Source organism: Melitaea cinxia, chromosome 4 (assembly GCF_905220565.1).
Source record: "Melitaea cinxia chromosome 4, ilMelCinx1.1, whole genome shotgun sequence".
NCBI classification, from domain to species: Eukaryota; Metazoa; Arthropoda; class Insecta; order Lepidoptera; family Nymphalidae; genus Melitaea; species Melitaea cinxia.
This window is the reverse complement of record NC_059397.1, coordinates 8138988-8283166: the sequence shown is the minus strand read 5'-3', so window position 1 is coordinate 8283166 and position 144179 is coordinate 8138988. Positions and strand designations below refer to the sequence as shown.

At 34.3% G+C, this 144179-nt stretch overlaps 6 protein-coding genes and 2 long non-coding RNA genes across 8 annotated transcripts; 5 read left to right on the top strand and 3 right to left on the bottom strand.

Moving 5' to 3' along the window:
- The first annotated feature begins 30438 nt into the window (after nt 1-30438).
- LOC123670305 (gamma-tubulin complex component 2-like) lies at nt 30439-40130 on the top strand. Its single transcript, XM_045603811.1, has 12 exons — nt 30439-30452; nt 30968-31019; nt 31089-31275; nt 32209-32504; nt 33537-33665; nt 34199-34372; nt 36597-36774; nt 37013-37301; nt 38075-38190; nt 38298-38469; nt 39175-39343; nt 39471-40130. The coding sequence occupies exons 1-12, from the start codon at nt 30439-30441 to the stop codon at nt 40128-40130; spliced, it is 2436 nt and encodes an 811-aa protein (XP_045459767.1).
- A 3071-nt stretch (nt 40131-43201) lies between these two features.
- Nucleotides 43202-49514, top strand: LOC123670112. Its single transcript, XR_006745872.1, has 3 exons — nt 43202-43267; nt 48195-48199; nt 49503-49514. It is a non-coding gene; the product is annotated as an uncharacterized LOC123670112 (long non-coding RNA).
- LOC123670108 (transient receptor potential cation channel protein painless) lies at nt 43783-55746 on the bottom strand. The gene is made up of 2 exons (XM_045603617.1): nt 55714-55746; nt 43783-46743 (listed from the first exon to the last, which is right to left on the bottom strand). Exon 2 carries the CDS (start codon nt 46721-46723, stop codon nt 43865-43867), a length of 2859 nt encoding a protein of 952 aa, XP_045459573.1. The 5' UTR covers nt 46724-46743; nt 55714-55746; the 3' UTR covers nt 43783-43864.
- Nucleotides 55747-57620: 1874 nt separating this feature from the next.
- On the top strand, nt 57621-67087 carry LOC123670110. Its single transcript, XR_006745871.1, has 2 exons — nt 57621-58009; nt 66855-67087. It is a non-coding gene; the product is annotated as an uncharacterized LOC123670110 (long non-coding RNA).
- On the bottom strand, nt 64915-83049 carry LOC123670109 (dynamin-1-like protein). Its single transcript, XM_045603618.1, has 17 exons — nt 83007-83049; nt 82793-82951; nt 82013-82157; nt 80381-80589; nt 79964-80174; nt 79303-79412; nt 78189-78326; nt 77357-77597; nt 76239-76384; nt 74982-75125; nt 71953-72135; nt 70551-70625; nt 70154-70222; nt 69029-69152; nt 68105-68194; nt 66849-67060; nt 64915-66167 (listed from the first exon to the last, which is right to left on the bottom strand). The coding sequence occupies exons 2-17, from the start codon at nt 82892-82894 to the stop codon at nt 66111-66113; spliced, it is 2256 nt and encodes a 751-aa protein (XP_045459574.1). The 5' UTR covers nt 82895-82951; nt 83007-83049; the 3' UTR covers nt 64915-66110.
- Nucleotides 83050-84869: 1820 nt separating this feature from the next.
- Nucleotides 84870-89762, top strand: LOC123653345 (TIP41-like protein). Its single transcript, XM_045589361.1, has 6 exons — nt 84870-85080; nt 85161-85315; nt 86572-86751; nt 87500-87713; nt 88593-88751; nt 89589-89762. The coding sequence occupies exons 1-6, from the start codon at nt 85069-85071 to the stop codon at nt 89688-89690; spliced, it is 822 nt and encodes a 273-aa protein (XP_045445317.1). The 5' UTR covers nt 84870-85068; the 3' UTR covers nt 89691-89762.
- A 9740-nt stretch (nt 89763-99502) lies between these two features.
- LOC123670304 lies at nt 99503-102724 on the top strand. Its single transcript, XM_045603810.1, has 9 exons — nt 99503-99678; nt 100132-100265; nt 100342-100596; nt 100676-100838; nt 100927-101090; nt 101224-101401; nt 101486-101794; nt 101999-102168; nt 102471-102724. Exons 1-9 carry the CDS (start codon nt 99503-99505, stop codon nt 102722-102724), a joined length of 1803 nt encoding a protein of 600 aa, XP_045459766.1.
- Nucleotides 102725-106200: 3476 nt separating this feature from the next.
- Nucleotides 106201-126420, bottom strand: LOC123670106 (circadian clock-controlled protein daywake-like). Its single transcript, XM_045603615.1, has 5 exons — nt 126273-126420; nt 109016-109244; nt 108297-108433; nt 106644-106793; nt 106201-106417 (listed from the first exon to the last, which is right to left on the bottom strand). The coding sequence occupies exons 1-5, from the start codon at nt 126343-126345 to the stop codon at nt 106251-106253; spliced, it is 756 nt and encodes a 251-aa protein (XP_045459571.1). The 5' UTR covers nt 126346-126420; the 3' UTR covers nt 106201-106250.
- Between the last annotated feature and the right edge of the window lie 17759 nt (nt 126421-144179).

Sequence of the window (144179 nt, the reverse complement as noted above, 5' to 3'; positions counted from 1 at the left end):
ATTTGGCACTTGCAAACTACATGGCCATATTCACAAATAAATAGGTCGTATTTCATGCAAAGAACAAACACTTTGAAGCAGTACAAAGACGAATAATACGACTCGGAATGTAAAAAAAACTTTAAAATGGCTCTCCTGTAAAATTACAAAAAGTGGAGTTGAGCCCTTGTTCCACCGAAGGTGCGATATATCTATACTATCACATTTATTGTTTATATTACATACATTACAATTTGATCTACGCACTATTTATACTTACAATATTATGATAACTTCACACCACTACATTTTCCAACATTTCGAGCACATTCTCAATGATGGCGCCATCTCTATGGTGAATGGCCATCTTGAGACTATGCTCAAGGATTTTCTTGTCCATCGTCTCCACTGCCCTCGCCATAAAGCGACCAATTGCGTCGTCACGGTCGTCGGTGTGATAGACACAGGTGTTGGTGTGTCTATTCACCGCGACTACAGCGTGCAAAACGCTGTCGTAGATCTTGAGCCTCCTTGTATTTGTCTGGAGGACGATGACGTCTTCACAGGTCTGGCCCTGCGCCTCATGGATGGTTAAGACGCGCGATCCCGCACCGGACCCGTATCCCTGGTCAGTCAACAATCTCTTCTCCTCTTGCGTAAAGACCAGGTACAAGGTCCAAAGATCCAAATTATATTTGGGCTCACTAGAGATTATAGCAAATATTCAGCGATTATTTTAAAAATCTATACTTTTTCACATCCCTAGTACGCAAGCTTGCGCCGCTTCTAGTAGAATGGCGTCCCAGGCCATGGCCATTTTGGCCCTAGGGTAAATACGCCCATGACCTGATAGAGCCCTCAACTCTTTATGCCTACTAAAACTGCGTCGAGAAATTACATATGTCGTATACAAATGAAAATAACATAAATATTTTTCAATGTAGTACAAGTAGGTATCTCTTGACAATCGTATATATGAATCCATTTCAGTAAAAGTATAATTTACCTTTTACTACTTACATATGTATCCTATTAAACTGGTATCAGGTGCAAGATAACCTTTCCTAAGAGGACCAGTCAATGCAGGTAATGAACCTACATACAAAGAATATGATTAGGATTCCAAAATTAGCAATACAAAAAGTAGGTATCAATATAAAATTAATATTTATAGTTTTCTCTACAGTTTTCTTTGTCCTTAAATCAGTGTTTATCGAAGAAAGAGTCAGGAACCGCGCTCCATTGGCCGCAGTTACGCTGTCCTTTCTACAGACCAGGGACCATATGACGGTTGTGAGCTAAATTATGAATACTTACGTTTATAGCACAGAGTAGTTTGTAGTTATTTTACTTTATTTATAGTATAACAGTCTATTTTACTATATAAATATTTACTAAAAACCTTTCCATTTATTCAGATTATATTTTACGACATACTTTTATTTGTAGATAATTCATCAATGGAATTAATTAACGAGTAAGAGATCTTGAAGGAGAAGAAAATAATTGTAATATTTAATTATATATATATAATTTAAGAGAGAGATCCTGCAGAAGAAAATAGGATAATAAATGAAGGTTCATAAATGCATCCTGAATACTTTTTCGTAATATCTATCTCCTATTATAATATTAATGGAGTTTTGTTTCTGTAAGTGATGCAATATCAAATCAAAGGTTTATAAAGATTGAAAATTTACACCATAATAAATACTTAAATTTTTTAAAGACTGAAAGTGTGTTATATCGGTGGATAGAATTTTTCAATTTTATGTATGTATAATTTTAATTTTAAGTAGGTATCTATTGTTTTTTTTTCTTTAAGCGCTCTCTATCACAAACTACTTACTAAATATGTTTCACCATTTCTGAACTGTTGTTATTTTTTTGTAAAATTATATATCACAAAATTTGTATAGGTACCTATATATTTTCGAGTAGTGTCAATTTTCAAAATTATACGTTATACATTATCGATTATTATTTATTTCTAAAATAGAACAGTTCAAACCAGCTTTAATTATTTGGGTTGCTTAATGTACTAAATGTCTAGGACAATAGTAGATTAATCATCATCATCATCTATACATAATTATGATAGAAATGTAACGGATCGCTGTCGGTCTGAATACTATTTGGACCTTTATCAACCCAAACAGCATTTAAAACAATGATTGTTACAATTTTTGTCTGTTTGTCTGTGCGCAAGTGCACGCTAATCTCAAAAACAGCTCATCCGACTTACATGAGGTTTTTACTAATATATTGTGGTAAGCTTCACTTAACATTTCGTGTTTTTTTCATGTCAATCGGTTCATAAATAAAAAAAAGTTATGCACATTTAAATAATCACGTTGAACATGTAAATACCCAAAACGCGGACGAAGTCGCAGGCACAGCTAGTATATAGTACTATATTTATATGACGATGCGTTGACGTAACGATCACAGCACTGGTTTGTGGCTGTTATGCTGGCGGTTGCGGGTTCGATCCCCGCACATGACAAACATTTGTATTGGCCATAAAGATGTTTGTCGTGGTCTGGGTGTTTGTGCGGTTCCTGTGGGTCTCTCCACCGTACCTCATTGAGCACGTTAAGCCGAAGGTTGAGTGCGTAGCATTCTATTAGGCATTACTTGATACGGGCACTTTACTTTTACTATCGTCAGCATGCTTTAAAACACATTCTGCCTATCGCAGTTCACTGGCGGACATAAGCCTCCCCAAGTTCGCGCCAGACATCCCGGTTTTCCGCAATCCTCATCCAGCCTTCACCGGCAATCTTAAATAGATCGTCATTCCAGCGGGCCGGACTGTCGATATAATTATATGTCTGCCTAAATACATATATGCTTACGTATTACGTGACTTGATTTTTAACGAAATAAAATACGTATTTCAAAATACTTATAAAAGTGATTTCCGCACAGCTCAAGATTACCGTGGCGCTGAGGTAATTAATCATCAACCTTGACAATCTCTTATCGCTCAGGAAAATACTCAGGAAATTACTCAATAACTATAGGTACGTGTAAGAAATTTTGTAGGTACAACAATTGACTGTAGATTTAACATTTCTTTTGGTCTTTTTTTCAAGTTCTACAGTATTAAAGTAAAAAAGGTTGTTACCAAATGATTCAGGTATAAACATAGCCGCTTGTCAACAAAGATTTTTTTAAGAATACAGTTTGATATTAATGACGTAAGTATAAAACTTATAAGAATGCATTATCTTTAACGGCCATTCTCCGATTAGCAAATTTTTCGTGTCCGGGCTTGTTTAAACCGTAATATCATCCTATTCAATCATGCACTTTTTTATATATTAAAGATAGCATCCGTACCTAGCTGTAAAAAAAATATTGGCTTCTGTTTTAAGTAATTAAGACTAAATTAATTTAACTTATGTTCAAAAAACCTCTGTTCTCTAATTACCGTGGCGTGTCCGCACACCAACTTAATCTTAAAACTTGCTTGTAATTTTTACAGCGTATAGATTTACTTTGATCCATTAAACGTTTTAAACGACATTAAGCAGCGTCTATCGCATAACAAAATATCAACTCAATAGAACCAGTCTACAAATAATTATTATGAAGTAATCGTATGTCCAATGGAAACTTCTAATTACCGTAACATCTGCTGTTCTCGAGTGCACATCCCTAAATAAAAGTATTTGGCACATCACTACCGTACGCATCGCGTCTCCTCAGTATGTACCGAGGTCCATCAGCAGTTGTATGACTCTCATGTTAGTGTACCGCCAATGAAGCACGTAAGTATATAATTACCGTAGCCTTGGTTAAAAACTTTTCTAATTACCGTTGTTCTTATTTTAATACTAGATTTTTAAGATAGACCCAAGTTGATCATGTAAATGAAGACAGTACTTTGGCCTCCGTACGTTATAATAGGCTAGAATTTGTATACTGTGTCGGTTTTAAACATTTTTATGAAAATTTATCGTTTTCTAATTACCGTATACTAATTACCATATGTTTATAATTACCGTTGTATGAAAAAGTAATACTTGTTTACCGCGGTTTTCGTAGATTATTATTATTATTGTCCGTAAATATGTCTATATTATATGCTGACCATTCATCAAATTATTTAATTTATAAGATAAACCTAAAAAGACCAAAGAGGAAGTTAAAGAAAATAGAAAACGAATTAAAAATGCCCCTTTTTGTATTAGCAATCAAAAAAAATAAAGGAGAAAGAAGGGTACAATAAAAAAAAATACTGCCTATCTGCGAAATGTCACCAAAAGCCGGAAGAAAACTCAAAAAAGAAGTAGAGAAAATTTCAGAGCTTACTATAAAAGACAAAAGGAAAAGGGAAAATTGAAAACAATCGAGGAAGAAGTGACCTTAGATATAGAGGTGATTGATAACAATATAACAGATCCTCTTGAAACTTTGTCACACCACATCTCAATGATTTATCATACTCGCTGCACTAAAAATTACACTAAAAGAGTACAAAATTGTCCCGAAAATCCCAAATCAAAAAAAGAAGATAATCAGCAAGACCAAATTTTTCTGCAGTCGACTTCTTTTGAAAAAGAATTAGTTCCCTTGAAAAAGACACCAAATTTTAAACCTTCTTTAACCACATCAACGCCGCGTCCATCTAGTGCTCTGTCATCATCTTCTACTGAAAGTATGCTATTTTATTATTAATCAATAATGAGCATTTGACCGAAAATAAAGATACAAGTGTGAATATTACGGAACGAGCGTCTTCCTTGTGTTCAACACCAACTTCACCAACTTCACCATCTTCAAAGATAACTGTCGAGAAACCGATACGTAAAAAAATCTCACTCTTATTGTTATTTAGAAGGCATGTATAGAAAACACATAAAGAAATGTCATATTTGAGACCAAACAGTAGAGCTAAGAAGAGCAAAAGAAAAGTACAGGAAGCAAGCATTAAGACTGAAATATAAAACACGCCACATCCAAAACCAAAACAAAGTCATGATAAAGAAATAGAACCAAAGTATTTACATAGTAATAATATAGGGACTACTGTAGAGAAAACCAAACAAGACGTCCAAATTTTTGTTGAGCAAGATGAGATCAGTCGCATTTGTCCTGGCAAGAGAGAATATATTTCAAGAAAAACGTGGCGTGAACTCATGTGTCTTGTCTTGTCTTGCCCATAGTCACCACGCTGGGCAGGCGGGTTGGAGACCGCAGGGCTGGCTTTGTTGCACCTAAGACGCTGCTGCCCGTCTTCGGCCTGTATATTTTAAAACCAGTAGTTGGATGATTATCCCACCATCGGTCGGCACTTTCAAGTTCCAGGGTGGTAGTGGAACTGTGTAATCCCTTAGTCGCCTCTTACGATACTCACGGGAAGAGAGGGAGTGGCTATATTCTTACTGCCGTAACCACACAGCATATTCTAATATTATTTCTAATTACCGTTACATTAAATATAAAAATTTTCTAATTACCATACCCATAAATTTTTTAAGTCTCATTATCTAGAAAACCACAATTAACTGTTACATGCCAAAATAATTATTGAATTCGTATTTTTGATTTGTTTCATATTTTAATGTGTTTAAGTCAAATCAGTGAAAAATAAAAAACGTCACGGTAATTAGGCAAAGAACGCCGAATTGGAGAATGACCGTTAAGCTAATGTTGTGTGTGGTAAATTCCATAAAAATTTTCCGCAATAGTTAAATTTATTACTTATATTTATTATCTGCGAGACGGTAATCACAATCGTTAGCTGTAGGAGGCAAAGGAAGTGAGCGGACGAGGCCTTGACATTTCCCGCCACGCAACGTAGACATAACTGATACGAGGAAGTGGGAGGCAGCTCCTTCTCAAACTCGCCTTCCACCCTTTGTTACTAAAAGCAAAGTTGCATTCGCCCTTCTTCGCTTTATATTAAACAAATGAAATTTAATAAATGTAAAAATTATAAATTAACAAATGAAATATAACAAAAAAAGTAAAATGTATATCAGATTTAAAATTGTTAGTACATACTATAAAATCCTCTAAAATTATCATATGCCTATGTCACGAGAATCCTTGGCTTCCTTTTTTTAGTTAAAAAGCTTCTAACTCGCCTAAAAACGCTAGCTACATTTTTCTCAATTAGCTGTTCGATATGAAAAAATAAGGCTCATGTCAGCTTTCATAGTATTGTAAATTCAACATTATTTTATTTGGCATTCTAGGTATAGAAAGGAATTTCGTGTGTGTGCAAACGATTAAATAAAACGAACTAGCCAATTTTTTTGTAAATTTTTTGCTAATTACTCCTTTTAACGTAGAAAATAACCGCACTTGACCTTATATTCGTGACCTTATTGTTTTTTTTGGTTTTTTTTGTAATCGCAGGGGAACCCATTTACGGGTGATATCCAGGATGTCCGGGTAGACATTCTTAGACCGTATGTCGGCTTCAGCACTTGGGGGTGCAATACCGACCAAAATCCCTGCTGGAGCCTTCGGCCGCTTTAATTGGAGGGTCCCGGATCTGCAGGCAACAGGATCCCTCCAGCGACAGGCTGGCCTCGGCGAAAAAACCAGACTTCTCCTCCGTGGGGACTGTCCGACTCACCTCTGAACAATCCCGACGACGCCGTGTCTAGCAGGACCGGGTTCCTATCCCGGCCCGAAACGGTTACAGGAGCGTTACTGGAACCGATTAAATAAAACGAATTAGCCAATTGTTTTGTAAATCTTTTGCTAATTACTCCTTTTAACGTAGAAAATAACCGCACTTGACCTTATTTTCGTGACCTTATCAGTTTTTTTATTATGTTAAGTTATATATTAATAAGCAACTTTTTAATATGTAGTTTGCTTTTTTACCTTAATAAAAATGTTATACTTAAACTGTTTAGTTTTATTCAATAGAAATGCCATGTGGGGTAATTTCATATGTCCAATAACGTCTCAATAACAAAATAAAAAGTCAAAACGGCATATGAACAGATGAGTGCATTAATGCATACAATATGCCCGCAGACCGCAGCTATTTAAATCAGAGCGGATATAAGTGATGAAGAGACGACAAAACCTCTTTGCAGACCTTTATTACTTGGCTCAGCCGTACAAAACCGGTATTATACCTAATAAAATTCCGACAAAGATCCGGCTTCCTAATATTTAAGTTATTTTAATTTAGGAACACAATCTTAGCCTTCAAACTTAAGTTGTAAAAAAATACAGTTGTAAAAATACACCGTTTTACAAATATTCTGATAGACTATTTCAATATTTATTGTAAAAAGTGTAAAGATTGTGTTAAAAATAGGAATAGTTACATACATTTGTACTCGTAACACCATCTAGCGTCGAATAGGGTACTATTACTTTAGTTTTTTACGTGTAGGTGTCTCTTCTTTAACTTATTGCTCTTTTAAATTATTACATATTATTACATATTATTATTATATTATAAACTTACAATCATCAAACGTCATGCAAAAGAACTTATAGGAAAAACTTAAAGTTTAATGCAAAACGAACCGTGCATATCTTATTATACAAAATTTTCGTGTCACTATGTCAGTTTAGTGACTTGCCCGTTGGCGCAGTTTGTAGTGACCCTGCTTTCTGTTCCAGGGGTTGTGGGTTTGATTCCCACCCCGAGTCTGGGTGTATTGTATATATTTATGTATTTATATATGTATTAATTATAAGTATATTTATCGAAAAAAATATACATGTAGCTATACCAGTCGGCTGTTACCAAGTTTACACAAGCATTAAGTTGCTTAGTTTGGGAACAGACGACCGTGTATTGTGTAGATATTTATTATTATTATTATTCGTTAACATACTCCTTCGAAACGGCTGAACCGATTTTTATGAAATTTTGCCTGCATATCGGGTAGGTCTGAGAATCGGCCAACATCATTCAATTCATTCATTTCATCATTCAAATTCAAACCCCTAACTTATAAGGAGGGGGATTAAGGTGGCTAATAACATATACGGCAAAACAACGTTTGCGGGGTTAGCTAGTAATTAATGAATATAACATGTACGTAACGTGACGTACGTTAGTTATAAGTAACACAAAGATAAATGTGAACATTAAAAAAAAACACTGTTGTATATTTTATTGCTTATCGCATTGTATTCTGAATTATTTAGTTATTCTACAGACACTCAAATATAAAAGCATTGCGTTTTCGTTAAGATTGTAATAATTTTTGATATTGATGAAAAGTTAAACGTGTTATGGGTTTTCCTTGAAATTATGTGACCGGAAGCAATTATGATGGCATTCCAAGTATTAATTCCCATAAACTGATTTTCTCATACTGCATACGTGACAACTCGTGTAACGTCACCGTATACCTACTTAAGTAGGTAATAAATTAACTTTGGTACTCGACTGCTTTGACCGCCAAATACAATCATTTGTATTCCATGTACATTGATGCGCAACAAGTCCGCATTGTGAGTTGCTACTTACATTTACTTTTGTCTTTTAATTTTTTTATTTTTGTATAAATATATTTCGAGACATATCGGTGAGTACATGAGGTTATTATTGTATTAAAAACATACTTCCGCGTCTTGTTATACGTGTAATTGCCATTATCACAATTACTGCAGGCTTTAAGTAAATTTTTCACAACTTTCAATAAGTTCAGCTATTTAAGGACTGCTCAGTTATACTTACGTTTAATTAGGACAAAGGTTTCTGGACTTTTACGATCTATTGTTTTAAAATTAGAATATTATTACACTTAGAAAATAAATAAGTGTAATGTAATGCATATTTTTATTTATCATCATAGAACGCTCAAACAATGAGTTAATTTAAATATAACATTAGATTCGTAGCCACAATATACAAGGATTTAAAATTAATAGGTAATCCGCATAAAAAGGTCAGTCAACTCATGCTAGTTCTTCTGTTTTCTTTGACAAAAAAATTCTTAGCACGTCGTAACATTGATAACTAACAGCTCCATTATGTATGTTAAAAGTACAATTGTATTTGAAAAATAAAATTATCGACTCTTTTTTTAAAGTGAGTGTTCCGTACTATTAATTAAATTAAAATGTTTATTTGATAAAAACTCCTTTATATTCCCTTACTTAGACAAAAAAATAAATAAAAAAAAATTGGAACATTGTAACTTAAATAAAATAATCTATATATTAATACGTAAAGCAAAAATTTTGTACCTACCCCTTTTTACGAAAATTGCGCGGACGGAAGAGTATGAAATTTCGTGCACTTATAGTTTATATAGAGGGAATGCAGAATGTTAATATATTTTTTAAATCGTGCATAAAAATATACTAAAACAATCAATAAATAAAAAACATTACACACTCTACCATGTATTTGACACAGACACACGCATATTATACTCTTTTGTTGATTGTCAGTCTGGTCAAATTGAAAATTTAATAATTGTGTTTGCAGGCAAACGAAGAAAAACCGACTTCTATTATATCGACAAGTAATACAACGTAGGTAGACGAAAAAATAGTCAAGTAAATACGCATTATCAAAGATTACTCCAAAAGTTGTAATCAGATCTCGATGAAATTTAAATGTGACCACATGATAAACATCGGCTTTCGATTAAATTAAAAATCATCGAAAAAAATTAATTTATATTTGCGTTAGTTATTTCATATAACATAAAGATATAGAGGTATACAATTATTACTAAACAACAGATTCGAGTTCATGATTAGATGTGAAGGACTGCCATTCAAGGAAATGTGCACATCTGGGGAAAATTTTAAGCTCCTAAATTATTTGTTAATTTGCATTGAAACAACGCGATTACTTTTTTCATAAAAATAGGAGGCTTTTTCTCAGCAGTGCCTTACAGCTTACCTTTTCTCTGCGTGTTTTATTTTATCTAAAGATTATTTGGAGAAGATTGATAAGTAGCAATAAGACCATATTTGTACCTACTTTAACTACCTGAATGTTTAAATAACTGTTTGATGTAAGTAAACTATAAAGATTATTTTATTTTTCAATTTTTACAGGCCGTTATTATAAGGTACAAATATATAAAAATAGTTCTTACCTATATCCTAAGCTGTAGCAACGATGACAATTTGCATTCCGTTGACAAACAAGGATCTAAACGCAATAGATTGTACCGCGTGGGTCGTCCTCCACATCGTTATTATTCACATTTGGCACATTGTGCGATGTCATTGCCCCTAAACCGTAGGGCTCACGTAATAGGTGGGAAAACCCGGGTTAGAATATAACCCTATTTCCGCGTAAACCTAGATGCTATCACCAGCTATAACATTAAATGCCAAATCGAAACAGAAAAATACAATTTGAATCAAAGATTTTCTGTGCTATTACTCGTGAACAAATTATTTAATTTTAAACGAATACAAATAACGTTGATTATCATTAAAAAAAAAAAAAAAAACTTTTCTTGTGTTTCTCTCTCCTAAAATTTAAACAATAATTAAGTATTTTTGTAAATATTAACTTAATTTCGATTCCCGCTCGTGATAGATATTTGTATAAATATTTCTTTCCGGTTTGGATGTCTGTCCGCTCTCTCCTTGTTGGTCTCAACACCGTGCCTCGGAGAACACCTAAGTCCGTCGGTCCCGGTTATTATCATATTTATGATACCTGATAGCGATCGATACTCATAGTAGGGAACGTATCGGCCAACCCGCGTTGGTGCAGCGTGGTGGATTAAGCTTCAATCCTTCTCCTGAACAGAGAAAGAGGCCTGGCAGTGAGATGTTACAGGCTGAATGTTTATTTGCTTATTGTTAAATTATAGTCGAAGGATGTGGTAAGTATGAAAAAGGAGGAGGTTCTCAATTCGACTGTATTTTTTTTAAATGTATTTTACATCAGAACTTTTGACCGGGTGGACCGATTTCGACAATTTTTTTTAATCGAAAGGTGGTGTGTGTCAATTGGTCCCATTTAAATTTATTTGAGATCTAACAACTACGTTTCGAGTTGTTTCGACCTACGTTGTATTATACCACATAACTTTCTACTGGATGTACCGATTTTGATAATTCTTATTTTTGTTGGAAAGGGGATATCCCTAGTTTGGTACCATAATAAGGAAACCAGGATTTGATGATAGGATCCTAGAGAAATCGAGGAAAGCTCTCGAAAATCCGCATAACTTTTTACTGGGTGTACCGATTTTGATAATTTTTAATTTAATCAAAATCTGATGTTTATCATGTGGTCACATTTAAATTTTATCGAGATCTGATAACTACTTTTTGAGTAATCTTTGATTATGCGTAGTTACTTGACTATTTTTTCGTCGATCTGCGTTGCATTACTTGTCGATGTAATTGAAGTCGTTTTTTGTTCGTTTGCCTGCAAACACAATTATTTATTATAAACAGCTTGTTTACACAGAAGCGAATATAGCGCTCTATCCTAATCATCCTAACCTAGAAAACTTATCTTGAGTTAAGACGAAGGTTCATATCATTCTTAAACCCTGCCTCATCTAGAAGTTAATACAGAGCCCTGGTTTCATTGGTTAAAGGGAATGGTTATGTACTCTCAGAATTATGTAAAAAATTATAATTATGTTTTGTGATTAGTCACAGAAATATAATACATAACAATAAAAATTATCCAAACATTAAGTCGATCACTTTCCTGCTTGATTCACTTATCTACAAGGAAGCAATGTCGACGTCAACGAAGTCACGAGATTTATTATTCATATTCAAACATTAGGTTGAAGAAATGGACGAAATGTTTTTTAATTTTTAATCGATTTTGTGTTTTTTTTTCTTGTGTTTTAAAATTAATTAAAAAGGGATTTAAATAAAAGATAAGTGATACTTCTTCACAAACAACTTCTTCTGTAGAGCTACATCATTCAGGAAATGTCGGCATTTAATCCGGAATTAATAAGCTGTAAATAAAAATGAAATAAAACGACACGATACATTATTTTTTATTAAAATTGGATTCCATAGTATTATTTTTGTTTATTTTTTTTTATTTAATCTTAATTTAATAAAGAATTTAAATATAATGTCACAAAAGAAGAGGAAGAAATATCAATCCAACTCGTTTTCCTTTGGATTTTGCTATTTGACTCTTTTCAATATTTGCATGGATTTTCTCTGCCACTTTTCTAGTCCATCGTCTATGTATAAAAACATTAAAAAAGTACGAAAAGGTCAAAAATTTATCGTAAAATAAGTATTTGAATATATATATAAAAAAAAAAACAACAAATGCGGAAAATACGTAACTACGCACCTACGATAGTTAAAACATCTTGTCGTGTGATAACGAGACTGATTACGGAAGGAAGAGATCGAAACTTGTTATCATTTTATTATAAATGATGTTAAACAAAAATAAGACACCCAAAATGTAAATTATATACATTTGTTGCGATTATATTATACATATAAGATAAATCAATCAGTATATTCGCTCAACGCATGCTTACGAGCAATACAAAACTACTAAATGTAGTTTTCTGTAATGATATATCACTGATTCCGGCGAGTGGATCTTTGACCTATTCTAAGATAGTAGTAATTGGCGTGGTCATACGGATTTTCCGGGGTTATTCCCGTTTATGCCCGATAACAGCTGGCAACGTCAAGTCAAATTATACAATTAAATAACTGACGGAAGCGTGCTTTAGACTAACTATAATTAATTTGTTGTTGTGAGCATATAAGGTATATGTGGGTTTGTATCTTTGTTATTTTTTTAACCGACTTCCAAAAAAGGAAGAGGTTCTCAATTCGACTGTATTTTTTTTTTCTTTTTATGTATGTTACATCAGAACTTTTGACCGGGTAGACCGATTTCGACAAATTTTGTTTTAATCGAAAGGTGGTGTGTGCCAATTGGTCCTATTTAAATTTATTTGAGATCTAACAACTACTTTTCGAGTTATATCCAATAATGCGTTTTTACTTGACGCTTTTTTCGTCGACCTACGTTGTATAATACCGCATAACTTTCTACTGGATGTACCGATTTTGATAATTCTTTTTTTGTTGGAAAGGGGATATCCCTAGTTTGGTACTGTGATAAGGATAAAAATCTGATGATGGGATCCCAGAGAGATCGAGGGAAACTCTCGAAAATCCGCAATAACTTTTTACTGGGTGTACCAATTTTGATAATTTTTAATTTAATCGAAAACTGATGTTTATAATATGGTCACATATACATTTTATCGAGATCTGATAACTACTTTTTGAGTAATCTTTGATAACGCGTAGTTGCTTGACTATTTTTTCGTCGATCTGCGTTGTATTACTTGTCGATGTAATTGAAGTCGGTTTTTTTTTCGTTTGCGAGCAAACACAATTATTATTTTAACCAAATCCAGGTAAGGGCTAGCACTTTCATGGATTCTGCATATTTGAAATTTAACGCACATGTGGAAGTCATCCACACTTCTGGAAAAAAAGTTACATCAATTGATTTGTACTTATTAATCATTGCCGATATAATAACAGAATCATTGAAGCAGGGTCAAGTAGCATAAATCTTGCTCTAAATATCGAGCAGTTCTACTGGGGAAGTACCTCAACCTTACATAAGATCGCAGCAAAATAATAATGCTCTTAACTTGCAATATTTCTAAAATGCAGGCGTTCATAGGCTACGGTATCTGCTTACCATCAGGCGAAAAAACTCATTCAATTGTCTCATCATCATCATCATCATCATCATCATCATCATCATCTTCATCACTTGAGCCTGTCGCAGTCCACTGCTGGACATAGGCCTCCACAAGTTCGTTCTTATGTTGCCCATAGTCACCACGCTGGGCAGGCGGGGTGGTGAGCTACAAACTTGAAATTTGGCAAGTAAGTTTCTAATAGGGCGTAGATATTTGCTAAGAACTGATTTCTCGAAACTCGACCCCTGAGGGGATAAAACGGGGGTTGAAAGTTTATATGAAAGTCCCATGTTTTTGAAGTGAGAGACCTGAAATTAAAAATGTATGCTTTATAAATGGTGAGAAGGTGTCTAAATAATGTATCTTTAGAAATCAACTCACTTTTGGGGTTAAAACGGGGGATAATAGGTTGACTCACTCATCGTGAAATCTCCGAACTATAACAACTACAAACTTGAAGTTTGGCAGGTAGGTTCCTTATAGGGCGTAGACATTCGCTAAGAACGGATTTTACGAAACTCGACCCCTAAGGGGATAAAACGGGTTATGGAAGTTTGTATGAAAGTCCTATTTTTTGAAGTAAGAGACTTGGAATTTACAATGTATGCTCTGTAGATGGTGAGGAGGTGTCCAAATAATGCATCGTAATCTATGTATATTAAAGAGAAAGGTCACTGACTCACTCATCACGAGAACTCAAAAACCGCTGGATGGTCCATCCATCCAGGATGGACAAAGATGAAATTTGGCAAGGAGGTAGACTATAGTTAGTAGACGTCCACTAAGAACGGATTTTGCGATATTCCACCGCTAAGGGGGTTTAATTAGGGTTGATAGTTTGTATGAAACATATACAGCAGCTATAAGTTCGCCTGATAGGTTATTTATATTGCAGCATGAAAATAAAACTAAAAATGTGGTGTATAGAGAGGTTTTATAAAAATAACTATTAAATTAAACTAAATTGTACCTTTCAAAAAGTTACTCAGTGTGATAAGCATTTCAAGTGACTAAAATAAAAAAATAAATTGCGTTAAACATCTTAATAGTAACGCATATCTTCATAACCAAGCGGACGTAGTCGCGGGCAACAGTTAGTGTATTATAAAACAAACTCCCTAAAAGTGTCTGTGATCGATTCCCTCAAAATCTACTGAACGGATTTTTATGCGGTTTCACCAATGGAGAGAGGGCTTCAAGGGATTCAAGGGAAAGGTTTACGGATCGGCTAAGCCGATTTTGATGAGAGTTTCACTGGAAGTTTGCCGAAAAAACTTTGTGACACACTGATTTCAACGCGGGCGAAGCCGCGGGCACAGCTAGTAAATACATAATTAAACAATACTTATTTAAGCGGAAAGCTATATTTGCATAATTATGGTAACGAATAAATATCTTTTATTTATGTTTGACTTTAAACATTATTAAAATAATTTTTACAGTTTATTATTGTTTTTGAGAAACTAGTAACAAAGAGTAAGGATTATATTCCATTATACTCAACCAAATTAAATCTATATATATATTAATACGTGAAGCAAAAACTTTGTAGCCCTTTTTACGAAAATTGCGCCGACGGAGGAGTATGAAATTTCGTACACTTATAGTTTATATAGAGAAGGAGTGCAGAATGATAATATTTTTTTTTATTATGGATTAAAATATTTTAAATCAATAAAAAAAATATTACACACACTACCTTGTATATTATACTCTTTTGTTGATCGGCAAAGTAGTCAAATTTAAATAATTGTGTTTGCTGGCAAACGAAAAAAAAACCGACTTCAATTACATCGACAAGTAATACAACGTAGGTAGACGAAAAAATAGTAAAGTAAATACGCATTATCAAAGATTACTTCAAAAGTTGTAATCAGATCTCGATTAAATTTAAACGTGACCACATGATAAACATCGGCTTTCGATTAGATTAAAAATCATCAAAATTGGCACACCCAGTAAAAAGTAATGCGGATTTTCGAGAGTTTCCCTCGATTTCTCGGGGATCCCATCATCAGATCCTGGTTTTCTTATCATGGTACCAAACTAGGGATATCTCCTTTCCAACAAAAAAGAATTATCAAAATCGTTTCATAGACGACTGAGTTATCCCCGAACATACATAAAAATATATATATACATACATAAAACGTACATAAAAAATATATAGGTATATACGGTCGAATGAGTAACCTCCTCCTTTTTTTAAGTCGGTTAAAAAAGGTTCTTTATTTTCATTATTTTTTGGTTTTCTTTAATTTAAATTTCTAATTAGGGTCGAATTTCGGCCTGTGAGCGACCACTAGTAATAATAATTATTAATTAGACGTAAAAGGAAATTTCTTAAAAGACCTAACATAAAATAAAATTGATTATAAACGATTATATGTAGGTATACCTAAATATTTCTATGATGACAAAGTTATGATTACCAATTTTCTAAAAGTTATCTTGTGGAGAACTAAGTATAGAATGGGACATAAATGTAAATTATTCGTATATTCTATTTTCAGACAATAAAGATATGTGGTGATATGACAATAATAATTGTAAACAGGTTCTTGAAAGGTGTTACTGTCAATAGTTTAGCCATTCACGCTAGTTGGGCGACTGCGACCTTACTAGAATATAAAGACAAGCTGACACCGACTCCTGGGTCCTTATGCGAGTCAACACTCGCGGTCACCGACTCTAAGCCCTCCCCCCGCTACCACGTGCTCCGCCATACCGATCACAGCATAATATGTACCGCGAAAATAACCATTTCCACGAAGGCGCCGGAAATCGTAGCGCCCATGGAAATACTATTAAACTACTCTTCGACTTTTTTCAATTAATTAAGTCTGGACGAATAAAGTTCAATGTTATGAATAATTGAAAAGCCTTTGTTCTCGAGAAATAGTCGTTTTAGGATTTGACTGTTAAGTGTTTTTATAAAGAAAATTGTTTGTTCTTTAGATTATTTTCATTCAAAGACACTTGCCGTATTCGTTCAGTCTGTGTTTTAAATGTGAATCTGACTTCCAACATTTATTTATGTTTCATTCCATAATCAATTTGTTTGTTAATTGATTTAAAGACTTTTCGAAGTCCATTAAAATTCAATGAAAAATAAGGTCAAATGCTCGAATCACGAAAGCGTAGAGCGCTTCCATGTCTTCCTGAATCAGAGTAGGTAAGGGAACTTAGAATTGTCGCTAGCTTATCTTCATCCGTATTGAGTAACTGAAGGAGGCGTAAGCAACACTTGATGTAACCACAAGTGCCGCAACCTTTCCGCTTGACGCAATCCCCAGTTGGCCCTAAAGACGTCGTATTAAATAGTGTCAGTCGTACCGACGCGGAAATAATTAGACTATTGCGTCATCGCTCAGAACAAGTTTCATAAAGCTCCATTGAGTTTTTAATTGTAATATTATTTAAAAATTTCACATCAAATTTATTATAACTTAAGTATCAGCGTTTAGGTTCAAGTGAGGATCCTAGGACATAACATTTTTATGTAAGTGGTCATGTCGTTCACGAAATAAAAGGGGCGCTCATTCGCGTACATAACAAACAACTACCTATAAACATATAAAACACTTAAAATGCAAATAACACACCGTTGCCCTTTACGATTCTTATAACACAGCATTGGTCATTATTTAAAAACAGAACACACCCGTTGACATAATCGCGCTTCCATATTGGGCAAAAATACATTGTTTAGTGTATGTTCCCAAACAATAGAGTTAACAGTAAGACTGTTTCTTATTCCGCTCGGATACGGACACAGAGGGACCGGTTGAAGTCTGTAAATTCCGTACATTGTAATTCAGATTGGATGTCGAAACGCACGAGTCGGCATGCGGCTATGCGGATGCCTCGGTCGGGACTAAGGGTTTAACGCACTTTGAAGTATCATTAAACTTTCCGTAAAACCTTCACAAAATGATAGTGTTTTTAATGTCGCGAGAGATAATTAAAAATAATAATGTACAACTTGTAGCGTTCTAGGAAGCCGTATCGTTAGCTTCTTCCGCATCTCCGTCCACTCTGTTAATCAGTAAATGTCTCGCGGCCAATAAAAGTGCGGCATTTATAGACCTGCCATATAACTCACATAAATCTCGAGCCAAAGAATAGTCTGATCCCGTGAACCGAACTAAACATCACAGAAACTGATTTCAAAGCCACGTCGTTTTTCATTAGGTCTTTAAAGTCAGGTGTTTATAGATGTTTGTCATTTTTAAATTCGTTCGGTGGTTTAAATAATGTTTATTTATAACTATATTAATTTCTTAACTGAATTATTTATGTAAGGAAGGATAATAATTATAAAAATGCAAAATATAATGTTATCTTCTCTTATATATAAAATTCTCGTGTCACAATGTTAGTTACCATACTTCTCCGAAACGGCTGGACCGACTTTTATGAAATTTTGGGTGCATATCGGGTAGGTCTGAGAATAGGCCAACGTCTATTTTTCATACCTACTCCTAAGTTATAAGGGGGTTAATAATATATATGGCAACGTATGCGGGGTCAGCTAGTTTACTTTAAAACTTTAAATATATATATTTTTACCATACAAATATGCTATGAATTAAATATATTTTCCTCTTACAATTTGACCAGATGTCTCTTTCAGTTTTACACATAGATAGCTTTTTTTTCGGTGTTTTATAGTTAAATTTATGGTAAACTTTACTCGTAAAAGTTATCATATATATCAAGCTTTCTCGTAAATGGATAATAGAACAAAAAAATTAAGCCTTTTGCATTTTTGTATCTATAGATTTTTTTAATTTGAAAGCTCTACTAAATCTAGTCATATCACGATGATTGTTACTCGCCAGAGATTTTCACAAATCGTAAGTATTGTTAAGGATTTCTATGAGTCCTTTTTTATTTTTTAAATAGTTGTGTTTGTTCGCAAACTAAAAAAAAAACCAACATCAATTACATCGACAAGTAATACAACGCAAGTACACGAAAATACATTCAAGCAAATACGCGTTATCAAAAATTACTCAAAAAGTAGTCATCAGATTTCGATCTTTTAATTGGACTACAAGGCAAGCATCATCTTTCGATTAAAATAAGAATCATAAAAATCGATACACCCTGCAGTAAAAAGTTAGACGAAAAAATAATTATGTAAATAGGCATTGTTAGATATAAATCGATAACAACTTGTCAGATCGCAATAAATTTAAATGAGACCAAATGACATGCACCACCTTTATTTTAGAAAAAAAAAAATCATCGAAGTCGGTCCATCCAGTCAAAAGTTTTGATGTAACATACATAAAAAAATACAATTGAATTTAGAACCGTTTCCTTATTTCAGAAGTCTGTCTATTAAATAGACAAAATTTTGTTGTTAAACAAAGACTATATTTACTTGATAATAGAATCATTTATAGTTTGTTTTACAGTAGCGTTACAACGATATAAATAAAGACTCAACTTGAAAAAGAAAAAAAGATGTGTAATTGGAACCTCTAAAATAATAAAAACTGAGTGTGCACTTTTTACACCTAGTATTGTTAAAAACACATTCAGCTTTACAACTTCTCATATTGTTTGTCAACATATCAAATTAAAACGTACATACAAAACATTGTACAATGAATCGGCAATTTTGCACAAGTGCCATTTCTGTAGCTTTCGTATCAGACAATCAAAACAGAACCTTTTCGTTCGTTCCTAACGTCTGTCGATTTTAACAAAGCTCTTAACAAAGAGCCGCCGTGTTGCCGCCAAAGACATAACAAACGGAACGTCGATTGTTATGAGTTGACACAACATTTATTGAAAGAAACCGCCTTTTATTCTATTTCCTTACAACATTTGAATGTACATTTTGATTACTTTTGTTATTCAATAATAATCCCTAGACTCTTTAATGCAACCTATAAAAAACAATCTATGGTATCTTATAACACAGATTTGAAATATTTACTTTTTACAACATGAAGTTGTTTTTCGAGGGTACTTCGAATCGCCTCACGATAGTTATGTTTGGTAGCAAACGAAGAAAACCGACTTCAATTACATCGACAAGTAAAACCACTTATAGATACCTACACACAAAAAAAAAAATAGTCAAGTAAATGCGCGTTATCAAAGATTACTCATAAAGCTGTTATGAGACCTTAAGAGGCTCCCACTTCTCAATGACCTTGAGCATTTAGACTTTGCCACACCCCACCCACCCGCACTTCACCTGATCAGTATTACGTAAAGGTTATTAAACTCGGCCATCTACCGGCTCTAGCTTGTACTACTTAGGACATGCGATTGATCCGTTTCCTAGACCAAGAGCTTGCGTACAAGTTGTGATCATCCATAATTATTATTCAATTTTCTTCTTGTCGTGTCGATCATTTAGGCTATAAAATTATATTAATTACTAGTTGTTACTTGTTGTTCAGTTCGCTGTTATAAAATAAATAAATTTCTAAAATAAAAGTAGCCTAAGTTACTACTTACTATATCAGCTATCTGCCAGTGAAAGTTCCGTCAGAATCGGTCTAGCCGTTTCAGAGATTAGGTGGAACAAACAGACATACAGACAGACAAAAATTGTCAAAATGCTATTTTTGTGTATGTATCGTGTATACATCTATATGAATTTAGTAAAAAGCGGTTATTTTAATATTAAAAGCAGCCGCTCCAATTTTATTTGTATAGATATACTAAATTTATATTTTATTCTATTATCGGCTCGGTGAAGATCGACTTTAGGTTCGGATCTTAGACCACAAGCTAAGCAGCTTTACATTTACACAGCTCAAAATTAATAATTTAAATTATTTTTTTATTTGAAGTAAATACAATTGCAAAATTCAACAGTAAGTCTGTCTACCTGTTACATTTTGATGCCTATCTTGGATTAAAAAAAGTAAATAGATTTGCGCGTAAGCAAGAGCAGCGTGCGATGACGAGCGACACAAGTTCCCCGTACAAAGGCCTCTGGCCGTCTGCCGCGGGCCGCCTGTCGCCCGGCAAATAACCAAAAATTATATTTTTACGATTTTCTAATAAAATACTGCACTTAATAAAAAACCCTTCTGTAGAAATATAAAGTACAGGATTCTTAATTAATAAAAAAAATATTCACTATTGTAAGTAGTAAAATTAGAAAGCCTATACGATTTTTGTACGCGAAAGGAGGTCCAGGTAAACAATTATTTCTCTTTATTCAGAGAATTTTATACAATTATCTTACAGTCACATTAATAAACTGAATCCGAGTTACAACATATCGCACCTTTAATAAAACAAAGATGTAACTCAAAATTTGAGGATTTGGAGATTTTACAAGAAAACCCGTCTTCGTCGCGTAAAGAATAGGTAGACTTCGACTCCGGCGTTTTAACTATAAGATACAGAGAGATACGCGACTGTTGCTCTCTTTTCTATGAACTGGAACTGACAAGTCAGTTCTTATAAAGTGGCGTGATTCAGAGATGCACCGGCAGTGATCGGAGATTAAAGTGCTGCCGTTTTGAGTAATATCAAATAATTCGATATTAGATTAAAAGGGATTTAAAATAAAAAGATGATTTTTGTTATACTTCATTCTCTCAGAAAACACATTTGATAATGATGTGTAACATTTGGATTTACTTCGGTTTTGTTTTAAAAACTGACAAATTTTACAAAGTTAACGCCTAACACTTCAGTTTTATATTGAAATATATGCCTTAGTTGTTGGAGTAATTGGTTAAGTATCACTTTATTGTAATAAATAAGGCTATTTATAAAAGTCACTTTTGTTTACTTCTTTTTATTATTTAGAATGACGAAAGATAAGTAAAAACTTTCAACATTAATTCCCTTTTCGTGTAAAAGTTAAGAATAACTTGTAACTGTTGTGCTTATTTGTATAGGTTTTGAAAACGGAGTCGTCTTAGAGCTCACAATTTTTGTTAAGTTTCAGCGTATCGAGCGTAAAAGTTATAAGATAAACATAATAGTGTATCATTACAACCTATACAGTCCACTGCTGGACATAGGCCTCCATAAGCTTTCGCCAAAAATAGCGTGAACTTATGTGTTTTGCCCATAGTCACCACGCTGGGCAGGCGGGTTGGTGACCGCAGGGCTGGCTTTGTCGCTCCGAAGACGCTGCTGCCCGTCTTCGGCCTGTGTATTTCAAAGCCAGCAGTTGGATGGTTATCCCGCCACTGGTCGGCTTTTTAAGTAATATAATAATAGTGTAATAAGTTATAATTTTTTTTCATCTGATTACTGTAATAAATGTGAAAGTTTATGAGGATGACGTATGGATGGATGATTGTTACTCTTTTATGGCAATACGACTGAATAGATCATTGTCATTCAACAATGCTGCTATTTTGACATTAAATAATTATGATTATTATTCATCCTTAAAATATACTACAGTGTTATCAATTATTGTTATATTAGACTAAAGAAGTTATGCAGGTTGAAGAGGAAAATCAACAAAATACATATATCTCCAGAGGCCAAAAATGTAACTGCAGAGCTGACAAAAATGATGACACCGACTCAATATTTTACTGTCACTTATGAGTTGACGAGAAAAATGCCACCTAAATAATACTAGCCATTTACAGTCCTCTGGTTCGTCTTCAAGATCATCTTAATCTAGTTCCGATTCATCTAGCTCATCATCGTCAAGCTCTTCTAGCTCATCTTCATCCAGTTTTTCAAGCTCCAATAGTTCAATGCCTACCCAAAACCCTGCGCCACAAAACTTTACAACGGATTGTGAAGAAAAGACGTCTTACACCAATTAACCACAAAATACTGAGCAAAATATGAGCAAATTCAGCTGAGAGAGCGACGAAATTACAATAGTGTGGCCAGTTACAATATTTCTCCAGTATAATACACAGATCTAAGTGACGTCGACCTGAGTGACGACGATGCACTGTAGATTTTAATACGTTGTTTAATAAGCCTGTCAACAGAAGAAATTTTATGTTTGAAAATCAAAGTTCTTCTGACTCTGACTGCAATAATAAACCAAATATTTGTCAGTCAGTTCAGCCTATTGCAATGCACTGCTGGACATAGGCCTCCCCAAGTTCGCGCTAGACATCCCGGTTTTCCGCAATCCTCATCCAGCTTACACTGGCAATCTTAGGTAGATCGTCGGTCCAACGGGCCAGAGGACGTCACACACTGTGTTTGCCAAGACGCGATCTCTTCTCCAGGATGCGTCTGCTCCAACAGCCACCGGTCCTGCGCCACAGATGACCAGCCCACTGCCACTTCAACTTGCTAATTCTGTGGGCTATATCGGTTACTTTCGTTCTCTCGCGGTAGTCTCGTTTCTAATCCTATCTTTGAGGGAAACCCCAAGCATGGCCAGTTCCATTGCACGTTGAGGGACTTTATATTTGTGGACCAGTCCCTTCGTCAGTGTCCATGTCTCGGCTCGGTAATGTTAACACAGGCAGGACGTATTGCTCGAAGATTTTTGTCTTCAAGCATTTTTTTTTTTTTTTTTTTTTTTATGTCATTAGGTCGGCAAACAAGCGTACGGCTCACCTGATGGTAAGCGATTACCGTAGCTTATAGACGCCTGCAACACCAGAAGCATCGCAAGCGCGTTGCCGACCCAATCCCCAATCCCCCCAGGAGCTCTGGTCACCTTACTCACCAACAGGAACACAATACTGCTTGAAAACAGTATTATTTTGCTGTGATCTTCTGTAAGGTCGAGGTACTACCCCAGTCGGGCTGCTCCATATTTTGAGCAGGAAATTCCTGCTGTGCCCTACCTCAGTTAAAATTGCGGAATCTTCGAAGTGAAGACTCGACGAAGCCTGCCAAATGCCGCCCAGCCCCACCGAATTCTCCTATCGGCCTCCTTCTCAAAGTTGTTGCGGCCTAGTTGGATAGTATGGCCTAAGTAAATATAATCCTGAACAACTTAGAGAAGGGTACCATCGACCGATACCTGTCTCGGTATGACTTGGTTGTTAGACATAACTTTCGTTTTGTCCAAGTTCATACAGAGAACGACACGTCGGGAGGACTCGTTTAGACCGGCTAGCATTTGGCCTAACTCATCTAACGTGTCCGCAAAGATGACGATATCGTCGGCGAAATGAAAGTGAGATGTATTCACCGTTGACATTGATGCCTTGTTCAAGGTCTTAAAGATATCCTCCAGCGCAGTGGTAAACAGTTTCGGTGATATTACATCTTGCTGTCTTACCCCACCCCGCAGGGAAATAGGTCTTGTTCTCTGGTTCTGGACATGAACGGTCATCGTCATTGCGTCGTACATACATCTCAGTACTACGATATATCGCCAGTCGATATGACATCTCTGCAGAGAGTCCAGGACAGCCCAGGTCTCGACACAGTTGAAGGCTTTCTCGCAGTCCACAAATTCCATACACAGCGGCTGATTATATGTCTCTGTCTTTTGAATAATCTGTCGAACAGTATGGATGTGGTCTACGGTGTTGTAGTCATTTCGAAACCCAACCTGCTCTGGTGGTTGGAATTCGTCGAGTCTTATGGCGAGACGATTCAAATGTGCAGAAAATATTGATTCCGACGGTATTTAACTTAGGGTTTCACCAACCAAAAAAAGGTCAGTGTGATATACGTGTATCATATGATAATTCAAACAATGAGCAAAAACAAGATGATAGACAATATAAGAAAGAAGAGACTGCTGATTTTTATACTATTTACTAGCTGACCCCGCAAACGTTGTTTTGCCATATATGATAACTTAGGGGTATGAAAAATAGATGTTGTTCGATTCTCAGACCTACCCGATATGCACACAAAATTTCGTGTGAATCGGTCTAGCCGTTTCGGAGGAGTTTAACTACAAACACCGCGACACGAGAATTTTTATATATTAGATTATTTGTGGTTAGTAATTATTTGTGATTTTAGGAGATATTTACTAGAGACTCATCATCATCATTACAGCCTATACAGTCCACTGCTGGACATAGGCCTCCACAAGTTTACGCCAAAAATAGCGTGAACTCATGTGTTTTGCCCATAGTCACCACGCTGGGCAGGCGGGTTGGTGACCGCAGTACTGGCTTTGTCGCACCGAAGACGCTGCTGCCCATCTTCGGCCTGTGTATTTCAAAGCCAGCAGTTGGGTGGTTATCCCGCCACCGGTCGGCTTTTTAAGTTCCAAGGTGGTAGTGGAACTGTGTTATCCCTTAGTCGCCTCTTACGACACCCACGGGAAGAGAGGGGGTGGCTATATTCTTTGGTACCGTAGCCACACAGTACCCGTAGCCACACAGTACTAGAGACTAATTGTACCTAATTCTTATAATAGTGTATAGTTTTTGTTTTGTTTAAAAAACAATATTTGTAGCCATAAAGAGATATATAAATATCGGATGATTAATAAAAATTTGTTTAATTTAAAAAAAAGGTGATAAATTTCAGTTTTCGTTTTATAAAAAAATGATGCATTAGTACATACAACGTCATAATTACAATTAAATAATCATAAAACGAAACATTGTGATTTATTTTTAAAACTTTTTGTTATGTTTTAATACTAAAGAGATTTTTTTTGAAATACTACCTAAAATATTGAGTAATTTTTGGCATAAAGAGATTTAAGTCGGAACTTTTTTTTCATCTCCATTTTACAGCTATTATAGATTTTAACACAGTTGTTTTTCTATTATTCTATTAATCTCTGTACTTTAAACTACTGATATCAATAATAAAAGTCATTAAAAGCATTACAAATAATTGGTAATTTTTAATCAAACACAATGCGGAAAAAGTGCTAAACTTCAAACGCCAATTCCCACAAATTGCGATTTTTGAGTTACATCTTTGTTTTATTAAGGGTGCGATATATTTATTTGATATTTTTAACGTAACTTTAACGTATACTTTATAGCACATGAAAACGGCCGAATTTGTCTGGGATCCCCTTAATTAAATTTAAATGGGACCACAAAGAAAGCATCAGCTTTCGATTAAAAAAAGAATCATCGAAAACGGTCCACCCAGTAAAGCATTCTGAGGTAACATACATAAAAACAGTCGAATTGAGAACCTTCTCCTTTTTGGAAGTCCGTTAAAAAACTTGGTGATTTTGGGCTTCACCTATAATGGTCGGCAGATAATACAGAAGACTGAAAAGTATAATCAGCAACTGTATATGACATTTTTGTAGATTATTAAGAGAAAGCTTTTGACTTTATCGATTGCTGGACTTTCCTTCGTTCTTTGCGGCGATATCATCGATACATCGACTGACTGATCAGTATAACGCGGTGACAATGACGACGGGAACACTGACGAAAAGACTGGCCCACAAGTTTAAAGTCGCTCAACGTGCAATGGAACGGACTATGCTTGGGGTTTCGCTCAAAGATAGGATTAGAATGAGAGATTAAATGTAATATTAATGTCTTAAAATTACTTTATACGTAAAACAAAAATTAGTTGAGTAAATATGTAACTATCGCATAAAAAAATAAATATAAAGTTGAATTTAAATTAAGAAAAAATTAATTTTAAACCAACCGAAGGAGACATGTCAGCCATATTAATGAGAATTATTAATTAATGAATACTTTTTTTTATGATTAAGTTGATAATTTAGGATTAATCTATACAGATAAATAAAGTTAAGAGTGTCTGTTTGTAATATTAAAATAACCGCTTTTTACTAAATGCATGTGAATGTATATACGGTGCCTACATATACCAAAATAACATTTTTTACAATTTTTGTGTCTGTTCTGGCTGATTTCTGAAACGGCTGGACCAATTTTAACGGGACTTTCACTGCCAGAAAGCGGATGTAATAAGGAGTAACTTAGACTATTTTTATTTCAGAAATTTATTTATTTTATAACTCTGCGAGCTGAACAATAACTTTTTTGTTCACTTCCATGCGGACGAAGTCGCGGGCACAGCTCTCATAACAACACACTAGAAGTCTAGAAAAGGTATACTTATATCTATCTGCAGAGCTGGGCATTAACTCGTTAATCCGTTAACAGTTAATTAACGAAGTTAACACTTCGAGTAACGGATTAACTTTTAAGCTAACTTATAAAATGGTTAACGGACCCGTTAACAGTTAACCCAATGGCCCAATGGAAGTACGCACCGCGCGCGGCGGGAAAAACAGGTTTCGACAAGTTTGGTCGAGCCGCCGGCACTTGCAGCGCGGAGCGCGTGCCGCGGTGTGAGTGAAACAAATATAGCTTAGGTGTGGCGCGTGCGAGCGGGAAAACTGCACTGTATGAAATTCACTTCACATTGTTTTTGTTTTGGTTTCATTACTTATTATCGGCGGTTACGGTCAAGAGCTAACGAGTCTTTGTTTTGTTTTCTTGTCTTTTCCTGCTAAATTGCGTATTTATATGAGCAGTGCAGTTGGTGTGGTGTAAGTTTATAAATAAAGTGTATGATCATTAAAAAAATATCATGGATTCAGATTCCAGTGAGACTGAAGAAAATCCATGACCACATTTGAGTGAGTATGTTGATTTTGTATCCAAATCGGGACAACAAATATTCTTTGTGTGTAAAAGATGCTTGCCTAAAGAAACAAAAATAAAAGTTCATGCATCGAGCCTCAACAATTTAAAACAACACATGAGGAGAGTTCACGAGTCCCAATACATACGGTTTGAAGAGATTATCAGGGCGGGATCTAATCGGGGCAAGCCTAAGAGGAAAATCGTTGAAGCTGAAAATAAAAATGACGATGATAGCGCTGCAAGTACCAGTAATCCAGGTAAAAAAATACGTCAGATTTCTAACATGATTCCGTTACATGTTGTCGAAAGCGAAACATTTGATATGTTGATAAAAACATTAAACCCCAGCAAAAAACAATGGCAAGAAGAACTTTGGGCAGACGTATTGCTGACGAACACGCTCAATTGAAGCAGCACCTGATTAAGTAAGTAATTAAAATACGTAAGTATTCTGTTTGTCCATACTTATTTTTATTTGGTTGGTTTATTCATCTACAGTTTCTAAACTATATTATAAAGAGGCTCTTTATAACTACACTGTACAGGGTGTAACAGAAAGGGTATATACATCCGCAAGGGGGTTAATGTACCCGATGAACTGAGTAAATAGAGCCATAAAAAATTCAGAAATCCACAAAAAAACTTATCATTACAAACTTAACTTTGCTGTTGAATTCTAGTATTTACTATAGTATAGCGAGTTTTGGAGCGCAAACAGTCTTTGGATTACCAACAAACTTATTTGCGATTGAATTGTAGTCATCGTAAACAAGTCAACCGCAAAATTAAGTTTGTAATGATAAGTTTTTTTGTCAATTTTCGAATTCATTTTTATTTATATAGATAAGATGACGTTAATTTAAAATACCTATACTATGTATAAAAAACTTAAACAAAAACAACCTACTAATCCTTCTATTATATTATAATTATAACTAATGAATGACGGAATTCATCAAATAAAATTAATAACTTATTCTTTTTCACAGGTTATGGCACCTGTCGCTATTGCCCTGGATCGAATCCAAGGAGAAGCCCAAGTCTATCTCGGGTCGCTACTGGCGACAATAGCAGCAACAATTCTTAAATTAAAACACATCAAGACCAAGGGGCTTATACACTGCACAGCCTTAGCCAATGCCTTAATCAATGGCATTTAAAAAAGGTTTGGCCCACTGCTCAATGACGAGCATTGCCAACTTGCTGCTGGGTTTCACCCAAAGTTTAGATTAATTTGGCTTGAAACTTACAACAGCGGTAGGGTGAATGCCGTAAAAAATCCATGGAAAATAAAGTAGAAGAGGCTTTACGACAAGAAGTGCAGGTAATTTTTTTTTCTGAATTAATCTGCTAAGAAACTGCTCTGTAGGGCGGAATTTTGTATTGAATAATTGTTTATTTTTCTGAATAATTTTTAGGAAAACTCCAAGGACAGTGTTAGTGGCGGAGGAAGTAATGGAGGGAGTAGTGATAACGAGGAAGACTTTTTTAAGTCGGTAACTACCCAGTGCAAGGAAAGGCCAACGAGGCAGAACTCTTTGAAGACAAAAGCTCAAAGCATAGTCAAAATGTGGCTAGATACACCATCCAAGGACTCACTTGACGACGCTGCATTCTTTGGAGACCAGATTTTGATTAATCTTTTTATCAAATATAACACGGCAACACCTTCAAGCGCAGCCGTTGAACGTCTTTTTTCAACGGGAAAAGATATTTTAGCACCGAAAAGAGCATCTCTTTCTGATGAAAATTTTAATATGTTGATGTTCATGAAAGGGAACATGCACATAGTGCCGGACAGCTAAATTTAGTTGAAAAAAGACGTTCAACTGCAAATACAGAATGCAAATTTAGTTAAATCAATCAATTGATTTAATTAAATTTGCATTCTGTATTTTATTGTTTTATAAAAATAATTAATAAATAAAAAATAAAATAAAGTTTATTTCTTTAACTAGAGCTTACAATAACATTTTACATACTAGAGAGAACTTCCATTAAGCAAATTAAAAAATTTGCTTTTATACTTCATTCTTTATCGGTATTAAATAATCAGCAATTAATATAATGCTTATTTAGTCATATGTTAACGATTAACGATTAACTTTAACTTGCGTTAAATCTTCTAAAATGTAGCGTTTTAACGTTTAACGAAACTAATTTTTGTATTAGCGGAATAGCGATTAACGAAGCTAACCATTTGATTAACGGTGCCCAGCTCTGTCTATCTGTAATATAAGTATAATAAAAATTAAGCGTTGAATTTCCTTACCAGTCTCTAATAACAATATAAGCATTATTCTAAAATTGCTTAAATATTTTCATTCTATCTTTCTAACGATACGCTATATTTTGTGTTTTCTTTTTGATTAAATTCAAACCCAACGACATCTTATTGAAACTAATGAAATACAATAACAGTAGTTTACCGCCATCTATTGCTATTCACGTGAAGTACAATAAGATTGAAGTGTTATCAATTTTTATAATTACTCCAACATAAATATGGTTTATCTTCAATAAAAAAATTTATCACGTTTCTGTTACGCTTTATACTATTGTTATAAAAGTTAATTAAAAAAATGTTTATTTCTTCTTTAATATTGCGTCTAACGAAGTACATAACTACATACTTTGAAATTTTGTTGTGATAACTGTCACTACTGGGATTCTGAATTTTGTCATATAAAGCTGCTGTCAAACAAAATATAAATGAAGTTCATAGATTTTAGTACATATTGAGTTTTGATAATAAATGTTTCAAAATTGTATAATACCAAAAGATAAAATGCAAAGCACCATAAAAGAGCTTCTTGATTCTTTAGGGTATTTAACATTAAACAGTTCAGACATTGATACTTGAAAATAATTACATCAGTTTAATACGCTCAATTACTTCAATTCCAGATGCAATTTAGAAGCAGATACGGTATTAGACTACATTCAAAATGATCCCAATTATGGGAACAGCAACCTTTCCTTGAAACAAGTAAATGAATATGCACAACGATTGGCGCTTAAAGCATGTAACGCAAAAGTGTTTTTAAAAAAATATGAAGAATTAAAAAATCGCAAGTAAGTTTGTCAGTAAAATTATAAATAAAAATGTGCTAAGTGAAGTAATGTCCTTTAAATACCTCTTACATTATGTAATAAAAAATTAACAAAAGAATTTATATATTTTTTCAGCACTGATAACTTGCCAGATCTTATATTACTATTTTATAAATTGGTATGTGATGAAAAAAAGTCTCGAATATCAAAACCAAAAGTAGCTCCTAAACCTATATTAGGTGACAATAAACATCAGATCACTAAAGATGACCTACCACAGGTAAGAATAAAAAAATCACTAAAAAATTGGTCTAATTGAACTTGTATAGTTGAGAGCATTTCATTTCTGTAATTTCTGGGGATGTTGAGACAATAAGTAGCTTATGTGTTATTCTAGATCTACAGCTATGTCATCATTACAGCCTATACAGTCCACTGCTGGACATAGGCCTCCACAAGTTTACGCCAAAAATAACGTGAACTCATGTGTTTTGCCCATAGTCACCACGCTGGGCAGGCGGGTTGGTGACCGCAGTACTGGCTTTGTCGCACCGAAGACGCTGCTGCCCGTCTTCGGCCTGTGTATTTCAAAGCCAGCAGTTGGATGGTTATCCCGCCATCGGTCGGCTTCTTAAGTTCCAAGGTGGTTGTGGAACCTTGTTATCCCTTAGTCGCCTCTTACGACACCCACGGGAAGAGAGGGGGTGGCTAAATTCTTTAGTGCCGTAGCCACGCAGCACAGCTATGTAAGTACCAAGTTTTATCAAAATTACTTCAAGAGTATTTCCATAAAAGAGTAAAACACATCCATCCATCCTCACAAACTTTTGCATTTATAATATTCAGGGTTAGTTGCATGTATATAACATTAATCTAGAATAATTTTTTTTTTTAATAATTATAATATTCATTACAGATAAAAGATAAGTTATTAAAAGCTGTTGATGAAAGTAAAAAACTGGTCATGAAGTCGTTTGAAGAGAAGGAATCTAAACTGCGTCCTAACTGGTACAATAGCCTGGATTTGCCTAATTGGCAGAAGGATCATCCGGCTATGTCTTGGGATTTTCCTAAAGATCCACTGCCTATTATTTTATCTCTATGTAAGTACATATAATTATCAAAATAATCTAAATATTGTTAAAAAAATAAAATATTTACACTTTCAAGTTTTGTATCTTTATTGCACTTTCGTATTGCTAGACAGAACGTGAGTCTCAACCTTATGGAAGATCATACTGCTTTCAATCAGTCTTCTTTTCCTGTGGTTAGTAAGGTGGCCAGAGCTCCTGGGAAGGGTCTGGAGTAGAGTGGGCAATGCGCTTGCAATGCTTTGGTGTTGTAGGCACCTATAAGCTACGGTATTCGCTCACCATCAGATGAGCTGTAGGCTAGTTTGCTGACCTATTTGAATAAAAGAACTGTGTGTCTGCAACTTGCAGACACCAGCAGTGAAACGTTTGTGAACTAAAAGTCGTAGGAAGGTAGGTTGTTGCGATTTGTTCGACAATGATCATATTGACGTTGGTCTTGTGAAAAAGTTTATAAGCGTCATGCAAAATGCGTCGCTTATGTATTTTGAGCAGTAATATATTCTATCTCATTCTCCTCTATACGTTTATGAGTTTGTTTCTTAGTTGTGACGCATTTTTCGTTTATTTGAGTGTTAAATCACAACTATTCTAAAGAATTTTCACTTCAAAAAAAGCTTCGTATTTGCTTTCTTGAGTATTGTATCCTGATAGGTTGATCAAAATTCTGGTAATTATTTTGCTCCTGTGACTTGTGATTTTCATAAGCTTATATGTATCCCTTAAACTTGTTGTATGTAACATTCAATTTAACATAAACAAAATAAATTAAAACTGTATGTTTTTTTGGTGACCTACTTGTTTAATAAAACTTTTTATGTATCTTTAAAGAAATAAACTAGCTAACATCTAATAAACTAATTTTTTACATATTATTTGTCTTGATTGTTGTGTAAAAGTTTGTTGCCTGTAGCACTTGTATGTTATGCTGTTTATTATTTGTAGCTGGTATTCCTGTCTCATCCCAAGAGAATATAATCATAGATGAGTTATTATACCTTTTTTCTGGAATCTCCGGTAACTACATTGTTCACCAACCAGTGAAAGATACTTATGATCCTCGAACTTTTATAATTTCTGATGACTTGGATGATGCTCTCAAACAAATTGTACAACAGATGTTACCGTTAGCATCAAACTATTCCATTGTAAGGAGATTTATAGAACACTGTAATATGTGGTCTGGACAAGTTCTGCATGCACTGGTTGCTGCTATTGAAATTTTATTAAAGGATTACTATGTAAGTAGATTTTTTTAATTTAGATTTCATAATATACAATCTATATGATAAACAAACTACATTGGTAAAAATGGTTCTGTTAACTACTTACGGCGGTTTTCAAAAATGTATCTATCTCTAGTTTTGCTTACTAGGGATAGATTTTTGACGCAATTTGTATGATACTTATGTTAAAATAGTAACAAAACTAAGCAACAATGATGTCATTTTTTTATGTAAGTATAAAAAGTCTTTTAATTAACACTCGGGGGTATGTGAAAAATCTTTTTTTTACTGTTAAAAACAATTTTTATTGGTTCACCTTTTAAAACATTAATAATATAAAATATTCTTAATATATTTAATATATTATGTAAATTTTAGTTAATTTATCAACTGTTGAAAAGCACAGCTAAGTTTGTTTTTAGTTTATTACCTAATACATCCTACGTTAGTACCTATTTGCTGTGTGATTATGACAGTAAAGAATATAGCCACCTCTCTTCCCGTGGGTGTCGAGGTGACTTAGGGATAACACAGTTCCACTGCCATAACCACCGAACTGCTGGCTTTGAAATACACAGTCACCAACCTGCCTGCCCAGCGTGGTGACTATGGGAAACATACATAATAATAATAATACTAAATGTTCACACCGTTTTTCGGTCGAACTTCTGGAGGTTGCTGCGATAGGCTGAAGTGATGAATATAAAATTAAACAAATAATTAATTTTAAAATTATTATTAAAAAATATCATATTACGAACAAATTTAATAAAGTAGGCTACTTTGGATCATCAAATAGATTGAGAAAGAATGTAAAAAAATAGACTGTAGTTTGTGTAAATAAATAATAAATAAAGCCTTTATTGACTGACCATTTTTTTTTTGGCTTAATTATTAAAATAATGAAATAAAATATTATGTAAAGACAATTATAAACAGTGCTACAAAATTACAGATAGACTATATTAATAAGACGATTATATTAATTTAACTAAAATTATAAATAAATCTTAATCTTCTTTTACACAGTTTGTTTTTTTTTTCCAGACAATGATAGCCCAACTCGAGACTGAGCACATGTCAACAAATTTAACATTACAAAAACTCTGGTATTTTGTATTGCCGACTATGCACACTATGCAAATTTTAGCTGCTATTGTGACTAGCATTGGAAAGGTAAGAAAGTACAGTTAAAATATAGTAAAACATATCTGTTACTGTAACTATTAACATGCTATATAATTGTACTATACATTGCTACTAATTTATATTCAAAGCTTTCATAAACTGAATGTAGGCGTGTGTTTCGTGAATGTTGTTGTATAAGAGTTACTGATTACAGCTCTTTACTTTGAAAATACGTATATTGATTCATCGCTGTCTTTTAGCTTAACCATGCCTTCCGCCCAGTTATAATCTTAGTAAATTAGAATGGCGTATACAAATTGACTAGTTAGAAGTAAAATCTTTAGGCTAGGTCATGCTAATTTACTAACTATAAACTGGCTGATCACTGCAACTGAGAGAGAATATTCGTCAAGGAGCTAGGTTAAGCTGAGTGTGATGAGTAACTATTTTCTGCAATGATGAGTCACTATTTTCTGCAAATAGACTATAGTTATCATTTCACATACATTAGTAAAATTGCATAAAGACTTTTAGATAGTGTTAATAATAGCTTAGTTTTTGTACATAGAAAGACATTTCAGAGTGAACTAAGAGGTGGGGCGGTGTTAACGGTACTTCATGAGAAAACAAACACTTTAATGGGCGATGCACGGGCGCAGGAAATATCTCTATTCCTTACTGAGCGGTCTTGTCGGCCGTATCTTTGCATTTTAGATCAATGGATACATAAAGGAACTATTGTTGATCCTTTCCAGGTAACCAAGATATTTGTTTTTCTTTTTTTTTAATAATAAACTAGCTGCTGCCCGCGACGTCGTCGTGTGTGAACGCTATACAGCACCAAAAATACCTACGATTATACCTTTTAAAATAACATTAATTTACCCGTTTCTTCTTTACATTTCATATCTACAGAAAAATCTCATAGATGGCGCTGCTTTTAAATTATCTTGTCTACTTATATTCATTTAATTGTTTATCGGCTTAGTTACTTATATTGCGTGATTTTTATAGTGTCAAGCTAGCTTATATAGCATGGTTATTAACATAATAACAACAACATTCAAATATGCGTCGTTAGATTACACGTTGTTACAGAATGCGTTGAGGAAATAAAGGTTCACTGCTCGTTCGCGGTAGGTGATAGCATGATAATATGTAGCTTACATGTTGACCCGACTTCTTAATAATATTCGTGCCAAATTTGAAGTAAATCCATGCGGTACTTTTTGAGTTTATCCCGGACATACATACAGACAAACAGACAAAAATTCTAAAAACTATATTTTTGGCTTCGGTATCGATTGTAGATCACACCATTATTATAGTATTCTTTTAAAAAAATATTCAATGTACAGTTTTGACTTTCCTACCATTTTATTATAACACGTGGTTCAATAAGTCCCGAGACTAAGTACTAAAAAAAGGTCTTTTTTATAAAATTAATTTTTATTCATCAACATAGTCTCCTCCAAGAGCGATACAGTCCCTCCAACGCTTTTCTAACTTTTCTATCCCATGTGTGTAGAACGATTTGTCTTTGGCTTCAAAATAAGCCTCCGTTGCTGCGATAACTTCACTATTTGAGTCTTTCTTACCCTGAAGCATTTTTTTGAGGTCTGCAAACAGCCAGTAATCGCTGGGGGCCAAGTCTGGCGAATAAGGGGGATGAGGAAGCAATTCGAAGCCCAATTCGTTAATTTTGGCCATCGTTCTCACGGACTTGTGACAAGGCGCGTTGTCCTGGTGAAACACCACTTTCTTTTTGTTCATGTGAGGCCGTTTATCCGTAATTTCGTACTTCAATCGCTCCAATAAGCACATGTAATAGTCACTATTTATATTTTGCCCCTTTTCAAGGTAGTCGATGAAAAGTATTCCATGCGCATTCCAAAATATAGACGCCATAACCTTACCGGCCGATTTCTGAGTCTTTGGACGCTTCGGGCGGCTTTCACCAGCCGCTCTCCACTCCACTGCCTGCCGATTGGATTCCGGAGTGAAATAGTATATCCAGGTTTCATCCATTGTTACATACCGACGCAAAAAATCCTTTTTATTATGATTCATCAGCGCCAAACATCGCTCTGAATCATTGATACGTTGTTCCTTTTGATTAGTTGTAAGCAAACGCGGCACCCACTTAGAAAAAAGCTTTTTCATGGCCAAATTTTTATGTAAAATAGTGAAAACACTACCAGCTGAAATCTTCACTATCTCGGCTATCTCTCGCACTTTTACCTTCCGATCTTCCAATACGATTTTGAGGACTTGGTTAATATTTTGTTGAGTCACTGCTTCATTTGGACGACCTGAGCGTTCCCCATCATTGGTGTCCATGCGACCGCGTTTGAAGTCGGCATACCACCGACAAATGGTTGCTTTAGAGGGAGCTGATCCTGCATAACATTTTATAAGCCATTGCTGTGCTTCAACGGTATTTTTTCCCATTAAAAAACAATGTTTTATCAACACGCGAAACTCGTTTTTTTTCCATTGTGTTGAAATTACAACCGTAGCGTCACTTAAATGTTTCAAAATCAATAATTTTTTTTGTTCCATTTTTAAAAATTTGACACATATTCTTGTATTGATAGCCAGTACTTTTTAAAAATCAAAAGAGTTTTTAATATATGCGCCATTTCCAGGTTAGTCTCGGGACTTATTGAACGATCTAGTATGTATAGATAAATAAATAAATAAATATACTATAACATTCACACACAGTCGTCTTTTCCTAAGATATAATGCTTGTGTTATAACAGCCGGCTGATATAGCAAAATTTTTTTTTTAATAAATATTAATAGAAATAATACACCCAGACTCAGGCGGGAATCGAACCCACAACCGGCGGAGCAGAAAGTACGAACTGCGCCAACGGCTTATTATATATTACGGTTATGTTCATCAAGAATTATAGTAAAAAGTTGTAGTTGTCTTATTTTTGTTTAAATATAAATTTACTTCTTGTTTCCCAGGAATTCATGATAGAGGATAACGAATTAATAAATAAGGAAGAGTTGCCAGTGGATTATTCTGCCGACTACTGGGAGAAACGATATAGTGTGCAAAGAGACAGAGTGCCAAAATTCCTAGACAAGTTTACTGATATAATTCTTCGAACTGGGAAATATTTGAATGTTATTAGTCAATGTGGTATGGTTTAAAAAAATATTAGTAATTAGTACTTTCGACATTTATGATTTTTTTTTAATTTTTATACCAGCTAACTTCAGCAGTTGCAGAATTTAAGGAACCTGTCCAACACGGATTATAACTTTAAAAATAGTCCGTCTGTTAATGTATTTTTTACCTTACCAATTTGCCACATCACAAGAAATACAGTAGTTAGTAAAAGTGTAACAAATTTTAATTAAAAAATTATTGATTTCAGGTAAAGCAATAACAAAATCAAATACTGAAGAAATAAAATATTCGTTAAGAGAACAAAATTATGGTGCTATAATTCAAAAAGCATATGCCTTTGCCAGCAAGTCATTGTTAGAATTATTATTAAAAGAGTATGATCTGATGGGTAGACTGAAGTCTGTAAAGAATTATTTCTTGATGAGTCAAGGAGACTTTATTGTACAATTTATGGATGCCACTGAACAAGAGCTGTCAAAGAAAATTGATGATATAATACCGTCAAAGTTGGAATCTCTATTAGGATTATGTTTAAGGTACTCCATTATATTCATTTAAAAATTTTTGGATATAAGGATTATCATAATATAAAAATGTAAAATACGTGACTAATGTAGTTAGGGTATTTTGGATTTGTACTGTATGTTATGTATACCATACTGTCTTAAAAGCTTTCCAATTAATGCACTGTACGTTTTTGTAAATTAGAATGGGTATAAGTAGAATATCATTAAAATATGGATATGATCATTGTGGACTTTTCTATAGTCTTATAAAAGTGAAATTTCCGCTACCCATTTCTTCTATTATATCCTAGGGATTAGGCAGTGTTTTCGTTAAGAACTGCTAAGCTGTTTGACCTATTCCGACATTTTCAACAATTTTTACGTAATATATAATTAAATTATATGACTGTCAATTGTTAATATGTACGATTTTATTTTTGTGTTGCCCACACATTAGGAATTCTAAACATTTTTGAATATCATGTCAAAAATTGACCGCTCCGCTCGCGGTCAATTTTTGATATGATATTCAAAAATGTCAATTGTTACTTCTTCTATCCTTTGAATTACAGTAGGATGTTATAGAGCCTGAAATTCCCATCTATTCTTATATTTTTTTTCATTCTTAAGAGTCTCTTCAACATACAAAGAGTTTTTAAAGTGAATCTGATAGATCCTTAAATTTACATGTTCTAACAAATTAACAAACTTCAGATTCAACAATATGATAATATGGTACATGGTACTGCTAGAGATTGAGAGCCATTGGTTATCTATACTTATTTGAACTTTTTTTGTTTCAGGCTATCAGCAGCAAGTCATGATCCCTACAATGAAGATATGAGGGTTGAATTGCTTCCTTATGACCTACAATTCCAAATGTTTAAGATATTGTCAATTGAAACTGAGGAGGAAAAAGGTTACTTGAATAAAATGACTATTTTTTATGCAGTTCAAGAATAAGTGGTTTATCATTTTGGTTTTACTTGGAAAATAGTTATAATTTTATAATCCTTATTGTTTTAGAATACAAACAAAATAAAGATTGCCCACCGTTGACTGGGATTGAAACATTTTCATTTGGCATGGAAGTTAAATGGCCAGTATCGTTAATATTGAATCATAAAGCTATTGCTTGCTATCAGATGATTTTCAGACACCTCTTCTACTGTAAACATGTGGAAAGATTACTTTGTAGGTGAGTTGATCCCTCATAATTATACTGTGTATGAACTTGATTAACAATACAGACCATATACTGATATAGACCATTAACAGGTGGATTTTTATCTTTAGGGGTTAAATGCTAACACTTCAGCCTGTAATATCTCACTGCTGGGAATAGGCCATATAGACCATTAACAGGGTGATTTTTATCCTTAGGGGTTAAATGCTAAAGCTTCAGTCTGTAATATCTCACTGCTGGAAATAGGCCTCTTTACTCATGTAGGAAAAGGATTAGAACTTAATACACCACCCTGGTCCAATGCCGGTTGGCGGATATAGTCCCTACTATGAGAAACGATCGTTATCAGGTGTATACGATAACAACCGGAACCGACAGCTTAATGTGCTCTCCGCGGCTTGGTGGGGAGACCCACAAGGACTGCACAAACACCCAGACCACGGCAAACATGGAACAAACTGTATGGCCAATACAAATGTTTGTCATGTGTGGGGATTGAACCTGCAGCGTAACAGCCACAAACCAATACTGCGACCATTGCGCTTAAATGTCTTTCTTTAGGGATTAATGTCAATAAATTAGGGACTGCATGGGACGTTCCAATTTTTTGAACTCATTTTTTGTTATTTGTATTTTTAATCAAGATTTATAATAAGTAAGAAATCCAGTGTATGTTTGTCCAAGAATAGTTCACGCTATGTAACATTCTGGGCGCAGGGTGTGGCTGTACAACAAGGTGGTGAAACGATTCTCGGAGGCGCGGCTGTACGCGGACGCGTTCGCGCTGCGCCAGCGTATGCTGAGCTGCGTGCAGCACCTGCAGTACTACATGTGCGTCGAGGTCATCGAGCCGTCCTGGTGCCAGCTCATACAGAGCCTCGACAAGGTCAGTGCGCCCTTTAGGATCCGTTCAGCTGCGTGCTGCACCTGCAGTACTACATGTGCGTCGAGGTCATCGAGCCGTCCTGGTGCCAGCTCATACAGAGCCTCGACAAGGTCAGTGCGCCCTTTAGGATCCGTTCAGCTGCGTGCTGCACCTGCAGTACTACATGTGCGTCGAGGTCATCGAGCCGTCCTGGTGCCAGCTCATACAGAGCCTCGACAAGGTCAGTGCGCCCTTCGGGATCCGTTCAGCTGCGTGCAGCACCTGCAGTACTACATGTGCGTCGAGGTCATCGAGCCGTCCTGGTGCCAGCTCATACAGAGCCTCGACAAGGTCAGTGCGCCCTTTAGGATCCGTTCAGCTGCGTGTTGCACCTGCAGTACTACATGTGCGTCGAGGTCATCGAGCCGTCCTGGTGCCAGCTCATACAGAGCCTCGACAAGGTCAGTGCGCCCTTCGGGATCCGTTCAGCTGCGTGCAGCACCTGCAGTACTACATGTGCGTCGAGGTCATCGAGCCGTCCTGGTGCCAGCTCATACAGAGCCTCGACAAGGTCAGTGCGCCCTTCGGGATCCGTTCAGCTGCGTGCAGCACCTTCAGTACTACATGTGCGTCGAGGTCATCGAGCCGTCCTGGTGCCAGCTCATACAGAGCCTCGACAAGGTCAGTGCGCCCTTCGGGATCTGTTCAGCTGCGTGCAGCACCTGCAGTACTACATGTGCGTCGAGGTCATCGAGCCGTCCTGGTGCCAGCTCATACAGAGCCTCGACAAGGTCAGTGCGCCCTTTAGGATCCGTTCAGCTGCGTGCTGCACCTGCAGTACTACATGTGCGTCGAGGTCATCGAGCCGTCCTGGTGCCAGCTCATACAGAGCCTCGACAAGGTCAGTGCGCCCTTTAGGATCCGTTCAGCTGCGTGCTGCACCTGCAGTGCTACATGTACGCCGAGGTCATCGAGCCGTCCATGTGCCAGCTCATACATAGTCTTGACAAGGTCAGTGCGCATTTCATGCTGACTGCTTTTATGTTTCGTACTAGTTATCGTAAACTATAAATTCTTACTAACGTTCGGTTACATTAATTTAAAGAAACATTACATTCATAACATTGTTTCAAGTCTTTTTTACGCCATATCAAGATTAATAGTAAGAGTAATAAATATAAATAAACAATAAGTGAGATCTATCTTACAGACATTCATCTCATTTTTAACCGACTTCCAAAAAGGAGGAGGTTCTCAATTCGACTGTATTTATTATTATTTTTTTTTATGTATGTTACATCAGAACTTTTGACCGTGTGGACCGATTTCGACAAATTTTTTTTTGATGGAAAGGTCCCTTTTAAATTTATTTGAGATCTAACAACTATGTTTCGAGTTATATCTAATAATGCGTTTTTACTTGACAATTTTTTCGTCGACCTACGTTGCATTATACCGCATAACTTTTTACTGGGTATACCGATTTTGATGACTTTTAATTCAATCGAAAGCTGATATTTATCATGTGGTTACATTTAAAATTCATCGAGATCTGTTTACCTACGTTCGTCGACCTACGTTGTATTATACCGCGTAACTTTCTACTGGATGTACCGATTTTGATAATTCTTTTTTTGTTGGAAAGTAGATATCCCTAGTTTAGTACCATGATAAGGAAACCAGGATCTGATGATGGGATCCCAGAGAAATCGAGGGAAACTCTTGAAAATCCGCAATAACTTTTAACCGGGTGTACCGATTTTAATAATTTTTAATTTAATCGAAAGCTGATGTTTATCATGTGGTCACATATCAATTTTATTGAGATCTGATAACTACTTTTTGAGTAATCTTTCATACCGCGTAGTTACTTGACTATGTTTTCGTCGATCTACGTTTATTACTCGTCGATGTAATTGAAGTCGGTTTTTTTTAGTTTGCGAGCAAACACAATTATGTGTTGGTAGATTGTTATTATAATAATTTTAGTACCTGGGTGACCGAACTTAGCTCGGTATTTTTAGTAAATCATGTGTATTGGAAATCATATTTAAATACGAATTACATATTGATAAAATATGAATAATATTTTTCGATTTTACCGATATAATAATAAAAAATAGGAACTGGCTATTTAAATAAAAAAAGTGCAATTAGAAAAAAAAAAGAAAAAATAATAATCTATGGAATATAAGGATTTGAACCATGTTCTTTTCGGTCGATCCTGATCGAATCCCCTACTAAATACTAAATTTCGTGAAAATCGTTGGAGCCGTTTCCGAGATTCAGATAGAAGAATTGCTCGCCTAATAGTATTAGATAAGATTACAGATTACAAATTATAACTAATTATAACTAATCTTTTCAATACAAATTAAACATATCACACACAGTACATAAAACATAAAATAATCAATTAAAATCGCGTTTGCTTGTCTGTGTTGGTATAGTTTTAGTATGTAGCTCTTTAAATAAAAAAATAAAAAAGCACTAGTTCCATATATTTATATTTATTTTTTTGTATTTAATGATTTCTTTAATAAATAAATCTTCATATATATGTCTTGTAATACATAATTTGTATAAATTGTTTAATAAGATATAGTAAGGATTTTATAAAATAAATCATTTCTGAAATTTTATTCTTGATAAGACAGAAAACTACTTACTTGCAACTGTCATAGCTTGCCCATTCTTACATTCCCCCTTCTCATTAAAATATGCCCGTATAATATAATATAATATATATTTTTTATATCACTAGTTCGGCAAACAAGCGTACGGCTCACCTAATGGTATGAGATTACCGTAGCTTATAGACGCCTGCAACACCAGAAGCATCGCAAGCGCGTTGCCGACCCAATCCCCAATCCCCCAGGAGCTCTGTAGGCTTACTCTTGACTTTAATCCCAATCTCACAAAAACACGAATTCAATACAGTTCCAGTTCCAATCTGTAATATTTTGGTACTCTTGACTAAATCGAGCTTTCAATTGAATTGAAATTGAAATCGAATTGACGATCGGTTTCTGGTGCAGCCATTATAATAAAAAATAATAAGAAAATAAAATTTAATTAATGAAATTTTATGTTTTTTAAATTATAATGTGTCTCCAATAATTAATTATTATCTTTTATATTGTAATTCCTTAAATTAAACCTAAAACTGATTTTTTTAAGCATAAAAGCGGAAGATATATTATACATTCTGCGTAATGTGTGTTGTTGTTAAAAAGAAGCTCATGGCTGACGCAATTTTGAGACTTCTAAATTTCAAATTATCTCAATTACGTATTTTCTTAATTTATATTTATAATTAACTTATCTTCTTTCTTTATTTACTTCTGTAATAATTTCTGCAATTTTACCAGTGTTAAGCTTAAATTAGTGAATACAAAAGTTTATTAATATAGTTAAAACAAAAGATATTAGAGACTTAAATACTGTGATTTTTATTTAAATATTAGAAAAATAAATAATGTGATTTATATTTAAATATTAGAGATATAAATACTGTGATTTATATTTAAAAATTGCTACCTTAGGTTAAAAGAGGATAAAAGGCTAATTATTACGTAATTAGTTTTATTTTAATAAATACTGTGATTGTGATATTGTTGATAATATAAATAAGCGCCAGTCGCGCCATTATCATAATAAAAAACACTTTAAGATACACAATCGAACACTAAAAAGTTAACTTTATTGAAACGAGTAAATTCGATCCCAAACACGATTTCCAAGTCGATAGTCAACGTCAAAATATTGTCAAGAGTGCAAAAAATGTATATGATCGAGAAATCCCAATTTCTATTAGTTACATAAAATTTCACTGTAATTGAGTCAAATCGTGCGCTAGTGTAGTGTTCAAGAGTACTGATTGACAAGTTCTCGATCCCAATCCTAAATTTCAAATAGGATCGAGTTTCAAGAGTAAGCCTGCTGGTCACCTTACTCACCACAGGAACACAATACTGCTTGAGAGCAGTATTATTTAGCTGTGATCTTTCTGTAAGGTCGAGGTCCCCAGTCGGGCTGCTCCATATTTTAGGCAGGAAATTCCTGCTATGCCCTACCTCAGGTGAATATTATAAAGAGCTAACAAATACAATTAACATTATTTTAACGTATTGTTAGTTTTTATCAAGACCCTTCGTATAAACATTAATTAATAATCTTAGTTTAAAATCTAATGTTAGTTACTAGTTTTTTATAAAGCTACGTAATCATTAGTAAACTTCAAACTCGTGTCGATGGCGCAGGTGGAATAAAAACTTATATGAGTTTATGCGACACGTTTTGTGATTTGAAAGATATCTAATGTTTTATAAAGTATTTTAATAGTTAAAATAAAATTCTACGTAAATTATTTTAGATGTATATTTTATAAGTATTACAAAATTTTATAAGATTAATAAATATTTTAACCTATAAACATTTAAAATTGAAACAGATATACATTTTGTTTAAATAAAAATGAAAATTAAAAAGTTAAAGTAAAATTAATGGAATATAAGAAGTAACATAATACGAATATATACTTCATTCTAATTTCTGAAGTACTTTTTTTAATGTATTTTCAAGACTCGTAATTTTCGCTTCATATTTAGAAAGTTTATTTTTAATTTCGTCGAATTCCGATATATAGTTTTTCTTATTTATAACAATCTTAGCATTTTTGACAATTTTTCTGTCCAACCGGTAAGCTTGACACCGTTCGAAACAACATTTGCCGCTTTCGATGTCTTCATAATCATCTCCAAACTTGCCAATGGACTCCGGGTGAGGAATTTCTATTCTATTATCTTGATTGGGTTTTACAATGATTCGATATTTTGGCAAAAAGAAAGGAAATAAGCTAATCTTCCTTGCGAACGGCTTTATGCAAAGCATTTGTGGCTTAATTAAGTTTAAATCTTGTATATATCGTGGTAACCATGACCACCATTTCAGTGGTTTTGTATACATTTTACCGATAAGTACACTTTCGAAATAAGATATTAGTTTGATTCGAGAAATATGTCCGACTAATTCGGCATCTGCCCTTATCTCCTGAGTGTCGCTTACCGCCAAGCCATTTAGTAAATTAAATAGTACAATAGGTACCATAAAAACAAATACAATAAAAATGATGTGACTCGTAACTGGGAATGTACTAAATTTAATGGATCCAGCGTCAAATTCACCCGTCAACATGACTATCGTTTTAAATAAAGATCGTCCTGGATCCTCAAAAAAGTCCTCTTCTTCTTCTTCTTCCTGACCAGTTTTGTTAGGATTTGGTGGTATCTGATCGTCATTTACTTCTTCTTTTCTGAACAATGTGTAGAAAGTCAGAGCGAAAGCAATAATTAAAATGCAATACCATAGTAAAAATTTGAAGAAATTCCATGAAACCGTCCGTAACATTTCTATATATGTAGATAAAGTGGGAAATTGGCCAATAAGTAAAACAAGCTCGGCTGATGATAATAGAATAGCAACTGCAGACAACTGTTGTTTTGTGGGTTCTTGTGTTGAATCATAACAAACAATCCAACCTGTTACGAAAATTAAAGCGATCTCCATCCAATTTTCAATACTCTGTAAATACCTCGTTGGTGAAACCAAGAATTGAAATAATTCTCTTATAATTAATAGAATTAAACCAATAATAGCTCCGACATGTGTCACAACGTTTAACGCTTCAATAGAGTTAGCTTGTTGTTTTTCAACTCCATATCCCAATATAATATATAAAACTAAACATAACCATAAGAGGGAATAAAATGTTATGTTTGCGTAGAAAAGACTACTTATTCGTTGCCATTTTAAATAAAGAAAACTAGTAATTACTGGATGTTTAAGAAGAGGACGTAGCTCCTCATTTCTAGTCATGTACAATAGTGCTTCTGTTTCTGGAGCTAGTATAGCGTCATATTCTTTAGGATTGCTATTGTTATTGTTTGAGTTATCCATTAGAGGTACCTTACATAATTCGTTTTCTAAAGAATTATTGGGATATACGAGGAAACTATATTTTATGTGGATCTCGTAATCGTCGTCGCTGGGTCGTTCGCTATTCGTCGTAATACATTCATCTAAGTATGTCTCAAGAGTTTTAACATTTATATCTGCTAAAGGTGGCTCATTGAACTTGTTATGTAAGCCGACACAGGCCCCCTTTCTAAGTAATTCCAACACAGTATCGCTGTCCCCATTTCTAGCAGCATAATGTAATGCCGTATTATCTTTTATATCTTGGTGATTTATGTTTATATTCATTTTAGGGTGGGTTAATAATAAATCTAAACAACCTTTAAAATCTACTTTTGGACTGTTAACAGCAGATCGCATGCCTTTTACTGTTATTTGAATAAGAGACTCGGTGTTAACACAGTCGAATAAAGTAGATTCATTGTCGATAAACATTTTAAGTATTTTGTAATACCCATTGTGACATGCCAAAGCTATTGGACGATTACTATTGGCAGAGCATGTGGCATTGGGATCTGCTCCAGAATTAAGCAATACTAACACGACTTTTTCAAAGCCTTTATCGACTGCTATTTGCAGCATTGTATTTGAACCATTGTTAGCAGCTAGCATGGGTCGATGTTCATTTCTTTTAACAAGTTTCGTAAAGTCTCGAATGAAGTTATCCTCTTCGTGTCTGCTTAGATAAGAAAATAATTTATCTTCATCAATTATATCTTCACTCTCTGACATTGAATCGAATTTAGCAAGTAGGTGAGGAAAAGCTTCTTGCAAATAATATCTAGCCGATCTACCTCTAATGTCTTTATAAGAATCCAAATCAATTGGATCTTTAGAATAATCTAAAATGTATGTGACGATTCTTTCAAGGCCTTGTTTTGCAGCTGAATATACAGGTGTAATACCTCTTAAATCAGGGGCATTAGCGTTACAGCCAGCTTTAAGAAGCCTTTCTACTATGTCTTCAAAAAGATCTAATTCACGTTCACGCTCTTCATCTATATCTTGTATTTTCTTGATCGCCATAAGCAATGCAGTGTTTCCCTTACATTTTAAGTTTACATCTATTCTGTCGTCTTCTAAAAGAGCTGCCAATGCTTCAACATTACTGTTTTCTACTGCAAAATGTATTGGAGCTGCAGCGTGAGTCTCGTTAATTTTGTTTACCTGTACTTCGTGTTGTAATAAAAGTTTCACAAATTCAACTCTATTAGGTTCCGACACGGCTATTTCAAGACAAGTTTTATAGTCAGGGTATTGATAAACGTGTTCTAGATCAACTGCTCCATAGCTGACGAGTTTCTTAAAAGTCGCAAAGTCGTTATTGCGAAGGGCCGTTCTGAGTTGTACTTGAGGGTCACTTCCGAAGAGCGAACCGCCTCGCGACAGGCGGTTGCTGTCCATCTCGTAACTGTCCCGCGTCATGTCTCATAACACACTGGCATCTGTAAAACAAGAAGACTTTGTCACTTATTTAGGTCAACCGATTTTCTTATAAAATAAATCAATTAGGTACTCTTATTATTTAATTGAAACCTCTAATTACTACTATTAAACAATTACTTTCAGTTGTTATCAATTGGGCACATGTTAAAATATTGTTAATAGCTTTGCAGTAGTTCCTTAAAGTACCAAGGATAAATATGTGCATATCGTTGTCAATTTGATTAAAAATGCTAAACCACAGTACAAACATTCGTGTGAATGTAAGATGATCCGTATAAGGGAGCTGTTGGCTACGTGTTAATCTTTGAAATAACAAGATACAGGTTTACGCTCACAGTTTACTTAGTAATGAAAGCTTAGATAATTCAATGAGAAAATATACAAGTATGCTTAAGCAGTTTTTGATTTTCTAAATGATCTAATAATATTTTTTAAAGTCTGTCATTTAGTTGTTTGATATTTCGAAATTATTAGTATTTTATAAAATCATTGGAACGAAGTTTTAATGAATTTTGATATAAATAAATTGTTTACATACATTGTTTTAAATTATTATGTGACAAGCAAATTAATTTTATTTTTATGTTTTCACTAATTTGATGTTCCAAATCCAAAAAAAAAACGTATAAAAATATAAAATTATTATAGCTACACAAAGAAATATCGGAGAGAAGTGTTTATAATTAGAGAGTTAAGTTGATGAAAATTAAATTAAAAAGTCGATTTCATCACGTTCTATAATGAGCTTCTTTAATATGGGTCGAAGAGCGTAATGAAGGTGCAATTATTCTGAATTTCTCGCGATGCCATAAAATTAATGCTATTCTCGTATAGCACGCGCCGTCCGCTTACTATCAAGTAATTGCTCCCATTTGCTCTCACCATGAAGTTTGCTTGCGACTTAATTGCGAAAATAAATTTTATTTCTCGCGTTCATGTGAAACAAACCTATACATTTTTAAAGGTTTATTAAATTTGGTATTTTTTAACGTTTCCTAATAATTAATTTTCCGACTTTATATATATATATACCTATTACACATAAAATCGAGGAGAATAAGGAGAACTATTCTCAAAAGATTATTATTCCTATAAAAAAAATCCTATAAAGACCGATGATGGCAGTATCATTTGTTATTTGGCTTTTGGTGTATTAAGCAAAAATATTTGTTTTAGCCTCGTTTGTTAGTACACTATGACCAAGTTACTAATTCTCGCCTTGAAACACAATGACATAATTGGTTCAAATTAATTAGTAGTAGGTATATTGTTATTACATTGTATTATAAATTTTATTACGACAAATTTTGGTTTTTATGGCTACGAAGTAAACGTTCCATTGTCCGTAGATATTAGAAAGTAGGTATTTAAAACAATAGCCGTCAACGACATCTTCAAATCACATTTCTCTACTTTTTCTGATATTTGACAACAGGTAACCCCACAAAAGACACAGTGATGTCATATTATTCCAAAGGGAAAATAATACTCTTAGATGAAAATTTTCATTCTTTATCAAGTCACTTTAAAATAAGTTAAATTAAGATAAAAGATAAAAAACAATAATAATAATTTATTGTTATAACGTATGACTTATGTCGAAAGTTCATTTGCTTCTGTTCAATTAAAATTTGTTTCATGTGTTTCGGGATATTGTTCAAAGAGGAATTGTATTTACATAATGTGATGCTCAGTGATTGAAACGTTAGTAGGGAGATGCTACACAATATGTTCACGAAAACAACAATGTGTTCGCTTTTGTCAGATTGTTCCCCTGTATCGATCGTAGACCTGTTGAAAGACATCACCTGCGTTGAAATAAAACTGATTGTGGAATTATTTTAGAGATTTATGTATTTGTAAACCCTTATTTGCATGAGACTTAGATTTGATATTCTTTACTAAAATACGCGAAATGTTTCATAATTAATTTACGCAAGAAAATCATAAATAGCTTAACTTTCACATATTATTTTTAGCTACTTAATAATAAAAGTATGAAGAAGATGAAATATCAAAATTCAAAAAAATTATAACAACAATAGTTTGTGTCTTTGTGTACGCTCATTGTAAATAAGCAATAAGTACTTTTAAATTACAACATACTTAGTTACAATTATATTCTTAGTGACCCATGATATTTTCGTGCGGTAACTTAAATTGCTATTGAATTAAGCTAAAGGTGGGCCCAGTGGCTTATAAGTGTATATATTCTTCCCCATCTATTTAATGAAGATCATGGAACATTTCTTTCACTTTTTTACATAACTTCATTTATATACTGTATCGCTTCATACAATTGTGCATATTAAGAGTAAGTAGGTATATCAATTTACATAATCAATATTCAGGGTTTGGAAACATAAAGCTTGTTTTTTATTTCTAGGTCTCACATTTTAGGAAGCGTACGTAATACGTACGTACGTATTTATTTAATTTTCTTAAATATTCTTTTTTTCTCTTGAAGAGATCTCAATATTACTCCTATAAATTACTAATAAGTAAGAATTATCGAAGACATTAATGACATCATCAGTGGCCGTTAGTAATAACTACTAACACTTTGCTTCATTTATTTCATTTAGCTAACTACGAAAATGTGGTTTTATGTAAGTACATGAGATAAACTTTTCAATATGATATGGTTAAGAACAATTAAATAAAAGTTTTTACTTAGCTCAGTGGTAACAACGACTGACTGTTGCGTAAGCGGTCGTGAGTTCGAACCCCTCATTAGATAAATGTATAAGCTATACAGATGTTTGTCGTGGTCGTGATGTTTTGTGGTATGTGTTTGTGTCCACACGGGGGTCCCCCCGAATTGGGGTTCACATCCTACTAAAGACAATAAGTGTAAAGCGTTATTTATTTTTATTTCAAACTGGAGTTATTATTGTATCTACCACTAAATGTATCGTTTAAATTTTTTTTTGTTTTCTATTTAGCTTAATTCCATATCTTTGCACACATTCTCAGCGTTGTACCGTTAATCTGTCAGCAAATACAATCGCCTTTGCGCTTTGTTTGTTTAAATATGTTTGATTCATGGGATAAAACACGGATATTCTTATTTTAGCGTTAGTTATTTGTTTATTTTTAATTTATAAGTATTTAGTTTTATTGTAAATGCACGTTACTTAGGTATTTTAATGAGTATTTTTAATTTCTTTAAAATTAAAAGCAGGTGTTCTAAATTTATTATTATTTATAATAAAATATTGAGCAATGTCCGTACACTTACTGAGTTATATCGTGATTGACCGGACAATTATCATTACCGACATCCGTTGTTGTCACATATTTTTAAGTACAAGCTCGTTTTGTTTACGCTTTTTTTCGTTCCATACGTGAGACTTATTGACAAAATTGTGTAATAGAAAAAGTCGTCCGTTGTACCTTGAATATTAAAAAAAAAAAAAAAAAAAAAACTAATAATAAATAGGTATTACATTATTTTGTCCCAAGTTTTTTTTCGTTTTTTTCCGTTTTTTTTAGTTATTAAGATATGCCTTAAATGTCAAACAATAATTTTAATAGGTAATGTAATTATAGTTATATTGTTTAGTTACCTATATTATAACTCTACCGTTGTTCAATTAGGGACGTGATCTCATATGTCTTATTTTAAGTAAATATTTGCAGTTTTTATACTTTTAATTATATTTAGTAAGTAAACATTCTAACTATAGTTACTATTGTGAACTATTATCTATATTTTAAAATATAATAATAAAATGTATGTTAACGTTATAAAGTACCTGGATGACCGAGCTTAGTTTGGTAACATTTTATTGGTAAATCTAGTGTTTTGAAAATTATATTTAAATACAAATTACATACTGATGAAATATGAATAATATTTGTCGATCCTTTCGACATAAAGCTTTAAAAAATATACTTAGATACGAATTAGTTGCGTTGAAAGAGGGTTCTCGATAATAGTTTTTCTTACAAATAAGGAAATTGAAAAAAAAAAGCAAAAAATAATAATCCGACTGGAGTCATTTGGATTCGTATCGGGTTGTTCTGGTTTTGGGATCTCCCGATTTCCCACCCGAGCTCCGATACCTTCCGAGCCGATAATCTTGTAGATGGTGACGAAATTTATCTTTGTATTCTAATAATTTTGTACCAGTTTTTCATTGTATAAAACATGGATAAAACGATATTTTCTAAAAATGAATCCTACTTAGATCGATTTATCGCCTCCGAGACCCCCTGCATACTAAATTTCGTGAAAATCGTTGGACCCGTTTCCGAGGTTCAGATTATATCTTTATACAAGAATTGCTCGTTTAAAGTATTAAATTGATTAATCTAATTAATATTATATTGATTATTACAATACTTCAATTTTAATGAATTAATGAAGAAATATTAATATAATTAAATTAAGAAATATCAAGCAAAGAAATAAACACAAAGCTATTCAAATGTTACCAAAAACAAGGCAGACGGGACTATTTTAAATGTATATACATTATTACACTTATTACAAAATAGCCATTTTAAGATAATTTGTGTAAAAAAATCGCCGAAATGCAAGTCGAATCACGCACATCTTTAAATAATAAATAAATAAATATTTACACAATACACACACGGTCGTCTGTTCCTAAAGTAAGCAACTTAATGCTTGTGTTATAGGTTACAGCCGACTGGTATACAGCTACATGTTTTTTTTTTCGATAAACATACTTATAAGTAATACATATATAAATATATAAATAAATATATAAATAAATATATAAATAAATATATAAATAAATATATAAATAAATATTTATATTACACCCAGACTCGGAGTGGGAATCGAACCCACAACCCTCGGAGCAGAAAGCAGGGTCACTACAAACTGCGCCAACGGGCTAGTCGAATTGAAAAAAAAAGCAAAAAATAATAATCCGACGAGTCATTTGGATTCGTATCGTGTCGAATCTTTGAAGAGATTGAACTTCCAAATGGTAAATAAAATTGTGTGACATAGCTTTTTATTTAATTTTTTATTATTTTCCGCTATACTGGCCATTTCTAACACTTATACAGTGAAAATTTCAAACACGTGAAAGTACGGACGAATAGTAAACTCCTTAGTAATAAGGTTCTGTTGGCACTGTTTTGGTTACAAAGCATTAAAAATATCGGTCTAGTAATATGTAAATAATTCATAAAACACAGAGCCGTGTAGCGTAATATAACCAGTTTATAATTAATGCGGACATTATATTTTAGGTAATTTAGATTTTGTATAATAAAAAAGGTGATTTACTTTAATATACCGAAGAGTATTGTTGTAGAGTCTCCGAATATTCTTTACAAATAAACTGATAACATGTGCAAAACCAACATTATGCGGGCTACGACATACTTACTCAAATAAGGTTAAGATATCTGTATACACTATTGTAAGCTATCAAGATGGGTATTTGGTATAACATAACCGTGACTTGAACACTAACAAAAAGAGGATCTCGTGAAATACGGTAGGCTTTGTAATGTTGATCTCTTTAAAAGATATATGGTTTAAAATCTGTTGGGAATTAGTTATGGTTGCCACACATCCGGCACTTGACCAACTAAGCAGTAAAAGCCTTCCGTTCCGCACACGATATTTCAATTTGGACCGACAGCGTTCAGACGAGCGTTCGGTGCTTTTTGTCAACATTTTGCATATTATGTCGGTTCTAAAAGTTTTATCGGTTTTTTAACACTTTCACTGTAAATTTACTGCATGGTTATAACTTATAGCTTTGTTTCTTAGAACTTAGTTACAAAATTAATTCCTCTGTTTAGTTTCACTTGACACTACGAGTAGGTACCTACTATAAAATTTATGGTCATAAGGAACTGAACGGTGTTGGTACAAAAATATCAATATTTTCCCATCTGAATCACTTCACGCTACGAGTAAACATTATGCATGTTTACCCTTCAATTCGATACCAGCAATTACGATTCAAGTAGGTACAACATTATATTGGTCTGTTAAGTTCCCGTATCTTATAGCTCATAAAAATGATGTAAAATGATCATTAACGATACTCCGAAGTTCGGATGAAATGCTGTTTTGAGTTTCTATTTTGAATCGCTGGAGCGATGCAGACGCGCAGTCACTCGTTTTTCTGATGAACAGTTTTTACAGAGATCACAGCTACACTCATACCTACCAGCGCTAAACACTTTCCATCTGTCGTTACGCACGACGGGCCCCCGACGAATTTGCTCGCTTCGTATGTTTTAGTTTTATATTGTTTTCGTACTTATAATATCGCTTTACGGATCGGATGTAATGAGTTTTATTACTCTCATCTTATTCATAAAAAGAGAAAAAGTTACATTTGATGTTACTATAAATATTTCGTCTTTATTATTCATGAATTTTTATTTGTGGTACAATTTTTACATATAATTAACACAACCAAATACATATGATGGTAGTGTTTGGAATAGCCTATTAGGGCTTGTGACTAGTGAGGTGATAACAGCTTTGTCGCCAAATTCGGCTTTGTTGTGCTAGTAACCGTTTATTGATTTCTGTAACGGAAGTCAATAATGTATTCATGTGGCAAATGAGAGTGTATTATGCGTTATTCTCCTAAACCCTATTTGGTATTGTGGTCGGTGTGGGCGAAATGTAGTCATCGTTGCATTATTATTTATTAAGGTGGCATGTGTCCTACAGACAGAAAAAATTAAATACTATTGAATTAAAGTTCTATAAAAGAATAAAAAAATAATTACACATTTTATATCATTGCTTAATATATAGATACGAAATATAAACACATATTTAAACGAATGTAATGTTTTTTTTTTGATGTTTAGTAAACAAGACCCGCATGTAAGTCAGTAGTATCAGTAAAACCATTCGTCACACTGAATACCTAATCACGTTACGATCATAATTTACAAATTAAACTGCACAGACATGCTGGTTAGATCACACGACAGTCGTGGGAAACAAGTAACCTATAGCAAAAATTGACGTCCGAATAAGATTGCTTTGATTTTGAAAGTAAAACACCTGTCATTAGAATTCCGCACCTTTAGGGCTTAAGGTCATTGACAAATGCCAAACAAATTTTCATAAAGGCGATTAATTTAGTTTTATTGCCAGCTTTCTATTGTAATATGATATCACGTACACAATTACATTTGCTCATACATATGACCAATGCAATAAATGAATAAACTAACAGATAGGATTACTTGTATGCACTGAAATCATATAGCAGAATATTTTGCTGATAGATCATAACATTAATATAACAAAATAACGAAACGTAAGTCTCGTTACGCTAATGACTTTAATCTTAAGCACAATAACGGATTAATTAATTACGCCGTCTTTTATTTAGAGTTTACTGTCTTGCGCCTGTTATATTAAATTCGGTCTTAACAATTGTAGTTTTGATTATGATTACATGCTATAACAACGGGCTAAGTTAATATATTTATATTAAATTCGTATTAAATATATATACCTATCACAAATAATACATGTGTTTAAAAATATACATTACACACAAACACGGGGTCGGACACGAACAAACAACCTTCAGAACAAAAAGTAGGATTACTGAAAATTGTACCAACCAGTATTTAGTTATAACTTTTATCTTTTTTTAAAGGTCATTATAATATTGAAATATAAACGACCACCACATGTTTTGTTACCGAGAAAAAAAAAATTAGATACAATATTTAATAAGAAAAATAAACTGTTTCTATAAATATTTTTAAATGGTAAAGCATATAGCAGTGTAATAAAATGTTATACATGTAAAACCAAACGTTTTCGGAAAATATAACGCAGAGGCTTTTATATGTTCTATTAATTACACGCGTAGGTATATTCAGCAATTGATAAAACGAAAGAATATTACGTTTTGCATTGTTTGAGCTTAAAATAATCATTAAAATAACAGACTTGAATATTCTGTTGAAATTTAAAATTATTACTAAGCCACGATACTGAAGTATTCAGCAATTGATAAAACGAAAGAATATTACATTTTGTATTGTTTGAGCTTAAAATAATCATTAAAATAACAGACTTGAATACTCTGTTGAGATTTAAAATTATTACTAAGCCACGATACTAAAGCCACAAACATGTACGTATAGCAATAAGTATTAGTTATAACCGCAGTGCCATCCTATTCCCTCGATGAAAAACAATCGTCTAGACTCTGGAGTACCCAGGCTAAGATTAACCAGTTTAATAACAGTATGTCTCGGACTTGATGTAAAATGTGCAATGTTTTATTGCAAACTAACGCCGGATATGCCGTTGAACATTTAATATAGCACTCATGTGTTCAACTTAGCCCACTTTGTCAATTGCCACAACTTGTCCCGCTGACAGATCTAGTCGCCGACCCGTATGTCCTGCATCATCATAAATACAATGACGTCACCTCGTCGACCTTGTTCGAGGGCTTCAGTCGACGTATGTTAATATCCCAATTCAATGTTTATACCCACATATGTTGGTTATTTTGCCCAATATGGTAAACTTTACCTTCAATCGAAATTCTTACGAAATCATGAAAGTTTTGCGACGTTTGCATTTCAAATACAAAAGTCAATTTTCAAGCAATTGTAATTTTTTACAGAACTAAATGATTTATTTGAGTAGTAAAGTTAATAGAGAAGATGTACATTATTAATTTTTTTTAAATATCATAAGTACGGACTCAAGATTCGAGTAGTACTTAAATGAAGATTGCGTTACATTGTTTTCTTTTGTTTAGATTTTTCAAGATTTTGCTTTATACATTTTATGAAGTTGATAAATGTAATCAAAATCCAAATTTCTATTATCAAAGCTTTACTATATTTACATTTGACCTCGAGAAAAACATGTCCGCAAATGAAACTGCGATCAACTTCTACCTCACATCGAAATAACAAACAGCCCTTATACGTTTCATCGAACCATAGTTGATATAGAATTTAAAACCCACCTGAATAACCAGAAAACAATGACACCAGCGAATATTTCCACAGTCACTAGCACTTGTTCACTGACTTTGCCTGTTATTGGTTAACATAGCTTCTGCGCAACCGTGCCACTCGAGCTCGATGTCAGAGTGAGGCGGTGCGCGCGCGCAGGCGAGTGGGAGGCGAGACTTGCTGATCCTGCGCTACCGACGAACTCAATTACCTCTCATATTGCTCTACGTTACTATACTGCATTCAAAACCGATTGAATCACCGAACTATTGACCATGCCTCGTTAAGGAAACTTAATGTCTTATTAATTCGTTATGGTTAACAATGTCGAGTAGCAAGTGTTCGACCCCTTTGTTTATTTTAAATGCTATATAAGTTTTAAACGATACACGTTAATTATGATGTATTAATTTTATTTACTCTAAGCATAGTTGTCTCCTTGTAGTTTAACATTCACAGTTATTTGTATTTCGTTAATCAAGGTTTTTTTAACTTTTCGTCTTAAGTTTTTACAGTGGGCGGAGCACCTTGTAGGCCAATGTAGGCGTTTCTTTTCTTCTGATCATACGTCACAAGGTTATATTAGTCACTGTTTCGAATAGTACGAACATTGTTTAAAGATTACATTTGGGGGTTGGATTATATTTTCTTTATCAAAAAAAAAAAAAAACTTATCTACAATTTAGCAAAAGCATTCTTTAAAATTGATTTACAGTTAAAATAATAATATCATGAAAAACTGTAGCAAGAACCATACCATGACCTAATAATTTTTGTTTACGTTTCAACACATAAAGAATATAGAAAATATAAGAAAAGTATAGTAGGTTTATTAAAGCGATTTCTAGATGATCGTTTGACTCACACCGTTGATAGGCAATGCATATTTTTAATGATAAATTTAAAAAATGTAGAATACTTTACGTAGTTTTATATTTGTGTGTGTGTGTACGTGTGCGTGCAAGTGGATGTACGTGCATGTGCGTGTGCGTGCGTGAGCGTGCGCGTGCGTGTGCGCTTATGTACGTACGTATGCGTGCGTGCGCGTGTTTGTGTTTTTTACTGGCATCTCACTACTTCACCAACGTTGCTATTTGCTATATGGCTACTGTGCCGCTATCTCTAGTCCTAACGCGATGTTTTAAAGCTTGTGTTACTGTGAGATAATGTGACTTTTTGCGTAATGGCAAAGGTCACCAATTTCCAAATCCCCTTGGTGTAGAAAAGATAACAAGTAGACGATTTTTCTAGTCTATTGTAGTGATAACAAATGTCCAATGCCCTTTATCTCCAACGCCCGCGATTTCGATTTCCGTTCGGAGCAACAATTATCATTGTGAAAATAATTATTAGTGGATATAAAATCTGGATATTTCTAACTGTAAGACTTTTCACCTCGCCTCAGTAACATTGATCTAACGGTTTAGGTGCTAAACAAAAGCCCGATAATAGCGACTAATAATTATTTCAATTAGAATTTCAATATAGATAAAGCTCATTGCTAGCTTTGATTTTCATAGATATCTATGTAAATAAAAAAAAATATATTTATTTGCACGTTTCTTGTGTCTTGTTTTGTATTATTTATTTGTGTGTTTGTTACATATTTAGGTGAACAACGTAGACGAGGTTCTGGAGCGGCATAACGACTTCCTCGAGTCTTGTCTCGGTGATTGTATGCTGACGAGTCCGCAATTGCTGAAGGCTGTGACCACGCTGTGCCTCGTGTGCGTGCAGTTTTGCACCTTTATTCAGGTACGATGGTTCAATTGTATGTCCAAATAAAATAATATAGTAAGTAGTAAGATAATTTAAGGAATATGGTATTTAAAATTCGATTCGTAATTATTTTAATTTATTGAATATTTATTTAAATTGTAAAGTATGTTTCGGAAGATTGAAATAAAAATAGTTATATAGATTTTAGGAATTAGACAAACCTATTTGGTAATGGTATTTTCTAAATTTAACCGTGTACTACACCGTAGCATACATATAGAAGCCATAAAAATGACAGCCTTTGTTTATTGCTTAAGGTAACACGCTTTCTATACGTAATAGATGCTACGAGCAAAAACGTACTAACAAATCTTATTTTGTTATTTACTTTTAAATATATAGCAATATTTTTATTTTAAATTTCTTCTCTTCCTTATGTATGATTTCTATGATTTATTCAATTATTTATATTGTTGTTCAACGCAAACAAAACATGTTTATTGGCAAAAGGAGATGCACAAGTACTTCGTGGACGCAGAGCTTAACAGTATGCTTGGATCGACGTATGACAATATTGACTATAGCGAGGTACACAGCAATTATTAGAATAACACGTGCACTTGCATAAGTAGATCACTGCATCGTCACATCATGTAACATTGTGGACATGTGCCTAATTTTAATTCAAAGTAGAGTCAAATCAGTACATAGTATTAAAACTCCAGTAAATAGTAAAATCTTATTGTAGTTTTTTGTAAATATGGTCTTTATTTGTATTACAAAAAAAAAAACAGAATAGATCTTCATTAGATCCATTAGGTCTTCATTGTTCATCAGGTCGTTACATTCTTTAACTTTTTATAAATACAAGTTTAGTTTCAAAACCCATCACATAAAATAGAAGAACAGAAGGCTTTCTAAGATCATACGGAAACTTGTACTCAGAGACCTCCGCTGCTCTAATACGAAAAATATTACAGCTCTTACAGAGCAGTATAGGGAGTGAAAAGTTTTCCAAAGCACATTGGGTTAAAGCCTTCTTGTGAAGCTCTCAGATCTCTCGCTCTCAGATCCGAGAAATGCTCGAGAAATTTTATAGACAGCTGTATTCGTCGAGCGCACGCAAGCTTTAGCAACGGCAAGACCCCAGGGATGACGGAATTATGAATATGCTCCTAAAGGCCGCAGGGTGACCTGTCCTAAAAGCCTTGACGAGACTCATAGCGCTGTTATTAACCGAGGTACCACGCCAGGGTATCACGATGACGATATTGTCGTCGAAACGAAAGTTCCCCTCAATCCAAGGTCTTAAAGATATCCTCCAGCGCAGTGGTAAGCAATTTCGGTGATATTACATCTCCCTGTCTTACCACGCGACCAAGGAAGTCCACAAGCTTAAAGTTGCTTAACGTGCAATGAAACGGGTTATGTTTGGGGTCTCTCTCAAAGGTAGGATTAGCAACGAAACTCTCCGCGAGAGAACAAAAGTAACCGAAATAGTCCATAAAATTAGCAAGTTGAAGTGGCAGTGGGCTGTTCATCTGTGTCGCAGACCAATGACCGCTGGAGCAGACGTGGTAGAGTGAAGACCGCGTTTTAGCAAACGTAGTGTGGGACGTCCTCCGCCCGCTTGACTGACGATCTATGTAAGATTGCAGGTTGAGAATGGATGAAGATTGTGAAAAATCGGGATGTCTGGCGTGGACTTGAGGAGGCCTATGTCCAACAGTGGACTCCAATAGGCTGAAGTGATGAATGATGAAAGGTCTTTTATTATGAAACATATGGTTGGAAATTTATCTACCAAACTGTTCCATATTGCTTGGACATAGAAATGAACAAACACACACACACACACACACTCACACACACACACACACACACACTCACACACACACACACACACACACTCACACACACACACACACACACACACACACACACACTCACACACACACACACACACACACTCACACACACACACACACACACACACACACACACACACACACACACACACACGCGCGCGCGCGCGCACATTTATTTATATATTTAGAATTTACGATTTAGAAAAGAAATTTAGTGTCTTTAATTTTGATTGAATAAATTTATACTAATCATCAATCATTATAGTGATAGAATTTTTGTAAATAGGCCATGTTCACATTTAAGTAAACTTCACATTGTAATAAAATAATCAAATATAATTGTAATAAATGCTTCCATGTAGTATTTGTGATATACATATTGAAATCATGACAAACTTTACTTTTACATTTCATGACTTTTCTGTTTTAGACTATCACGGTGAGTCCTTTTTTATTTTATGACTGCCTTTTAGCTTTTTAATTTACAGTTGAAGTTAAGAGTTTCATTATTCTTATTTCAAAAAGTGGTATAAAATTATTTTGTTAATTTCGAAATTCTATTGATTACTACTTAGTGAGTTATAGAAATATAATCGAAGATGATGTTTCCTCAACAAAATGAATAATTTCAGTGTGAATAACAAAATAACATAATATATTACTGTATGTTTGTTGTTTACTATAATTAGTTTATAATTGAAAATGACGTCACACAATAACTGACAAAATAAAGTTATTTATTGTGGTCTTATCCAAATACTCCCTAACATTTCATATCACAACACTTCAAGTCAACGTCGCTGTTGGATGAGTCACTTGTAGATAATATAATATTAAATAAAAATAAAATGAACTGTAATCGTATAACTATAATAAACGCATTGTTGTTTAGGAACAAAATAATAATTATAATTTAACGTTTTTTCATAATAAACCATTTCCAAGTAATATAAAATATAACGACCAGCAATATTTTTATTACATCCTAAAGGAATTGATAAAAAAAAGTGCCCTTATCGTTGTAAAGAGGCTTAAAATAATATAAACAAAATGTAGTAATTATAATTTCATGTAAAATTTCAATATATTTTTATAAAATAATTAATTCAGGGCGCAAGCTGTGGTACTACAACAGGCGGATCCGCAGATTCGTTCTCTCGTTCCGTATCACGGTACGGATTAAGATTCAGCGCTGCGTTGCTCTCCGTACTGGCGATTATCGAAAGAATGGCTCGGGATAACAACACCAACAAGCTATTGAATATATCTGCTAGGTGGGAAAAATTTAATAACAATATTTTTACGAAATAAGATGTCTAGATTTAGTAGTTTCTTATCGTTAGTCTCGTTGGCTTCAGTTTTTTCGTATCACGTCATCTATTGAAAACAAAGATCTCTTGTGCTTATAACATATAATTGTCTACATTTTGATTTGTTATCTTTGACTGAAAATTCGACTGTCCCTACGTATAATATCGAAATTGAAAAAAGGCACTTTACATTTTTTACGCTGAATGATTTGTTAAGTATCGATATTGAGTATAAGCTCATGAAAATTGTGATTTTATGTGTATTTTATAGCATTTTCTCTTTTTTCTTTGAAAATATACATAAAAAGTAGTTTTTTCATGCAATAAAAAAATAAAAAAATTTCAGTTTCGATTACTGTACGTAGGGAAAGTCGAATTGTCTTATTTTTATGTAATCTAGGATATTTTCTAGTTCCGAGAATAATTTAATGTTAACGTCTTGATCAAATACTTTTTATATTTATAAATATTAGCATTGGCCATATAAATGTTTGTCGTGGTCTGGGCGTTGTATTGTGTGTGTTTCCGGACCCCCGACACAGGAAATAATCCTACTGGGGGCCGTTGACTGTGAATTATTTAGCACTACTTTTTATTTAAATAAATAAATTTTTAAATATATACACAATACACACACGGTCGTCTGTTCCTAAAGTAAGCAACTTAATGCTTGTGTTATAGGTAACAGCCAACTGGTACTGGTAACTTAGCTACATTTTTTTTTTCGAAAAACACTTATAAATAATACATATATAAATAAATATTTATATTACACCCAGACTCGGGGTGGGAATCGAATCCACAACCCTCGGAGCAGAAAGCAGGGTCACTACAAACTGCGCCAACGGGCTAGTCAAATTCATTAGTCAAATTGGGTCCATAACATAATCTTTATGCTTTCTACTTCATTAAACTGTAAAAAAAAAAAAATAAAGCACTGTAAAAAAAATAAGTTAAGCACTATATAAAGCTACTAATACAAAAAGCATTGTAATTGACTGCCTAAAACAAGAGCTACCTAAGCTTGGAATCAACATTCCTTGATTATAACCACACAATTTTGATTTTTTCCACCAAAAAAAAACACTCGTCGCTCACACCTTCATTACAAATTGACTGCAGTGCGGTGATATCTGGAGCTAAGTAATAACGCAAATAATAACCCCGATGCAGTTTATAGTTTCGGTGCAATTAAAAAGTATCATCTTACCTCATGGGATCATCTCGTATACATTTCCCCTCCTGCAGTTTCATTGCCCATGGAAAGGGCTAATTAGTGATTTAAATGTTTTATTTTACAGATTAAACTTCAACACATACTACGTGAAACAGTTGGAAAAGTTTTGTTCGGACGACAAGTTGCTCGAAACCGACAAGAAATCCTAGCGGTCGAGCCCGCGTGTTACCGCGGTTTAACACTACTATACTCGATATTAACGATTTTACACCACGATTTAACATTTACTGTTGATTAGTATTGCTGAAATTTTAGCCATAATACAAAACAAAGTAGTTTTTGTCACATTGGACGACTGCATTTGTCGTTCTGATAAGTAATTCCTGCGTAAAATTTAATAATGAGGAATCTTGCCTAAAATTTCAATTAATGGTTTTCTTAGTAGTCACAGTATCAGCGATGTTATATTCACACATTAAATTTGACGCAGTAGAAGCAATCGAATATTAATTAGTAGAAAGGAAATCTATCCATCCAAATTGTGATGGAAAGTTCTCTGATGCAAGTACAAATTAATCTTAAAATACTCAAAACCTTATTTTCTTACGTCAGTTTCCGATTCAGATAAAAATAATAATGTTTTTAACTATAGAAACAACACCTAGAGTAATCAATCACAATTTTAAAATGACTGCAAATATTTTTATACATTTGTGCTGCAAATTAATAGATATTCAAAAATTTTGACACATATCTTTTAGTAACTAATAATAGCGTAAAATACGAATATCTATGAGTATATATTCAATCAAATTGACAAACGCATCAATAACAAATATATTAAAAACAGTTGAATCTCGAAACAATTGTTAAAAAAACCTTAAAATTTGCTCTCTTTACAAATAAAGATTTTAAGTTCCTTTTGGGATATCCTTGCCATAATACAATGAAGCCATGATAGAAATTAAGTGAACGTTGTGAGTGTGATGCGTGTTGTGAAAGTAATTCTTCCCTTGTTTATAACTTTTAAACTAGCTGTACTGTTAATTTTACCGTGAACTGACACTTATATATTTGATTCTCTCTTTTGTCGGAAAATAATTAAATTTTATTTGTTTTATTTATCTTAGATCAATTTCCAATACTCTTGTGTAGCCTTTTTTAATACCTAGATAATCCAATTTTAAGCCTGTTTTTTATAATCTCATGTTATAAACTATTTTAGCAATAAACTACTAACAAGTTAATGTATTTTTATTTTAGAGTAAATTATTATTTAAATACCTTTACTGCACCTCTTCAATACATACGTTCAACTAGCGGCCTGCCACGGCTTTGCACGGATAGTTTTGTAGCATATAAAGGTCTTAGAGTTCCGTCATCGATGTGAGGGATATTTTTGGGCGTTTTTTTTTTCATCCGGCGATATCTCCTAAGATGATGATAAGGCTTCTTTCTCCACGTACGAGTAGTAGGGTCGGAGCTTAATCCACCACACTGCTCCACTGCGAGTTGGCCCCTACTATGAGTTATCATCATCATGATCGTCATCACCATCACCATCACCACCACCACCACCACCACCACCACCACCACCACCACCATTTAAGCCTGATACAGTCCACTGCTGGACATGGGCCTCCAGAAGTTCGTCTCAAAAATTGTTGCAACTCATGTGTTTTGCCCATAGTCACCACGCTGGGCAGGCGGGTTGGTGACCGCAGTACTGGCTTTGTCGCACCGAAGACTGCCCGTCTTCGGCCCGTGTATTTCAAAGCCAGCAGTTGGATTGTTATCCCGCCATCGGTCGACTTTTTAAGTTCCAAGGTGGTAATGAAACTGTGTTATTCCTTAGTCGCCTCTTACGACATCCACGGGAAGAGAGGGGGTGGCTATATTCTTACTGCCGTAACCACACAGCGTGACTACTGTGAGTAACGATCGGTAACTGTTGTCTATGACAACAACAAAGACTTCCCAACGGGCTCTCCGAGGCACGGTGGGGACTGGGGAGACCCACCGCACCCACACAACCAAGTGGGCTCGGTTCAACTTGTCAACATGAGATTTTCTTTTATGGAGTAAAATATTCTTTTTTAATATAAATTTCAGTTTTTTTGATAAATATTTCTGTGCCTGTGATGTGATCAAGGACATTGTTAGAAAAAAAAACAACGAAATTCTTGGTCTAACTCATGTACTTTCTATCTGCTATAAGTACGGAAATATTTTGGTACTGTAATACAACTGTGTGAAAAAATTCGTCGTTAATATCGATATTTGCCAAGTTGTATCCGTTTATCAGCAATCAATCACTCTTCAGTATTCAAGGCTATTTTTCGTACTTTGTGATTGAAATGCGACTGTATTACATTTGACATTAATTTTTCAATACATTTTTTTGCGAATACTGATGTAACTAGAGTTATATACCTTTGAACCTAAGACTTTCATAAACTCGTTCAGGTATTTGTGAATAGAAGAGTAACGACAAAAAATAATAAACCTAAAGGGTTAATCTTTATCTTTTGTTTGAAACACATTGCTTTAGAATTATTTATACTACCCTATTTCCTAGTAGGAGTATACAGTCAGTGGCATATTTTAGTATTAAGCGCCTCGGGCCAGTTTAATTTGACGCCCGGTAAATTAGGGGGAAAGGTAAAGGCAGCGTATTAATTAGGTATGTGTTACTAATTAGTCGATTATTCTGAACTTTTTTTTAGAATCTATTCTTGCACAAAGGTCACATACCAATTCATTTTCTAGATGTATATATTTCAAAAATAAAGTTTACGCAAAGCCGCGCTAGGTTCCAGCCTACTTAGCCTACTGGTAAATCCATCACTGGCTGGGATAGTAATTCGCTCAATAGAAATCGGGAATGTCATCCTTCAGAATGTGCTTTCAATAGTTGTTCGTCTTAACCACCTGATCCAATATGATCTTGTATTGGATTAACAGTCCTCGGTTACTTCGCACTATTTCGCTTGCAAAACGTTTTTAAAAAGGAAATTTCATAACTAATTGAAAAAATCTTGAAGCTAAGAAGAACAGAAAACAATTTTTTGGCACAGATATAATGAGGCAGTTGATTATAGATTGATTGAATGTTTAAAAAAATAAACAAAACAAAACTTACTTCACAATATTCTATAATTTTAACAGACTTAAATACTTGTTTAACATTCAATTGGTTTCGTTCGGTACATAAAGCAAATCACACTCCGGACTATAACAATAATACATTTTCTAACATTGGAATATTCACTACACTATATTAGCGATAAAATTTTTTAATAAATACGTTTTGGACAATGACACAAAATGACTTGCATGCGAAATCATAATAACATCGATCAATGCACGAGGAACTATGAATTATTTTAAAACACGAAAAAAACATCGTAATAGCCAATTTTATAAAAAAAAACCCTATGATATTATTACAACTACCATCAGCCCTGTTTGATAGAAAAGTTATGAACGAAAAAATCATCCAATGAACAAACAACAAAGTTAACATTACAGAATCGATTTTATGTAAAAAAATGACAAACATTCAGTACCAAGAATATTGCAGGAGTTACAATGAATATCACTGCGATTAAGACTGACAGCACATTATCAGACGTTCTAGTAAAAAAAATTAAACTGAAGTATTTAGTTCCGGTTTAAACATTATGAGAGTATTAAAATCAAAGAAATACTCTCAGAACTTCTAACAATGTGCAGTGTGAGTCTAAAGAACCACATACTTTATATAATTGAAAATTATGACTACCTACAAAAACCGTTAATACGTGATTAAAAACGAAATGGTAACTAATGCAAGCATAGTAATTTTTTGTGCAATCGCAAATTACTTTCGAAAATGCTTGCTTAGTGAGATTTAATGCTAGTGTGAGGTTTTTCTTTCATTAAGTCAATACTAGTAATAACTATAAGTTTCAAATATGTGAAACATTGCATACATAATTTACATCGCCGGTAAATGATAACTTAATAAAAAACATAAAAGCACTTCTGCACTTTAAGCATAGCTCCATTAAAATGTCCCTTAAAGCAAACATATTTGCTTTCATATTTTCTGCTTTGGCTCCAATATTTGGTTTTCTTGTACATACATATTCACTCAGAAACACTAAGCCATTGGATTTGTCATGAAATAAACGTTATAAGAGAGCTGCAGATTTTAAGTATGAAAGCAAAACTGTTTACTTTTAAATAAGTAAAATGCCTACACAATTCACCTAGGTAATAAGGAGTATGTACAGAGCTCAGAGCTCAAATTCACTATTTCATAGACTAGAGTCATCATCCTCAGCCGAGCATCACCACATGTGTGTCTCGCGTATCTCGCTAATAATCTGACCGGCTCGCTGTAATGCCTGAGAAAAATAGAGGAATAATTAAATACATTTATTTACATACAAGTTCACAGAGCTTTGCTCCAGACACAAGTGAGTCAATCAGAAAAAAAAAAAAAGAAAAACAAGTATGACAAATTAAATAATGATAAATGTAGAAATACAAATATACAATCTTATTAAAATATAATAATTAAGATTTACATATTTTAACGTAACTAGGACATTTTTTACTACACACTAAAAATTATACGTATAATTGCAAATTTTTAAAGCCCAAAAAGGATTAACCACAAATAATCGCTTCAGCCTGTAATATCCCACTACTGGGCATAGGCCTCTTTCCCCATGTAGAAGAAGGATCAGAGCTTAATCCACCACGCTGCTCCAATGCGGGTTGACGGATATATTCCCTACTACAAGTAACTGCTCTGAGTTTCTCCTTCTGCCACACAACGGCCCGGCACCCGCACGGTGAATCCATGGAATGCTAAGGAGTTTGTCTCGTCTCATCTAATATCACCACTTATTGATTTCATATTTGCTAATTTCCTTATATGATTCATTTCAGTAGAGATAGTATTCCAAACTACTAGTAAATTCATCTGAGCGAATACGATTTTCAAATAGGTCTACTAGAAAAATTACATTTCGAATTTAAAATTCTCTAATATTTATTTGCTCAAAAAATAAATATCTTACTTTAAGCATATCAGCAGCTTCCTTCCTACGTTGAGCGATGTGTTCGGACTCGTTGAGCATACTCTCTGCTTGGTCAGACTTGTACAAGTGGGTGACGAGCTCCGACTGCAAGTTGTCTTTTACAAAGTTTACGAGAAAGTGCATCACAGCCTTCGGTACTGAATCTTTTATAGACTTCCTCACTATGTAGAAGTATGACTTGATCAGCCGTTCTGAAATTAAAACGTATTTTAAAACAATTGGTCTTGTTCAATCAATCAATCCCACCCGCAAATTATAAGTAATGATTTAATATCATTAAAAGGTCTTGTCACATTTTTCAATTTAAAACATGTACAAACTTGAGAGAGAACTATTAATACTACATTGCTAGTTCTATAGCCAACATTTTGACCAACATATAAAGAAGTGGCATTTTATATTGGCTACCCCACTTAACGCCCGCAACGCCATCGACCACGACCGCTGAAATTGTCGTTCCACTAACGCAATAACGCCGCGGGCGTTGTAGACGACTCTTATAGGTGGAACGCATATTTGATCGCTGTGTGCTCGCAATATGGCGGCATGATTTGACGGAACGAAAGGGAGATAATGATTCGGAAAGTTCATCAAGTTCTGATGACATTCACAATTTGACGTTACAGTTCTTTTTTCGAGTTCGCGCCATGTTTTTGCGAAAACCCATTTTGATCCACCAGTACTTTGTGGGCGAAGTGGGCACGATGTGGTCGCGGACAGTGACGTCATCTATGACGTCGAGCGAACGCTCGCAACGACCGCGGGCCTTAGGTGGAACGATGCAGAGGGTGTTACAATCATTGCGGGCGTTTAATGGAACGTGCCCATTAAGTAGCTATAAACACATATCAGGCAACATTCTATTTAGTCCTTTGAGTGAATTGTGATGATGAGGTGTGCGAAGACAAAAACTTAGATTAGAGGAATAAAAGACAGTTATTAATAAATACATATAGTAAAGATCACAACCACTTGTTATTTACATAATTATAAATTTATAAGAAAATATCTCATCTTAGAATGTTGAAAAACATTGGAAAAGGATGCCATGACAAATAGAAAAAATATTTTCAATTGGAGTTAATAAGAAGTGGCCCAATCTGTACAGCGATAAGCTAAGAATTAATAGAGAAAGCGTCAAGCATAAAACAGCAATTTCGATGGAAGGTGGTCGGAAACCCTATCAGTGGAGATATGAAGTAAGCAGTTGCATTGACACTATAGTATGTCCTCACCGACTAAATCACCCATTTGGTTCAAATGCATCATGCCTTCTATAGTCTTTGTATTACTTTTTTGGTATGTTGTGTGGTCGCTCCGTCCACCTAGCATCAAGAATATAACCAATCAATGTATATTTTGCGTAATTTTTATAGTATGACACACGAAATTAGTATGTTATAAAATCCTATTTCTCAATTCATAAAACATCCAGTAACGATTATTTTATTGCTAAATTGTTCAAATTTTAATTTATTTAATATATAAGTACCTTAGTAACTGTTGAATAGTGAAATTATTGTAAAGTAAACAAATAATAAGTCAACAAACATAATTCCATTTAAATAATATACTTCCATTAAAAGCTCAAAATTAACTCAAGTTATATCTTAGAGATTTTGACTGCATTAGTAATGGATATCGAATGTTATGTGTATAATATTTTTGTCATTCATGAGAACTATTTATATACATATTTATAATGTTAAAAACTGATACACTGCATTAATAAAATATTTATTGGTAAATTGATGAAAGTCAGCAAATGATATTAGATATTCCTTGAGACAATGTTTACACATCACATGTTTTTTTTTATATCGGATAACAGAACATATAATCAATAAAATGTAGTTTTAGTTGTAGTAAGTATAAAACAAAATTGTTAGTCTCAAGAGTATTATTCAAAAAGCCATACAACCTAAACCTAACCAACAAGGGAACAATTGTTTAAAGTACGTAATTATATTTCATGTATTTCTAAAAATAAAAATAACTTTATGATAATATATAATATAAAATATTATAACAACATAAACTAAATTCCCTATTTCTTTCACTAATCTAATAAAACCCTTTTAAAAATTCTTACCGGTACTAATGAGAATTTTTTCTTTATAATTTCTTATTATATAAAATTTACAATGAAAGTGTCTTACCAATAACATCACAATCATGCTGTTCCCTGTCGGAAAGCTTCCTGGAAGTCTGGCTTGGGACTTCGGGCAACAAGTTGACAGGCTTCTGCGGAGTCATAGCTTTGTTTTCTGGACTACCATTGACCTATACGGAAATATCAAAAATTTGCCATTACATTTTTTCATAAACATTAAAACGCAACTGCTCTGGTGTAGTGGTGCGTGTAGTCGCCTTAAACACCGACGGTTAGCGGTTCGATTCTCGTTTGGGATGGATATTTGTATTTGTACAATATAAATTATTTTATTTTTATTTTATTTATTTATTCTTAATGCACACCAAAATACAGACACATAAAGAAAGATACAATACAAGATGTACAAAGGCGATCTTATCGCTAAATAGCGATTTCTTAACTTTTGGGTACTGGACACGATACAGTAGCAGCGGTTAGAAGAAATTATATATTGGCTATGCAGATGTTTGCCGTGGTCTGGGTGTCTGTGCAGTCCTTGTGGGTCTCCTCACCGTTCCTCGGAGAGCACGTTAAGCCGTCGGTCCCGGTTGCTATCATAAATATCTAATAGCAATCGTTACTCGTAGTAGGACACATATCTGCCAACCCACAGTGGACAGCGTGGTGAATTAAGCTCCAATCCTTCTCCTAAATGGAGAGAGAGGCCTATGCCCAGTAGTGGGGTAAATGTTAGGACCTTAAATAATAGAACCTTAGCTAAAGAATAGTGATTTTCGTATATGTGTGACTCATATAAATAAATATCTTATAACATACATACACGGTCGTCAATTCCTATGATAAGCAACTTAATGCTTGTCTTACAGGTAACATCCGACTGTTAGAACTATGTTTTTTAATATACATACATAAATATATAAATACAAATATTACACTCAGACTTAGGTGGAAATCGAACCCGCAACCCGCGGACCAGAAAGCAAGGCCACTACAAACAGCACCAACGGGGTAGCCGAATCATGTACTTAAATATTTTTTTAATATTCTTTGCTTGGTCATCTTATTTAATATTTCATATCTCTGAACAGTTAGCATGATACTCTATATGGACTAACGCCCTCTAAACTTTACAGGAGATTAAAAAAAAAGGAAACATTTGTATGAATACCTGAGGAGTGGCAGGAGATTCGTTATTGGGCGGTGACCTATCATGGCCATCGGTGATAGCTGGAACATGCTGAAATATTACAATAAATATTTAATCATAATTATAATATATTGAATATTGATCATGCATTTGAATTTTTAAAATAATGCATATTATGTTATATCATGTATGCCATTTAAATAGAAATATTTGTATGATGCTGTAAAGTATATCGTGTTAAATAAAAACAAACTATAAACAAAAATTATATTAAAGCCACAAAAATGTTATCATGAAGTTGAAATCATAAAATTTGAAAGAGAGCCCATTTTGTGCAAAGCTATGAATTACCAATTCAGTATGTTGCGATGGAACATGAAGGGTTTACATGGATCACTCGCAGTCAGTACTTAATTACCTGGTAGGCGGCATCCATAACTTTAGCCAAGTATACCAAGATGGACCCTCTTTCACCCATTTGCCGTAGAAATAGCTGAATGCCGAAAAATACGCATTATTACATCCATTCTAGTAATAATTCTGAAAGTATCTATCTAATTCATACATTTCTTTTTCTATGCTTGTTGCTGTCATAGAGATCATCAGCATTATAGCTATAATAAGCATGTTAACTTCTTTTAATCTTTGAGATTTGAGGGTATGTAGTAATTTTTTTGAGTTTACTCCTTAAGAATCAATTTTCATATAAGGTTTCACGTAACGCCATCTATTGTGTAAAGTCAAAGGCGTATCATCGATAGATGGCATTATTTGATTCGTTTATTTACCATTTAATATGGTATTAATCTTTTTCTTACGCTAGTAAGCCCTTTATGGAGCTGACACACACACTTTTATCTTTACCTTATCGGTATCAAGTTGTTAGTAAGTTAAGTGTCAAAAATGTTCACATAGTTGAATCAAAAATCTCCACTTTCCCTCTACATTGTTTATCAAATACGAAATATAAAAAAATAGTATGATTTTATTTGATTAATAAATATCTATATTAATATGTGAAGAAAAACTTTGTACCCTTTTTTACGAAAATTCCGCGGACGGAGGAGGACGAAATTTCGTACACTTATAGTTTATATAGAGAAGGAGTGCAGAATGCTAATATTTTTTTTTTCAAAAACAATGCATAAAAATATATTAAATCAATAACAAAAACTAACATGTATTTGGCACACACACACATTTCAACCTCTGGGCGACCACTAGTACTGTTAAATACTTTTACAATAGTATAATATGTGTATATTATACTATAAGTAATTGTTGGCACGATTACCGGCAACATGGCACTCAATCACCAACTATTCATTATGAATGCAACGGACAGTCCTCTTTGCAGGGGATGTTTGGCTGCTGAAGAAACAGCCGCCCACGTGATCCTGGAATGCGAGGGAGTGGCCGCACACTGGGCAACCATCCTTAGGTAAATAAGGGCGCTCTGAGAAGCCTGTGAACGCCCCAGGAGGCTTCTGAGCTTCTGGAAGGAGCTGGACTGGCGGAACTAGTCAGCCCTCGTTTCACGCATAAAGAACCACCTTTGTGTCTAAATGCGGAAAACCGAGCCCACAACATAACATAACATATTATACTATATTACACAAAACAAGTAAAGTGTATATAAAATAATATGTTTATTATTACTAACTGAACGGTATTTTTAATTGGGTCAGTATGGGAAAATCCGAAAACGCAAGACAATGCATGGAATGCTTTTAACAATATGTGTTGTATGAGCCAAATCAGCTTAGGTTAGGTTTGGTTAGTCAATACCTCACCCAATGCTATATAAGAGAAATTTATACTTTTAAAATTGTGGATACCGGTGTCGACGTAGGCCGAGGTGTCTTCTGTCGGTACATGGGGCTGTGGTCTTCCACCAGCCCGTCCGTGCTTTTCAGTAGACCGGACACCAGCGCCGCCTCGCGGTGAAAATCTGGGTGCTTTGTATTGATATACGCTAGCTCGATGGCGACTAAATTTTCGACCTGTATGAATTGAAAATATACATTTTTATAATTATTATATAAATGATAATAATTATTATATAAATGATAAAACTTTTATATAAAAAACACTATATATATACACTATGCAATGGCATGAAAAATAGGAAAGAACAAAATGGAGTCTTATTGAGGATATTTAATTAAAAGCACTCTTATTTCTGTATGATTTATCTCAAATTTCTCAAACGCTGCATCTCCTGCTGCACCTCTGTGACGTGTGACGTGCCACGTGACGTGTGTAGTGTGCGGGGCGGTACCATGGAGTTGGTGGCGGGCAGGCGCGTGCGCAGCAGCTGCGTGACGACGTCGACGATGCGCTGGTGCAGGCGCGGGAAGCGCTGCATCTCCTGCTGCACCTCTGTGACGTGTGACGTGTGACGTGTGACGTGCCACGTGACGTGTGTAGTGTGTAGTGTGCGGGGCGGTACCATGGAGTTGGTGGCGGGCAGGCGCGTGCGCAGCAGCTGCGTGACGACGTCGACGATGCGCTGGTGCAGGCGCGGGAAGCGCTGCATCTCCTGCTGCACCTCTGTGACGTGTGACGTGTGACGTGCCACGTGACGTGTGTAGTGTGTAGTGTGCGGGGCGGTACCATGGAGTTGGTGGCGGGCAGGCGCGTGCGCAGCAGCTGCGTGACGACGTCGACGATGCGCTGGTGCAGGCGCGGGAAGCGCTGCATCTCCTGCTGCACCTCTGTGACGTGTGACGTGTGACGTGTGACGTGCCACGTGACGTGTGTAGTGTGTAGTGTGCGGGGCGGTACCATGGAGTTGGTGGCGGGCAGGCGCGTGCGCAGCAGCTGCGTGACGACGTCGACGATGCGCTGGTGCAGGCGCGGGAAGCGCTGCATCTCCTGCTGCACCTCTGTGACGTGTGACGTGTGACGTGCCACGTGACGTGTGTAGTGTGTAGTGTGCGGGGCGGTACCATGGAGTTGGTGGCGGGCAGGCGCGTGCGCAGCAGCTGCGTGACGACGTCGACGATGCGCTGGTGCAGGCGCGGGAAGCGCTGCATCTCCTGCTGCACCTCTGTGACGTGTGACGTGTGACGTGCCACGTGACGTGTGTAGTGTGTAGTGTGCGGGGCGGTACCATGGAGTTGGTGGCGGGCAGGCGCGTGCGCAGCAGCTGCGTGACGACGTCGACGATGCGCTGGTGCAGGCGCGGGAAGCGCTGCATCTCTTGCTGCACCTCTGTGACGTGTGACGTGTGACGTGTGACGTGCCACGTGACGTGTGTAGTGTGCGGGGCGGTACCATGGAGTTGGTGGCGGGCAGGCGCGTGCGCAGCAGCTGCGTGACGACGTCGACGATGCGCTGGTGCAGGCGCGGGAAGCGCTGCATCTCCTGCTGCACCTCTGTGACGTGTGACGTGTGACGTGCCACGTGACGTGTGTAGTGTGCGGGGCGGTACCATGGAGTTGGTGGCGGGCAGGCGCGTGCGCAGCAGCTGCGTGAGGACGTCGACGATGCGCTGGTGCAGGCGCGGGAAGCGCTGCATCTCCTGCTGCACCTCTGTGACGTGTGACGTGCCACGTGACGTGTGTAGTGTGCGGGGCGGTACCAGGGAGTTGGTGGCGGGCAGGCGCGTGCGCAGCAGCTGCGTGACGACGTCGACGATGCGCTGGTGCAGGCGCGGGAAGCGCTGCATCTCCTGCTGCACCTCTGTGACGTGTGACGTGTGACGTGCCACGTGACGTGTGTAGTGTGTAGTGTGCGGGGCGGTACCATGGAGTTGGTGGCGGGCAGGCGCGTGCGCAGCAGCTGCGTGACGACGTCGACGATGCGCTGGTGCAGGCGCGGGAAGCGCTGCATCTCCTGCTGCACCTCTGTGACGTGTGACGTGTGACGTGCCACGTGACGTGTGTAGTGTGTAGTGTGCGGGGCGGTACCATGGAGTTGGTGGCGGGCAGGCGCGTGCGCAGCAGCTGCGTGACGACGTCGACGATGCGCTGGTGCAGGCGCGGGAAGCGCTGCATCTCTTGCTGCACCTCTGTGACGTGTGACGTGTGACGTGTGACGTGCCACGTGACGTGTGTAGTGTGCGGGGCGGTACCATGGAGTTGGTGGCGGGCAGGCGCGTGCGCAGCAGCTGCGTGACGACGTCGACGATGCGCTGGTGCAGGCGCGGGAAGCGCTGCATCTCCTGCTGCACCTCTGTGACGTGTGACGTGTGACGTGCCACGTGACGTGTGTAGTGTGCGGGGCGGTACCATGGAGTTGGTGGCGGGCAGGCGCGTGCGCAGCAGCTGCGTGACGACGTCGACGATGCGCTGGTGCAGGCGCGGGAAGCGCTGCATCTCCTGCTGCACCTCTGTGACGTGTGACGTGCCACGTGACGTGTGTAGTGTGCGGGGCGGTACCATGGAGTTGGTGGCGGGCAGGCGCGTGCGCAGCAGCTGCGTGACGACGTCGACGATGCGCTGGTGCAGGCGCGGGAAGCGCTGCATCTCCTGCTGCACCTCTGTGACGTGTGACGTGTGACGTGTGACGTGCCACGTGACGTGTGTAGTGTGCGGGGCGGTACCATGGAGTTGGTGGCGGGCAGGCGCGTGCGCAGCAGCTGCGTGACGACGTCGACGATGCGCTGGTGCAGGCGCGGGAAGCGCTGCATCTCCTGCTGCACCTCTGTGACGTGTGACGTGCCACGTGACGTGTGTAGTGTGCGGGGCGGTACCATGGAGTTGGTGGCGGGCAGGCGCGTGCGCAGCAGCTGCGTGACGACGTCGACGATGCGCTGGTGCAGGCGCGGGAAGCGCTGCATCTCCTGCTGCACCTCTGTGACGTGTGACGTGCCACGTGACGTGTGTAGTGTGCGGGGCGGTACCATGGAGTTGGTGGCGGGCAGGCGCGTGCGCAGCAGCTGCGTGACGACGTCGACGATGCGCTGGTGCAGGCGCGGGAAGCGCTGCATCTCCTGCTGCACCTCTGTGCCGCAGTGCTGCACGATGCGCTGCATTTCCTCGTGCACCTGCAAATAGTTCTAACTTTAACATATGTCTACATAGCGACCTACACGCGATAAGTTGATTGCATTGAACTGTAGACATTAAGATAATTATAGATTTAAAGTATTAAGATAATGCTTTACAAAATAATTGTGTGTGCTCGCAAATGAAAAAAAAACGACTTTAATTTTCATTGACAAGACTAACTTCCTTTTGTTTATAAAGAATTTGAATTTATAACTTGCAATGTGTTTTTTTTTGTTACGGTTCAATTTCGCAACTCAATTTTAAAGCATATATCCTTAACCTAGGTCATAATGCTGTGTCTTACTTCAATAAAAAATTACCTGTGTAAATAAGCAACTTAATCTGATTGATTTTAATCTTTTAAATTTTCTAGTACTTAAAACTCGCGGCAAGCTTTTATATAATAATGCAATATTCATCATTACAGCCTATACAATCCACTGCTGGACATAGGCCTCCACAAGTTTACGCCAAAAATAACGTGAGCTCATATGTTTTGCCCATAGTCACCAACGCTGGGCAGGCGGGTTGGTGACTGCAATGCAACATTACTCAACACAAAAAAACATTATTTTTAACCAACTTCAACATACCTTTGGGGATAACTTCGTCGTTGATGAACTGATTTTGATAATTCTTTTTTTGTTGGAATAGAGACATCCCTGATGTGGTACTATGATATGGAAAACAGGATCTGATGACGGGATCCCAGAGAAATCGAGGGAAACTCTCGAAAATCCGCATAACTTTTTACTGGGTGAACCGATTTTGATGATTTTTAATTTAATCGAAAGCCGATGTTTATCATGTGGTCACATTTAAATTTCATCGAAATCTGATCACAACTTTTGGAGTAATCTTTAATAATGCGTATTTACTTGACTAATTTTTCGTCTACCTACGTTGTATTACTTGTCGAAATAATTGAAGTCGTGCTTTTTTCGTTTGCCTGCAAACACAATTATTATATAAAGCACTGTTTTGTGTAAATCTAATTTTTATCCTTGAAATATATTCCATAACAAAAATTCAAAATACTATTTTTTTTTTCTTTTAATTGTAAATATTGTTTAAATTTATAATTGTTAAAAGATAAATTAATCAATTACCAGCTCCACACAACGCAAAGAAGGGTCTTCCAATCTTCTAATTTGTCTCTTTACAAGCAACTCAAATGAGACTTCGGGAACAAACAGAGCAGGTCTGGGACCTGTTGCATTCCTTATCGCAGTCAATATGTCCATTCGAGACAAACCTGAAATTTTTTAATGAGAACCTTTAAACCAAAATTTAATATTATTTGTCCTAACATTATTTCCACATAGTAAAATGTTTAAGTTGGCAACGTCACATAGAAAGTATGTTCAACATAAGGCTAAGAGACCGGTGGACCATCGCTGAAATACAAACCAAAACAAAGGTGAGTGATGTTAGGAAAAAAATTAATAAAACTGAAACGTTTGTGTTTGTTTCTACTCACAATATGGTCTGGTGGACCATATTATGAGTACAAACAAAAATGGACCAAAAAATATTAGGAATGGTAAGAAGAAATGAGGGCGTCAAATAAAAAGATGAGATGTCGATCTACCAAAAAGGATGGAGAAGATTGGCTTGGGAAAGACAATGTGGGAGGAACTAGGGGAGGCCTATGTCGAAGGACAAGCTTACTTAGGAACTGGTTGCTAAAATCCAAAATAACCTACTTTATAAAATCTGTTCATAATTGAGTGATATTTTTAATAATAATTTTAAAATTAATTATTTGTTTAATTTTATATTCCATAACACAAATCATAATAATTCCACAAAATATTCGATACTAAATTATCCTACATAACAAAGGACATAATTACCTTCAGGAAAAACCTATTAATGTATCAAATACTAGGAAACTTTAATTTAATGCATATATGAATAGTGTAAAAAAATCCTTGTGCTATCAATTACACTAGTATCCAAGAGATCAAATTTAGCTTAAACCAACATATGCTTTTTAACTATTATATTATCTTTAGTCAAAAAGTAAAGTGCCCAATAAACTTTAACACTTTTAACGCTTGGCAAAAATACCCAGACTTTAATTGCAAAATCTTAAACATCTTATAGAATACCTTACCATTAACGATCAAAAACTCTACCTACATACATATTTCAATGTTATCCGCTAATTACTAGACAGCAATATTTTTAAGATATAGCCTGCAAAATATGTTTGAACACTCACCTACTAAAGGATGTATAGAGTCCAGTGTACGCCCAAATGTCTCATGGAATATATAGCATATTCGAGCACCTCCGCAAAGTTCTGTAGTCTCAATGTTCCTGGCCGTGCCTTCTATAGTGGAACAATAGGCACTGGCAAACTTTGTGATTATTTGCAACAGAGTTTGAGATTTATCTGATACATCCTCTCCATATGAGTTGAGTAACGATTGAAATTGTGAAATCATTACATTAACTCGTACCTGAAAATTTAGTTTTTTAAGTAGTTAATATCAACAATAATTCAAATTCGACTTGCTAATGTCCAATGTTGTAAGATTTTCCTTTCGATCGAATTTTAAAAATTGTCAAATTCTATGCTCGCAACTTCGTCCGCGTGGAATTTAATAAAAAAGTTATTGTTCAGTTTGCAGAGTTATAAAATAAATAAATTTCTTAAATAAAAGTAGCCTAAGTTACTTCTTAGTACATCAGCTATCTGCCAGTGAAAGTCCCGTCAAAATCGGTCCAGCCGTTTCAGAGATTAGCCGGAACAAACCGACACAGACAGACAAAAATTGTAAAAAAAAAATGTTTATTTTGGTATATGTACCGTGTATACATACATGATACATCCATATGCATGTAGTAAAAAGCGGTTATTTTCATATTACAAACAGACACGCCAAATTTATTTGTATAGATTACTTACAAGTTCAAAGATCAAATTCATTCTTTTCTCGCAGTCACTCAGTCAAACATAAATATCGATATAATGCAGGTAAAATCGCGAGTGTAACCTAATTATAAATAAATTAACATATACAACACATTATAATTATGATATTAATTACCTTTAGTTCTGGCAAGCAATCCCTTATATGGTGCATCAGAAGTCTATTCAATGTCTTGGCCAAATAGGGAGTACCATTACGGGTCGCGATGGTCGGGTACTTCCTTTGTAAGTATGTAGCTTCGTCTTTTAACGCATCCTAAACGAGAATTATATACTTGTCAAAATCAAATATATTTGTAATTTTAATTAAATTCCACTAACATTATAATGCAAAAGTTCGTGAGAATGGAAGGATATATCAGTATCATCAGCTAGTTACAACTTTTTTCTTTGTAGCGTATTGATACAAAGTAATTGATACTGGTTCATGCCAGATTTGATTTCAAGAATGTAAGCAGTCACACGAGCATTTGAGAATGAATGAATAGAACAAAAAAGTGTGATTTTAACAATACTGTAATTGACAACTTATTTTATATTAAAGCATCTTAAAAACAAAATAGTAAAATGTTGATTATATCTATTCCTAAAATTTATATATTTAGATAACATCCAAAAATCCACATATATGTTAGTTGCTTGAAAAATTTGGTACAAGCCTTATTAAAATCTGTATGAGATGTGATTATTTATTATATTAAATTTCAACTATTTATTTATTTATTTATGTTTATTAGGAAGACATACAGTTTGATATACATTAAAAATAAAATTTAAGTGACATACATTTACCAGTTAAGTCTTCACATAATAATAGCACAAATAATAGCAATTAGTACATTAATAAAAAAGGCATACTAATTTCAACTCTAAGGGTCTAAATTTAGATATATATTTTCGTATACCAAATTAAAATGCCAATAAAATATGATTGAAAACAAAAAAAAATGACAACAAAAAAAGTGACAGAATTCTAACAATATCAGATATTAAGATTACAATTAAAATTAATGAAAATTAAAATATCATCGAGAAATGACATTCATCGTGATAGATTAAAAACTATTTAAGTTAACATTAAACATGTCAATGTCACCAAGCACATTGTCATGAGAGTTGCATGCACGATAAAGAAAAATATTCCGAGCATATTTCGTTCTAATTACAGGTACAAAAAATATAAATTCAAAATTCAATTCAATATATTTTTAATGATGATATCTATCATTTACCTCAATGGACTTCTTATCTATTATGTCTTGCTGAGATCTGTTTACAACACCAATAATTCCCAGTTTTACAGGAATCACACGCCCACACAATATATCAATTGCATCAGTTCCTAAAATAAAAATATTACACAGAATCATGTACTCATCCATTAAAAAAAGATATTTTAAAATAAATAATGAACTTTTATAGCTATTCTTTTTTTTTTTTTGATAAATATACATCAAAATAACACATATATAAATACTAATATAACACCCAAACTCGGGTGGGAATCGAACCCGCAATCTACGGAGCAGAAAGTAGGACCACTACAAACTGCGCCAAAGGGTTAATTGCATGGGCAATTAATCAGAAATCACCTCATGTGATTTGTTAGAAAATCGAAATTTATTTAATGTTCAATATATTAGTGACAACTACTTTTTGCTCAGACATTAATAATTTGAACCAATTTGTGAAAAAAAACTCATAATTCAAATTTTTTAATTATCTCCTTTATCCTTACCCATCATTATCACAGAATTACTTCACTCTTATCTCACCTTAACTTAAGTATGTGTACCAAGTCTCTGATTATGTATGGTAGTTAAAATATAAAAAAAAAAACAATGTTTCACATTAAATATTAATAAAATTTAAAATTTGCATTTCAAAATTTACCTGCATCCATGAGATCTAGCTTGGTTACTACGGCCAAAGTTCTCCTTCCGTCGGGGTCGACTTCCTTAGCCATTTTAATAGCTTCACTGGTAGCCATATCAGTATTTGCGGCCGTCACGGCCAATATAATAGAATTAGGGTTTGCTATATATTTGATTATAAGATTTCTTATTTGACTCTCAATGTCTTCCGGCTGGTCCCCAATGGGTACCTAAAAATAAAATAAAAAATGGCAATTTATGTTTCAATGTTGTGTTAGCTTTACAAGAAGCAGCATTGTTGCAACCAAGTTCTTTAAGTATTAAGATAGGTAGTTTGCAGTTTACCTAATAACTAGTAATTTCAATTAAATTTTATTATAAAAAAGAAAAAACACTAGTAGCTACAATACATTTCAGATAAAACTATTTTTTAAACCTTGGTGACGCCAGGCAGATCAACTAGAGTCAAATTGACAACACGAGTTGAGTAAATCTTGAGATTGATTGGTTCTGGACAAATTCCCTTGTTGTTGCCAGCCATGCGTTCGGTTTCTCTTTCTATTTCCTGTCTTATTTCGTCGAAATTTGAGTATATTCTCTCTTTTGTATGCAGAAACTTTCCCCATTCTTCTAAGCTTATTGTACCTGTAACAATATTAACAATAGATGTTTAAACTTTGATGTTTAATGGAAGCATCAAAATTTTTGGTATAATTTAAGCAATTTTCTTTTATGCAGCTAGATGATTTCATCTTATCGTATTTATTTACTTAATTTTTTACCACGCTTTTTTGTAAAGTAATTTAAAGGTTAAGTATTAATGATTTCTTAGGTATTATAATACACAATAAATTAAAAATTGTTTGTTAACACAATGTAAATGTTGATTATAACATATTTCAAAAACTTTATCAAAATGTCACCATACACAAGTAACAACTAAGCAGGTATAGACAAAAATTCTGTTTTTTTTTTTTTGTAATTATTAAGATAAACATTATGCTTATTCATTACTAAGAGGGCAAAATGTTACATTATTTACTATGACAAACTGAAATTCATATCTATATAAAACATGACATTCATAAGATTTTAGATAGTGATAGTAGTAATAAATGGACAAACACTACAAATAAACCATGTCCATTTTAATACAAACCTTTCGAAAATACTGTTTGAGACAGTTGAGTTAAGGGATTCCAAGATACATTTCGTGTCTCGTGTTGTCTATATACTGAAGTATTAATGTATTTATACAATTACCAATAAACAAACATTATAAATATCACTACAAAGTGGATAAAATTATTACTGGTAATATTTAGCATTATAATAACTGAAATAATCCATTATAATTTTAATAAAGTATCTTTCATAGATAAAGTAAATATAAAATTAATATATTAAAATCAAAAAATACTTTTTAAAACTTTTATGTAAATTTTATTCTTCATTAAGTAATTCTAAGAATCTAGAAAATTACTGTAACAATATATAATGAATAGTTCAGAAGACAATAGCATGATAACAATTAAATATTACTGCAAGTCAGGTAATGTGAATTGTATCACTGAGAATCCAGTAAAACAAAGGCTTGTGCATTTAATGAAAAAATGTAAACATACATAATGAGTGTGAATGACTCATCTTTTAAATGAGCATTAGGTTATCAGGGTTCATTAGCATTCCATGCTTCAATAGTTATTTTTTTATTGTTAGTTCAAAGACAGACATCCTTTATTATTAATTAAATAAGGTATTAAGATCTGTTTTAAGCTGATTATCAAAGGACTTAGAAACATAAAATCATTAATTATAATATTAAGGTGTATTACGATAATTTGAATAGTAATTTAGACATCTTATAATGACATGCCCAAAATTGTGAATAGAATTTCGGATACTATGTTACATAAAAAGATAACTTTAACCTCATATTATACCTAATCATCTATTCAACGCATGAGATACTATCAAGTATTAGATAAAATGTGTTTAATAGAATTTACTTACAGTAAAATTAGAAAAAAAAAATATTCAAACTGTGAATTTGATAAGGTCAATGTACCTTCTTCCGCTGAGCGATGTTCTTTGCTATCTTTAGGGCTGTACACCAGCTGAAGGACAAGAGGGCGGCGTGTAACGATTCCTGGTCCTCGAGGTAGAAACGAACGTCCAACAAGACTCTCTATAACGGAACTTTTGCCAGAACTCTGCAGAGCATTTACATGAAAAAATAATATAATATTATTAAAGAAATTGTGCTGTGTGGCTACGGCACTAAAGAATTTAGCCACCCCCTCTCTTCCCGTGGGTGTCGTAAGAGGCGACTAAGGGATAACAAGGTTCCACAACCACCTTAGAACTTGGGAAGCCGACCGATGGCGGGATAACCATCCAACTGCTGGCTTTGAAATACACAGGCCGAAGACGGGCAGCAGCGTCTTCGGTGCGACAAAGCCAGTACTGCGGTCACCAACCCGCCTGCCCAGCGTGGTGACTATGGGCGGCACACATGAGTTCACGTTATTTTTGGCGTCAACTTGTGGAGGCCTATGTCCAGCAGTGGACTGTATAGGCTGTAATGATGATTAAAAAAATTGTCATTCTAGAAATATAATTTAAAAAAAGGTGTAATAATTAAATCAACAATAATTATTAGAGAACGTAGTACATAGTGTTTTTATTCATAATAGTCAGGTGTAACGGAATGGGGACAAAGAATTTCAGTGACATCTTTACATAACCATGGTATATTTAACACAAAAAAAAAATATATATATATATAACACGTGTTACGTATTTATTTCTTAATAGGAAAATAAAAATTTATTAAAAGTATTATAACCTGAGTTCCTAATACGATAATTTGGGGCAATTGGATGGCATCAGCTCCAACGGTGTTAAAAACGTCTTGAAGCTTATTAATCACTGGTATAAGTGCTTCCATAATTATTAATGCACTAAGTATCAATTGAAATTTTATTTGGATAAAAGTACAACTTTTCTGTAAAAATGATTATTTCATTTAAACTCGTAAATATCAAAACACATAAACTGACCGGTTAAAGTCGGCCATATTGATTCAACAAGAACAATAGTCAATAGTGAAGTAAGATATTCATTTACAAAATATATCGATTCTTACAAAATCTGTAATATTTTATTTATATCGGTATTGCATTAAATTGTTTCAGTAAAATATGAAAACTATCATATACCTAATTATGATTTTTGAATGGATTAATTATCACCAAGTAGTCTTACTACAATGTTCAAGAGGCACTATTGCTTCAAAGTTCAGCTTATAATAGTCCACTAGGCACGCAGGACACAGGGTTCTCCAAGGTCGCACTAAATATTGCATTCCTTCGCAATCCTCATCCAGTCTCTCTGTGATGAACTTTACATAGACCGTCAGTCTGGCGGGCCCACGGGTGTCCCAACATATGGTCTCCTACTCCATGATATGTATACTCTAGCTGGCATTGGTTTTGCATCACACGTGACCACCAACACTTCAACTTGCTAATTCTAACATAGCTAATTTCTTAGCACTTTGAGAGCCTTTTACTTGTGGGCTAGTTCTATCCTCAGTTCCACCGTATGTCAACTGTAATGTAGGTAGTATATTATATTTAATTAATTAGTCATTTTGAGGATAAGAAAAATCTTGTGTAAGTCAGTCTCTGATTAAAGCTATAAACGAATGGATGCAGTTTCCTTTAAATAAGCTTCCGTAGGATCCTTAAGAGTTCAGAGATATTCCATCAACAAAGGCAGGATGTACTACATGAAGAGTTTTGTCTTCAAGCACTAAGGAATTTTTCAAGTGAAGACCCAGTGAAGTATCCCAAATGCTAAACAGCCAAACCGAGTAATGTTATCGACTTCCTTCTCGATGCTATTTTGGTCTCATCATTACAGCCTATCGCAGTCCACTGCTGGACATAGGCCTCCACAAGTTTACGCCAAAAATAGCGTGAACTCATGTGAGCCAGCCCTGCGGTCACCAACCCGCCTGCCCAGCGTGGTGACTATGGGCAAAACACATGAGTTCACGCTATTTTGGTCTAGGTGGTTTGTATTTTTTAAGTAGACATAGTCCTCGTCCAATGTAACGTCGGGAAGGGTACCATCGATCGATACCGGTCTCGGTATGACTTTTGATTTTTAAGTGTAATAAATCACAAATTATAAATAAAAATTATTTGACATAGTTTGAACGCGTACTACGCTATAATTTTCAATTACACATAACTGTTGATGATTCTGAATCCTTTTTTTAAACCAAGTCCATATATTTCAAAATGGTTCAAAGCCGCGCTGTATTACATATATTGTGTTTTGAAATATTCCAACGACCTATAAAAATACAGTAACACTAAACATTATAGGAACTGTAATGTTATTTTTTGTTTGATATAAGACACTGAATAGTACACGTTAAGTACCATTTTCAAGTTATTAGTCTTATAAAATCAACTAAAAACAATTTTATGTAAAATTAATTAATAGTAAGTACCGTTACAATTTGTACTTCAATAATATTTTTATTTTATTGTTTGTTGTTGTTTTAAAATTTATCCCCAATAGGGAAAGGCAAAGGACTATAATCCATACAGCCTAGTCTGAATTTGTTTTATTTTATTGTTTTGTAGCTGACACCTGCCAAAAAAAAAAAAAAAAAAATCAAACGTGTGCTTACTATTAAAAATCTTTCTATAATAAAATGATATAAATTGTAATTTGTTTATTTTTATAAAATAATTTAATTGTTATTGTATAAATAAAATAGAATAGTGATTAAATTAAAAAGAAATCTGTTGGAACATGGTTGGAACCATAACTTACACTCACGGTCTTATACCTACACTTTACAAATTGACATTGACATATACAAAGTTGTCACTTGTCATCTCCAAGCTCCGAGGTTGTCATTAAAAGAGATTAATCCATGATTAGAAACATCAGAAGTTGTGATTAAAATTAAATTCACTCCGAATTATACACATAATTGCTTTCATTTACAAATTGCTTTTAATTTACGAATAAGTAGTCTTCACTGAAATTTTATTAACGTTATAAACATTGCTAACAAAACGTATTTAAAGTGACAATAAAATGATGTTTGTGGTAGGAGATTGAAGTAACTTTTTTTTATATTTATATTTGTAGTATTGAACACGATTAATGTTTATTTTTTTCACACAAAGGAAAATATTGATTCCGGCCGTTATACGACGACCTCGCAGTCAATACAGTTTGGTCCATGGAATATATCATACGATATTAGTTGTATACTGCCTAGTGTCTGCTCGACGAAAGTTGTTTGTGAGCGAAATGATAACCAGTTTTGTCAATTTTGTATGTGAGTAAACTTTAAAAAATAATAAGTACCATAACATATAAACATAGCTTTGTATTTAGAATTTATTGTGTATAAGAATTATGTAGTTGTAATCAAACGTAAGTTGTAAATCAAATGAATTATCTAATTTGTAAAATAATATTAATATTTTTATTGACAACTTACGTGCCATTTAGAATTACAAAGTAATCCTGATGACTTGCAAGTGCATTTCTTCGACGAGCATTTTTTGAGACAGTTACATTTTTTTGAATCCTTGTCCTCCAGTCAACGACAATTTCCCAACAACTTCTCGAAGACTCACTTCTTTATCTTTAACAACTTCTTCTATTTTTATATAATCTTCAGAGGACAAGGTAAACTGATTCCGTGTGTAAAGCTGCTTTAATACTCAAGTTTTGGTACTCAATTGGTAAACCTCACTGTTCTTTACATCTATCACAACTACAATAATGTTTTTAGGATCAGTTTTAGCTCTGTCAGGTATTTTCGGTGTTACATTTTGGCCAACTTTCACATTTGGATATTTGTCAGCCGATACCTACGGCTTTGATTTTTGCAGCTTGGTGTTCCAAATTAAATTTTGCTTTGGTTTTTATTGTCTGCACATCTTTTATTTTCTTCGTAATTAGATATTCTTGATCATGAGTTGCGTTTTCTGTCTCTGAATCGGTATGTCAACATCGGTATGTAACATTTAGCGTGCCTTTAATGTAAATCCTAAGACTTATCAAGTGAATGATGGTAAAAGTACGAAACGCAAAATCGTTCAGGCTTTTACCATTAAGATTTGGTAAATCTTAGGTTACACTCTTAAATCTTAGGATTTACCATAATTCGTGCATTTACAGTAACATATACACTTGGTTTTTATTTATATATATAATAAGTATAAAGCCATTATACCAAGTATGGGTTATCCTGAGATAAGAACAGATTCTTAATAATGTAGATATGATTGGTTACTGTTAGATTTTAGTTTTCAATTGTGCTTAAATCTATTAAGAAATATTTTAATGACATAATTTTAAGTTATTGTATATATGTGTTATTAAATTGGTGTCCTTCCATTTTTCAAATGTGTTGATTTTAAGATTACTTAGTAATGAGCTATAACTTACTACTGTTTAATTTTCATTTCATTTCATTTTTAATTTTGGTTGTGGTATGCCTACATGTAATTCTATATGCCCTAAACGGAAGGGCGCCAATTTAATATCACGGTATAACTAACGTTTTAATTAAATATGTTACAGATACTGCAAAGAACTGAGTCTACCCCATTTTCCTGATATGGTGTTTCCAAAAAATATTTTGAAATTGGAACACAAGAGTGGGACTGCAATACAATTTAATCCATTGGATGCTTTGCGAAATGTTTCAACAAAAGCACGAGCTATTGAAGTAGCTTGTGCTGAAGAATGGCAAGAATCACGGTAACTTGTTGTAATAGCTAAAACATTTACTAGCATTTACATAAATGCTAACTGAGCAAGTTATATACTTATGCTTTAGCCTGTAATATCCCACTGCTGGGCATAGGCCTCCACCATTTGAGTAACAAACGCTATCAGATGTACATGATAACAACTGGGACCAACGACATAACGTGTTCTCCGAGGCACGGTGGGGAGACCCACAAAGACTGCACAAACACCCAGACCATGGCCAATATAAATGTTTGTCATGTGCGGGATCAAACCCGCAACCGCTACCGCAACAGCAACAAACCAGTGCTGTAACCGTTGCACCAACGCGTCGTTGTTGTAGTAAGCTATATAAGCTATAAATATAACCGGGCATATAAGCTATGATTATAGAAAACTTTATTCAAATGTGTATATAACATTTTTCAGATTTATGTACTCTCGCAATACACCTAATAGAAAATATATTGTTTTAGTAAATTGAATATAAATATTCTACATAAAAATTACTGTTTAGAGAAATGTTTGATGTTCAGATTGGTTGTACTACAATTAATAATATCTAACTTTATTAACTAAATTTGTGTTTTATTATAGAACAAAAAGATTAATTTAGTCTATAATTAAAAAAAAATCTCATTATGATTCTGTACTGAAAGTAACATAACATCAACTTGTACCTTTGAGGTCCATTTTTCGATTTATGATGTTACAAAAACTATACACATGTAATATTACTGAATATTTGTTTTTTTAGACCAAATGCAACAAAACCAAAGAACACATTTGATTGGACTTTTTCAACAGATTATAAAGGGACTTTGTCTGAAAATATTATCATAGAACCCACAGAAGAAGCCATTGATTTTGATCTGTTGAAGAGGAAAGAACAAATTATTTTTTATCATGACCTCACACTCTTTGAAGATGAGCTCCACGATCATGGTATTTCCAAGCTGTCAGTGAAGATTGTAAGTAATTATATATACTCAATAAAACAACTTTCGGAATTTTATCGCGGTTTATTAAGTTTTTTAGACGCCCGACGTTTCAGATACCTTACAGCAATCATGGTCACGGGAGGGCCGCAATAAAATCCGGAAAAGTTGTTACATTGATGAAAGAGAGTGAAATTCGTGTAAACATAAAAAAAAGAAAAAAATATATATACTATTTATTAAATTCGTTTTCCTTTCCATAAAATTATTTATTCATCTAAAAAATAAATATTTTTTAAATTAATTTTGAATTTACCAGAACTACCACGTTTGTTGTCTCGGGTAAATGTGCTTGTGGCTCTTGCAGCGTTTCCGAAATATCGAGATATGTCATATGCCCAGCAGTGGGATATTACAGACTAAAGCTATGCTAGCTAGTATGTCCCATGTTTTCAAAAGTGTTCATAGTGGATGTGAAAGCTTAAAAACTTGTATGTTAATGAGATGCCTATCATTTTACTTGATTGAAGAACAGGCTGAATTAGTGTTTTGTTTCTAATTTATCAAAAGTTTTGACTTGACTATGGCCAAGCTACGTAAATTAAGTTAGTTTTCCCATTATAATATTTACAATAGTGGGAAACTTGCATATGCATTAATGTTTATGTCTTCGAATAAGTTTGTTCTGTAAAATAAGATTTTTAATCAATAATATTTGTTACAATGTTGCCCTAATGTATTTGGTCCTTTGGTTCAGTATCTTGAAAATTGCAGAATCAATATTAGGCATTATGTTATATATTGAAAAAGCTTATAAAATTTTAACATGATTGATTACCAATTATTAGATGTTCTCACGAACTTTGGTTAAATTTTTATAGAAATAATTATAATTTATTTTAATTTTTCTAGAGAGTAATGCCAACATATTGGTATGTGCTGATGAGATATTTCTTAAGAGTTGATGATGTGCTGGTACGGTCCCATGAGACAAGGATGTTTCATTTGCTAAATAAAGACTATATTTTACGGGAGTTTACTGTTAAAGAAGCTAAGGCTCAGGATATAAATGTATGTATAAAAATCATTTTTTTTAAATATTATAAACACATCTAACACTCCATGTATTTCTCTGCACTGTTGTACTTTTTGTACCATTTTTATTTTTTTCTTTCACAACTATAATTTACATTGTATTTATAAAAAAAATATAAAAGATATTATCAACCCCACTGGGGCACGAAATACTAAGTTAGAGAGGAAGCCCTTTGTTAGCTACATATAACTATTTACATAATTTTTAGTATATAAAGTTTATTACTAATATTGTTTTGAAGTAGAAACTTTGTTGTTTTCTTTTAAACAATTAAATCGACAAATAAGCATACTGCTCACCTGATGGTGAGACCTGCAACACCAGAAGCATTGCAAATACAATGCTGACCCCCCCCTCCCCCCAGGAGCTCTGGTCACCTTAATCAACACAGAAATCCAAAAATGCTTGAAAGCAGTATTCTTTAGCTGTCGGTTTAGTTGGTCGAGGTACTTTCCCACTGGGGCTAGTCCAGATTTTGATCCAGATATTTTCCGCTGTACCACACCTCATGTAAAATTAATGTAACCCTATCACTTATTTCTTACATAAAAAATACGTTTATTATATTTCTTATTGTCATGTCAGTTTTAATGTTTCAAAAATAAATTGGATTACAAAGGATATTTTTAATAGTAAATTTATGTTACATTTCCGTAATTCTAATTACATGCTCAAATAAGTGAGCAATTTGAGGTTCACATACATAGCTTGTAGTTAATATTATTTTTATTTTTGTGTCAGGCTTATTATACCTCTAATTACAACAATTTTAAATGATTTGATTAAGTTCAATGTAAATTTGTCATTTACAGATTCCTACGTATCAAATGAAAGAAGCAGATGACGTTATACCTTTTCTTCCTGTAAAAGAAAAGAAAATGGAAAAATTGATTATAAATTTAGAAAAAAACTAAAGGTATTTTTGATGATCTCATTGAATGTATGTAAAAGTCCGATAAGTTTATTTATAAAGTGCTAAATGATAATTTTGTTTGAATTTTATTTTGAACCATTTACCTAATACCTTTGGAAAAAATAATATATACTACATATTAGTAAAAATATTTTATTTATTTTTATTTTTATACTTTATTGTACACCACAAATATATTAAACAAAGCATAAAGATAGTTACAGACAGTGAAGTACAATGGGCGGACTTATGGCTAATTTCTTCCAGACAACCAATATTAATCGTAACTGAATTATTTATACCATTATTATTAATTAAATAATGGTATAAATAAACCTGCATCTCCGACTGACCGTGTCGGTGCTCTAGCCAATTAATAAAATAATTTATCATCTAATTTTATTTTAATTATAAAAGTAACATCAAATACGGCAAAAAACCTAAAAGCTCAGCATGCATTTAAGGACTACAACAGCATGAAAAAAAAACTCAGTTAAAAGTTGAAACTTTTGATCCCGTTACTAATCGTAAGACTTCTGGCTCATCTGCCCTTCTGTTAGTCCGTATATTGTCGTATTGTATTGAGTATATATATATTTTTTAAGTTTTTTATATATTTCCTTTCTTAAGATTAGATACGACGACCGTGTGAATTTATGTATTTTCCGATATCATAAATTTGTAGTTTTTCTACACACGCTATTTCATTTAAAGAAATATACACAAATGTATATATACTAGATTATACATATATATCTAATACTATAAAATGGTAACGCCGTAGGACCGTAGGCGGATCGCAGATATCGTTTTCCTGTCTAAACTTCTGAAGGGGTTAATCGATGCACCTGAATTGGTTGAACGAATTAAATTGTTTGTTCCTCGTAAGGGTTGCCGCTTACATAACCGTAAGAAATATAGTTTACCCAGAGTAAAAAGTAATCTTGGTAGAAAGTCCATTGTACAGAATGCAATTTTTTGCAAATGGAAGCAGAGACGTTATCGATATGTTCTGTGATAGTATACCTACCTACAGTTAAAAATAAGCTGCATAATGAGCTCCGTGTTTTTATATTTTACATTGCTTTATAGTATTTTAAGTTTCTATTGCAATGAATTTTCCCTTTTTTATATTGAAATGTTTAATTTGTTTTTCTTTTATAATTAAGTTACCTGTTTCGATTTTTGTTTTATTTGTTTTTTTGTAATACATGCTATGTCCACATCTAGTAGATTGAATTGTCTATAATTCTATATTAAACGATTGTAGTCGGTTTTGAGGACTAATAAGAAAAAAAATATATCTACTTTGATGGACTCGTTTCGCATGAAACCTTTCGTGAGCGTGTAAACGCGGCTATAATATACAATGTTTTCCACATTCTACGAGAAAAAGAATTCGTTTTTTATAGGTGCTTTAGTTGTATGCGGCAGTTAGTATTAATATTTCACAATAGTATTATAAGTTCCTGTGAAAAATATATTTATACCTACTATGTCCAATATTTTTTTGTTACAATGTATTTATAAAATTATTTATATTAATATTAAAAAATTAAATTAAAAATTAAAGAAAAAACCAGACACAATAACCTGAGTTGCCTTTAAAAAGTAAAAAAAAAAGAAACTCAATATTAAAGTACAGTAAAAGCTAAGTATGTACGAGTATTAATAATTCTAAAAAAATACATAGCGTTGGGGGACCAGACCAAAAGAGTTTCCAACTCCAACTACGGTACGTCAGCTCAAGGCATTCTTGGGCATGCTTAATTCTTACAGGAGATTTCTTCCTAAAGCAGCTGCAGTCTAGGCTCCACTACATGCATTGCTGGCGGGTTCTGTCAAAGGGTCACAACATATTAATCTTACTGGGGAGGCTCTCGAAGCCTTCATCGCATGTAAGAACAGCCTCGCAGAGGCACCTTTATTAGCTCACCCCGACTGTACTGCTAAACTTGCTTTGGTGACAGATGCCTCCGATAAGGCAATCGATGCAGCTCTGCAACAGTACAAGAACGGAGCATGGCATGAAATATTATCCATACGACAGGGAATTGCTCGCCATATATGAAGGCATTAGATATTTCAAATTTATGCTCGATGCCCAGCATTTTGTCATCTATACTGACCATAAGGCGATCCGTTTTGCATTCCATGAAAGGAAGAAAAACTGTTCACCTAGACAGTATAGACACCTCGATTTCATTGCTTAGTTCACATCCGATATCCGACACATATCTGGCAAAAGTAATGTAGTTGCCGATACCTTATCGAGGATTGAAGAACTAGGTAAACCGGTGAGTACCGAGAACATAGCCCAAGCCCAATCGTGCGACTCAGAGCTCCAAACTTTTCTAACAGCAGGTTCGTCTCTGCGTTTAAAGAAGCTGACCGGTACCTGGAAGTCAAGTTCCACTGTATTGCGACGTCAGTACAACGACCTCTAGACCCTATGTACCTAAGATTTTTCGCAAGCAAGTTTTTGAGAGCCTTCACTCGCTGAGTCATCCTGGCTCTAGTGCTACTATAAAACTCGTTGCAGAACGATTCGTCTGGCTTAGGATACGCAAGAACTGCCGTGAATGGGCTCGCGCGTGTCTAGCATATCAGAAGGCCAAGGTCAATCGACACATTACTGCACCTCTCGGTACGTACACCTTGCCTAAAGTTCGTTTCATCCAAATCCCCATTGACATTATTGGCCCTTTACCACTTTCGCAAGGCTATCGGTATTGTCTGACGGCGGTAGACCGATTTAATCGGGGGCTGGAAGCAGTTCCGATCGCAGATATTACTGCGGAAACAGTGGCCCAAGCACTCCTGTCAACGTGGATCACTCGATTCGGTTGTCCATCTACAATTATAACCGACCTCGGTCGTCAATTTGAGTCGGCGTTATTTCAGTGCCTCGTAAAGACTGCTGGTTTCGAGCATAAGCGCACGACTGCGTAGCATCCAGCGTGCAACGGCATAGTGGAAAGATTCCACGGCCATCGCCAACTCAAACATGTAACAAAGCAAAATAACCTGGACAAAATTTTCAACCTTTTTATCAAACATCATAGACAAAGGTATGGATCAACAACTTCAATTGCAACCCTAACACACAGAAGAGCCGAGAGAGACCAATTATTTCTATATAAGATTATTAACGGCCAAATAGACAGCCCATTTCTACTTCGTCACATTAATTTTAGTTGCCCCCGAGTAAATTCGCGCCTTAGAAACTTGTTCTATACTCCTCTTGTTATTACAAATAAAAATAGGTAAAAAAACTTTTTAAGTTAAACGGTTTTATGTTAAACATACATTGCAATGTTTAAGATAAATGTACTAAAAACCAAAAAATAATAAAATAGATACAGTCGTGGGAATTATAAACATATGCATAGACTAGACTAAAATAAAACCGTGGGGCACGTCAATTGTCTACAATCGTTAATTAAAATGTTTGTTTTGTAATGTTACACTATAATTAGGCAGTTGTTCAACCGACAACGATGGACGTGTGATAAGTAGGCCTAGAATGTGGAAACAAGCTAGCAAGCTCGATTATAAGCGAGTTTTAGGGTTTCATAGTGGTGAGCGAGTAGTACTTTTATCATATGTTTTGTCGATTAAAGACAAACTACGAGCAGTGAAACGATTCCTCGCCAGCCAGCAGTGTGAATGTCCAACGATAAACTAGTTGAAACATCTCTTTTATTTACATGGAGTGTATAACTATTGGAATTTCCATGAGCAAGAAAATAGTAAGTAACTTCCTCACCGTCTGCGGGCCAACTGCCTATTTTAACGACGAATTAAACGATTCTTCTATCGCACATTAAGTCGATAATTTGTAGACAATTGACGTGCCCCACGGTTTTATTTTAGTCTAGTCTATGCATATGTTTATAATTCCCACGACTGTATCTATTTTATTATTTTTTGGTTTTTAGTACATTTATCTTAAACACTGCAATGTATGTTTAACATAAAACCGTTTAACTTAAAAAGTTTTTTTACCTATTTTTATTTTCTAGTTTTTAGTTTTTATTTCGCATTCTGTTTAATTCATTTAGTGCTTCATTATTGCAAGGCCCATCTTAAATATTGAGGTTGTATAGTGCACTGTATTCTTCTTGTCAAGCCCTTTTATTTGATACCCATATTGGTGGGATTGATAAAAAATTGTTATCAGACATTTGGTAGCGGCGGCCAGCTTAGATTTCAATTTTGCATAGTAAATTATATTCTACTTGTTGAGACCTTTCATTTGATACCCATGTTGATGGGATTGATAAAACCTAAGTTATACGCCATTTTGTAGAGGCCGCCATCTTGGATTTTAATTTTATATAGTACATTGATTATACTGGTTGAGCACTTTCATTTGATACCCATATTGATGGGATCGATAAAACCTACGTTATCCGCCATTTTGTAGCGGCCGCCATCTTGTATTTCAATTTTTTATAGTATATTGTATTCTGCTTGTTGAGCCCTTTCATTTGATACCCATATTGATGGGATTGATAAAACCTACGTTATCCGCCATTTTGTAGCGGCCGCCATCTTGGATTTCAATTTTTTATAGTATATTGTATTCTGCTTGTTGAGCCCTTTCATTTGATACCCATATTGATGGGATTAATAAAACATAAATTATCCGCCATTTTGTAGCGGCGGCCATCTTGAATTTATAATGATAATGAATAAACATAATTGTATTGTCACCAAAATCCAAAGTGTATACAAAATTTCAGATTAATCTGTTGACAGGAAGAGGGTGAAATTTGAATTACTAAATTTGACCCAAGAATAAAAAATAAAACAAACGGGGTGAGCTAAATAAAACCGTTTAAAAACACACCTTCATACATCGTTCATGCCACTTTTATAATCAACACTTACAAAACATTGACCCTTTTGGCTGCTCAATAAGTATTTATAAGAGGACTGTACGACAGAAGCTGATGGAAATATTTTAATTTTAATAATTTTTTTTCCTGTCCTTTTTATTTACATGCTGGCCTTTTTGTAATTCTTTTTGTACATTTTGAATTGGCTAATCGAAATTATTAATATTATGGTGTATTTGTTTTGTATCTTTTATCTTTTTAAAATACCTTAAAAATTTTGCTATTTCTCTTCAAATTATTTTGCTAATGTATTACTGTTATAATTATTAGTGAAAACTTCGCCCATGACTATTAAAAACGTCGGATGTGAAAAACAGCAACTTTACAGGAGAGCGATTCAAAGTGTAAAAGGCGTGTATTTTTTTACTCATTTTAAGCAGGATCATGAAATTTTAGAGTAATGCTGTACAGGCTATTTATATTTTGGATGATATTATTACTAGCCGGTATTTAATGTGTAAATATGAGAAAAGTCACTTGTTACATTTTTAACGGGTTAAGACTAATAGGTACTGATTTGTCAGATGTACCACAACCGACATTGTTGCTTGTACGGAATTGATGATTGCTTGTCGGAAATGCCATTTACGTCATTGTTCATTGTTAGTATTTATAACAAATGTATGTCGTATGTAAATATTACTAAAAAACAAACACCAAAAATTTAAAAAAGTGAATATATTTATTTAGAAATAACAAAGAAAAGTTTGTTGAATAAAAGGAATCGTCAAAATAAATACAAAATGTTTCTTTTCACTTAAATAACTCAACCACCCTCTCACCCTAGCCCTCTTCCCGGGGGTGTCGTAAGAGGCGACTAAGGGATAACACAGTTCCACTACTACCTTGGAACTAACAAAGCCGACCGATGGCGGGATAACCATCCAACTGCTGGCTTTGAAATACACAGGCCGAAGACGGGCAGCAGCGTCTTCGGTGCGACAAAGCCAGCCCTGCGGTCACCAACTCCCTGCCCAGTGTGGTGACTATGGGCAAAACACACGAGTTCATGCCATTTTTGGCGTAAACTTATGGAGGCCCATGTCCAGCAGTGGACTGTGATCGTCTGAGACGATGAAATAACTCAACAAATAATTACAGCTTTTGTTTTTTTAAAACTAATATTCAGATTAACTAAATCAAATCAATCTTCTTATTGACAATCAACAATTGGTGGCATAACTAAAATCTACTAAACAAAACACAAAATCTTCTATAATAATTATTTAGATTTAATAAGACACTTGGGTAGTAATCAAAGATTTGGTTAAATCTAAGACTTATATTAATATGTTTTAGATTAATCAATGAAAATCAGTCTTCTTCATCCAAGAAGATTCCTTTCCATACATTATAGAATTCTGATAAAAATTGTGATATCCTAAAAATTATATTCATATTAAATTCTGTCAAAACTGTGTCATAACTGTTACATATTTCATATGTGTCCAGTGTAATTAATATAATTCAAAGCAAGGATTTAAAATCCAATATTTCTGGAGTTATCATCACTTTAACTTCATAAGGTTCACCTTCAGCTTTGGCCCAGCGAACGAGGCAGCACCATTCCTCTGGTATATAATATAGCATTTTGCGTTCACTACGCGCTCGATGATTGAATGCACACTATCCCCTTCATTTTGAGTATGACCCTTCTCCATGAAACAGTGAGTAATCGTGACTCCAAATTCTTTTACTGCAAGCAAGTATAGAGAAAAAACCTTCCTTCCGTTCCTGTTCTGACCCGGGCTATAGTCGGACCAAAATTTCTGCCTAGACTATATGCGTTTTCTTATATATATATTGATAAAGTCAACCTGAAACTTCATTTGCACAACGTTTTGCAATAGCTTCGTGGCACATAAAACATGTAGCTATTTTGTTAGACAAATTATAGAACGTAAAGTTTAAGGTAGACAATTTCATTTTGTAGTAAAACACGCTTACATATATATGTGGTGTTATCAAAACTTTTTCAAAATCAAAAGTAGCTGCTAATACTTCTTCATTCGACTTAGTTTCATCTTTATCTACTGATTATTTTTCATTTGTAGGTGATTCTTTACTTTCGTATATGTGTGACAAGTATCATAGAGATCTTTTTTTAGGCTTATGAAAGCCAATTTAAAAGTTTGCGTTAAGTATATTCCTATTTATTTGCTTTGTCACTATATTTTTTTAGAATCAAACCATTCCGTGTATATGCTATACACTAGAGAAGCACTATCCACACCTTCTAAATATAGTTTCTTTGAATTTTTGCTGACACAATATGATACTATCAATGAAAACGATTTGACATCATTACACACACTTCTCATCATCTCTTTATCTATAATTCAGTTCTTGTGCTAATATTTGCCACGTTGATCTACTAAAACTGAAATTCGTTCCTCAAATTTTTTCCATTATGTAGTGAGATGATGCGCTTACCTGCAGATATTGTAGTTAAGAACATTACACACAATAACTTTTTATGGTCTGGATGGAAATAGTAAAATTTGATGACCATACTTAGTAGTTATTGAGGTAGGGCACAGCAAGAAATATCCTGCTCAAAATATGGAGCAGCCCGACTGGGGTAGTACCTCGACCTTACAGAAGATCACAGCTAAATAACGCTGCTTTCAAGCAGTTTTGTGTTCCTGTTAGTGAGTAGGCTACGGTAATCGCTTACCACCAAGTGAGCCTTACGCTTGTTGGGTGATCTAGTTATATATAAAAAAAAATGAGTTCACTCATCTTGAAAAGTTCTCGGTATTAGAAGCTCAATAGGAAAAAAAAAACATAGGCACCAACTTCAAAATTATAAAATATTTATTAATCATTTCTGATTAACTAAATCAAAATACGAATTACTTTGTACTAAGTAAATTTATTTTTCACTTTTTAGTTTCCTGTTTGAAGTCGGTTTTTTTTTTGTTAAAAATTATTTTATTTTACAATTTTTAGCGATGGGTAGACCTAACAAGGATGCTTTTTCTTTTGTGTCGGGGGTCCGGAAACATACACAATACACAAGCACAAACACCCAGACAATGACAAACATCTATATGGCCAATACAAATGTCTGTCGTGCGCGGAGATTGAACCCACTAACGCCAGCGCAACAGCCGGTGCTGTGACCGCTGCGCTAACGCGTCGACATACTATGAGTAAAGTTCGCTATCAGGTGTACGTAATAACAACCGGGACTGACAGCCTAGCGTGCTCTCTGAGGCTAGGTTGGGAGAACCACAAAGATTAACAACTAGACCGAAAATAAATATTTGTATAAACATTAATATCCACTCCGAGCGGAAATAGAACCCGCGACCGTCGGTGTTTAGGCGCCGCCGACACGGCACATGCACCATTATATCAAAGCGGTTGTTAAACAGCAAAAGGTAACTGCTGTAAATTGTTGAGAAATTCCCTCGAGTGTTTATGGGCTCCATCATCAAACCTGGTCCTGCGACACAGATGATCACACAGCAGGTAATTGCTATAAATCGTTGAAAAGTTCCCTCGACTATCTTTCGTCTCCATCATCAGACTGTAATGGCACTTGTAACTCATATAGATGCAAAGTTCTCATCAATAGAAACGAATTAAGTTCAAACAGCAGGTAATTGGTGTAAGTCGTTGAAAAGTTCCCTCGACTATCTTTCGTTTCCATCATCAGACTGTAATGGCACTTATAACTCATACAGGTGCAAAGTTCTCATCAATAGAAACGAATTAAGTTCAAAAACCAGGTAATTGCTATAAATTGTTGATGAGTTCCCTCGACTATCTTTCTTCTCCATCATGAGATCTTTTAGTACTTAATGAAAACATGATTAAATTTACTAGTCACCATTACGATTTTTGAAAGTTTCCCTCGATTTCTCTGGGATCCCATCATCAGATCCTGGTTTCCTTATCATGGTACCAAACTATGGATATCTCCTTTCCAACAAAAAAGAATTATCAAAATCGGTTCATAAACGAAGAAATTATCTCCGAACATACATAAAAAAAATATATACGGTCGAATTGAGTAACCTCCTCCTTTTTTTGAAGTCGGTTAAAAACGAATTATAATAGTAGACAAGATAGGATCTTATCATGCGTGGAATTCGTGTTTTGTCTGGGAACAAATAGGTATATTACGAATTCGACTCTTGAGACCGATTAATGTTATCTTAAAAAAAATTGCGTATATCTAATTAGGTACCTCAGTTGCGATATTAAAAACCTTTGTGGAAAAAGTTAAATTGCTTAAACGTACCAATACATTACACGTCCGTCGACTTTTTAGACAAAAACTTTTTCAGAGTAGTAGCGTTTTGAAAATTCCTAAAAGTTTTACCTCCATGACACCTTTGATAATTTCTCTATTTTTTTTGATTACCTACTAAATGTTTTAAATAGTAACTAGAACCGACCACTGTATGTGCTTACCAAGAGGCGCCAGGGAGACCTACAACTACAAGGATATACACCCAGATCAGAAGCAAATATTTGTACTAATTCGAAAGTATGTCTGGAGCGAGAACCGAACCTGCAGCAGGTCGTATTATGGCAACTAATCGCACTACTAAATCGGAAAAAAATTAATATGATTATTTAAAAAAAAATCGTTATTTGTTATCAGTCAAATCAGTGTTGATAAATAGTACCTACGATATTTGCCGTATGTTTATTGCGGCACTGTCTCATTTAGATCGGTGAACGTTATTAGTGTGAAGTGCTATTAATAAAATAAGATATAATAATTAATAAGTGAAATGATATCAATATATTTCATATATTACTTAATTTTCGGTAAGAGTGCAGTGGAGTTACTGTCAATTTAAAGTTACTTTAAATACCTACTCGATTTAATTTTAATTTCTTGCGAACAGGTTTTTTTCCAAATATTTGGTGTCAAGTTGGAATTGACCTTATGTTCGAAAATAAACTTCTTGCTCAAAATGGCTTAGGGTGGCCAACGTCTATTCATGTTGCAAAAGGAAACGAAGTTCTTATAAAACTACGTGAAAATTTAGAAGACCAAACCACTTGTACGGTATCTGATCCATTAGGACTTAAATTTGATGTAAAATCACCGCCTAGTAATAAGTAAGTAAATTTTTCGAGTTAACCTTTGTAATACCTATTTATTTAGTTACTCTTTATTATACTTCAAATATTTTTATATTACTAAACTTCAAATAAAAAATATAAATAAAATAAATAAGAATATTAATTATAATAAAAAAATACAAATATTTTATTTAGTTTTATTTTACGAGGTTTTAAGTTTTTATCACACAGGATTTTACTTACACAGGATCGATATTTCAGCGACGTTTGTATTTTTTATTTGAGTTCGTTGTAAAATTATATCAGTGTAATAAGTAGTAAGAAGTGTAGTAAGTATGATAAATTTAGGTTAGGTTAGGGTACAATTACTTAATGTCTTTGTAAGTGGTTAGTTATATGAGATTCCATTTCTTTTAAAGTAGGTAGTTTTTTTTTTAATATGTTTATGCAATACTGTATATAAACGTTTATCTACTGGACTATATGAAGGTATCAAGAATGGAGTGACGGCTGCGGTGTTAGAGTGCGGAATATAACTTTACAAGATGGGGGTCGCTGGCGCCTGACTGCCTCAAATAGCAGTTCAAAATCAATTACAGGCTGGACTGAAGTACATGTACTAGGTAGTTGAATTTGAAATATTTATAAGTAAATATGTTTGTATTTTTACATATGAATAACATTCTGTTACGCGTTTAGATAACACGATTACGACGACGGCACCACCAATATCACTTCAAGATGGAGAAACGGGAACGAAAGTTGAATTATCATCATTACACAATGCATATTGTGTTGTAGCAAGGCCATTTTCAGAAAGTTCCCTAGTACCTGGTAACTGTAGTGTCACATTAGATCGAACAACGAGAGCCGTTCAAGGAAACTGGCAAATATATTTAGGTCTGCCCGGCCGTGTCACCGAACTTCAAGCCAATCGACATGTTACTGTGCAAAGTAAGTTGTTTTCACAAACATATTTAGATTGTAATGCTTAATGCATTAAAAGAATTATTTAAATTCATATATATTTTAGCGGAACGTTTGGATGTGGGATATGTACGAGAAAGTAATAATAAATTGCATCTTTATTGCAATATTTTGCATACAACGAAAAACGTGACATTTTGCCGATTTCAGAGGACAACGAGTAATTATGGGTATAACGTCGTCGATGGTTTAAGTGATGGTAGCCATAGGTAATTTGTTTTTATTTGTAACATAATATAAGATATACTTTTTATTTTTCATGATTAACTTTTTTTTGTCAAATCTTTTACTTCGTAGCTATTATGGCCAAGGTTTTGCTTTTAAGCAATGTGGAATGACAATAGAGAGGCCAACGGCGCAAGATTATGGAACTTGGCGCTGTTCTGTTGGAGTGCAAATGTTTGTTGGTAACCAGATCGTACAGCAGACACCTATGCAAGCTTTGCTAAGCATTGCACCAAGTAAGTATATTAAAGGGTAAAAAAATGTAATTATAAATAATGAAATCGTGTAAATATTATACAATTGTAATACTGATAAAATAGCTTCTATGTTGTTTGATGTTATATATTGTCAAAACTATTTATTTAACAGCTAATTTGGCGAGAAACAAAAGAAGTGATGACGAAATAAGAACAATTTTCGTTGAAGAAGATTCTCCGTTTACAATAACTTGTAGTTCTAAGGTTTCTCTAAGTTATTGTTGGTTTCAACATCCTAATGGAACTCAATTCACTCCTGTGCCACTTGTGGGCGAAGAACAGCTTTTTTGGTAACAATTGTAAATATATATTAAAAAATAAATTGCTCATATAAGTTATGAAAGTAAATAAAAAGTAAATTCCAATTATTTTAGGTATACCGGTCAGAGTCTTGAAGTAGGTGATTGTGGTATAACATTTGCGCATGCTTCAAGTGGTGATGATGGTAAATGGTCATGTTATATGGGGCCTCGACAAAGTTTAGGTGTAGAAATGTCCGATTCGGTTCAAGTGCGGGTTACGGGACCATTAGCTGCGAATCAAAAAGATATGCAAGTAAATATTGGTGGGAATGCAACACTATATTGCCATACGGCAAATAATAGAAGGCCATTAAACTATTGTCGATTCCTATCACCTACTTCAGTCGGAATGAACATTGACTCGTCAGTCACACCGGAAAAGTAAGTTATTTATAAATCAACGTCTACACGTAGGTAGTTAAATTGAAATAGGTCTTTGTAAATATATACCATTTAAGTAAAATATTTAAGGAAGTCATAATTCGAAATAATAACTTTACAGGTGGAATTAATTTAGTTTTTGTAACGAATCTAATAATAATATCACTTTAAATTGCACTTAATACTTGTTACATGTCATTTTAGCGCGATATTAAATCGGTTCTATTTTACACCTGGGAGAGACCTTAATGCTGGGGACTGCTCATTAAATATTTTATCTGTACAAGAGGAGGATATCGGTAACTGGACTTGTGCTGCCGTAGTTGATAATGAAATTTCGGAGTCGAGTGATACCATATATGTTTACATCAATGGTGAGTTATTTTTAGCTTTACTCCTTAAGAAACGATATAAGACCCGTTGTATGAAAAAAATGGGAAGTGAAATTAAAAAAAATATATGAGCTGTGACACGACCTGCTCCGAGACTGACGTTTTACCGCACATCTCTCGGCGGGAATAGATACGTAAATATATTTTTAAATATCACGGTGATTATTCTTAAGGTCTAAACTTCAGTTGCGTGTCCAGTTTTTATTAAAATTAATCAGTATAAAATAAAATTGAAAAATAAAAATGAATAATATAGAATAACTTTAGGAAATTCTATTTCACAGATAATTACTACAATAATCAATACCAAGCTGGTATTATTGGAATGGCTGTAGGTCTGTCGGTTCTCGTAGTAATACTTATTGGTTATGTCTCATACAAAAGACAATGGATTCGGTGGCCTATCTTGAAAAGGGAGAACACGAATAATTATACTCAGGAGAGAGCAGATGCAGATGCGTTTTCTCTTCAAACTAGAAGTACTTCTTCTGGCAATATTAGCTCCGCGAGCAGCAATGATTCGATTTACAACCGTTAAAAATAAGATTTATTATTGAAAATTAGATAATTATTTATTTATCATATTGCTTGCGCTTACAGTAAACTTTACGTATCTAAAGTTTCACTTTTGATAAGTTTTAACAAATGAATAACAGATAATATTAAGTTCAAGGAAAACTATCGTGCCTTATTTAGCTACTGTGAAATAATGCCGTTATTTGAGAAGGTTGAGTGTGCGCTATTGATTTATCAATTCCTTATCTCTCAGCGGTTTCTTATGCCTTTAGATGCTAAAATTGTCACAAGGAGGACCCATCAGAAATATCTTTCTGATCACGAACGCTAAAACTTCGAATTGTTACGGCAGGCGAACGTGTAAGCTACCTAATACTTAGAATTTATAATAAATTGCCGGTGAATTTTAGAAACCAGCTAAGCGTAACAAACGTAAAATACAAATTAAAACAATACTACACACAAAATATTAGGAATGAATTTGAATCATTACAATAATTATTACTTCTAGTTTGCCTTATTGTAAAATTTTAAAATTTCATGTATCTCTTTATATATAAATATTATACGATAAACAAAAAATAACATATTGTAAAAAAAAATAAAGAAAAATCGATGTTATACAGCTATTAGTTTTATTTTTTTTTTATTTTTAAATTATATCGAATCAGTAAACAGACTGTATATGTTTATAAACCTGTCAGTGAGCGTGTTGTCCGCACGGTATTGGACATGTACCCGCATTTTGCGCACAAACATTATGCTTGCATCTCTTAAATGTTTTGTTACCCTACCCCATATACTGCATAATTGCTGTTTATTTATATTTTGATTTTTATTCCTGTACTTAATACTGAGAACAACTGTGACATATAGATTTTAGCACACACAAATATTTTAATGTATTTCTGTTCTTATTGTAAGTGTTAAAATATAGAACTTCGACTGTAAATATGCCAAGACAAACCCAATAAGGGTTTAATGGCATTGTTACTGTTGAAATAAAAATATATATGTATATATAAATAAATAAATAAAATATATAAAGTAAATAAAATAAATATGTCTTTGTATTTTTGTTGGTCTTTTACACATTTCTATACTAGTATTGCTAATTCTTAGTCGTGTTATAACAGAGATTATAAGATGTTCTAACCTACGGGTCGTTTGCGTTGCATTCTTTTAAAAAGTCAAGTTGGACGCGTCCGCGTAGTTATATAGTACTAACGTTATCTTATTTTAATTACTTTTTTTATAAAAATATTATTTATTTGTTATAATTAGAGAAGTTATTGATGTGTTTGCATATACAGCTACTTATTTAATTCTTTGTGGTTAGCTTAACAGATTTGTTTTGTATAATAAAAACAACAAAAATTATTTTCAATATCTAGCGCACAGAATAAGTGTTTTAAAGACAGTTTTATTCGAATTCCTTGTGTGTGTTAAAAAGTTTGGTGAGTAACAGGTTATAAATGTATCAGATATGGATACCTTAACCTTGACCAATGTTACTTTGAACGTATAATCAATGCAATATCTGAAGAACAAAACAATGTATGAATAAGTTTTGGTAAATTATATCAAGCGATTAAGATAGCTGTAACAATCTGTAGAAAATAAATTATAAGATAGAATCATGCATGCAACGCATATCTGACATTCCAAGGACACATACATTCACACATAAAGGACACGATTTTATTTTTGTAAAACTTGATTAAAAAGATAAATAAGAAGAACACAACTAGTCGGCGTAAATTACAGGACTGGAACGTCTAGTAATCTTTTGTTGAAAAAAAAAGCGTAGCAAATGTCAAACGCTTGAATAATCGTTGTTTCCTTAATTTTCCACATTATTAGGAAACTTACAAAAAAAAGTAGCCGACTTGATCAAGCGATTTTGGAGTTTTCTTTTCAGCAAAATATTAAGCGATTAATTTTACTATTACATTAATAATAATAAACCACTTTATTGCAACTAAAGATAGTATACATAGCAAACCTTAATTCTAGACACATATAGTACAATGGGTGATCTTATCACTAAATAGCGATCTCTTCCAGATTACCCAACAGAAAAAAGCTAGCAGTGTAACGTAATAAATTTCTACAAACATACATACATATATACACATGCAACTAAAATACAATAAATAAATCATATATATTTATATACACACATTCATACATACCTATACACAAACACGGGTACATAAATACATACATACAAACACATACACACACGCACACACACACATATATATATATATACACATACATATACACAAAAACAAATATGTAAATACACATACATAAGCCAATGAATAATACATTTTTAATAATATCGAAGAGTTTAGCTGTCTTGCGAGTGATAATAAAAAATGATTTCTATTTAAAATATCTTTACTGAAATTATTAATTTTTTATAGGGATTCACATCAAATAGATACAATTTCATGTCAATAACGACGATTCAATTTGTAAAATCCCACTGCTGGAAAAAGGTCTCTTTCTTCATGTAGGATAAGGATCGGAGCTTACTTCACCACGTCGCCCCACTACGAGTAGGCGGATAATATATCCCTACTGTAAGTAGCAATCACTATCAGGTGTACCTATATGATAACAGCCGGGATCGACAGCGTAACGTGTTTTCTGAGGCACGCTGAGGAGATTGTGGGTCAGACGAAAGAAATATTTGTATATATCTATTTCGAGCGGGAATCGAATTCGTAAACTGCCGGCACGTACATGACCTACGCAGCACTACACCAGAGTATATTATACTATTTTTTATCATCATTTGTGTGTATAACACCATCACGTGACTCAATTGCTCTAATCACGCTAACGAAATCTACAATAGCTTCAGCGGTACTTGTTGGAACTTATTTGTTAACGTTAACGTATTTTTTATTTTCTAAAATATTAAATTTCCTAAAAGCTTTTATGTACTTAATAAAAAACCAGTCAACAAAATAAAAAAAAAAATCAAGAACTAGAAAATATATATAAAATTCAACATTTTTTTTTTCAAATTCTGTTGCTTTTATACTATCCGAAGGAACTTCGTTCCTACCTGGTGTCCCATGACACCACATAGTTTTTTGTTTAAAATTTTAAGCTGCAATTAGTTATCTCGGGAGTATTTGGTTCTGTAGCAACGATTTAGTATTTGGTTCCAACACAGATTTAGGTATTTGGTTTACTGGAATAATGCCACCATAAATGTTTCTTCATTTATTACTTATACACTATATTAAGGGAATGAGAAAATTGAAGCTGTTCAAAGATTTCAGCCATGGATCAGTTGTCTTATGTGTATAATCAAAGAGACCAAAGAGTAATTCAATGATATATAAACGAAAATCTTAAAGACTGTTGACTTTATTATATTTATCATTTTTTTTTTGAATAATTACTATTTTATACTTAATCTAAACAAATAAGTAAACTTTTATTCATATCGCTACACTATTAAATAAAATAACAAAGTCCGTTATGGAGATCACACTACTTTATTAAATAATTCGGATTTTACAATTTTATGATGACTTTTTATATCCCTTAACCATGCGATTTATGGTGATTTTTGAAAAGAATTTGTTGATGGTTTTGACGATAGTCTTAACAATCTGCTTTATAACAGGAGGAGCAAGTTCGTCCATAAGCTGTTCCCAGTTTTGATTTGCAAATTGGATAGTTGTGTCAGCTGAAAAAAAATGTTGCTTATTACTAAGAAGTGGACTTTATGAGATCTTTTAATGAAAAATAGACCTGTATAATTTAACTTGCTCAATTATCTGTATTATTTGAAGTGTGATAAAGTAAAAAATATTTACAAATTATATGTTTTTCTTTTAAATATTAAATTTATTTTAGATATTAAAAGTATTATCTAGAGGACACATAATAATAATGACAGTATAGCATCTTACCAAGTTGTTTATTTCCATTGAACAAGTTCTTTAAATCGAAATTCGTTGATTGAATTTTGTATTTGTAGTTAGGTACTGTTAGCTTGAAGTGTTCCCCTGAGTCACCTTTGACGTGACTTAATTTACTAGCGATTTCGACCTCAACGTTTTCTGAAAAATAATCATACATTGTTACATAATTATATTTTTGTTATACTAGATGAGCTATAACAATGACGCATTGTTTTATTGTCATTAATGGTTTGGTTGCTCGTGGCAGTTCCTGTTTCCATGCCATGAGACGTAGTTAGATGTTTTAAAACTAACCCAGCTTTACCCTTGTTAACAATAAGTTATTAAAATAAAGAATGTTTAGTTCAGATATGGACGAAATAGTGCCTCGATTGGCAATATGTTAGGCCACTAGCCTTGGCTATGACCCTATTAAAATACCAATATTACATACACAAATATTTAGTTACTTAATTTATTTACTATTTTGTCTTTTATATTCATAAATATTAAGATGATTATAAATGTAAAAACTGTTGTTGTGTGAACGTTGTACGTTTATTTTAACATCTTTGAACGTTAATTGTTTCTCTAAATCTACTATTTATTAACTTGTTGATCGATTGAAATTTTGTAATGAAGAAAAGTAAAAGTACGTTTCTAAAAAATACAAAATGAGCGTCTTATTTATATACATATATATAATTTCATACGAAACTGTGTTCCGCTAAAATGTCAAACTTATTCCATGGGTTTACCAAAATACGTCTGTCATACTTTTTGTATGCATTAACAAAATTTTAATTTTAACTGTATTATCTGATCTTTGAAATACACGTTACTATTTATTTTTATTTAATTGTTGATTAAAGTTTATTTACTGATTTCAATGGCTATAAATATTGATGAATAATTATCATTGTTTATGAATAAAAATTAAGTCAGTCTTGCAAATACGTCGTGATGAGATATAAGAATTTATGTTTGTAAGTATATTATTACTATTACATATCGAAGTTTAGTAATAAATACCACTATTTTATGATAATATAGAATCATTTTATTTATTGTCAATAATTATAACCTACCTTTGCCTATATTGTATTAACTATTTAAACACAAAATGCTAATTATTGTTAAAACGTCCATTTGTTAGTAATTGTTGTTTGAGTAACTGAAGTAGTAAATTTATTTTAATATAATAAATTATGAGGTAAAACGTTACTTGTATTTTTCCTGTACTCGACTATTCAATTTATGTTTTACGTGTAGCAATGTCGTTAATTACTGGACAGGATGTATGTTGTGTCACGCCTCCGAAAGTCCGAGCTACAACCAACTAGTGGCATACTTGGCAGTGAAGTTAACCAAAAGTATCTTGTTCAAATTTACATATATTGAAATTAAAGTAGCTGAGCCGACGGATGTTCATAGTAAAGCCCTATTAGCAGTTTTAATTATGTGTTGCAGCATAACACCAATGACATGTAAATGTTTTAAACAGAGGATTTTCCTGTTTGGTCATGACCTCAAAAAAAGAATCTAGCGAAACACGTGTCTAAGATTTTCTTCTGAAACGTATAAATTTGTACTCGGTGTTTTTTTCTTAAGTAGATTTCAACTACGCAATGTCCCTTTTTAAGTAAATAGCTATGTACTTACTGCATTTAATTAAAGCGTCTCCATCTCCTTTAATAGGAAGTATCAATATTTTTCCATCGGCATTGTATTTGGCTGTCAAACTCAAATTTGCTACGAGTGCCAAATTGAATTTCTCATTATCATCTGCAAACTCGACCCTAAAAAAGTAGTATTTTCCTTGTTATTATATACATTTTAATTCTAAGTGACCGACATTATTAGCACACAATGTGATGATATTTTTATGCAAATCTTACAGTTGACGTTGTATTAACAATGATTTCATTGTTATATCGAGCATCGCTTAGCGTTGCGAAATGGGGTGGCACATGTTTTTTCATCAGTTTGAATATTTTTTATATATATTTATAAGCATTGTATAAAGACGATGGGTTGGCGTCACAGACCACAGAAATACTAGTCGGCTTAGTGGTGATAGTCATAGCACCGGCTGACGGTCGCACATAGCAAACATTTATACACAAACACTACAAACTATTTGTTTTTAGAAGCACCGGATCAATACCTAAGTTACCATACGTTCATTCTCCATATAAGTAATAAATATTTTTAAATATTTTTCAAGGGTGGGTGACTGCGTTTTTAGGACATGACTTATTAAAATTACTCGCACGACTTTTGTGAGACTTTTGTGTTTTATTTGTTTGGTTCTCTTTGATTAATAAATATTGAATGACTAAAATTAAGGTGTGTTATGAAAATATAGGTAGTATACTTACTCGAAATCCGACAATTTCATTTTGCTAAGTCCGTGCAATTGTGCATTAGTAAATTTTAATTTGAGACCATTTCCATCAATTAAGATGTCGTCCAAATCGACGGGATCTATCGATGCTACTCCGAGTTTAGGAATGCCTTTTGTGAAATGTGGAAGGCTTTTTTCTATCTCTTCTCTTACACATTTTTGGAAAACTTTAGAATCTAAATCGCATTGATGCATGTAATCAGCTGAAAAAAAGAAAGTTTCGTTAAGAATCTTAAGAATACACATTATACACATTTAACACTAAGATACCAAAAAAGTCTGTGTGTCAGCTTCTACAGGCGACTGGAGTTTATTTGTTAAGATCGTTTACCGTTATATCTATATTTATATATTATAAATTTCGTGTCACGATGTATGTTCTAGATAAACTCCGAAACTACTGAACCAATTTTTATCAATTTTTGTAAGCATCTGTAATTTGTTCCAACTAGGAAGATAGGGTAGTTCTTATCTCTATTAGACCCGGTAGGTGGTGCTGCTATCGGTATGTAACACTAAAACTTTTGAACCAATTTTTATCAAATTTTGTAAGCATCTGTAATTTGGTCCAACTTAGAGAGAGGGAGATAGGTTAGTTTTTGTCTCAATTGGACCGGGTAGGTGGTGTCGCTAGCGGTATGTAACTTCGAAACTACTGAACTTATTTTTATTAAATTTTGTAAGCAACTGTAATTTGGTCCAACTTGGTGTGTGCGGGTCTTCCTGACAGGCCCGAAGGTCTGTCCGGGTACGGGCCTCGAGGTTACCCTCTTTACCCGGGCTTTCTTCTCCGGGGCTTCGCCTCCGGGGTCATGTCCTTTCGGCCCTATTGGGCCAGGGTCGCAGTGCCCTTGGGGTCATCATCTTGTTTGGGTTGTCTCGTCTTGCTTAGGTCTCTCCTGTGTGTTACAATGACGGGGTGTCCTCCCCCGCGTCGCCCGGATCGTCGCCACCACTGTCCGCGCTGGGTCGGCTCGGCGGTGGTTGCAGGAGCTCGCGTGGTAGAGGACGCCCTTCTGGCGGTCTCGCATGTAGGGGTAAAAATCGTTTACAAATTTTCTGTACCAAACGTCTTTAGGCAATACATATACCTAATCGAATAACTTCATCAATGCTAGATATGTAGGTACATCTTATCAGATAGTATGTTACATTGTTTGCAGTATCAAAGAAAAATTAAGATATTGTTGTAGATAGGAATAACTAATTATTACCGATTACGAGATAGTTACTATGTCTAGAAGAAACCCACACTGACGTAATTAATTGCGTTTCAAACAGAAACGATTAAGTTTCAGCGAAATTTTGCCTAGAACAGTATTAGTGAATATGTAGAAATTAAATTTATTTTATAAGACTATATTATTTTGGAAATAAGAAATGATGAAGCTGCATATATTTTATGAAATGATAAATGGTAGCCTAATTGATGTTTTTATATAGTAAAAGTTTGTTAAATGTAGCAGAAGAACAATGTCAACAGTAAAACAGTATTATTGGAGTTTTACATATCGTTAAACTTTAAAATCTACTTAATTCATAAAATAAGTAAACTTTCCACCAACATCTCATTCCCTTGATAGTTTATTTTTAAATTTAATTAATCAATTTTTAGGTTTGATAGCTTTCAGTTCGTATTAATTTCATTTCTTATGACCTAATAGATGACAAACACCCAAACTAAAATATTTGTATGCTACCCGTAACTGACGGCATTATCATAAAACTACTTAATCGACCATCACACCAGATTGGTGTACTTATAGTTTCAAAACTTCTATACAAACTTTTACTTTTGCTTAAACCCATTCAGACCATGATTTTAAAAAAACCCTCATGCTGGTATCATATGTGTTACTTATATTAATTTTCGGAGCTCATGCCAATAAAAACTTATGTAATTCTATAAGGTTACTAACTCGTTACTACTAAATCGTTGTTTCGGTTTTTTTTTGCTTCGAGGGTTGTGGGTTCGATTTTATTCGATTCGACTTGTATTATATGTATTTATTTACGTATATACCAATAATATGTATATATGTCGAAAAAAAGTAGCGGTATCAGTCGGTTGTTATCTATAACACAATTATTCAATAGCTTGCTTATCTTAGGATTGTGTAGTAAATCAGTAATAGATTTTTGTATGCGTGCATAGATACAATCAAATACAACATAATGAATTACTATATTATTTGTCCTCTTTGGTTTTATTATATGTTATTAATGTATAACTAACTGTATTCAAGACTTCCACGAATTTACAAGTATTAAACAAACAAAGAGTATAAAAATTAACGAACGGAAAGGAAATAAAAGTTTTATGTAATCACTAAGCAAGGATAAGATAAATCATCTTATATATAAAATTCTCGTGTCACAATGTTAGTTACAATACTCCTCCGAAACAGCTTGATCGATTTTTATAAAATTTTGTGTACATATCGGGTATGTCTGAGAATAGGCCAACATCTATTTTTCATACCCTTAAGCTATAAGGGGAATTAAGGGGGTTAATAACATATATGACAAAACAAAGTTTGCGGTGTCAGCTAGTGTCTTTATAAATTTTCCGCTTTCCCAATAATACCGCTTGGATATTAATGTGTGATTGACTTTTTATAATATTTATAGATATGTTACATTTAATACATATATGTTACATAAGTTTAATTAATGTATTTAATTTAATGTCCTATGGTATTTTGTTATGGGGCAATGCGGCTGATATTTATGTCTTTTTTATTCTGTAAAAATTTCTGTATCCGTTATATTTATAAAAACGGATGTAAAGAATTTCTGAAAGAAAAGTTTCAAGAGATCAACATTGCATCGCAGTATATCTTTGAAAATTAAATGTACACACGGAAATATAGGCATTTATTTGTAAATCGTAGTGATCGACATGCTTCAAATGATGTGACACTCAGAAATGAACATATATTCGTACGTGTCTATATTAATATATAATAATATTTCGGCTGCGGTTCAATCTCTATCTCTACTGAAGTTTAAAAAAGCTATCAAGCGGACTTTATGAAGTAAAGCATAATTATTATAATATCAATGAATACCTTAATGATGAAAAGGCACGGGATTGAATAAAGCTCAACCAGGCTATGTCTATGACCCGCCCTGTAAATAGATACACTTACAAATATTGTGAATAGTTGGTATGTGGTAATTTCGGCACAAGCGATTGACTGTCTCGTGTTTGTCCTGATAATTGTGTTTTTGAAGTAAAACTTCTTAACGCATGCTTGATTTGGGGAGTAAGCTGGTGAATACGTGATGAAAGCGTTACGAAAAGTGTGATCGGATGCGGCGAATGGAAGTTGAGAGGATGGTTAGTGAAAATAGAAAGTTTTACTTCAGTCGTGTGTTCTAAAGCACACTCGTTTTTGTCTTGTTGACTTTAAATTTTAAAAGAGTACCGAGAGTTTGTACTTCCGGCTTATTTTTTCTGGGGAAATTACTTTTTTATTTATTGTAATATTTAATAAGGCCGAGGAGATATTAGGAAGGTAATTTCTACCGACACATTAGAATTTTGGGTAAATTAATTTTTGCGACTAAGTTAAGGTTGCTGGATAGTACTAGTTACATTACCTAAGTTTGTAAATATATGTTAAGATGTAAATTTTTATTTTACTGATTGATATTTTTGTAACTTCTTTTATTTATGTTGAGTTTTTTTTTGTAAATGATATTATTTTTGGCGTTTGTTAGTGAGTGAAATAATCTTATCGTGAAATAAATATTTTTATTTCATAACTTTATTAATTATTATGTAATCCCAACATTATCTACATGACTGGTTCAAACAGAGACATCATTGTTTCCACTAAATAACGATTTGTGATCAAATCAAGAATACACATCCATATGTGAATACTACTTCTAAGAAAAATACGTGATGAGAAATGTTTTATGGTTTTCTCGATGTTTTCCATTCAGTGTTTGTTTAATTGATTATATCTATTTAAATGGTAGATCAAGACAAGTGCAAAAATAAACTTGTTTAAGCCATTTAATACCTAATAATATATAAGTACACATTTTTTATAGAAACGAATGTTAACGAATAGCTTTTTATTTGAGAATTATTAAGACTTTTTTATTTTAGAAAAAATAATTTAAGAAATTTAATTCATTTATAAACGAGCGCCAATAGATTAAGTGTTACATATATTATTAGTCTTTGAATTTCATTAATTGCTTTTTATATTCGTGGTTAAAAAATTCTTAATGCAAGTCATTTTACTATTATATTAATTTATTATATTAACTCTTGCCCAGTTGGTCTGTTTTTTTTTTAACAAAGGAGTACTGTGTACTTATGTCTCTCCTTATTTTTTTATTGATAGAATCATTGTAATCTTTCATATAGAGTAGGTTTCATGCGCGAGTCGTATGCGACGCGACGTAGAGTTTTTTTACTTTTTCTTAATTTGTTTAACCTAGCCGTAATAACTATACATACTTGCTTGACTTCCATTTAATGAAATTTCTCTTATGTGTCGCATTCCGGTAAAGCTCAAGAGTCGTAGTATGTTATACTAGTGACCTCTATACGTCCATATTTTTTTACTCGATAAGTAATCACCAATCACCAACATATCATGTACTAAAACCTTCTTCAAAACACTCTTATACCAGAAGATGCAACATAAGATCGGTTCAGTAGTTTTCGCAGAGTAACTGAGCAAAAAAACAGCTCTCTATTTATTAGTATAGTACCTGGGTAACCGAGCTTAGCTCGGTATTTTTTAGTAAATCGTGTTTTTTGGAAATCATATTTAAATACGAATTACGTATTTATAAAATATGAATAATATTTTTTTTTCCGACAGTGATTTTTTTTAAATAAATATAAAAAATCAAAAAGAAAATAATAAAAAAAAATAATGATAAAATATAAATAATATTTTTCGACTTTACATACATTATTAAATAAAAAACAATAAGTGCAATTAGAAAAAAAAGAAAAAATAATAATCGATGGAGGATTTGAACCGTGGTTTTTCCGGTCGATCGCGACCGGCCAATTTCCCACCTGAGCTTTTCAACTTTACTGACATTTGCGAAATTTACCTTCGTATTCTAACGATATTTCTTCGTTGTCTGAAAACTGGCATAAAACGACATTTTCTAAAAATGAATCCTAGCTAGATTTATTTATCTCCCCCGAAATCCTCTGTATACTAAATTTCATGAAAGTCGTTGGAGCCGTTTCCGAGATTCAGATTATATATATACATATATATATATTCTTGTATATATATATATATATATATTGAAGATTATACAAGAATTGCTCGTTTAATAGTATTAGATAAGATATATATAGATAAGAACGCCAAAATCTTGTGAATTATTTTACATATTTTAATCATAATCACATACTTAGGTTAATCAATCACCTATGATATTTTTTTAAGATAACATTAATTGATCGCAAGAGTCAAATTAACCTATAATGTACCTATTTGTTTCCAGACAAAACACAAGTTCCATGCATGATTGGTACTATACCTAGTCTGGTTTTTAACAAACGAGTACTGACTATGTCTCTCGCACATTTTTGATATTGGAAGAGTTAGATGAGTCATTGTTAGGGGTGGGGTCAACGCCTTTGTTCTTGGTTTGGAATTATAAAGGCCCGTTCATATTGGATACATCTAAAATATGCAGTAAAAAAAATAAACTATGTATGGGACAGTCTATGGTTGAGTGAGAGACGACATGTGAGGGAAGGTTATGAGGGAAACCAAACCCAATGAAAGTCGATCTAACACTAAATTTATTAAGATTATTTTGTGTATATATAGGCAGAAGTACAGACGTCATTTGACGTCATTCGTAGCAAACAAATATCAATTTCATTAGAAATCTGCATAAGAAAAATAACAATTTCGTAATAAATCAGCTAAATTAAAGAGGTTACTAATTAGCAAAACAATCATATTGCTCAATGTGCGTTGACCCGTACATCCTGCCGACTCAAAGAAGAAAGATAATTTTGATATTAAAATCTACAATAACAATAATAACAATACAATTAAAATTTAAGTACCTAGAATTAAATAACTTATATAATAATCATCACTGCACTACACTTTAATTGGTATGTCCAGTCGAACGAATCGCGGTCGCGCGCTCGGGGGAGCAGGGGTCTCCTGATCTTCGTTCGTATCTGCTGCAACTGAACTGCGGTCGTGGAGACGTCTGTCACAGCACTGCTCAGTATAATTTTGTTTCTGTGATATCGCATGGTCCCGTACAGACATCCCGCAACAATGATAGACCCTAAGATTATATACAAGACAGAGTACTGATGTATATCGTGTATACTGAGTGATGCGTTTTCCTGCTCCTTGAGGTTAATGATCTGAGACTTCATCCGGCGCCACAAGTCTTCATGATCCTCGGGTGTGAACAGTTGGAAATCTGAAGTATTTATTATGGAATTTAATATTGAATAATCGGCTGGGATCGGTATGTTTTCTTGGACCTTAACTTGGCTCATATAACTATTTTGAGTGAATATAGAGAAGGTGTCACCTTTTATTGTACAACCTTGACCGATTTGTAAAAGGCCGTTCCCGGTCAGTGTTGTCAATACAACTCCAGTGTCAATGCAAAATATGCGCACTGTGCATTTCCCACAGCAGGAATAAAGCCACATGTTATTGTTATGTAACTTGACCCAGCGCACGCGACATGGTGCCTCCTTTGTTTTACATATTGTTGTATTGTGTATACTCAAGTTACACATTCCGCTGGTTATTTGTAATTCGTATATCGGCTTATCGAGAGCGCATAATAATTTGTTTGTCTGTATGTGGACACAATTTTCTACATCTGATTCTGTCAAGATGAGTAGTAAGTCCTTTTGTAGATTGAATGCAATGTATGGTGCGATAAATTCTATGTTATAATGCTGCTGAGGAAGGGTTATTACTCTATCCAGTTCAAAATTTTCCTTAATTACCAAAGGGATCTTGATTTCGATTATCAAATAAAAAGAACCAATGTCGCCGTTGACCTTCATTAACTTATAAAGTTCTTTAAAGTCGTTTTTATCGGCAGGCAAAGTCAGGTCATTCGGTATATGTCGGTATATGATATTTAATTGTTCTTCCAATTGTTCAGGCGGCAACAAATGTGCATCTAAATGACCGTTTGCGAGGCTTGTTAAAGTGTTTATAACGCTTTCTTGCAAGCGTCGTAGGTATGATAAAATAATCATAGCTGAGACTGAAGATGACAAAATTTGTAATTCATTGTTAGTCACCTTCTCAGTTCGATTAGTAATAAAGGTAAGATTCTTTAGACATTTCTGTATTATTTCGAATTGCTTGTTCATTATAACTTCATTCCTCTGAAGAATGTTATATTGCGCTTCTATGATACTTGTTTGATTTTTTAATAAGAATCGTAGATGGTTCTCATTTACAGAATTTTTTTCTATATCCTTTTCATATTTTTTAGCGAAACGCTCATCCAAGACACCAAATAGTGAGTTCGCTACATAGCCTACACCGTTAATCAGTCCTCGTTTTTGTCTTTTATATATATGTTTTTTGAAAATTGCGTTATAATGTTCGATTTCCGATATTTCGTGTTGTAATTGATATATGATACTCCTGTATTGTGTTGGAAGTAGATCGAGGCTTAAGTATGATTCTCCCAAATGACCGACATAATCTTTCACATGACGTAATGCCGACCAATAGGTACTCATATTGTAGTAAGCGATTAGTTTCCATTCATCGCGTATTATGTGTACGTCATACATTTTATCGAAATAAATGTTTTGATTACTGTTCAGAGCTGTAACGTTGTATGAACATTCAGTTGGTTTAAATAGAAATAGAATTAGCATCAATATCATAGTAAAGAATGTTCCGAGAGGCCTTCTTAATTGTCTACCCTTTCGTTGCCTCTGTTGCGAGTCGACGCCTGTGTCGTCGCCGCATGTCGTTGTTGAAATGTTATCGATACGGTTCTGTGCTTGAGTTTCGGTACCTTCTTCTCTTACGGGTAGAACTGACAGTTTTAAAACGGGTCTTTGTATAACGCCATTCTTAGTTTTGACGGATACAACTCGTACGTATCCATCTTTGCCAGGTGTCATTTCGGTAGATGAATCACTGACTTCTTCTAAGTCTGTAGTAATCACGTGACATTTAAACGTTTTCACGCTACCCGATACTATCCAGCCTAACTTTGTTTGTTGGGCTATTGGAGCCATGTTCGGACCTTTGATCAGGCCGCTCATTATAATTTCTGAATATATGCTTGCGTCTAGTAATAGATCGATAGGCCTAGATACGTTGTATTCCGGGTCGGCTAGTTGTATGTGTTGTATATGAGGCCACGATTCTTTCTTGAAGGATATGTCAACTAACTAACTACTAACAATGAATTACAAATTTTGTCATCTTCAGTCTCAGCTATGATTATTTTATCATACCTACGACGCTTGCAAGAAAGCGTTATAAACACTTTAACAAGCCTCGCAAACGGTCATTTAGATGCACATTTGTTGCCGCCTGAACAATTGGAAGAACAATTAAATATCATATACCGACATATACCGAATGACCTGACTTTGCCTGCCGATAAAAACGACTTTAAAGAACTTTATAAGTTAATGAAGGTCAACGGCGACATTGGTTCTTTTTATTTGATAATCGAAATCAAGATCCCTTTGGTAATTAAGGAAAATTTTGAACTGGATAGAGTAATAACCCTTCCTCAGCAGCATTATAACATAGAATTTATCGCACCATACATTGCATTCAATCTACAAAAGGACTTACTACTCATCTTGACAGAATCAGATGTAGAAAATTGTGTCCACATACAGACAAACAAATTATTATGCGCTCTCGATAAGCCGATATACGAATTACAAATAACCAGCGGAATGTGTAACTTGAGTATACACAATACAACAATATGTAAAACAAAGGAGGCACCATGTCGCGTGCGCTGGGTCAAGTTACATAACAATAACATGTGGCTTTATTCCTGCTGTGGGAAATGCACAGTGCGCATATTTTGCATTTTTTCATTGACGTACATAAATTCTTGTTATGTGTGTACAAGCAATTATGACAAAGGTTAAAATCTTCGATAATTCGATAACGTTCGCCCGGTGTTAATTTGATAAACCTTTCGCATTTGTATAAGGGATGTTTCTTGTCACAAATCGGGCAATTTGACATGTATGTCGCAACGCTTTGATATTCTTTATTTATTAATTTTCCATACCGATGTTCTTTTTGAAATTGAGGCTTGTAAGTCTTGTTATTAACTGATTTTTGTTGATTATATTTTTTGAATGATGACAACATTTCTCTATCTCTTATGCCGCTTGGTTCTAAAGCGATGAATTTGCTCTCTAAGAAGTCCATTAGCTCCGAGAGTGAAGGTAATTCTCGTGGCATTTTCCGGGCTTCCTTGTAGTCGTTATAGGTGACTGTATCCAGCTTTTTTGTAATAATATGAACTAGTAATGGGTCCCAGGTACTTGTATCGATACCCAGGTTTTTAATAGCGTAGATACATTCCATTGACGTGTCGTAAATACGTCTAATCTCGTACGCTGATTGTTTTTGAGCGGCTGGCTGATTAATAAAGATTTCGATTTGTTTAGTAAATAACAATTGTGGATTGTTATATCTGTGTGTCAACAATTCCCACGCTGTGTCGTAGTTGTCCGCTGAGATAGTTAGATGCTGGATGATTCGTTCAGCATCTCCTCGTAATTTGCTCTTTAGGTGTTGCATCTTCTGAGTTTTTGTAATCAAATTGTTATTATGAATACTTTCTACGTATAAGTCATAAAACGTAGGCCATTGCGTATATTTGCCTGTAAATGTAGGCAAGTCGATCTGTGGTGTCGATTTTTCGTGATGAATGGTCGATGTGAGTTTAAGATTCAACGCCCTTTTGATTGACTTATATGAATCTTCGTAGGCGTAAAACTCACTATCGTACTGGGTATCCGATCCTTGTAGGATATTATCTATTTGCAAGTGCAAAGCGTCTATTGCGTTCCAGCGCGTTTGTATGTTGCGTAACTCGTCTTCCAGCTCCCATTTGTCTTGGATTTCATCTACTTTCAAGCGATTTATTTGTCGATGAAAAGCTCGGAAGTTTGTTCTTTGCAGTGACATCAATTCTGTTGCCTGACCTCGATCCGTCGTTGAGGTCTTAGTGGCATTTGAAATTTGAAGTGATCCCTCCATTTTCATCATTTTTTAATGCTGACGTTTATGTAAAATTGATAGGACCGTCTTCAGGGGTCCAGGCCAGTCTCTCAGTGGATAGTGCGACCTTGTTTGCGCCTTCTCAATTTAACTGGTGGAACCCGCTTCTGGGAAGCCAGTCAACCGATTCGCAGTCACACAAATTCCAAATGAGCGTTGTGGCCACTGTATCTGGATTCTCCAAATGTCGATGGAAATCCGTAGAGTTTATAGTCTTGATTGGCTGTTTTCTTGAGTGATTTCTCGAAGAAATATTTATTTATTTATTTTTCTCGAAGGATCAAAACGACTGTATGTATCCTCGAAGTAAGACTGTTGTCTTGTAGCTTGCAGGTTCAGAATGACTGCGCAGCTTGTCAGCAGCAAGGCTGTATTCTCGAAGGACCAAAAAACTGTATGATCCTCGAAGAAAGACTGTTGTCTTATAGAAAGCTTGTATTTTGCTTGAAGTTGCTGTATTATCTTCCAAACGTCGATGGAAATCCACAGCTTGTCAACAGCAATGCTGTATTCTCGAAGGACCAAAAAACTGTATGGTACAGTCTATGGTTGAGTGAGAGATGACATGTGAGGGAAGGTTACGAGGGAAACCAAACCCAATGAAAGTCGATCTAACACTAAATTTATTAAGATTATTTTGTGTATATATAGGCAGAAGTACAGACGTCATTTGACGTCATTCGTAGCAAACAAATATCAATTTCATTAGAAATCTGCATAAGAAAAATAACAATTTCGTAATAAATCAGCTAAATTAAAGAGGTTACTAATTAGCAAAACAATCATATTGCTCAATGTGCGTTGACCCGTACAAACTATTTTTATGTAAATATTATTATAAATAAATAACAATAAAACAATATTGGATATGGTATAAATATTATTATGCACAAGAATTAATAGATAAATTAATTATTATATAACTCTTGTAAAAACTATTGTCATCACTTCCTTCCAATGAACTTTTTGCAGATACGGGAATAGTAAGCTACTCTAACATATTTTGTACATACTAGTCGACTTCGTATATTTGTGTTTCGATTTTGACTATCACATGACGACCCTTTTTGGCTATCCACTTTAGCTACTCCATGTAAAAAGGAGTTCAAATTTTATCAATTTTATAACTTTTGTTATTTACTTTCCTTCGCTTAAGCCCAAACAAGCTCAATCGAGAGATCTTGAGCTCACAGTGATAATACGGTGGCAAACGTGTGAGGTGTGAAGCAACGACATTAATTAGCCATCTCGTCTACGACGAATTTCTCAAAGCGATCTTTGTTTCGTTTAACTAAATCAAAAAGTTGCCATCTGATACGCCACAACCAATATTTTTCGATTGTAACCATTCAATAATGCCTTGTTTTTGTCGGCCGGCTTTGTAAGTTCCAGGATGATAGTGGAATTGTGTTATTCCTTAGTCCTCTTACACTACCTACGGGAAAATAGGGGGTGGCTATATTCTTTACTGCCGTAACCACACAGCAGTGGCGCTGATAATAAGGTCTAATTTTGACTGAAATATATGCAACACACAGCACCGCGGCCAATACATATTGAGCTATGAAAATCATTACAATTTATTTATTTATTTATTCTTAATGTGCACCAAAATACAGACACATATAAAGAAAGATACAATACAAGATGTACAAAGGCGATCTTATCGCTAAATAGCGATTTCTTCCAGATAACCTTAGGGTGCTTACTGGACACGATACAATATAACACATAATACAATATTTAAAAAATTTGTCAGTACACGATGTTGGTGACTTGCGTGAAAAAGGTACCCAGTTTGACGAAGGCAATATACTAAGTAATTGGTGACACACAGTAGATTTACGCAACGTAACATTGAACTTGGTATGGTATGAACAAGAAAAGAGTTGCGTACACCACAAACACGTTCATAAATAAAAATATTTTCGTATGTTAACTAGCAAATCTATATAGTTATGTACCTACTATGTTGAGTTATATCTCAACATGTGCATAATGTTACTCTCAATAAGTAATTAAGGAGATTTTCGAATAAATGTTATAACCGGGAAGTTTGTGGGGATAGATGGATGGTTGTTTGATGATCTTTTTTTTAAAGAACTTTCGACTGTTGAAAGCTTTTAGACCCGGAACTAAAACTAGATAGCTAGATTTCTTTTGACTCAAACTTTTCTCAGGCTCGGAACTTACGCAGCTACAGTAGCGAAAAAAAGCAATTTTATTGTATAATATCAGCTAATAGTACTTGTTAGTAATAATTGTTTGCTGTGTGATATCATCAAGTGCTCAATTTTAATCTTTGTAATCAGTTGCTAAGACAATAATAACCGTGAACTTAATGCCGTCTTATTTTTAAAATATTTGAAAATAGCTTTAGTATTGTAGAATATCTGATTAATATTGTATTAAAAACTTTTTACTTGTAGCTGGGCTATGAAAAGATAAAAGTTTAAAATATAGATAAGTTAAAGAAAAATCGACCTTTAACAATATTGAAAGAAATAATAAAAAAAAAAGTTGGGACGATTAGGTACTTACGTTGAATGTAAACGATGCTGAAACGCATGCAAAACGCATAACGCCGTTGCGCTGCCAGTGTATATTTACTTTATTATAATAGACAAAATAAAAATTAAATATGATAATAAACGTTATACTACAACAACTAGCCCGTTGGCGCAGTTTGTAGTGGCCCTGCTTTCTGTTCCGCGGGTTGTGGGCTTGAATCCCGCCTGAGTCTCTGTGTAATATTTGTATTTATATATCGATATGTGTATTATTTCTATGTATATTTAAGAAATAAATGTAGCTATACCAGTCGGCTGTTACCTGCTTATCATAGGAACAGACGACCGTGTGGTGTATGTTATAAGATATTTATATTTATACTAGCTGACTCGGAAAACGTTGTCTTGCCGCTAAACGCTATTTAAAAATAGGGGTTGGTGGTAGAAGGGTGCAAATGTAGGGTTGTATGTATTTTTCAACGCAAAATCATAATAAATTAAAGAATAAATAATTTATCTAAAAATAAAAAATAAATTAGGGGTGGACTACACTTAACATTTAGAGGGATGAAAAATAGATGTTGTCCGCTTGTCATACCTACCCAATATACACAAAAAATTTCATAAGAATCGGTCAAGCCGTTTCGGAGGAGTTTAACTACAAACAACGCGACACGAGAATTTTATATAGGGTCATTGCGCCTGTTCGCGTCCACCGCCCAATTCGCGTCCATTTTACGGATCTCACTTTGAAAAGTCTCGAAATTAAGAATACTAAGACATCAATAAGTCGAAAAGTAATTACCGGCAATACCTCAATGTATAAGAGGCACGCACGCATAGACAAAAGTTCCGGGCGTCCAAGCAATCCTGGGTAAAAAAAAATAATTAGTAAGGGCTGTTCAACAAGAGAGCGCGAAGGCACGGAATAATGAGAAGAAAATAGTGGGCAGCGGTTCGTTTGAAGGTAAGTCTTTTATTGTTTTATGTCTATTTTGGATACATAGCTGTTTCTAGGCGTTGGTTATGATAAAAGGAATTATAATAATTATGAATTTGCTTATTTTTTTTATAGTTAACAGTTAAAATAAGGTGGACGCGAACTACTACACCGAATTTATAAAACTACCACTTTGCGTCCGCAATGGACGCAAACTATACCTAAAGGGATTAATAATAAAACTAAATCGCGTCCATTTCTTAAATTAATTCTATAAGTTTAATACATAAAACTAATAACTACAAGTTTAATACCTATTCTACTTTGAATGAAATAAGTGATTTCTTTCTTATTTTTTTTCTGTTTAAGATGAGTTCTTTGCAGATAAGAAAGAAGAAGGAAAAAAGAACATACACAGAGGAGGATTTAAGGGAAGTTTTGCATGACATTCAAAAGAAGAAATCGGTAAGACAAGCACCTATGCAAAAAATATGCTATTCCGATATTGGACAAAATCAGTGGGTGCAGACCAAGAGGGTACAAAACTTATCTACAAATAAAAAAAATTGGAGTGTCTGTTTGTAATATTAAAGTAACAGCTTTTTACTAAATGCATATTGATTTATACACGGTACATATACCAAAATAACATTTTTTAGAATTTTTGTCTGTCTGTCTGTCTGTTTGCTCCGGCTAATCACTGAAACGACTGGACTGCTTTTGACGGGACTTTCACTGGCAGATACTTAATGTAATAAGGAGTAACTTAGGCTACTTTTATTTTAGAAATTTATTTATTTTGTAATTCTACGAACAGAACCATAAATTTTTTTTAATTCCACGCGGATGAAGTCACGAGCACAGCTACTATCAAATAAAACCAAGTAATGAAGAAGAAAACATAACGGTATTATTAATATTTAATGCGAATAGAGATATGTGTCCACCTCGTATTTTGTTTCCATAATTATTATTAATCAAGGCTGATCTTTGTGGTGCTGTGTGCTCACGGCATCAAAGAATATGGCCACCCCCTCTCTTCCCATGGGTGTCGTAAGAGGCGACTAAGGGATAACACAGTTCCACTACTACCTCGGAACTTAAAAAGCCGACCGATGGCGGGATAACCATCTAACTGCTGGCTTTGAAATACACAAACCGAAGACGGGCAGCAGCGTCTTCGGTATGACAATGCCAGCCCTGCGGTCACCAACCCGTCTGCCCAGCGTGGTGACTATGGGCAAAACACAGGAGTGAACTTGTCGAGGCCTATGTCCAGTAGTGGACTGCGAAAGACTGCTGTGATTGTAATTGCAGGCTGATCTTTAGCTTGCTTACATTCCTTTAAAATTCACAGAACACATAATTGTTGAATTTTAAAAGTTGAAATTACTATTTACTTACTACATAGGTACCTAATTTGTTTTTTAATTTTAAGTTCTATCAATGTTTAGAAGAATAAATAGGTATTTTATTTTCTTTATAGTGATTTATTAATGTTAATATGTTGATTTTGAAATAACTATAATTCTTCAATAAATAAATTATTAAAATCCAATCTCTCTACATTATCATAAAAATATCACCTCTTTATGCCTTTTCTAAGCGAGTGGACGCGAAGTGGTCCAGCGGGTGGACGCGAATTGGATTTTATGGACGCAAACTGGGTAAATCGCCTAATTCTGAAGTTTGTATTTAAATAAAATAATAACAAGATGTTTCGAACAAAACCGAAAATTAATCTTGAAATAGACTATATAATGAACACAGTAAATAAATTTTTCATAGAAATTAGTGCTTGGACATTTTTATTTTCTTCTTCAAACTTGCCAACTGCACTAAGTGGACGCGAACAGGCGCAATGACCCTATAAGATTTACTTGACTGAAGAAATTATATAATTACGATAAATATATTTTACTGAAATCGAATTGCTACAAACGCAACTATTTATTTTTGCAAAGGTACTACAGTGATTTGTTCACTAATAACAATATACAATACGGATACAATGCAAAAAAAAATATGAAGAGAAGAGACAATCTTAAAGAAGAACACAGCGCTTAAAAAGTCGCTAATTTTAAAAGTGCAAAAAAATAATAATAACTGCCCTTTTTTGTAAATTAACTGTAAATATACCGGAGTGTGTAGTTAGTTGCTTTGTAATACAATAAAAAATTAAAGGAACATAAGAAGGTAAGTAAAAGATTCTCGGACTTGACAAATTGCTAATTTTGAATTCCTAAACTAAACTGAACCTAGAAAATAGTTAACTACCATTATTATGTAATTTTATATACTTTAAAACAACTAACTATTGACGTGAGTACTGATTAATAATTATTTATGTTGTTTGTTTGATTCGATTTTGTTTTTTTACCCATCGTGACTAATAAGTGACATGACGATGACGACTATTTAATATAAAAACATTTTAAATCGATTCTTAACAAATGATAATCATTTACTACTAACAATGGTTTGGAATCAATCAATTGTTATTTGCGTAATCATTGCCTTCGTAAATCCTTCTTTAGTTTTTTAATTCGAATTAAAAACATCAGTGAGGCGGTTGGAATCTGAGTCTTTATGTCACTTCTAAAAATAATTAAACTAATTATTTGGTAGTTAGACAAAGGAACTTGCCTTTACCAATATCTTTTTACTTTATGAAGTTAAATACAAAAAAGTCAGTTAACCGACATCCACACGTAAAATAGTATTTTATAATAGTCATGATAAATTTATTTTGCTTTTACTGTTTTAGAAAATTGGTACTTACTATAAAGTTAATAAATACAAATATTTGTAGCAGTTAAAGATAAATAAAAAAATTATTTATTTTATTACCTATTACACATTTCATTTGGATTACGTTTCCAAAAATAACAATTATATAAAAGAAATATAAATTTATTAGGTTAAACAAATTAATTATTAAGAATTTTTTTCCACATGGAACGTGATCTATAACACCTACAGAACTTCCCATTTGAAGGTACGTAGTAAAGAGTCGAACACCATATACATTAAACTAGCTGTGCCCCGCGGTTTCACACGTGTTAATTTAGGAAAAAAATAGCCTATAACCATCCTTGAAAAATGGGCTATCTAACCTTGAAATAATTTTTCAAATTGGACCAAAAGTTCCTGAGATTAGCGCGTTCACACAAACAAACAAACAAACTCTTCAGTTTTATAACATTAGTATAGGTTACAGTCACAATATTTATATAAGTATGTATTTATTGTGTTAAACTTCACTTAATTACACATTTATAAAATTAGAAGAAAATACGTCCGTCATTTGTCTTCTTGTACCATTTTCATATCATTCTATATCTCTACTAATGATGAAAACAGTATGAAAGATCAGAATAACAATATAAAAATAAAAAATATTTGTTATGTATGTGTAAAATTTATTTAATCATTTTTAAAACTGTTTTGTTAATTAATATTCTTTTTATTACCTAATAATAATAAAAAAATTGAACTCACGTAAATCAAAATCGTCTGCTGTCCTTACGTGATAGATACCCACGAAGAACGCAAATGCTAATAAATAGTTCATCGTCGTTTCGCGTTTTAAAACAGGAAAGGAGATACTATCTGTTTTTGACAAGAGCTCAGCAGCTACTGCGACGGAACGAGCATCGTGTTTCATATTTATTGTCTTCATGGTCGAGGCTGTGTACCTTGGTAGGACTGCCGAGCTAATTTTAATATATTTTTCCTGCTACTTTAAAGTGAAATTTTTAACAAACGTATCCAAATAGGCTAGCACATAAGTGCTATAACCCTTAGTCATAAGCATTGAAAAGGCCTCAAAATAACAATTTAAGTTTAATAATTAAAAGGATTGCAATTTGAATTCCTTATAATTTAAAACAAACAATAGAAATTGCACTTTGTCATTTAGTTTCAAGTTAAAAAATATGAAAGTAATAAGAATAATGATTTTGTTAAGCACTCTTAAGTATCATCCTTTTTTAGTTAGTACCTATATTTAAGAACATTTCCGAATCGCAACTATTTAAGACAATTGCGTAAACTTACGTGATGTAATTATACTGATGAGTCTGGTGTATGATGTATCGCTTATTAATCTGTAGGTGCTTGTAAGTAAAAAAACTGCAACAGGCCCAGCTCTGTTCATAGATGTTTCGAAAAAAGCTTTTAGCGGGTTCTCTATAAATATTTTTATACACGGCAATCATAACTCATTTTTCATTTTAGTCTTAAACATGGCATACTTTTAGTTTTAATTATCAGTACACTTGTAACACTTAATATTTTTTATCCGAACTCCGTGAGGAGGCTAACGTGCAAAATAATTTGAAACCCGCGACGTACAGGAGTAAAAAGCCTATGAACGTTCGTGCAAATTGTTTTCTTGTATAAACTGATTGCAAAAACTCAATGTACCTACTTACTACGATATGTTACAACATGTTTAAAAAATTTCGTCATTTTATAGCTTGAGGTCCTTTTATTATGCTAAATACAAACGCACGTTATGTAGGTAGTATGTAATGATCACACGTGATATCCAGTGTGTGATCAAAAGCAACTAAATTTTTAAAATAATTTATGCTATAGTATGAAATAGCGTTATTATCAAATCATGTTCAATCATGTTCTTAGCTTTAAATATCTATTAAATATTATGCAAAAGGATAAAAAGTAGACAAGGAAATATTATTTTAGTTGATTTCATTTGTGTTGTTTACTAAATTTAATTTTTATTCCTGTAATATAACGATATTATGTATAATATTAATGATGCGTATAAAGAAAAAATAAAATGTGATTGTGCGTGTAATGTTGTAAGACAGAAATTGTCACCGCGAGCACGCGCGTACCAAAGAGCCGCATTAGACTTGTTGACTAATCTAGTTATTTAGGTTATTTGAAATCTATATCAATACTAGATGTCGCCTGTGATTTTGCTCCTCTAAGCTCCTAGAAATTTAGTGTTATGTATATTTTATCCGATGCTTCGATAAAAATTTAATACCATTTTTTATTTTCAAGAGTGGATTTTTTTCTTCCTCTTTTTTCTTTTAGTCTCTGTATCGCCGTTAGCTGAACCATTGTCAAAACTAGGAACGGGATTCGGGATGATGATTGGGAGCATCGTGATTTGTGTTATCAATTTATAAGTAGCCAACTGGGAGCATCAGATGAAGTTGACTTTTTGAACTCTAGGATGTAATTGCACTTCATAAATTAAATGACATTCTTAATTATTGGGAAATACGTAAAAACAAATATCTTCACAATGTCAGTAGTATAGTCATTGATTTTTTAATTATTCGAAGAATTCAGCTGTGAATATTAATAAGTCGGGTCACTCAGAAAACCTCACAGAAACGAGGAGACATTGACATTTGCCAGAAAACATTGTACTCACCGATAACATAATATGTAGGTATATACATATTTTTAACCGATTTCAAAAAAAGGAGGAGGTTCGCAATTTTTCTTTATATTTTTTGTATGTATGTTACCTCAGAACTTTTTACTGGGTAGATCAATTTGGATGATTCTTTTTTTTAATCGAAAGGTGGTACGTGTCATATGGTAAAATTTAAATTTAATTGAGATCTAACAAGTACTTTTCAAGTTATATTTTTTTTTTTTTTTTTATTAGCCCACAAAACTGACTACAATCGTTTAATATAGACATATAAAGTGAAGGACAAAGTGTAAAGTAGGTATGTACAATTGAGTCTCCTAGATGTGGACATAGCATGCATTTCACAAAAAAAAACAAAACTAAAATCAAAACAGGTAACTTAACAATAGTGCAAAATCAAAAGTTAGAAATATAAAATACTAAACACATGCAGTTCAAATAATAAAAGAAAAACAAATTAAACATTTCAATATAAAAAAGGGAAAATTAATTACAACAGAAACCTAAAATACTGTACAGCAATATACAATTTAAACACGTAGCTCATTATACAGCTTATTTTTAACTGTAGCTATACTATCACAGAAGATATCTATTACGTCTCTCTTTCCATTTGCGAAAAACTGCATTCTGTGCAATGGACTATGTCTACCAAGATTACTTTGTACTCTAGGCAAACTAAATATCTTACGGTTATGTAAGCGGCAACCCTTACGAGGAACAAGCAAATTAAGGCGTTCAATCAATTCAGGTGCATCAATTAACCCCTTCAGAAGTTTAGACAGTAAAACGATATCCGCGATCCGCCTACGGTCCTTTAGCGTTACCATTTTATAGTAAGAAAGACGAGCTTCATATGTGAGCAATTCTTTATACTTGAAATCTCCGTAAGCTAGATGGAAAAGGAATCGCTTTTGGATTCTTTCGATTCTATCGGAATGAACTTGATAACTCGGGCTCCACACAACACTACAATATTCAAGAAGGCTACGGACAATACAGTTAAAAACTAGTATCGATAAAGTGGAGTTATTGAACATTTTCATCTGTCTGTAAACTAGCCCCGACAACTTAGAAGCTTTGGTCGTTACGTTCTCAATGTGTTTGCGAAAACTTAAAGTTGAATCTATAACAACGCCAAGATCCCTGATACAGTCAACCTCAGTCAGGTCTATATTATTTATTTTGTACACGCAGTTAAACCGGTTTCTCTTCCTTGTGAATTTTATATGGTAACATTTATCAATGTTTAGGGACATGCCATTTCTGATGCACCAGGAATTAACGGCATCTATGTCACTCTGTAGTACACGTATATCATGCTGGCAGTCAATCGCTCTGTAAATCTTTAAATCGTCAGCAAACAGTTTCATTTTAGAATGTAAACAATGTGTTAAGTCGTTAATAAAAATTAAAAAGAGAGTGGGACCAAGATGGGAACCCTGTGGGACACCAGATGCTACCTGTATTTCGTAAGACTTAAAGCCATTTACAGCAACGAGCTGTGACCGATTCTCTAAATAGGACTCGAACCAACGAAGTAAAGAACCGTGAATTCCCATGTACTCAATTTTCAACATGAGAAGTCTATGGTTGACCAAGTCAAACGCTTTGCGGAAATCAGTATAGATTGCATGTACCTCACCAGCTGAATCCACTATTTCTGCTATATCGGAAATATAGCTAACTAAGTTAGAAGTCGTAGATTTGCGAGGGCGAAAACCGTGTTGGTTGTTGTCTAAGAATGGAGCAATGTGAGAGTAAATTCGCTTTTGAACTATACTTTCCAAAACCTTACCACTAACTGACAAAATGGATATTGGACGGTAATTTGTAATATCCTTAGAGTCCCCTGATTTGTAGACCGGTGTTACATAAGCAGCTTTCCACCTGGCAGGGAAAATACCTGAGTTCAGCGAATGATTATATATAAGGGTAAGTGGCCTAGCTAATTGACGAGCGCATTTTTTAAGAAATAATGGAGCAAGGAGATCTGGCCCGGCTCCTTTGCATGGATCCAAATTACAAAGATGCTCAAAAACTTCTCCCTCTGACAACCGACAAGCACTTAATGGCATATTAGAAATATTGTGCACAGGGGGAGGGGTGGGATAATCTTCCAATTGACAATTACTAGGGCAAATATAGATCGATTCAAAATATTTAGCGAAGGCATTGCATATACTTTTACCTCCTATGGCTACGAAATCTTTGAGAAACATTTCATTTGGAATAAAATTATTGCTATTTTTGCGTTGATGCTTAAAGAAGGTCCAAAAATAGGAAGGGTCACTACGAATACCTTCAGAGACACGCTTTTTAAAATTTGTATAGCAATCTTTTATCATTACCGCGCATCGTTCACGCAGTATCTCATAAGAGTATTTATCCATTGAATTATTATATTTCTTGCTTTTATAGTGATATTTTGCCTTCTCCCTGAGTGCCCTCAATAATGGAACCGAAAACCATATGGGATAGTGGCTATCTCGGGGCTTACGCATAGGTGTATATTTATAAATAATAGGCATTATTGTCTGATAGAAAATATCTACTTTTTCGTCCACCGAGGATGCATTATTAAATGCGGATAACCAGTCTATGTCATCTAATTCATTGGATACACCGTCGAAATCACACAAGAAAAAATTCAGAAATGGTGCACGGGAAGATCTAATATAATTATCACAATGAGTTTTTAAATTAATAAAAACATTTAAAGGCGGATGATGGCGATCTATTGATACCAAAGCATCATCTGTTTTCCTCACTTTTATCCAATCAGAACTATTCGCTAGTACTAAATCTAAAATACGATTATTTACATTTTTAATGGAATTATATTGTTTTAAATTATTAAAAGCCATGTTTTCGAAAAATTTACTATCTACATTATTAGAAAATTGTTTGGGTAATAAGTCACTATCATTATTGTTAGGTTCCCACAAAATATTAGATAAATTAAAGTCACCAACGATGAGAACTGGTGAACGAGGCGGCATTCTATTATTGCAGATATCTGTGACATTTTTAAGAAAGCATTCCAGGTAATCCTCCCTAACAGGTGGCGGAACATAGGCAACGCAAACAGATATATAAGTATTATGACTAGTTTTAATTGACAACCACAAGTCTTCACAAGCCGATTCCCATTCATATTTTCTTATTGATTCGATTTTTTTATTAACAGCGATTGCCACGCCACCACCTTCCTTTTTGTGGAAAGAAAGAGGACATGACGACCGATCACGCCTATACAAAATATAGCGACCATCCAAAATTTCGTTGTCAAAAACCGTGCTGTTTAACCAAGTTTCGGTCAAAACTATAATGTCATAGTCATGAGAGAGAACCGCGGAATAGATATCCTCTGTTTTGGTCCTTAGACCTCGTACATTTTGATAAAATATGTTTAGTGTGAATTTATAACAAAAAAATATATATCTAAATACGTGCAAATAGAAATGAGCATCAGTTTATTTTAAATTTTTTAAGACATCAATATTTTTAATCCACTGAGCTGCAGACTCATTATTTTTTCGAACGAAAACGCGACCGTTTCTTATCCACACAAATTCATACTTCTTCTCTTTTGCAGCCAGTCTGGTGGCAGCATGGAGCCTTTTATTCTTTAGAGACAAGTGTTCCACAACATAGACCGGTGAGTTTTGTCCAGCAAATCCCAGATGCGATGTGTTAAGTTTGTTCTGGAGATTCTTTTTATTAAATCGTTTGACGGAAGCCAGAAGGTCGTCCCGTATTTTTGGGCTAGCTAATCTTACCACAATGCTTCTTGTGCGTTGCGAGCTCGAATCCACCTTAGGAACTCTGTGGCAACTCAGAATATTTTGATCCGATAAGTCGCAGGCGACAATCGACGCCATCTGCTGGACAATGGTAAGAATATTCTCATTTTTGTTCTCAGGGACACACTGAAGTTCCACGTTACAATCCCTGGCCTGCTGCTCGAGTTGGTCCATTTTACCCTCCAGTACAAATATTTGTGATCGCAAGTTTTGGTTCTCCGAATTTAAATTAGATAGGGAATTCTTAACTTCATCGTTTAACCCAATCTGTTTATCGTGAGCATCAGATAGGAACTGCACAGATAATAATGTGTATTTGCTTGACTATTTTTTCGTCGATCTACGTTTTTATTATACCGCATTACTTTTCACTGGGTGTACCGATTTTGATCATTCTTTTTTTAGTCGATATCTGATGCTTGTCTTGTAGTTACATTTAAATTTGATCGCGATTTTATAACTACTTTTAAAATTGAAGTCGGTTTTTTTTCGTTTGCGAGCAAACACAATTATTTTGTTTTGTCTTATAGCGAAATTAAAAACGTTTTTTTTTTTGAGTTAGGTGGATAATTTGTCCGTAGAATGATAATAATAAAACTGTTAATAACTGCCGAGTTTTTCCGTAAATCAACTATTTACATTACTATACAAATCACGTGTGTGAGAAAAAATTACCTAAGCCTATATTTAGTTCACAACATTTCTGTATCTTCAAGAAATAACAATAAAAGAATGCAATTTTTAAACCTATAGTATACGCTTCAGGCTGTAATATTCCAATGCGGGGAATAGGCCTATTTCTCCATGTAGGATCAGAGCTTAATCCACCACGCTGCTGCAATGCGGGTTGGCAGATATATATGACCTATTATGAGTAACGATCGCTATCAGGTGTACATGATAACAATCGCGACCGACAGCTTAACGTGCTTTTCGAGGAACGGTGGGAAGGCCCACAAGAACTAACAATAAGACCAGAAATAAATATTAGTATAAACACAAATATCCACTCCGAGCGTGAATCGAACCCGCGACCGTCGTAGTTTAGGCGTCGCCGACACGGCGCACGCACCGTTACATCAGAGCGGTCGTCGACCTACCTATAGTTATAGGTCCAAGATATTATTGTGTAATTATCATTATATCATAATCTTGCACCTACACGGAGAAAAGGGTTAATGTCCAGCAGTGGGATGTTACAGCCTAAATCGTGATCGCGATTATTGTGTAGAAAATAATTAAAAACAAAATAAAGTAATATTAAATACACTGTTTGTTTTGGCTTATGTCATTTTAAAACTTGGGGGTTATAATGATTACCAGCTCCTACTTGGCTTTCTGGTTTTGTTTCACGTTTTCTATTCCCGACTTTTACCGAGCTAAATCCTAGATACAGACTATGCCACTTCTCTGACTTCAAAATATTACTAGTTTTTGTAATCTTGAAAAGTACACTATATGAGGAACTTTTTTAGAAAAGTTTTAAAATACGCCCAAGAATTTTTGCTTATCTTTTATACAACATATATACTTACTAGTGGTACGCTCCGCGCGTCGCTACGCTTTTTTTCAGAAACCTTTATGGACACATACACAACACTTTGCTGAAGGTCATGACATGATCAAATGCATAGTTTACGATTCTATAAAAGACATAAAGACATTCATATATATATATATATATATAGATTATGTTAAGTTACAAAATGGTCTGTTTATGCATTTACTGCGGTGGGTATAGATTATTGAGATAGAAATATCATTTGCTTTTTTTAAATACAATAACCTGATAAAAGCACAGTAGAACGTGAACTTGTATATATGCATATTTATATTAATTTAAAATGCAATGTTTTCCATTACTTCAATTAATATATCAATAGCATCAAATAAATCACAGAATTGCTTTAATATACATACTAGAATGAGTTAAATACTTAGTTTTGAAATTTTTGACGATTAACTTTTTTTTAAATACCTAGGTATATCTACACAAATAAATAAAATTGGAGTGTCTGTTTGTAAAATTAAAATAACCGCTTTTTACTAAATGCGCATTGATTTATACACGGTACATATACCAAAATAACATTTTTTTCAATATTAATCTGTCTGTCTGTTGTTCCGGTTAATCTCTGAAACGGCTGGACCGATTTAACTCTGCGAACTGAACGATAACTTTTTGAATAAATTTCGCGCGAACGAAGCCGCGGGCACAGGTAGTTATTTTATATAATGTAATTTATCCATATTGTTAATAAGTTGATTATTGATTTAATCTATAGAAATAAATAAAATTGGAGTGTCTGTTTGTAATATTAAAATAACCACTTTTTACTAATTGAATATGGATGTATACACGGTACATATACCAAAATAACATTGTTTAAACATTTTGTCTATATGTCTTTCTGTCTATCTGTCTGCTTGTTCTGGCTTCATCTGGACCGATTTTGACGGGACTTTCACTGGCAGATAGCTGATGTAGTAAGGAGTAACTTAGGATTGTTTTATTTTAAAAATTTATTTCTTTTATAACTCTGCGAACTGAACAATAATTTTTTGTTGAATTCCACGCGGACGAAGTCGAGGGCACAGTTAGTTTATTAATAAGTTTTGTTGACTGACGGTTATGACATTATGAGGATTTCAAAATTTAAATTTAGCATCAAAACGATATTTGTTATTTGTTTTATTTATAATGAATATTCTGTAGGTATACACTACATATATGCTGTAGGTACCTACTGTAAGTATACAAGTAAAGGTCAAAACTGTTATTTATTAATGTATTGTTTCCGCATAAAGCTATAAATTATTTTTGATTTTAAAGATGTTATAATGTTACCAGCCAGTTATAATTATACTAGCTGTGCCCCGCGGTTTCACCCGCGTTAATTTGAGAAAAAAAAATGTACTAAAATACTATACAGCCAGCCTTCCTCGGAAAATGGACATCAAACACAAAAATAATTTTTCAATTGGAACCAGTAGGTCTTGAGGTTTAATTGAAACATATATTTATATTGAACTAGCTGCCCGGACAGACTTCGTTCTCTCAAAATTTGATAGTAATTTTTTTTCAGTTTTTTTTTAGTATTAAAACCTTCTCTGGGTCTTAAGGAAAATACAAAAATAAATTAGCCGAATTGTTTGAGCCATTCTCGAGTTATGCGCTTAGCAACATTAATTTTTATTTATATTGAATAACCATAATACCTATATGATATAATTATGATCATAATTAATATCATCAATCAAAATCAATGTTTCGGTGTTCAAAATGCATCATTAATATATGAATCAAAGCTGTTTACACAAAATAAATTTCTGAACGCACAAAATTTTATAAAAATCGGTCCAGCCGCTTCGGAGGAATATGGTAACTAGCATTGTGGCACGAGAATTTTTTTGTATAAAAATTAAGATTTTTTTTCAAGTGAAAAAAATTAAGATGTGCAAGAGGCAGCCAAATAAGATTGTGTAAATAAAATGAAATGTTAAATCTATCAAAACAACACCAGATTTAACTTATAGCACCAAAATGTCAAGTTATTTTTATTGGATGTACAATATGTTGCTAGGTCGACTGCAATTACGAGCACACGCATAGGGATTGCAATCCGGTAAACCAGATCCGTTAATCCGGCCGATCCAGTAGCAGAGCAGAGGTGATGGAATTTTTTTAGAAAATAATCGCTGTATTGAAAGATAGAGCGTGATTCTTAAGTGTACGAGAGAGTCCTTTAATACTGAGATAAAAGACTTGATTGATAGTTTTCAGCTATTACATTAGCTATAGATGCGCTTAAGTGAAGATATCATCATTACAGCCTATACAGTCCACTGCTGGACTGGCTGGCCTCCACAAGTTTACGCCAAAAATAACGTGAACTCATGTGTTTTGACCATAGTCACCACGCTGGGCAGGCGGGTTGGTGACCGCAGTACTGGCTTTGTCGCACCGAAGACGCTGCTGCCCGTCTTCGGCCTGTGTATTTCAAAGCCAGCAGTTGGATAGTTATCCCGCCACCGGTCGGCTTTTTAAGTTCCAAAGTGGTAGCGAAACTGTGTTATACCTTAGTCGCCTCCTACGACACCCACGGGAAGAGAGGGGGTGGCTATATTCTTTAGTACCATAGCCACACAGTACTAAGTGAAGATATATAACTCCTTAATTAAAGAACTTCACATTGTAGTTACTTGAATAATACCAAGCATTATTATGATTCAAACTATGGCTATTTGGAGTCTCGCAAACATAATTGAAACTATCACATATTCGAAAAAAGAAACCTTAACATAATACAGACATAAAAGTTTCGAATGATTTGGCAGGGATCTATCGCAGAAGGAATTTAAATAATACATTTAGTGCTATGTTTTTATATTTTCCCGGTCAAAAACACAAGATCCTTTATTTTTTAACAGAAAAAAAGGAGGAGGTTCTCAGTTCCATTGTATTTTTTTTCAGTATAACTTTTTTAAGCACGCTTGACTTTAGTTGTGAGGTCCAAAGCACACTCGTTTTTTTATATCTATAAAAATAAATAAAATTGGAGTGTCTGTTTGTAGTATGAAAATAGCCGCGTTTTACTAAATGAATATGGATGTATACACGGTACATATACCAAAATGACATTTTTTTTCAATTTTTGTGACTGTCTGTTTGATGCGGCTAATCTCTGAAACGGCTGAATCGATTTTGACGATACTTTCAGTGACAGATAGCTGATGTAGTAAGGAGTAACTTAGGCCACTTTTATTTTAGAAATTTATTTATTTTATAACTCTGCGGACAAAACAATACCTTTTTGTTAAATTCCACGCGGACGAAGTCGCGGGCACAGCTAGTATAAGTTCTGAGGTCGTGCAATCAAAAATATAATGATGTATTCATTATGTATTTTAGTATATCATAATTTTTTGCGAGCTTAAAAATAAACATACCAGTAATAACAATTTTTTAAGTTCAAGTTCAATAAAATCGTATCGAAACCTGTTGTCGTTGACTTTGAATTTTTATAAAATAAATGAAGTCAATGATGCCTACGAGGAACGGATATTTTGTTCGTGATACTTCTTTATTATAACTAAAATATCGACGGTAAAGTATTTATAATACATATATGCATATATTCATCTACATGTTGACGCAGTAGTTACTTGATACATAAGCATTTTAAATATTATACAAAATATCGTAAAATTTAGAAATAAAGCATAATGCATATTATAAAAAAGGATACATTATATATATATATATATATATATATATATATATATATATATATATATATATATATATATATCGCTCATTAATTATTATATTAAGTAAAGATATGTTCGGTTTGTTTTTACATAAGAAATTTTGTAGTATGTTAAACCCGTTGTGGTTCATCGTAAACACTAGCTATAAGTTTTACCTGTGTTAAATATCAAAAGCGTTTTAATACAGTTAGATGCAAAACTTGTAGTAAAAAAAGTGGAAAAATTTAAAGATAACGGTGTTGACTTCATATATATGAATACTAGTGACCCGCCGCGGTTTCGCGCAGGTACAATCCTGATATTAAATATAAAATAAATATTTGCAATGTAAGAGCAAAAAAAATGTGTTTATTTACGACATCACATTAGAAACCTCTAATACTATCAGTGTTTCTCTACTATATTATGCATGTATTATACATAAAAACATTTCTCTGGATTTACTCTATTTATAAAAGAAAACCGCATAAAAATCCGTTGCGTAGTTTTAAAGATCTAAGCATACGGACAGCGGGAAGCGACTTTGTTTTTTACTATGCAATGATACAAAGTTTAAAATGTACAGTTGTTTAATGACGTATATGGAAGCTTGTCGATGGGGCAATGACCCAGAGCTAGGATTCAATTCTATTTTTAAAACTAATTATTGTTTCTGACATTTTAAAATAACAATATATGAATTTACATTCATAAAAATAACAAACCTGGTTTTATTTAAACTTGCGATTTGATATATTAAATTGTTAATTTATCTATCGCGCTTCAACCTGTAATATCCCACTGCTGGGCATAGGAATCTTTTCCAATGTAGTAGAAGAATCAGAGCTTAATCCACAACGATGCTCTAATGCGGGTTGGCCGATATAATCCCTTCTATGAGTAACGATCACTATCACGTGTACATGATAAAAAACGGGCACGGTGGGGAGACCCACAAAGACCAGACCAGACCGGATATAATATCGAACCCGCGACCGTCGGTGTTTAGGAGCCGCCGACACGGCACACGCGCCATTACACCAGAGCGGTCGTCTTATAAATCACTCAATTGTGTCTCTACTGCTCTAAAAGATTGCATTAAATTGGATCATTTTTTGTGTTCTTTATTACAGGATAAGGTTTATATAAAAAAAAAACACTATGTAAGAAAAAAGTGGTACGGAGCTATGTAGTAAAATAATGTATACAATTTACTTTGGTTTACTATTTTTTATTCTACAAGACATATATGTCTTTTAAGTAATTTGTTATTAAAATTTGTTTGTTTTTTTGAAATTGTATATAAACCGACAAAAGAACAAATAAAAAAGGAGAAATATTAATAAATATACAATCAATAATATAATTATAATATAAGTTACTTTATAATGATTAATTATGTTCGTTAATTTGTTATTAGCATTTTATTATATCAACGAATTTTATGTGCGTGTATTTTTACTTGTAATTTAGGCACGAGTATAATAAAACTGTAACAGGATCATAAATTACGAAAGGGTATTTTATGTAATTATATTTCAAAAAGGTAACTCATTATAACCAAAAACAAAATAATTTTAAAGTTTAAAATACACATATGCCGTGATTTTTGTTAATACGATAAAAATATTGTATTATTCCAGTTCAAATATATGATTAATTATTATTTTTAAAATATTTTATGTAATTGGTCTCGCTTTCCTGTTGGGGGCGACAACCAATCAATATCGTGTGCGGCGGGGTGTGTTGTTAGTATTTTTCGATAAAAGATTCGGCGACGGTGTACGAGGAGCTATTCGATTAGGTACCACAGCAAGAAGCCAACGCTAGTCTACTTAGTAATAATTTATTGCAGTGTTTGATTTCATCGCACGTTCTAAAACATGTAAAAAAAGAACATGATTAACAAATCTTATAATAAATTTAAATTTTTAAGCTGTGGATTGTTAATAAGTAGAAAAGAAATATGTATAATCCTATTACGAAATTTCAAAATAAATTTGTTATAGGTATGACTTTCAGTTTGTTTCATATATGTGGAGCCAGTTCGGCTGCAGGAGTCTTTCGCATTTTAGAGCTATGCCACGAATGCTTAGCGGAGACCCCATTCCGAACTTCAAATGAAGTTTTCCTTCTCCAGGACCCTGATGACTTTGAGCCAGGTTTATCCCTCGGTCGCCTTTTACGACCCTCACGGGAAGAAAGGGAGTGGTGCTATTCTACTCGGCCGACATCACATCTATAAAATGATACTTATATAATTTTTATGTGGAATAATTGTTAGGCTTTTTCTAAAAAGGGGGGCAAACACCTCAAACCTTAGCGTATTAATATATATGATATGTGGATATTTATTAATTCAATAAGCAATCTAAATAGTAATAAAAACGAACAATACTAAAGTGCAACTACAAGATTACTTTATTGATATTACTTTAGTAAAAAAGAGTTACGCTACTCGAAGTCCACTTAGACAAAATCTAAGATTTATATATATAGCTATAGCTTATACTATTAAAAACCACAATTTTATTTCAGAATTTTAATTCTATTTAACGCAGGAAGTTAGCTTTACAAATCGCGAAATATTATAAATTGTGTGAAATATCATTCATTTAAATTAATTGAAAATGATTTATGCATTTTTAATTGCACTAAAAAATAAGTTATCAGTGTAACAAAAACCCATTCATTGGGATTCATTCTCAGCGTTGGTAACTCGTGTAAAAAAATCTTCGATAAGTTTAATTTTAAAACAATACTATGTACTCTCCTTCTAAGATTTATATATATAGCTATAGCTTATACTATTAAAAACCACAATTTTATTTCAGAATTTTAATTCTATTTAACGCAGGAAGTTAGCTTTACAACAAAAACCCATTCACTGGGATTCATTCTCAGCGTTGGTAACTCGTGTAAAAAAATCTTGGATAAGTTTAATTTTAAAACATTACTGTGTACTCTCCTTCAATGTAACAAACAGTCAAAATAAGAATTAATGCTAACCCAAATTTGGATCTTTGACCGATGTGTCGATTCACTTGTCTGTCATTCTTCATTGTATCATGATTTTTTTGTACTATATGCCATTCGCAATAACAAAATAAATGTATATTTTTTTTAAATACTGTAGTACGGCGATTTTCAAAGCAAACATTGCTTTTTTATTTGTACTTGTACATATCATTGTGTCTGTTCATACTTCTTTGTTTATTGTAAAGCTATTAACATAAATGAACGGGTTACTTATAAGATTCTTGTAATTGTATTAAAGTGTATTTCCGTGTTAACAATTTCGTATTACTTAGTATTTCATCTGATCTTTTTAGTATTAATGCAATGACTTGGTTGGATCGTTTTTTATTTGTTTTGATTTACAGTGTAACGAGTGTAACGATTACCATTCTAAAGCTTGTGAATAACTAGTACAGACAAAGCACGTATTTAACTATTGTCATTAAAATGCTTTAAATAAAGTAACGTTTGAGGTAGGGCTCAGCAGTAGGTATATATCCTGTTTGAAATCTGGAACAGCCCATCTGTAGTTACCTTAACCTTGTAATGACTTATTACCAATAAGTACATAATTAGGCTACGCTAATCGCTTACCATCAGGTGGGTCGAGCGCTTGTTTTCCAACCTAATCCTTTAAAAAAAAATACTTTACCTAATATGAATCCTTAGAATTTCAAATTATTTGTATTTCCATAACAATTACCGTCAATTATCAGATAGCTTTATCAGCAACTGGTGAAACTGGCTCCTTAGCATTTAATTCATGATATCAATGTGTATGACTTGTATGTATTTATGTATATGTGAGTGCATGTATATACGTGTATCTATGTATGTAAGAAAATATGTGTATTTTATATTCTTTTTTATTTATTCTAATTTACATAACAATTATTTGTACACTTCCTAACCGCTTTTCTATAACGAACAACCTAGATGCGTGAACTGCTCCAGGGCCAAAAGGGCAGGCGCTGACCTAGCTCACACTGCATACAGCACAGAGTGCCAGGAACGACAAAAATGGGACAACATAGCTAGATCGAGGGTCCAATATTGCTGAGGGTGACCCGGAGGCCAAAGTGGTGGTTCCCAACGAAGATGCGGACAAAACAGGCTGCGCCTTACGCTTTATACAGGTAAACCTGCAGCGCTCGAAACTGGCTACGGATGAGCTGCGTCAGGTGGCCGCAGAAAGGAGAATATCTTTCGCCTTAGTCCAAGAACCGTACATCGGTAGAACGGGTGAAATGAGACAATACCCGGGTGCGAAAATTATCCAGTGCACCCTGGGCCGCCAGAAACCAGTTAAGGCAGCAATCGTCGTCTTCGGTGACAATGTGGAAGTCATTCACGACCCCCAGATCGTCACCGAAAACCTTGTAGCGGTCTTTGTAAAGGCCGGCAAGCTCGAGCTCGGGTTACTGTCCGTGTACTTTGAAGGGGACCAAGATATGGAAACCTATCTACAGCAGCTGAGAGCGGCAACCACAAAAATCTCCACTCACCATCTTATAGTGGCAGGTGACGTGAATGCCTGGAGTCACTGGTGGGGCAGCAGCTCCGAAAATCATCGAGGAGCACAATTCCACGGATTTATAACCGAGATGGACCTCCATATTCACAATGTAGGCAATATCCCTACATTCGAGACCTATAGAGGCGGCAAGCTTTACTCGAGCTGTGTGGACGTGACTCTGACCAGTCAGTCCCTTCTTGCAGCAATGGAGAACTGGAGGGTGGAAAGAGATCTGATTACGTCTGATCACAACGCCATCACGTTCAACCTGCGTACCGAGGGACCTCTAAAACCGCTAGAACCAATCTCGACTCGCAGATACAACACCAGTAAGGCGAGATGGACAGATTTCACCACAAACTTGAAGTCCGAGCTTGCAGAAGAAAACATAACTCAGAGTTGCGTCTCTAAGGTCCTGGACAAAGAAGAACTGGAGGATATCATCAATAACTATGTCTCCGCGATCCATCGCACTTGCGAGAAAACTATCCCGAAGATAAAGCCGTGGAAAGGCGACCCCAGACCACCATGGTGGTCTGCTGAGCTTAACTCCCTGAAAAGGGAAGCAAAAAAATACAAACGTCGCATAAAAAATGCTGCACCCAGCCGAAGGGCTTACGTTGTAGAAGAATACATACTGGCTAGGGATAAATACAAACTAGCGGCAAGCGAAGCAGCCACCCAAAGCTGGAAGGAGTTCTGTACGGCACAAGACCGTGAAAGCGTATGGGACGGTATTTACAGAGTCATCAGGAAAACATCTCGCAGAAACGAAGACACATTGCTAAGGAGCGAGGTCGGCGAAACACTTTCACCGGATCAATCGGCTGAACTCCTAGCAAACACGTTCTACCCGATGGACTCTGTGACAACCGAAACTGCCTATCACAAACAGGTCAGAGAGGCCGTAGAATACAGAACTCCTGCGGAGCTACAAGACCTTTCGGATGATGATCCACCTTTTACAGCTGCCGAGCTGGAACAAGTTCTCTTGAACCAAAATCCAAAGAAAGCTCCAGGTCCGGATGGACTAACATCTGACATATGCAGGGTGGCAATAAACTGCGATGTGGGGTTGTTTTTAGCATTGGCAAATAAATGTCTATCGCTGTCTCACTTCCCCAAGCAGTGGAAAGTCGCCCACGTATGCATTCTCCGCAAACCAGCCAAGGAAGACTACACCCACCCGAAGTCCTACAGACCTATCGGACTCCTGTCGATACTCGGAAAGACAGTCGAGAAAATGTTAATAGGTAGACTTCAGTGGAGACTATTCCCTACGCTGCACCGCAGCCAGTATGGATTCATGCCACAAAAGGGAACGGAGGACGCCCTCTACGACTTAGTCGGGCATATCAGGAGGGAAATTAAATTAAAAAAGATAGTACTTCTGGTATCGCTCGATATAGAGGGCGCCTTCGACAACGCATGGTGGCCAGCTCTCAAGAAACAGCTAGTAGAAAAACATTGCCCGAGGAACCTATACGCCTTGGTCGACTCATATCTGAAGGACCGAAGAGTCATAGTAAACTATGCCAGAGCATCCTGTGAGAGGGAAACCACGAAGGGATGTGTCCAGGGATCCATAGGTGGACCGACCTTCTGGAACCTTATCCTGGATTCGCTTCTGAGAGAGGTACAAAGCATGGGAGTGTACTGCCAAGCCTTTGCGGACGATGTGGTCCTCGTTTTCTCGAGCCAGAAAACCAGCAACCTGCAAGCTTCGGCTGAAACCACCTTAGCGGCCGTACAGGACTGGGGTAAACGTAATAAATTGAACTTCGCACCGCATAAAACCAATGCGATGGTAATGACCAAGAAGCTAAAATACGATACCCCCATAGTCCACATGTCCGGCACTCAGTTGAGGCTTGTAGAAGAAATAAAACTGCTGGGGCTCATTTTGGACTCAAAGCTCACATTCAATGCGCATGTGGCCGCCGTATGCAAGAAAGCGGCTAACATTTATAAACATTTAGCGCGCGCGGCGAAGGTGTCTTGGGGTCTAAACGGAGAAATAGTCCGAACCATATACGTGGCGGTGATAGAGCCCATCGTCCTGTATGCGGCAAGCGCGTGGTCCTCAGCAGCAGAGAAGTTGTCTGTAAGAAAGCAACTAGACTCACTGCAAAGAGGCTTCGCACAGAAAATATGCAAAGCGTACAGAACGGTGTCTCTGACATCGGCACTCGTCCTCTCAGGCCTGCTCCCACTCGACCTTCGGATCCGAGAAGCGGCCATGCTGTTTAAAATTAAGAAAGGCCACTGCGAGGACCTTCTGCCACCGGGCAGAGAGCTGGAGCGCAAGGTGGGTCCGATGCAAAACCCCCATCCATCTCTACTCATGCCAACTGAGTATGAGCGCTTGGAGAGTCTGAACCCTGAAGACCTCGAAA

Coding starts and splice junctions, on each gene's coding strand:
- LOC123670106 (XM_045603615.1), bottom strand. CDS start 126,345: ATGAACTATTTATTAGCATTTGCGTTCTTCGTGGGTATCTATCACGTA. Junction 109,245..126,272: donor AGCAGACGATTTTGATTTAC/GTGAGTTCAATT, acceptor TCTTTTTTTCAG/CTGATTACATGCATCAATGC. Junction 106,794..108,296: donor AGACGCTTTAATTAAATGCA/GTAAGTACATAG, acceptor ATTATTTTTCAG/AAAACGTTGAGGTCGAAATC.
- LOC123670109 (XM_045603618.1), bottom strand. CDS start 82,894: ATGGAAGCACTTATACCAGTGATTAATAAGCTTCAAGACGTTTTTAAC. Junction 70,223..70,550: donor TTATGGATGCCGCCTACCAG/GTAATTAAGTAC, acceptor GTAATATTTCAG/CATGTTCCAGCTATCACCGA. Junction 68,195..69,028: donor GCATGATTGTGATGTTATTG/GTAAGACACTTT, acceptor TCTTGATGCTAG/GTGGACGGAGCGACCACACA.
- LOC123670305 (XM_045603811.1), top strand. Junction 31,276..32,208: donor GCCTATTATTTTATCTCTAT/GTAAGTACATAT, acceptor TATTATTTGTAG/CTGGTATTCCTGTCTCATCC. Junction 38,470..39,174: donor GTGGAAAGATTACTTTGTAG/GTGAGTTGATCC, acceptor TTCTGGGCGCAG/GGTGTGGCTGTACAACAAGG.
- LOC123653345 (XM_045589361.1), top strand. Junction 87,714..88,592: donor CCAAGCTGTCAGTGAAGATT/GTAAGTAATTAT, acceptor TAATTTTTCTAG/AGAGTAATGCCAACATATTG. Junction 88,752..89,588: donor CTAAGGCTCAGGATATAAAT/GTATGTATAAAA, acceptor TGTCATTTACAG/ATTCCTACGTATCAAATGAA.
- LOC123670304 (XM_045603810.1), top strand. CDS start 99,503: ATGTTCGAAAATAAACTTCTTGCTCAAAATGGCTTAGGGTGGCCAACG. Junction 100,266..100,341: donor GACTGAAGTACATGTACTAG/GTAGTTGAATTT, acceptor TTACGCGTTTAG/ATAACACGATTACGACGACG. Junction 102,169..102,470: donor CATATATGTTTACATCAATG/GTGAGTTATTTT, acceptor TCTATTTCACAG/ATAATTACTACAATAATCAA.
- LOC123670108 (XM_045603617.1), bottom strand. CDS start 46,723: ATGACGCGGGACAGTTACGAGATGGACAGCAACCGCCTGTCGCGAGGC.